This window comes from Nicotiana sylvestris, chromosome 9 (assembly GCF_000393655.2).
Source record: "Nicotiana sylvestris chromosome 9, ASM39365v2, whole genome shotgun sequence".
In the NCBI taxonomy this organism is placed as follows: domain Eukaryota; kingdom Viridiplantae; phylum Streptophyta; class Magnoliopsida; order Solanales; family Solanaceae; genus Nicotiana; species Nicotiana sylvestris.
Genome location: NC_091065.1, coordinates 74,512,943 through 74,657,121, shown reverse-complemented (window position 1 = coordinate 74,657,121; position 144,179 = coordinate 74,512,943). Strand labels below are relative to the sequence as shown.

The window sequence follows — 144,179 nt, the reverse complement described above, 5'->3', positions numbered from 1 at the left end:
GATTGGGTAGTGAACTTTTATTCGTTCATAATGGTTTATGTGAATGACAAGTTTGTATCCTCATCCTATTAAGTTGAATTGTGTAGAATATAATGAAAAAATTAATGGGTTTATTTTAATTGTCTTTGCTTCCGTTTCTATCTCCTGATTTTAATTATACTAGAATTAGTGTATGTGCACGTGTATTATGTGTTATGCACAAAAGAACCTATTTTAATAGGTAGAATAAGAAAGAATTAAATATAAAGGTAATTGATGATGCAACAAACATTTAAATGGTAAGTTGTCAAAATAGTGTATATGAAATTGAATAAGAATGAATTAAGTTTAATAGCAATTGATGATGCAAAAAAGTTATTACATTAACGAAATAGTTGTATTCAATGTGTAGACACTAAATTGAGTATTAAAATGAAGTTTGGATGTGGTGATGTTACTGGACCCATTAGCTGGACTATTGCTTATTCTCTGTCATCTGTCGAAGAATGTTGATGTGTGCTAGGAAGAATGTTGCTTTAATTGTTACTGGTAAGAGGAAGGCACCTCTAATATAAAACGGTATTGTCGACGCATTCAGCGAAACAATTCAGAATCTATAAAATAAATATAATATATAGTTATAATATATGTAAAATTCATATATAATATGTATACTTAATTTGTGTATAGTTGAGGAGATTTCATAAAAAAGAAATTATTAACATATTATTATAGTCTTTCTATCAACCCTGAAATTTATAATTAAACATATTAATTATGAAGAAATATTTAACATTTTAAACTAAAACTTCTAACTTACATCTCGTTGATAAGCACTATCTCCCTTCGTTTCTTTGCATCTTCTCCCATTGAGGGTTTAACATCCACTAAAATTCCAACTATATCTAAAAAGAATATTAAAACAAATATATGTATGTTACTAAAAAATTAATAAGGCGAATAGAAGTAAAATATTATTTATATATTTAGTGAAAGATTACTGGATGAAATTTAAAGAACTTACCAAAAATTGTTCCATTGGTGCAGTTTGATGCCTCATCGAATGAAATAAAATTATTTGAAAAACCAATGGTCGAAAAGCGATTGTTGCTTTCTTCAACAAAAGTATTCTCCTTAAATCCAATATCAAGCTCCTTGTGCACTGATTGAAAATTAGGATTAACACTATTAATGCCTCCGTTTATGATGTAACCGATCTTGTTTTGTGTAAATGTTCTTTCCACTTCTCAATATAACCACTAAAATGTGTAGCGTAAATTTTTGTTCCCTATAAAAAGTTCCACTTTAAGTTTAATCTGATGGTTAAAACTAATATCAAAAGACATGAAATAAATTACTTATATAAAATAATATTTACCTCTTTATCAACTAATGTCACAATTTTTTCGGGTGCCTTGATTTGTCTTATTGTTGAACTTTGTTACTATTCCACTCCTAAACACTAAGACTCGTATTACCCAACATAAAGAAGATACTCTTACACTATTAATTGGGACACATTGGTTTGACAATTCTTTTTCACTGACCATTACAGGTGTACCTAAAATAAAGCATGAGTAAGAGTTTTATAAGTTATCAAAGTGACTAAATCCATAATTGATTTTTTAATGATATAAGGAAGATTATTTACCTGAACGGATATAATTGGTGAAACCTGAATGAATCAAGCATGGCAATTGCAAATAACATAATTATAAATCATGTTGTATTAATATTACACAAAATTAAATGAGATAGTCTAATTTTTAATTTTTTTTTTTAAAACAAGCAACTTGAGGTTGCATAAGAATAAGTATTATTAATTATACAACAAAGAAAAAAATTACTAATATTTAAGTAATAAAACTTAGGTCGAATGTCTAACCAATTTTTGCAATGAATTGCAATTATTCAATAACCAGTATTAAATGTGTAAATTACGTGAGAGGTGAAATTAGCCACGTCTAAAACATGAAACAAAAAATTATATAATAAAAATTTCTTCATGCAACACTAAAGGTAAATTCTCGATGCAACATTAACAATTGATGCATGTAAATGTGCTTGCAAAGTACGAAGTAGCAAAAAATGTTGATATTAATAAAAGAAACAAAACCTGCAATCACGATGTTGGAATATGGCGAAGTTTGACGATTAAATTGTGACAATATAACTTCTTTTATAGACACAATTTGACACATGAAAGGAATAATATGCTCGTGGAGAATCTAATACTACAAAATTTTCTAGTTTAGATAATTTAACAAATAATGTCATTTGTTGAGGTTAGAACGAAGCACTAATAGTTTAGGAAAAAAAGTTATTAACTTTTCTAGTGTACAAGAAAATTACCAATTATTTACTACTCCAAAGAATAAAGGGAATTTAACCAACTCCAATAGGCATACGGTTATTTAATGAAAGTGAACCAAGTGTATCTTTCCGTTTTTTTAAAAATTTCAAAAAAAAAACCAAGTAGCGAAAGTTAGGAATTTTTTTATTTATTTATTAACTTTCCTTGTTTAAGAAACTTGAAGAAAAATTAATTTATTAACTTTCCTTTTGTGAGAAACGTGAAGAAAAGTTATACCAAATAATTAAGGCAAAATTTACTAACAATTAATTCTAGCAAAATATACCAAAATTAAGTAAATGAATATTTTTAACTATTAATGAATAACTTAAATTACTATATTGTCCCATGTGAATTGTATATTTTAAAGGGTATAAAAGGCAAACGACATTTCGCTAATGACCATCGTGCTTTTAATATAACTAGTTTTAGCATACGCGCGTTGCGCGTGTCCCTCGTGTTAATCAAAAATAAAATTTTATAAATAAAATAAATAATATTCAAAAATATGTTTATGTTATTATATAAAATTAAGAGTAGTTCTTCCTTAGGAGTTTGATCTAGTCTAATAGTTCTTCCTTCAGTTGTTTCTCTTGCTTACTTTATTGTACAAAAAAATTATAGGAGTAGCGTTTGATTGAAAGGTAAAAAAATCATTCAACTTTACTTGAGGACTTGGGTACATACATTGCATGTATATTTCATGTTACTTATTAAAAAATTTATGTAAGATAGTTTACCAACAATTAATTTTTTTATCTTTACTCATTTTATGGTATTGCTAAAGTTGTAACCTTATTCTATTGATAACTTAATAATCATATAGGCATCCGAACTCGATTATTATTAACAATTTTTATATTTTTTTTTGCTCAATTATTATCTTATTTTACCTATAATTTCTTTCTAAAGTACTTTTACTCGCGACCGATTACATATATATATATTCTTTTTCTATTCCTATTTTTGTGTACAAAATATATATTGATCAACTTATTCTACCATTTAAAATAATGTCACATTTAAAAAAGATTATCATTTGATTATTTCTTAATATTTAGACAATAAAAATGGACAAAACTTGTAAGTATATTTCAAATTCTACGTTCTTATTGTTAAAAGAAAATAGAATGTCACAATTGCTTTTTAAAGTCTAAATTCATGCCACCTTAATATGAATTATCATTAATGTTTTCATTTTTTTAAATCAAAACTATGACTTAAATGCACTATTTCTTACGTGCCTTTTTAAATATTAGGCATAAAATTGATGGATCGGTTATTTACTTTAATTTTATTTAAAACACACGTTATTTACTTTTTTTCACATAATATATATCCATGAAAGCAGCATGTAAGAATTATAGTTATGTGACATATATAATTCAAATAAGGAAAATATTTAAGTTAGGTAAAACTTTAATTGACTTTAAAGTCCTAAATTTTAGGGTTTCCTACCTAGTTCAATGGAAAATAATTTAATAAAATTTTTTTTGTCAATTTTAAAGAACTAAATATTAGGAGAATAATTAAATGACTATTTTGTCTAGTGTGAACTCCAATTTTAAAGGGTAAAAAAAGCGAAAGACATTTTGGCAAGGGTCTTCATGCTTTTAATATAGTATAGATATACAACACAAATTTGAAGAATCCGCAGGTCAAAATGGCCACTCACAATACGATGAAGATGAAAATAAACTTAAACCAGATCCCATATCGTGTCATCTTTCTGTCCCTCAGCAAACTCTTTTCCCTGTCGTCACCACATATCTCCTCCTATTGACTAGAATGAGACCGTTTCTTGAATTGAATTGTGTAGTCCCCTTTGCTCGAATCTCCATCTACAACATAGACTTTTGGCATAGGTCAAATAATAATTAAGTTAACATGATGATTATAAAAAAAAATCGATCGCTATCTGCCATTGAATTAGGCAACAAACAACATGGTGTAACTTTTTGTAGAAAATTGTTTTTAAGTATTTTCAACAATTTAAAGCTACCAAACTACATATTACTATATTTAGAAGCCACATTTAAAAGTGTACGAACACAGCACTGAACATTGTACGTAAAGCAGTGAAAATTGTACTATAGAATTTTTGGTTGCTGAATATACATGTGGATTCCACTTCTCTTCAGTAAATTTCGTGTATTTGTAATACGGCATTCACTACGCTATTTGAGTCTTATAATAATTAGGTCTGCAATTTCCTTTCCACTCTGCTCCTCCTCCTTTTCCTCTGTGCAATTGCTACTCTTGCCTTGCTTGGAAGTGTCATTTCTCTGTTTGATTAGTTTTTCAACTTTTATCTGCGCTTCTCTTTCTTCTCCAATGTCAGATCTATATGTTTTGCTGAGTTGCTTCAATCTTTTAAAGCATAAAGTAAGCTTCTCTGGTGGTCTCTGATGGCATCAAAAAGGTAAGTTGTGGGGTTCTCCATGTCCAATTTGGGAAACAAAATCCATGCATGTGTTCATTGTTGATAATCGAGTTTTGCACAGGTAAAGTAAACTCCGGCAAAGCAAAGAAGAAGCTAGGTTTAGAATTAAAGGGTTCAAATAGAATTTTCAAGAATCATAAGTTTGCAATTTTCTTGTTCGTGGTCTCAATTATTAGAAAACATCAACTTACATTATTTAACTATGCTTCATTTATTCTAATTTGATTATTTGACTTAAGTTTATCTCTTGTAATTTTAAGGATATGGGTCATCTTATTTAGGAAGTCTTTTCACCAATATATTGTTCTTCAATTTAGCTTTGTTCTATCCTCTTCCTCTATCTGATTACGTTCTTTTAATCCTCAGGGTTTCTCATATTTACTTTGATTCTCTCTCCCTTGTTGACTCCTTTGAACTGCAAGCTCTTTATTTTGGTGAGTTTTCTCCAATTTTTCTTTGTTATTATACTTTATTTTTAATCATAATTTACTAGGTTTGTTTGCTCTTGTTCTTTTGGTGGATATATGTCATAAAATTTGGTATGATCTACGCATCTATATTTGAAAATATATACCTAGGTCCATGATTATAAATATTTCATGAATAAACTTCAACTAATTTTTTTGGTAATTAAACTTAATCCGAAAAGTAATGTTACTTCAAGAACTCTACGGAGATTATGATTCTTGAAGAACACTAACTTGAAGCAGAACGAGTGATTCACTTTAAAAATTGTTCGTTTCAGAAATGAAACCCAATCCAATTTTCATCTCTACTTCGTTTTCTCTTTAGAGTGAGAATGCCACTAATTAGCCTTTTTTTTCTTCAGATTATCGAGAATTTATTAGGATTATGAGAGTTCCCTTGAAGCTCAATTGAGTTCCACTGCTTTAGTGCTTTTGCTGTGACTTTTGGCTTGAATGGGCTGCATGGAAGCAATTAGGTATCCACTCCTAATTCTATGGTTTCGTGGTGTTATTGTCAAGGATGTAAAGATTATGCATGAAAGGTTTCACCCAAAAGTTGGCCAGCTACATGCTAAGGTGAGTTGCATGAGGTCCTCTCTTTGTCAGTATTTTCATTTAGCTCAATGACTGTTTCTGTAATGTTCTTTTTGGTATTGTTGTTTGATTTCATTTCTTGAATTGAGATTACAGGATTTTGCCATACTATCATTATAGTAGAATAAAGTTTCTATAGCAGCCATAAGTGAAATTTCTCGGTTTGGGAGCATAATTGAAATACTCCAACTACTCTTAGATTGCAAGCAACTCAATATTGGTATTCATATTGTTAATAATAAATAAGGAAACAATCAGAAAAGTTTGGATCAGAAAATTGAGGAAGCAGATACATTTTATATCACTTGAATATTAGAGTATTAAGTTAATAAATTTATGTGATAAAAAATGTCAGGGATCTTAACACTTTGTCTATGCTGAGTTAGCTATCTGTTGAATCTCATTTATATGTATTTTTGGTTTGTTGAGGAGCCCCCTATCTTGAGCCAAAAAAATCTGAAGCTTTTCCTAATTATGCAAATAAAAAGTATACGTGTAGGTTTTTGCACTCTTATATGTTGGTGATTTTGTTAGTAATATGTATTCGAAAATATATTTAAAAATAAAAACGCTGTAAAAGCAGAAATGCAGAAGAAAAGAATTATTCCGAGCCCACTGAATTCACAGTGTTTCCTTAAGGAACTTAATCCCCTCCTAGTACCCGAGGTTGTGGATTATTTTCTCCCAGAATAGAACGGGTTACCCTTACTGGTGTAGCGGTACTTCAAAACCCAGTGACAACGAGTGGAAGAACAGTAGTAAATCACACTTACTACTTTCTTTTATGTTAAAACAATGCAGAAAGAAGAAGGAGAAATTGGAATTTTCGTAAGGAAATCTGAGGGAGGTTTCATGTATTATAGCCAAAAAAAATTGGGTTATACTGAAGAGTTACAACTCTTCATGTATGGTTGCAACTCAAAATGGTTATTTCATAAAATGGCCATTTCTGCAAACCGCCGAATTCAATTATTTCGGAAAAAATAAAATGGAGAAAAATTGAATTACCGTTATAGAAACAGTCTAATTTGGATTAATTAATATTGCGTTAATATTAACAAATAAATTTGGTCCAAAAAATTAATCAATCAAATCATTTGACCAAATCCGAATCCGAAGCCGAGTGAGCGACGACGAGACGCTTGTCTTCTTATCAACTCTGTAAGAGCTAGAAGAAGTGCAATTGTATATATACCCGTCAAAACTCTTTCCTCCTCCAATATGCGACAATGTCCCTTTGTCAAAGAGGAAAATTCAAAAAAAATCATTTTCCATTCACTCTATTTTAAGCTCTAAAAAGCTTAAAACCCAACAGATTTAGCGGTAAGCCAGAAAATAGACTACAATATGTGAGCTTGGAGCCATATACTTATTATTTGGAAAACTCTATTTGCACCGAGGCATTAATCAGGGATAAAGGTCGTTATCAGGATGATGAATTCAAATTCTATTGTAGCTTCAACTGGTCTCGGCAAAATAAAAGATGCAAGTATCGAAGTAATAACAAGTATTCGGGGAAGAACTCTTCAGGAAGCTTAGTGAAGTTTATATGCATTAAATGCTGACTGGAAAGCCATTTGTCATAATCTGGTATAATTTGATATGCTACTGATAATGTATTTTAGATTTTGATGCTGCAAACTTCACTCGTCATATGTGAATATTAACAAAACTAAAAAATGGATCTGTCTAAGCTTTTATCTTCACTGAATGAAAGAAATAAGTTTTCTGGACTAAAAATTGTAATCCATCTAAATCATTGTGAAATGTGTTTTATATCCTATTTTTGGGGTATCTGACTGTCTTATCATGCATTTGCATTCACAGGAAAGTTTAATTTTGAATAATCTTCAGCTTTTAATGCATTCAGGTGGTAAATTTCAATGTTACTATCTTAGTTGAGTTATTCGGGCCTCGATGTGTAACTGACAAGCTCGGACACCCACATAGAAAAAGACAACTACAATCTTCAATGGTCTTGCTACCAATGCAGTTGCTGATGTCGATGCTCAAAAGTTCCTTGCACAGGTATCCTTTTGATAGATGTCATTTTCAACGGGCATATTTATAACTTTTTTTTTCATAAGGTCTTCTAAAACGGAATCTTCATGAGATAAGAGTATAGATTAAGATATATGTGAGATGATAAATATATATTTGTGCTATTAGTTATGGCTTAAAAGTAACGTGCTGAAAAAAATGGTGATGACGGAGGAATGATAAAGACTGAATGAACATGTTAAGGGACCAATGCACCATTCATGTATGTTGTGTTAGTATTGATGATGCTCAGATTGTGGTTGGTTATTCAGCTTTACCATGCTAAGCTTCGAAAATGATTTAGGCTTCTAGAGCACTCTTAACATGATAAGTAAACATTCTAGAAGACTTTGAAGTGGTTATGTATGAGTAAAGAAGAGGAGACATTTATGTTAAAGAATGAACTCAAATCCTCTTACATTGGTTCTTTTCTTCCAGTTGATACGTGTAACGATCTGGCCGGTCGTTTCAAAAATTATTGCCCCATCCCCCCATTTACTACTCCTTTTGTATTCTACAGATGTTATATGACTTACCGTATTGGTTGCTTTGGGTCCGGGGAGATTTCAGAGTGAATTGAGACACTTAGTCTCCTAATTGAAAGCTTAAGTTAGAAAAGTCCTTCGGATGTCGACTTATGTGCAAACGATCTCGGATTTGAATTCTAATGGTTCCGTTAGCCCCGTTACGTGATTTTGGACTTATGAGCGTGTCCGGATTATAATTTGGAGGCCCGTAGTAGAATTAGGCTTGAATTTGCGAAAGTTGGAATTTTGGAAAGCTTGACCGGGAGTAGACTTTTTGATATCGGGGCCAGATTGGATTTTTGAAAGTTGGAGTAGGTTCGTGGTGTCATTTATAGCTCGTGTGCAAATTTTGAGTTTAATCGTACGTGATTTGATAGATTTCAACGTCGTTTGTAAAATTTAAAAATTTCAAAGTTCATTAGGCTTGAATCCGTGTGTAACTCGTATTTTTATGTTGTTTGAGGCAATTTGAGGGTTCAACTAAGTTGGTATGATATTTTGGGACTTAATTGTATGTTTGGTTGAGGTCCCGAGGGTCTCGAGTTGATTTCAAATGGTTAATGGATCATTTTTTGACTTAGGTTATTGGTTGAAATTGTTTGCTCATCTAGTTTCCTCTTATGCGTTCGCGAGGGAGATCTCACGTTCGCCTAGTGTACTTGGAGGCTGATGAAAGTTTTTTCTTTGTGTTCACTAAGAGGAGCCCACGTTCGCGGAGGTGTGGTCAGTGGAGGCATCGCGAACGCGAGAAGAGTAACGTGTTCGCGAAGAGGAGTGAGGTAGCTGAGGACCCCAGCCTTTTGGTCTATGCGTTCACGGAAGGATAGTCGCGTTCGCGAAATGAAGGGTCAGTGAAGCATCGCGTTCGCGGTTGGTTGGACGCGTTCGCGAAGAAGGTTTTGGGCGGCAGAATCATTTGTGCTAGGCGAACACGAGGGAAAGGCCGCGTTTGCGATGAACGAAATATCTGGGCAGCAATGTTAAATTTCAAAAACGAGGGTTTGACCTATTTTTCATATTTTGAGCTAGAGACCATGGATTTGGGCGATTTTTGAAGATTGGGGTAAGTGATTCTTACTTGGTTTTAGCTAAATTCCATGATTATGCCTTTAATTACGTCATCTAAGTTGCGATTTGGGGTGAAAAATTGGGGAAAAAGAGGAAGAGCTCTTGAGTTAGATTTTTGAGGTTTTGAACGGAATTTTGTTATTGGATTTGGATAAATATGGTATGATTAGACTCGTGAGTGAATGGACTTTCGGGTTTTGTGATTTTTGTTGAATTTCGAAATGTGGGCTTGGGGGCTGGGTTTGAGCCGATTTCGGATTTTGGCTATAATTTAGTGTTTTTCTTGGGGAATTGATCATTTTAGCCTATATTAATTATATTGTACTTCTTGTAGCTAGATTCAGGACGTTTGGAGACCGATTTGAGAGGCAAAGTCATTTTAGAGTAGAATTTTGCCCAGATTGAGGTAAGTAACACTTTCAAACTTGGTTTTGAGGGTTCAAAACCCCGAATTATGTGTTATATGATTGGTATTGAGGTGACGCACATGCCAGGTGACGGGTGTGCACCATGAAAATTATGACCTGGTTGATTCCATGGAACTGTATAGTGATACTATCTTGTTGATATATGTGTTTTCTTCATGTGATAAAGTAATTGAGCTGTCAATCATGCTAGATATCATGTTTAGGCTTTATGCCGGTATTGTTAGAACCCATAGTGGTCGTTTCTTGCTGTCACTTTACTGGTTTTATTGATATTTTGTACTCAGTCACATTCATTCATTTCATATCATATTTTAGTCTTAGTTGTTATACATCATATTGTTATTTCGGGCTAGTTTTCATGACATTGTGAGCCTATGAGTGAGACTGGAAAGATAATGACTGAGTGATGCCGAGATCCTAATTATGAGTAACAGTTTTGGGATCGGGCTGCACGCCGCATCAGTTATACAAATTTATGATAGCGCTTGGGCTGTGAGAGTCCCTCTGGAGTCTTTACACACCCCCAATGACGCGATTGATATTATTGATGGATGGATCTTTCCTGGACATAGATCTTGTCCAAAGCACTTGAAACCTAGAGATGGATCTTCTCCACAGGGCTTGATTGGCCTTCCTCGGCACTAGGTGACTGATGGTTAGTGATGTATATATTCCGTGATGGATCTTCCCTGGGCCGTATGGGCCATATACAATGCCGAGTGGTTGAGCCTTTGAGAGTGTGAGCACATAAGGCTGTCAGTATGGTGTATCACATACAACATGTGCATTGGCATGTAGAGATAGAAGAGTTATATTCTTCACATTGTTCAGATATGATCTATTTCATTATTTTGAGTTGTCTATTTAACTTGAAACCATGCCTATATTTCTGCACTGTTGTTTCTATTTTTAACTGTACCGGTTAAGTTCGTCGCTACCTTTCAGTCCAAAGGTTGGACTTGTTACTTACTGAGTTGGTTTTACTCACGTTACTCCCGGTACCACGAGTGCAGATCCAGACGCTTCTGGTCATAGCAGTTGCTGATTGAGGAGTCAGATCCCGGAGACTATTGTCACGACCCTAAACCCAGACCCGATCGTGATGACGCCTCTCATGAAGACAAGGTCAGCCGACACAACACCCAATTCAGTTTAAGCAATTAAAATAACACAATTTCAAGTCTTTAACATGATTAAATCTCAAATAAACAGTGAAACAGTACAATTTGCAAAAAAACCAACACAGCCCGACATCGGGGTGCCACCAGTCATGAGCATCTACCATAAGTCTACAAGTCTGAAAGAGGTTTATACAGTCTATTACAGAACTAGGAACAGAAAGTAAGATATGAGGGAGAAACACTGGGCTGCGAACGCCGAACAGCTACCTAGTCTCGTACTGGCAGGACCTGAAGCTCCTAAATCTACACACAGGGTGCAGAGAGTAAAGTGAGTACTCCAACTCAGTGAGTAATAATAATAAATAAAGACTGAGCGATAAGAAATCACGTAAAAATACAATAACATGCTATAAAGAAGCAGTGTAAAACCAATAAAAGGCAATGAATAAGTGAAATCCTATAAAAAAACACCTTAGTTCAGAATAAATTTCTTTAAAACACACTTTTAACTGTTAAACAAGTAATTGAAAAGCAGCTAGAAAAGATAAACACATAAAATCTGTCCCTCGGGCACAATGTCAACAGAATCAGCCCCTTGGGCAATAACATGGAACAGCACCAGCCCATCGGGCTATATCTTATATCACAATGGGTACCCACGCTCACTGGCGGTGTACAGACTCCGGGAGGGGCCCCTTACGGCCCAAGCGCAATATCAAGCCATCTCATGGCATAATCAATAGGCTCTCGGCCTCATATCAAGCCGCCTCGTGGCGTACAACTCAGGCCCTCGCCTCATATCATAATCAGTACAACACTGCTGCGGCGTGCAGCCCGATCCTATAATAATCCTCACAACACAGACCCTCGGCCCTACTCAGTCAGAAATCTCTAAAAGTCACTCGGGCACAATAAAATATGATGCTCAGCCCAAAATATCATTTAAAGTGTTAAAACAGAGTAAACATGGTTGAGTTATGAAAACAGTATAATATAGCATGACTGAGTACATATATAAAAATCAAAACAGTGATGAAATAACAGTAAAAATCCCCTAAGGGTCTAAATAGTTGGCACGAGACCCAAATATGGCATTCAGCCCAAAACATGATGATAACAAACAGTTTTCAATCAAATACGCGGTAAAACAGTCATTCGGGATGGACTAAGTCACAATCCCCAACGGTGCACGATCCCACGCTCGTCATCTAGCATGTGCGTCACCTCAATATAGCACAACGATGTGAAATCCGGGGTTTCATACCCTCAGGATAACATTTACAATCATTACTCATCTCTATCCGGTCCAATCTCTAGCCCGCGATGCCTTAGCCTATCGAATCGGCCTTCGGATGCTCTAAATCTAACCAAAATCAGTGCAAAACCATCATAATATGCTAAGGGAACAAAGCTCATTCGAAAGAAATAAAATTACAACACAAATCCCGAAATTGGCCAAAGTCGACCCCGGGCCCACATCTCAGAATCCGATAAAATTTACATCAATAGACTCCTTATCACTTCCCGAGTTCATACATACCAAGAATACCAAAATTCGACCACAAATGGCCCCTCAAATCCCTAGATTAATGTCTCAAGTTTCCAAGTCCTAACTCCCCAATTTAGGCTTCAAATCCCCCAAATTTCATGTTTAATTAGGTAGAAATCACAAATAGATCGAGTATTAAGTCCAAAAAGCTTACCTCCAATAAGTTCTCTTTGATTCCCTTCAATCTCTCTCAAAAAGCTCCAAAACCGAGTAAAAAATGGTGGACTTAGGCCAAAATTCGCGAAAATGACCTTTTTAAACATTCTGCCCAGCTCTTTAATTTACTTAATCGCGATTGCGGAAAACCCATCACGATCGCGAAGCACAAACTCCGCTGGCCCAAAATTTCACTCTACGCGATTGCGTATATACCCACACGAATGCGATGCTCAGAGTCTTACACCTATACGATCGCGAATGAGTCCACGCTAACGCGATACACAGAAACATACACTCACACGATCGCAACCCTATCTATGCGAACGCGAAGAATAACCTGGACGCCCCCTCAAGACAGCTGTTGATATTCAATTTTTTCTTTATATATTTTTAAAATATGCATAAATACCTTCAAATAACATGTATATGCATATATAAGCATGCACAAGGGTTTATAATTTTTCCCATAATTTTAAGGGTTTAAGTTGATTTATTTTCTCCCCTTTTATTCATAAAATTCCCATTAATTATTTCCAAAATTATTGTTATGATGATTTATTCATTTAATATCTATACTTATGCCAAAATATGGCTAAATATATTTTTATGCATTTTTATAATTACATTTAGTATTTTAAAGCTAAATTGCATATAATTACAATGTTAGCCCATTTTAATGTATAATTATATTTTATATGCGTGAAATTGGTCCCTATATTTTTAAAATGATAATTATATATTTTAAATCATTTTGGTATAGAAAATTATTTTTAGAAAACTATTTATTATTTATTATAAATTAAAATAGAGAAAATTGGCTATTTAAATTATAGCCAGATTTGGCTTTCAATTTTAGCCAAATCGAACCCACTCCCCAGCCTTGTTTCCTATTAAATAACCCGACCCAGGCCCCAAACACTTCCTACCCGACCCAGAACCCATCATATCCTGGCCGTTGATCTTTTTGTTCTTTCCTTTTTAATTCCAAACGACCCCCTAACCCTAATCATTTCAAAACCCCCACTGCCTTCAGATGCTCTCATCTCTTCTCTACTCTCAACCTAACCCTAATCCCTCTTCAACCACCGCTTCCCTCTCCGGTCATCTTCGGCGACCACCTTTCAACCCCAAGCCTCCAATGGTTCCTCCATCGTCTTGCTCATCATCTCTGAGGCCTTCAAGGGCCTTGGGCCATGCCGACTTGTATCTAGGGTTGCTGTTTTGGTTGTTCATGGCTTCTCCGGTGTGATTTTGGGCAAAATCACACCATATATGTTACGATCTTTGAAGTTTATAGCAGGTTCTTCCGTTTCTATTTGGGTTCCCTTTGAGACCCTAACTTTCGTTTGTATCTCTCAGATCTGTGCTCTTTTTAACAATTTAAGTCTGTTTCTTTCTATATTTTACACTATTCTCAAACTTCTTTTGAAAAATCATCAACTTTAAGCCGTTTTTACTTTTTTTAAAGTTAGGGTTTCTCAGAGTTTCTTCTACACTAGTTTAAACTGATTTTTCTCTATGTTTAAACATCTTTCCTTGCATATATTGACTTATTCTATGTTCTTACTGCCTTTTCAACTCGCCTATGTTAAAAGCCCTATTTTTTTAGATCTTCTTTGTTTTGGTTCTATGTTTTAGCATAACCACTCGATTCCTGTTAAGTTCTGTGGTTACCATGCTTCGAATGGGTTTTACTGAGTCCTTAGTACCTCTGGGTGATTGTATTCATCTTGATTGTTCATCTCTTGCCTCTTTCTGTCGATATTGCTGACATTGCCTGTTTGCTACGTCTGTTTGTTCTTCTCTATTTATATGTTGAAGTATAGAATCATGACTCCCTCTTGATTGATTTTGATTTCCTTATTTGATGGTTTGATTGAAGGATTTTCTTTTGAAACCCTAAAATTTTACCTCGTCTGTTTAAATTGACTGATTTCATTACCTTATTTGTTGTGGTACTTTAATTTTTACTAAGTCATTTCCTTAGTTGGAGCTTTCTGAACTTAGTCCTAATTGACTACCCTATGCTTACTGAACCTTGATTCTTTCCTTATTAGTCATGTACTGATTTTTCTTGCCTTATATGATACTGGTTCTTACCGTTTTGAATTGATTCCCTTAACTTAAGGGAGTACTTGCCTTGATTTTCTGACTGACTGATTCTGAGTTCCTTAATTATCATGCTACTATGATTCTTACCTTATTTTACTACATGTTTTCAAACTATAAATACTCTAATCTTTCATTAACACAGACACACGAACATTTGGGTTCAAAACTATCTCTCATACTTAAAAAAATCTCTGATCTCTCTTGTGCTATTTGCTACTGTTAGTAGGTTGCAAGCCAAGGCTAACCATTTGTGCTCTCTCTTATTCTTTTCATTCTGCTTACTCTCCTTTTCACTGATATGTCCTAGTTTCAATTCAAAGTTCCAACAACAACATGCTTCTATTATTGTTTCAGTTTCTCTTGTTTCTAGTTTGCTTCTATTTGTGGTTTTGTTATGAAACTTGTAGTTAAGCCTTACATTATCAGCATGTTATTATACCTTCCCCTTCCTTTAGATCAGTATATTCCCTGTGTGTGTGTGTTTCTGAGCATGTCTTACGAATAATCTCTTACTTGTTGTATACTTACCATCATATATCCCATGAATCCCCAAATCCCTATCACCCCTCTATGTGGTTGTATTCTTCATGATTGGTTTTGTGACTATGCCAGTGTCAGCTGTTTCTGAGCATGTCTAAACCAAACCTAGACCTTTGCTGGGTTATATGTTTGCAGTCAAATGTTCTAGGTATCCCAAACCCCTTGACCCATGTGTGTGACTACTGAATTTACTTGGTTCTATGAACTAACTATGTGTAAACCTGTCTTAAGGTGTTTTGACTTCCGTTCATCTCTTCCAACAAGTCTCTGTTGTTTTACCACATTATTTTCAAAGGAAAAAGACTTTGGTTAAATACAGTTTCTTACTAAAACCTTTTCAACCCGTGTCCATCACTTCTCACTCTACTCTTAGTCAATAAGTTCTGTCCCCTCTAGTATGTGTACTGCCTTGGGGTCCTTTTGAGAACCCTCTGAACTCTAGCATACTGAGGCTGGTCTTTCCACACTTTACTTGTTCAATTCTTGGTTGCTAAGTCTAGGTGTAAGCACTGCCCGGGATCCTTGAGATCCTTAGGGAACTTTGATGCGCCTAGACTCTGATTTGTCTATGGAATTGAGGCTTATGAGACCATTGGAAGCTTTGGGAAACCTGGGCCTAATTGAAGGCTCCCTGTAGAATAGCTTCTTGATTTTCTATTTTACTTATGTAATTCATTCATTGGCCTGTAATAATTTGTAAACATATATTTGAGTATTTAGTAAAAAAGGGTGGGTAAATGCATACTTTATGGGATAATACGGGTAGAAATCCTGCTCTTAGGACCTTACTTTTAATCTGATTGCTTGCCTAAATAGAAAACATGCTCATAGGACTTTACTCTTTAATCTGATTGCTTTGCCTAATAGAAATCATGTCCATAGGATTTCACTTTTAAGTTTGTTTGTTCATCAAGTAGAAACCATGTCTATAAGGTTTTATATTCTGTCATGTTTAGAAACCATGCATATAGGTTCCAAACAATCATGTCTTAAATCAGTTCAATAATAGATGTTCTGCGTATAGGACTTAATTCTGATTTAGTTATAACGAGTATTTTTGTATGTTGCTGCACATCGACTAAAATCAGTAATCCTCCTAAATATCATGCCTATAGGGAGTCCTACTCACAATTTTGTCTGATAAACTAATTTTGGTCTAATAAATCAACTTAATCACGCCTAGTTCATTTCTGAATTGGTTTTATTAAGTATTTCCTGAAACAAGTTCCTTCAAACTATCTCATTAGATATCATGCCTATTGGTATTAAAGGAGTCTATTTCAAAATTTGTTTGTTTCTGCTTTAATATAGACATCAGTACTTTTGCGTATAGGCAAGCCTTTAGGGCGTTTTCAAAAACTGCATTTCTCTGAAACTGTCTCTGTCGCTCAATGTTTTCTAATCCTAACAGACTTTTAAAATGAGTCCCTAAGCAACTACTAAGGTATAAATTCTGAGTCCAAAAAAAGGTTGTCTGTTTTTGCATATTCACTTAGATATCCTGCGTTAGGACATTGTCTAATAAAAGACCTTAACTGTGCTTGAGTCATGTTGTTTATGTGTTTGTTTGAGGAGGAAATTCTGAGCCTCTTAATTGCTCCCATTATGTGTGAAAGTCCTAAATATTTTTGACTGTCGCCTTAGAATTTTTGCCTTTTAAACCTTAGGGGTACGTCTAGAACCACCTATAGGTAGAGGTCCTAACTCCCTCCAGGACCATTAAGAAGGAACGGGTAGCAGCACGCAATAGGAATCATTGACCAGACACTCGCTTTGCATGACCAATAAGGAGATGGGAAGGGTAGACATGGGATATAATGATTATGCGTTAATGTCACGTGTAGCCCCTCATTGAGGAGTGTTTACCGGACATTGCGTGGGGTGATCCTATAGGATAACCAATGTAGGACCCCTCTTTACCAAATCCTTTCTTTAAACCGTTGTTTTGCAATTTGTTCAAACCTTTATCTTACTATTTGAAATATCCAAGTGCTTTACTCGCAACCTATTTGATTCAACTGCTTACTTGTAATGGACTAATTTGTGAATATAAGTTTGGCCGAGACCCACAGTTGTGGACCAAAAGGGGTGCCTAATACTTTCCCCTCGAGGTTACTTCGGGCCCTTACCCTAATCTCTAGTAATGCAAACCAACCCAAGAGTTAATCGCTCTAGGTGCCCTAATGCACTATAATTTGTTAGGTGGCGACTCTTCAAATACCCAATTCCCAAAAGGAAATGAGTCATTACACCCCGTGAATGTCGAAACTCGGACCTCTTCCCCGTCTAACGAACTTGTCTTTTACAAATTAGTCCAAGCATGCTTATCTCGTACCCTTCTCCCTTATTTGAATTTAATTATCTATTTTCAAGTATTTATGATTTCTTTGTTGTCCTGAAACTGACTTGTCTTTTTGTTTTCCTTTTCCTGTAACTGTCTTTCAATCATTTAAATGTTGTATTTATTTTTCCTACGTGAAAAATACTTGCCTACATGTTATTAATTGCTGCATAAATCATGTTCTGCATCATATTCTACTCGTGCGTCTCAAATCCTATAGTAACGCTTTAATGAGTGGTTGCGCTCTTCCCATTTACTACCCTTAAATTCGGAAAGGCTTATTTGTAGTAAAACCAATCGATCAGCGGTGCAGTCGACGGTTCCGTGCCTTCCCCCTCAAGTTGTCCGCTTAAGGGTACCAGTCTAAAACCCCATAGAAACCTTACTCTGTTTAAATTGTGCATGCATCATGGTCAAACCTAGTCAGAACAGTTATGTTGTCCACATAATGATCTTTTAAGATAAGCCTTATCCAAAGTCCATCGGGTTTTCCATAATCCTAACGTTTTGTGCATTAATTTGGAGAACTAAATGCCAATATGCTGATCATAAATATATAAATAGTCGAGTCCGGTGGGGGTAAGGTCTAACCTTTTTGTTTTGCAGAAAATGAGGCACGAGATCCCTAGATTCGATATGGTTAGCAACATCCCTTCATTGCTGCTAGATTGGTGGGAGGACCTTTCCTCAAGTGACAAGAAGCATGTGAAAAAGTACCTGGGCAACTTACCTTCCTTGCTAGATATTGAACCAAACAACAAATTGATCGAGGCTGCCACCTTATTCTGGGATAGTGAAAGAGTTGTGTTCCGTTTCGATGACTTAGAGATGACACCACTTCTAGAGGAAATAGGAGGACTTGCAGGATTGACTTGGGATAGTCCTGGGCTTTTGGTGACAGAAACTGTACAGGCAGAGAATTTTTGAAGATGATGAGGCTGAAAAAGAATGTCGACCTAGTGTGCTAGAAGGACTCCTACATACCTTTCGAATATTTGTACGGGAGGTATGGCCATAGCAAGTCTTTCTGCACTTATCATGATGAGATCGCCCTCACTTCACTAGGTCTCATCCACCGCAGAGTGTTTGTATTCATTGTGTGCTTTCTAGGGCTGATAGTGTTCCCAATGAAAAAGGGAAGAATCCATACTAGGTTGGCCATGGTCGCCAAAACTCTGATGGAAGGGATTAATAGGCAGACATATACCATAGTCCCCATGATCATAACTGACATCTACAGGGCCCTAGAGCGCTGTCAAAGAGGGGTCAAGCATTTCGAGGGTTGTAATTTATTGCTGCAGTTATGGTTGTTGGAGCATCTCCAAAAGGGTCGCTATCGTCAAGAATTTTCGCGAAGGGCTTGAAACGACCACATTGCCTTCCATCATCCTAAGCAGATGACCTACATTTCGGACAACTTTGCTCAGCCAGAAAGTGCCAGCGAATGGGTAGAGTTCTTCGACAATCTGACCGAGGGACAGGTGGAGTGGATGGTTGAATGGTTCCCAACAGATGAGTTTATTATCAGGTCCAGGGATGCTCCGCACTTGTTGTTGATCGGGTTGAGAGGGATATATCCATACATCCCTATGCGAGTTATGAGGCAAGCAGGCAGAAAACAGGTTGTACCAAGGGTCGTCAAGATGAGTCATTTTAGGGCATATTACCAAGACGATGACATACCTTACAAGTGCCAAGCTCAGCACATGTGGTACTGTAAAATCATTGTGGAGAAAAGCACTATTGAGACAGATAGATATCATGCAGGGTGCAAACTTCTCTACCCCAATATGATTGGAGGACGATCTGAAAGGAACGGTGACATCAGGGACTGGTCAAGGGAACAGAATCATAGATAAAGAAGCTGAAGCCCAAGTCAAATACAACAGGCTGCGCAAGAGGGTCCACGACTCTGAGAATGAGTATCGAGAAATACATGAGAGGAATGTGAGGTTGATTAAGGAATGGAAAGAGATGACAGTCACTTCCAATAGGAAATTGGAATATCTGGAGCAAGGAATAGTGGAGCTAGAGGGCAAAGTCATAAAGAGGATTAAAAACTGCCAGAATGTTGAGGGAGCTGAGGGAGGACATCTGGCCCGAGCCTACTTGCTGCTGGGACTGCGCGAGCTGGGAGATCTGTTTGATGGAGTCCGAAAGAAAAAAAATCTGGGAAGGTCCTTCTGGGACCAAATAGATTAGATTTACTTGCTTTTCTTAAAATATAATAAGGCCAAGTGCCAGTAGTGACTTGTTTTATTATTATGTTAGTGTCGTTTTTGAATTCGTCTACTTTTATATTATGAAAAAAGCATTTATTGGCATTTGAAGTTCTCCAAATTTATTTGTCGCTAGGCCTACCTCGGGCACAACGAGGCTCCCAAATTTGGATACGAGTTTATATTTCGCAATGTGTGTTTAAATACTGCAAGCATTTCAGAATCATCACTAACTTGTTACCTTTTTGTTTTTGTTTATTTTTATTATTATTTCCATCCCCTTAGGTTGGTTCATCCATACTGACCTCATCAGCATATCATACCAGATCTAGAGGTCCTCCACCTCCACCTCCTCCTCCTCTAAGCAACACAAAAAGCAGAGGGAAAGCAAAGATGGACGATTTAAGTGAAATCCAAAAGGAAAATGGAGAGAACGCAGAGACTTCCGACGGCCGCAGTACTTTGGCCCCGAATGACATGGTTTTGAAACCGGAACAAAAGATACTAGAACTGCAAGTAGAACTTGAGCAGGTCTGCAATTTGGCAAATTTGTCACTCACCCTCAATGTCCCTGATATCCACCAACAGAACGCAAAGAACCTAACACTTCCTCAAAACACACAAAACTAACAGCCACAAAATCCTACCGCTCCAAATCAATATGCAACTCCACCACAAAATATCAACCCTTTGCCAGTACCAACTCCACCACAACAACATCATCAACTAATTTCATACCCACCAACCACCACTTACCACACTCTCCAAAATACACCACCACACATTCCCGATCCACAAAACTCCACCAATGACCATCACTATACCCAAGTCCCTGGCACCCATCAGAGCAACCCTATATACGTGGAAACTATACCATATTCTACCCAACCAATCTCCGGTGCACCAGAATACTCCGAAAAGGACCTGTTCATTAAGAACGTGGCCGAAGAACTCAAGAAGTTAACAAGCCGAGTTCAAGGTGTTGAAGGCGATAGAGGAACAAAAGGTTTGAACTATGAAAATTTGTGCATACAACCCGATGTGGAATTGCCGGATAGGTACAAACCTCCTAAGTTCGAAATGTTCGATGGTACATGTGATCCCAGGGTTCACCTAAGGGCTTACTATGACAAGCTTGTCGGGGTTGGAAAGGATGAAAAGATTTGAATGAAGCTCTTTATGAGGAGCCTTACTGAGGACGCTTTGTCCTGGTATATCAGCTAGAATCCCAAGAAATGGTCCAATTGGGTAAGCATGACTTCGAATTTCATGGACCGATTCAGGTTCAATACGGAGAATGCATCGGATGTCTTTTACATTCAAAATCTCAAGAAGAAACCTATTGAGACTTTCTGCCGTTGGAGGTCGGAAGCCGCCAAGGTCAGGCCCGCTTTGGACGAAGAACAGATGAATAAATTCTTCATCAAGGCACAAGATCCACAATATAATAAGAGATTGATGGTCATCAAAAATCACAAATTCTCTGATATTATCAAGCTCGGGGAAAGGATCGAGGAAGGAATCAAGAGCGGGATGGTAACGAATTTCGAGGCACTACAAGCCACGAATAAGGCACTCCAATTAGGTGGCATATCAAAGAAGAGAGATGTTGGGGCAGTAATGGTGGCCTAGGGCCCAAACACCTCCACCCACCTATCAAACACCTCCACCCACCTATCAAACACCTTCACCTACATATCAAACACCTCCACCTACATACCAAACATCTCCACCTACATACCAAGCATCACCACCTACATATCAACCTTCATCTCCCAGATATTCTCAACTACCCACTGCCCATCACACCTACAATTCCCAACCATCCCACTTCCAATTACCACCAACTCGCCAAAATTATCCAAGACCAAGACCCAACTTCGACCGCAAGCCGCCCAGACAATACACCACCATTGTTGAGCCCATCGACCAATTATATGAAAGGTTAAAGGCCGCATGTTACGTCACTCCTATTCACGTTGTGGCACTCGAAAATCCATTCCAATGGGTCACTCCGAACAAAAAATGTGCATATCACTCCGGTATAAAAGGGCACACACTGTTGAGTGCCGAACATTGAAGGATAAGATCCAGACACTCATTGACAACAAGGTCATACAAGCGAAGGAAGCTGCACCTAATGTCCGCAACAATCCCCTCCCTGATCATAGAGGTGACGGTGTACATGTTATAGAAACAAATGAGGAATGGGACCCTGAGGGGTCAATCGGGCTTATCCGAGAAGGCGATGACTTTAAGGTTGCAGTTACACTTACTCCTATCGTGGTTCAGACTCAGGCGCCTATTAATGTTGAGGTAACTGCATCAGTTTCATTCGAGGTAGAAGTAGCTTCGCCCGCAGCCACCTCCGCTCCATTTGAAGTAGAAGTGATCACACCTTTTACTGTGACGGTGTCAACCACACCCCCATTCAACTCAAAAGCAATACATTGGGATTATGTCGCCGAGGCTCGACGAAAAGGGAAGACTAAGATAGAGGAATCTGACACCGCACAAGGGATGACTAGAACTGGAAGAGTCTACACACCTGAACACCTGGGAGGTTCAAGTAAGGATGCCACTGCTAGGTAGCCTGTCATTGAGACCGGGCTGGATGACCTGTAAAGGAAAGTACAGGAGAAAGAGTATTCTGTTATTGATCACCTGAACAAAGTCCCTGCTCAGATATCTATCCTGTCACTATTATAGAATTTAAAGGCACACAAGAATGCCTTGATGAAAGTACTAAGCGAGGCTTATGTACCCAATAATATCACCGGTGGAGAAATGGCCAACATGGTCGGTTAGGTGCTGGAGAGCCATAAGATTATCTTCCACGAAGATGAGCTGCCACCCGAAGGTCTGAATCACAATCGAGCACTGCATATTACGGTACAATTTGAAGATAAGTTCATTGCCAAGGTCCTGGTTGATAGAGGTTCGAGTCTAAATATTTGTCCACTGGATACCCTGAAAAGGTTGGACAAAGTTTTCCATGAAATATTTAACGGAAGCATGAATGTGAAGGCTTTCGATGGGTCCCAAAGTGCCACGATCGGGGAAATTAACCTTTGCTTACAGATAGGACCAACTTGGTTCGACGTTGAATTCCAAGTGCTTGACATACCAGCCTCATATAATCTTTTGTTGGGCCGCCCATAGATCCATGATGCTGGAGCCGTGCCCTCCACACTACATCAAGCCATAAAATTCGAATGAAACCGTCATGAGGTAATCATTCATGGAGATGAGAGTAACCCCATCTACACTAGTCAAACCATTCCGGCCATTGGACATAGAAGGAGGCTAGGAGGGGAAACCTATCATTACATTGAACGGATCAATGCCGTCGACAAGGACAAGTGGTGGAGTAACAAAATAGAAATCATACTAACATGGTCCGGATATGAACCCGACAAAGGGTTAGGGAAGAACCTCCAGGGTATCACCAAGCCGATACGGTTGAAAAATCATGGTACCACCTTTGGGCTCGGATACTATTATACATGGCAAGAGTACAATGATTGGTCGCCTCCGTGGCGTGGACCGTACTACCTCTTGAGCAACTGGTACCATGTTTAGAACAAATTTTCCATCAGGCTGACACAATATGGGGAACTGCAGAAGAAGAAGCACTAGCTGGGCTGAAGGATCTGTTCTTGGAGGACGAGGACATGGATTGCTGTGCCATAATTGAGGAGGAGGAGGAGGAAGAAGGCCTTACCATTCAGACTACGGCAAAGGGAGTTGATCTCAGAAATTGGACCGCCACACCATCCCGAGACCGCCGAGTCCCTAGGTAGCTTGGCAGAATTTATAGCCGTTCTAGGCATTTTTAAATTTCCAGCAATTTTGTTTTAAGATTTCTTTGTTTCAAAATAAATGCTCGATCCATAGAGCCAAGCATTGTTTGAACAATTTTCTCAGTTTTTATCAAATGCATTTGTCCTTTATCATTATTCATTACTATTTTTATACTTTTCCCTTCTACAGTGTTGTTATTACTTTTTCTGATGAACTGTGACTATGACATGTAATGAGGCAACACAACATGAAAATAGTGACTCAGAGGAAAAAGATGAGATACCCGTGGAAATTGTCAGAGAAGTTGAGAATTTTGAGAATAAGCCTAAATCCAACTTGGACGAAACAGAAGCAGTAAATTTGGGAGACGCCGAGACCGTCAAAGAGACCCGCATCCGCATTCACATGTCGTCAACAGAGAAGGAAAAGTACATCCGTTTTCTAAAGGAATATGAAGATATCTTCGCATGGTCGTATGACGATATGACCATGACGATATGACCGGTTTGAGCACATCTATAGTAGCTCACAAGTTGCCTACCAATTCCACGTGCCCGCCAGTCAAGCAGAAACTCAGAAAATTCAAACTAGACATGAGTTTGAAAATTAAGGAGAAAGTTACCAAGCAGATCAAAGCCAAGGTTCTCAGGGTGGTTGAGTGCCCAACATGGTTAGCTAACATTGTGCTCGTTCCGAAGAAAGACGGGAAGGTCAGGGTATGTGTTGATTATCTGGATTTATATAGAGCAAGTCCCAATGACGATTTTCCACTGCCGAATATACACATCCTAATCGATAACTGCGCCAAGCATGAACTCCAATCCTTTGTAGATTGCTTCGCAAGTTATCACTAGATCTGGATGGATGAAGAAGATGCCGAGAAAATAGCTTTTTTTACGCCTTGGGGTATATACTGTACAAGATGATGTCATTCGGTCTAAAGAATGCCGGGGCTACTTACACGAGGGCCATGACAACCATCTTCCATGATATGATACACAAGAAAATAGAGGTATATGTGGACGACGTCATTATCAAATCCAAGAGGGCCGCAAATCACATAGCAGACTTGAGGAAATTCTTCGACAGGCTCAGGAGGTACAATTTGAAGTTGAACCCCGCAAAGTGTGTATTCGGGGTTCCTGCAGGAAAGTTATTGGGATTCATTGTCAGTCGCCGAGGGATCGAGCTAGATCCGACTAAAGTTAAAGCTATTCAGTAGTTACCACCACCTAAAAGCAAAAAGGACGTGATGAGCTTCGTGGGACGGCTCAACGACATCAGCCGATTCATAGCACAGTCCACAGTAATATATGAACCCATTTTCAAGATGCTGAGGAAGGATGCCGAGACAAGTTGGACCGAAGATTGTCAGAAGACTTTTGATAAGATCAAGGAATACCTATCCACACCGCCAGTTCTGGTCCTGCCAGAACCAGGACGACCTTTTCTACTCTATTTATCTATATTAGATGGAGCCTTCGGATGTGTTTTGGGACAACATGACAAGACAAGAAGAAAGGAGCAAGCCATATATTACCTGAATAAGAAATTCACACCTTATGAAGCACGGTATTCTCTGCTTGAACGCACTTGCTATGCTTTGACCTGGACAACCCAGAAATTGAGGCATTATTTCTGCGACTACACTACATACCTCATATTCAGGATGGATCCCTTGAAGTACATATTTCAGAAGCACATGCCTACTGTGAAGTTGGCTAAATGGTAGATACTACTGAGTGAGTTCGACATCTTCTATGTAACTCAAAAGGTAGTCAAGGGACAAGCATTGGCAGATCACCTCGCTGAAGATCCGGTAGGAGGAGAATACGAACCCTTGAAAACGTATTTTCCTGATGAAGAAGTATCATTCGTTGGAGAAGACATTACTGAAGCATATGACGGTTGGAGGATGTTCTTTGATGGAGCCGCAAATTTCAAAGGAGTAGATACTACTGAAGAAGTATCTGCTAAACTCAAATTTCCCTACACCAACAATATGGCGGAATATGAAGCCTGCATACTAGGGCTCAACATGACAGTCGACATGAATATTCAGGAATTGTTGGTGATTGGTGATTCAGATTTACTTGTGCACCAGGTACAAGGAGAGTGAGCCACCAAGAATTCCAAGATATTGCCATATTTGCACCATGTGCAGGAATTGATAAGAACTATATGATCCCATCTCGGTGAGGATCCACAATTAGCCAACATATTGTGCTCATGTCGAGGAAGAACAGATGACAAGCCTTTGTTCCATGGCATCAAAGAGTACTTATCAAAAGGAGAATACCCGGAGTAGGCAAATCATATTCAGAAACACACACTTCGGAGATTGTCAAATCACTTCTTCCACAACGGAGGAAACTTGTACAGAAGAACTCCAGATTTGGGTTTACTGAGGTATGTCGATGCAAAGGAAGCTTCTAAGCTACTTGAGGATGTGCATGTTGGGACATGCAGTCCACACATGAATGGCTTCGTTCTGGCTAAGAAGATACTCATGGCAGGTTACTTTTGGATGACCATGGAGACGGATTGTATTCAGTATGTTCGCAAATGCTTTCAGTGTCAAGTGCATGCTAACATGATAAAAAGTGCCGCCTGTGAGCACGTGATTTTTTCCTCACATGAATTACTCATACAAAACTCTTTTTCTTTAATTATTTGCTATTCTAGGAATTATTGTAGAATTTTCCTTATTTTTTTGCATTTTTGTGTGCATATTTAATTCTGTTTAAATCATAAAAATACAAAAAATATATTGCATCTCCATTTAGGATTTGATTTTACATTTTTAGATTAATTAAGTAATTTTTTGTTTTACAAAAATGAAAAAAAAACATATTTTGCATTTTTTAATTTCAAATTTTTATAATTTTATTTTAATTTGGTATTCAATTAGGTGTGGTAATTATTATTTAGATATAATTAAGTTAATTTGGTAGAATAATTTGGTTTAGGGGTTAATTTAGGAATTTAGGCTAGGGAATATGTTCACCTAACTAATTAAGAAGCTTCTAAAGTGATGGGGTTCATAATAAACTAATTAAATAATTTAAAGAAAATAGTTTGAGTGGAATCAAATATAAAAATGGGGAAAGGGCATTTGTGAATAGGGGTGTGCACTAATCTACTGCCTAGTTAGAAAGGGGGCTAATTGAAAGATGAGGGGGCCGGATTACAAAAAGAGCACCTTTTGTTCATCTTCTTCAAAAAATAAAAAGATCATACACCCAGGACTCCATTCTTCTTCTTCTTCTTCATTTCTTTTCCAAACCTTGCCTTCTCCATTTTCTTTAAAATCAGATCATTAGACCTAGAAAATAGGAGAAGCTTTCTCAAAAAGACAGAAGCGACGCTCTTGAACAGAAAAACGAGCATCTCTTCCATCTTCTCTCTCACGATCCCTCTCGATTCCCATCAGAAAACATACTCACACACGCTTGAATTTGTTAAGAGAGGAAATTTTCAATTCAAATTTCAGATCTAGAAAAATAAAAAAAAGGGAGTGATAGAAAATTCTGAAAAAATACGAATAGCTAAACTGTTCATTACTGTTCCATTGAAATCTCTTGCAACTTTTGAAGTTTTACGGTTTCTGATAGCTAATCTGATTCATCTGGGTTGGATTGTGGTTTGAATTGGGAGTTGGGGTTTGTTTCTGTTGTTGTTAGTCTGTTATTGCTGCTTCCTTTTAAAGTTTCAAGCTAATTTCTGGTCTTTTGCTGATATTCAGGTATGCATTTCTGCATTCTCCTTAACTGTAATGCTTGATTTGGAATCAGAAATGAAGATCTGGAGCTTTGAGTTATATTCACCATTAGTTGGTTCATAAATTAGCTTATTTGTCCACTTTGTTTTCTTTTTAACTTACTGCCCTTTGAACCACATATATGGGATCAATGACTGAATTTTAAAATCATGTGACATGGTAGTTTAGTTGATATCCATCTTAGTTTGGCTTCTTAAAATATAGTCATTTGTATTACTTGTTTGTTTAAGGTCAGTACTTGAATTTGTTTAAATGTAGTTGATTCTTTTAAATATGTACTAAGTAAGGCTTTCAAGGCTACTATGGTATAGATTTGAACCTTTCATGCAAGTGGAATGGATAGTTCAGGGCCATAACTTCTGATGTTTGATTTGTGTAGTGGGTCTCAATATTACTAAATGTCTGCTTACCTATAGCAAGGATCAAGGTGTGATCTAGGATTCATTCTTAGCTTAGTTCTGATCTCAAAATTTGAGTCTTGTGATAGAAGTGAAGTTATCGTTTAGTGTGACTGTTGGAATTTACTACTGATTGAACATGGTGGATGTAGAATTTTGAAGAACTGCTATCAAGCACGTCAGTGCAGGATATGTTGACTTAAATCGCTTGTTACTTTACAAGTTAATTTTGTTTTTTTAGAATCATTTGGAATGAAGATTCAAAGCATGGAAAATGGGTTATAGAAGAACACTTGTTGATGTATATATGACAAATTTGATTGAATCATGTTTAAATCTGTACATCATCTAGTAAAATAAGTATGTGTGAGGATTTAAATAATATTTTTTACTCCTTTCTAGAATACTCAATTGAATGGCTATCTCGATTTGGTACATCTGAGTTTTCCCGTGATTAATGATCTATTGGTAATGCTGAAGCTCAAATTATTTAGCCTTAGGAATAATTCAATAAGCAAAAAGTCAAGTTGTCTTTCGAAGGATAAAATAGTGATGTGCAGTTGTCTAGGAAATGCCTTAAATAGTCATGATCACTGTCTCCCATTTGTTTGATAATTTAAAAAATGAAATGCAAAGGATTGACCTCTGTGTTGTTGTGTGGAATCGAACTGAGGAACTCATCGCTGGTTGAAGCTGGCCTTTGTTTAAATTTGGGCTCTCTTATGGGCCAGTTTGGATCAATATTAACTTGTAATTCAGAACAATCTCATGTCTGTGGGCTATAGGGCCGCATGCTGGACCCAAATTTTAACTTCACACAGTTAGCCTCTTTCATTTATTAAAATATATTCTCTTAGTTTGGACCACAGTAGAACCCTTGTCCATTAACATTTGGGTAGTTGCGATCTTAGTAACCTTTTAATTAATTCATCGTTTTCTTTAGCGTTGGAGGTGTGTCATGATGACCAATTGCATAAAGTATGGCGCTCACTTTATAATCTAGCAACCCCTTAGGATAGAATAGTTCGAGGCGCGCCATGCCAAATAAAATCACAATTGCATGGCCTTCGTTTTAATTAATTTGGTTTTGGTCTTTAGAATTCGAGGCGTGTCACCTAGTTGAATTTCCATGGCCCTCGCAAAAATTGCAAACGCGTAGTTGCTTTAAGCGCGTTATTTTAATTATTTACCTTCCTAAACTCGAGTGTGCATTTCATGTGACCCAAATCCAAATCATAACAACGTTAAATAAAATATGTCGCGGATCGCGGGTGCATTTCATGTGGCGTGATCCAAAGACGTGTTTTGTATGACGTTGAAATCTTCCTAAATTGAATAAAAGCGGTTTTAAAGTAAAAATGCACATAGGTTTAAAAGTGTCTTAAAATCAGATAATTAGGCCAATAATAACAGTTGAGCGACCGTTCTAGAACCACGGAACCCGGGAATGCCTAACACCTTCTCCCGGGTTAATAGAATTCCTTACCCGGATTTTTATGTTCGCGAACTGTAAAGCAGAGTCAATCTTTCCTCGAATCGGGATTTAAAACTGGTGACTTGGGACACCATAAATTATCCCATGTGGCGACTCTAAATTTTTAAAATAAAATAATCTCGTTTCAATTGTTACTTAAATTGGAAAAAACTCCCTTGTACCCTTTATGGGTGTAATAAAAAAGGAGGTGTGACAGCTCTGGCGACTCTGCTGGGGACTGGAACCCAGAAATTCTGGTTCAGGGTTCATAATTCGAGCTTAGATGAATTGTTATATTTGGCTTTATTTATTATCTGATTACATGTTTGAGCCTAATGTGCTAAATATTGCTTTTACCGCTTTGATACTATTTGAACTGTATATAAAGTGCTACGAAACCCTTCTCTTCTCATCTTCGGGGATGTGCTCGCTGGTCGAGACTCCCTATTCTGTTAGTTTCATACATTGAAATAAGAAAGAGGCTCGGACAAGTTACTAAGTCGGATGGCCTTTTGGTTCCTTGTACGTAGCCCCCTCCTCTACTCGAGTAGTCCGCTCGGGTACACAGTCTAGAACACATACCCAGGTTTTGAACCTAGAATAACTCAGCCTCATACCGGATCCCTAGTAGGAACGTCTGTTTGCATCATGTGCATTTGACTTTGGAGACTCAACACAGGGGTTGGGTTTGTCTAGGACAGGTATACCCGAAATGAAAAGACCATCCTGATGCATCTTACTTGCTACTTGTGCATTCATTTACTTCGGATTTGCATGTTGACCGGCTCATAGAGAAAAAGTTGAAAAGGAAAATGTGTGGACTAAGAGAGATAATTGTCTGTTTTTGAAAACCAATATCCAAAACATACCGAAACTCTGCCAAAACTTTTAAAAAAAAATGAGAAAATTTTTGTGAAAAAAGAAGAAAAAAAAGAGTTTTTTTTTGTTTTATCAGAATTGCCCGAACTAAGCTAGTTTGATTTTCGCCGGATGTGGGATACGTAGGTAACCCCCATCGGGTCCAAATTCCCTTTTGCAAAAATAGCCCAAAAGAACAAAAAAATTTATTTTATTTTAAATAAGCAGGGTGATGCCATTTTTGTCTAAAATAGCCGAATGTCCTCAAAAGGACGCCGGAAGGGTGTTTTAGCAAGAACAACCACCTTCTCTTTTTCGAATTTTTGGCCGGTTAGCAAGCCCAACCTTAAAATCTTCTCCCCGGAAGTGCTGAAAGGCCGTATTTGCAAAGCCGGGTTTTATTTTTGAAATGACAATTTCAAAAATTAACTTTTCTTGAGTCAAATGAGTCATAATTTTGCTTAATCACCCTAATAAATGTGCAGAATGAGCACGAGTCAAAATTTGCCAATAATAGTCATGAACAAGATCCCTTTTGGAGCTGTGTATGTGGTGGGAAGATCTGGATAAATCAGGGCAAGATAAGGTCAATCTATACTTGGGAGGACTCACCGGGTTGTTGGAGATCATGCCTAGAAGGGACATCATAAAGGCATTGGTTACATTCTGGGACCCGGCCCACAACGTTTTTCATTTCTCAGATTTTGAACTCACCCCAACTCTGGAAGAAATAGCCGGATATATTGGGAGCGCTGAAGTTCCTCTAAGACACAAGTATCTGGTTGCTCCAAGAGTCGTCGTTGTGCACATATTCCTAGATTCCTTAAAGATAAGCAGGGGCGTCCATAACCCAGATTTGGCCGCAGGATTTTCCACTCTGCAGTTTATATACCAAAGATATGGTCACATAGGAGGGTTTAACAATCCAGAAAACAAAATTTGTAGCAAAGGGAACCGCCTCAAATGGGAAGAACACATGTGTTTTGCTTTTATGGTGGTCTTCTTGGGACTTCTGGTGTTTCCTAGGAAAGATGGAAATATCGACATACAAATAGCTGGGGTTGTCAGCACTTTGCTTACTCAGGCCAAAAGCACCCTCGCACCCATGATAGTAGCTGAAATCTTCCGCGCTCTCACAGCCTGCAAAGCCGGAGGAGACTTTTTTGAGGGTGCAACTTGTTGCTGCAGATGTGGATGATTGAACATCTATGTCATCGTCCTCAATTCCTGAGTTATGGGTCGATAGAGAAAACCTGCATAGAGGAATTTTATACGAGGGTTGATGGGATCAGCTTGCCAGAAGGGGTTATAGAATGGGTATCACATCTCTATTCCATCAGTGCAAGTCAAATAGAGTGGACGCTTGGGTGGCTTCCCATAGATGAGATCATATACATGCCAGCTACTGGGCCTCATTTCCTTTTGATGGGTCTTAGGAGTATCCAGCCTTATTCCCCATACCAAGTTTTGAGACAATTAGGGAGATATCAAATGGTTCCCAGGGATGAAGACATTAGTCGTCATGTGGTCGAGATTGGTCCCGATGGTCAGTTTCATGAAGCACCAGTCTGCCAAATTGGGAGCGAATGTCAGTACTTGATGGCGAACACTCGAGTGCTTGATCTGTCTAGAGGTGAAGTTGCACAAGGATATCTTGCCTGGTATAAAAGGGAAGTTGAGTTTGGAAGGCCGGCCAAAAGACTTCATCTTCAAGAATTTGTTGGAGCATCACAAGAGCAATGGGATTGGCTGGCCAAAGAAAATGAGTACAGAGCCACCATAGGCAGGCTAGAAAAGCAAGTCATGGACCTTCAGTTTGAGAATGGTTTGAAAGCCGCCACGGATGAAGGCGAGAAGAAAAAGCTAACTCAGGAAAATGAAGCCCTCAAAGCCCAAATTCAGAAAATGAGAACAACTGCTAGAAACCCGGAAAGAAGCCGAGGGGATAAAAGGCTTATAAGCAGTCTGAAAAAGAAAGCCCTTGAGTGTCAAGATGACCTGAAAAAGTCTGAGGCCAACCTAGCCAAAGTCCGGGCACGATGGGCAAAGGAGGTGGAAGAGCGGGCAAAGTTTGTGCAACAAATGAAAAGAAAGTATGAAGGGACAATCACCAGCCTGAAGAGAAAAATGACTACCCTCGAGAATGAAGTAGCAAAGCAAGCCAAGGATTTCAAGGCTGATAGGGAACACTGTTATGATTTGATGGCTCAGATGGAGGAAGAAATGCAACAGTTGCAAAATCAACATCTCCACGACACTCAGGTGTTAGAAGCCCGGAATCAACAGGTCGGGCGTCTGCTTCAGGAAAAGGGTAGAATCCGAGAGCGGGTCAGAGTCATCACAGACTACATTGTTGTGAAATGCCAAGCATGTGAGGATATGACTCGCACCACTTTCTTCGCGGCAGTGATGACATTTGTCCAACAGATAATGAGTGACTTGGAGAGGCTTCAAAGGGATCTTGCATATAGGCCCGTTGCGAGACCGAATGATGTCCCGCGGGCCCCAGGAATATTTGAGGCATTAATGTATTCGTGATTTTTTTACTTGAGTTTGTATTTTCTTTCTGTTAAAGTTTGTTAGTTTCTTTTGAGTTTGTTAGTTTTTGAGTCGTATAATCAAAGTATTTGTTTTCTGAAAATCCCAAAAATATTTTATTACTTATTTTTACACTTATACCCCAGAACTACGCTCGGTCTGATTCATGCGGGGACATGATATGTAGGCAATCTCCATAGGATTCGACCATAACCAAAAGAAAAGAGAAAGAAAATAAGAAACCGTGAGAAAGAAACAAAATAAGAAAGGGAAATGAGAGAATAAAAAAAACAGAGAAGTCAAAACAAAGAAAGTCAAGAAAAAAAGAGAGAAAAAGGGAAGTTGCACATGGAAATAAGGAAAAGCCGGGATGACACAAGCAATCGAGCAAATACATGATAGAAATGATTAATTACTTAGGTGCATTGCATTCCACAAATATGCGGTTACCAATCTGTTAAGCTCTAATCACTAATGAGTTTGTTGTTGATGCTGTAGAGCTAAGGCAGGTGGTTAGTTTGTTGAGCATTCTAGCAACCCATCCATACAATACCAAGTCCAAAGGCGAATTGATCATGTCTAACCAAGAACTTGATGCGAGTAGCATCGATCCTTCAAGAGAGGTGGAATAATTGGATGTTAATTCGATGAAAGAAGAGATGTATAAGTTGAAGCAGCAGATAGCCGAAATGTACCAGGCCTGGGCAAAAGGGCAACCACCACCAGCTTACCCCGCCAACCCTGCTTTCATCCGCCATTGACTCAAACCCAGGAACATCCTACTGTTGATTCATCTGCAGGATTTCCTATTTACCATCACTACCAAAGCACCACCTTCCAAACCCCACAAGCTCCACCACCCAAACCAGTTCTGTACCCTCCTCCACCAGCCACTCCTATCTTCGTAGCACCACCGCCTGCTACAATTCACCTATCCTCCAGCGAGCCTTTATTCCAGGCTCATGACAACCAGTATTACCCCCATGAGCCCACTTTCAAAGCTCCGGAACCCTATTCTTACACTCCTCGTTTCGATCTTCCTGTGGAAGCTGAGAAACCGTCCAAAAATCTCGAACAGGAGGAGATGTTCAGGAAAGTTAAAAGCTTAGAAAAATCATTCAGGGACATGCGGGGGTTGGGAGGTCAAGTAAGTGTGACTTACAAAGACCTATGTTTGTTTTCAGATGTGCAATTACCGACAGGGTTTAAGATGCCCAAGTTTGATTTGTACGATGGGCAAGGTGATCCAATAGCTCACTTGATAGGGTTTTATAGCAAAATGAGGGGAGCTGGAGGGAAGGATGAATTGCTAATGGCATATTTCAGTCAAAGTTTGAGTGGTTCAGCGTTGGAATGGTATACCCGGCAAGATCACGGAAGATGGTACACATGAGATGATCTAGCCCAGGCATTTGCTTGTCACTTCCAGTACAATCTCGAGGTCATTCCAGATCGACTGTCCTTGACAAAACCTGAGAAAAAGCACAGTGAAAGTTTCAGTGAGTATGGTTTCCATTGGAGAGAGCAAGCAGCGAGGGTTGACCCTCCAATGAAAGAAAGTGAAATGGTGGATTATTTCCTGCAGGCCTTAGAGCCCACTTATTTCAGTCATATGGTATCGGCTGTAGGCAAATCCTTCAACGAAGTGGTGAAAATGGGGGGCATGGTAGAAGAAGGGCTCAAGTCGAATAAAATCATGAGCTATTCGGCTATTAAGGCAACCACTCAGGCTATTCAGGGTGGCGCGAGAGGAATAATTGGGAAAAAGAAGAGAGAGGATGTGGCGACAATTGATTCAGGAGCTTGGTTCGGACCCAGAGGCTCATCTTACCACTATAATCAGCCTCGACCCCACCACCGAACTTACCCCCACACCCAGTATAATCAACCCCAACACTATTACCCCCACTAAAACCTTATTTTTCTTTCCACCACGCCCAAACATACAACCAACCTCCTGCCCACGCGCAATGGCGTGCGCTCATTCCCCAAAACACTTATCCACCACCACGAGCCTACCGAAACCCTCCTGGACCAAGTTTTCGGCCTAATCAAGAATTTAAGGATGAAAGGTTGCAGAAAAAGAAAACCTTTACTCCATTGAGAGAGTCATATACTAGTCTGTTTCACAGGCTAAAACAACTGGACATGCTAAGGTCGATACAGTCAAAATTGCCAAATCCTCCCCCAAAAAATCTGGATTATTCTGTAAGCTGCGAATATTGTTCTGGTACTCTGGGTCATGACATAGAGAAGTGTTGGCACCTAAAAAGTGTTATCCAGGAGCTCATTGATACTAATAGAATTGAAGTTCAAGCTCTAGAGGCGCCCAATATCAACCAGAATCCGATGCCAACCCGCCAAAAGACAAATATGATTGAAATAATGCATAAGGGAGGGGAACCCAGGAAGCCTTCACAGACCGTCATGATGATTCAGTCCAGTGAGGTCAAGACAATTGAACCATCTATGGCAGTTAAGAAGAGGTTTTCAAGTGATGTAGCAGAAAAACAATAAAGGGTGAAAGTGGTTGTGCCAAGAGTGGCAAGCAGACCTATCGTAATTGTGGAGGGTGCCCGCACAGATCATGTCATTATTAAGCCGGTAACCCAGTTACCGATAATCAATAACAGGGCTATTCCGTGGAATTATGAACGGGTGATAGTGACTTATAAAGGGAAAGAAGTTAAAGAAGAAGTCTGTGAGACCCAGGTTTTGACTCATTCGGGGAGATGCTTTGCCCCCGAGGAGTTAAGAAAAGCTAAAAATAACCTAGTATGAGTGAAGAAAGCTGTAACTAAAGAAGAGGCAGAGGAATTCTTGAGAAAGATGAAGATGCAAGACTATTCTATCGTGGAACAATTGAAAAAGACGCCTGCTCAGATTTCAATATTGACATTGTTAATCCACTCAGATGAGCATCGTCGAGCCTTAATGAAAATCCTGAATGAGGCTCATGTCCCGATAAAATCTTAGTGAATCATCTGGAAAAGATAGCCAACAAAATCTTTGAAGTGAACAAAGTCACTTTTTCTGACGAGGAATTGCCTGTAGAAGGTACTGAGCACAACAGAACTCTTTACCTTATGGTTAAATGTGAGGACTCCGTGGTTACCCGGGTATTGGTCGATAACGGTTCCAGTGCGAACATTTGCCCTCTCTCCACTCTGAGCAAGTTGAAGGTAGAAGATGAGAGGATTCATAAGAACAATATCTACGTGCGGGGATTTGATGGCGGAGGCAAAGATTCAGTTGGGGATATAGTGCTAGAGCTGACAATAGGGCTAGTTGAGTTCACAATGGAGTTCCAGGTGCTAGACATAGTTGTTTCCTACAATCTGTTGTTAGGTCGACCATGGATTCACGCATCTAAAGCAGTCCCATCAACACTACACCAGATGGTCAAATTTGAATAGGATAGACAGGAAATAGTTGTGCACAGTGAAGATAATTTGTTCTCTCATAGCAATGCCGTTGTGCCATTCATTGAAATGGAAGATGACAAGGGGTCGTGGGTCTACCAGGTTTTTGACACGATGTTGGTCAAGAAAGTTCCAGAGGGGAAACACATTCCAAATCCGAAGATAACCGCCGCATCAGTCAGGGTGGCCTTTGAAATGTTGAAGAATGGTTTTGTACCAGGCAAAGGTTTGGGTTCATCTCTGCAGGGAATCATACAGCCAGTGTCCCTCCCTAAAAACTTGGGAACATTTGGCATGGGATTCAAGCCCACAGCCGCAGACATAAAAAGAGTCAGGAAATTGAAACAGAGGGCACGGGTCCTTTCAAAGCCGGTCCCACGTCTTTCCAGATCATTTGTAAAGTCCGGTACCAGAAGTCGCCCAGTAACAACAATTCCCAATTCTGTGTTTGATCCTGACAAGGAATTAATTGAAAATTTTGAGAAATTGTTTGACGATGTAAACATGGTGGAAATTGGAAAAGGTTCTAGCAACGTGGAAGTGCAATTTGTCGGGCCAAAAACAAAGCTTAACAATTGGAAGGCTACTCCTCTCCCCACTCGGAAGGAGTTTTGGTAGTTTATTTTGATTTTCCTTCAGTTTGTCTGGGTTATTCCAGGGTTGTAATCCAGATTGTTATCTTTCAGTCTATTTGAGTGTGCAAACCTTGTTACCTTTTATCATTCAATGAAATGCAATCTCCCTTTCTTCATCATTCTTGATGGTTTTCCTTTTTGTTTTTCTTTTCTTTTCTGTACAGTTCTTTTTACGCTGGTTCTAATGGCATGGTATGCATGAGGAATCCTCAGCTCAGTCTTAAACATCAATCTGATTTTGAAACAATAATTCAAGAAGTAGAGTGTGATGATGAATCAGAATATGATGAGGATGAGGCTTTTGAAGAGATTAGTAAGGAATTAAATCACTTTAAAGGAAAACCCAAACCCAACCTGAATGATACAGAAACCATCAATTTAGGGGACGCAGATAATATCAGAGAGATTAAAATAAGCATCCATCTTGAAACAAAGATCAGGGAAGAGATAATCAAATCACTGATTGAATACAAAGATATTTTTGCATGGTCATATGACGACATGCCAGGTTTGAGCACTAATTTGGTGGTCCACAAATTACCCACTGACCCGGCATTCCCTCCCGTCAAGCAAAAATTGAGAAAGTGCAAAACTGATATGAGTGTGAAGATTAAGGAAGAAATCACCAAACAGTTGGACGCAAAGGTCATTCAGGTAACACGATATCCCATTTGGTTAGCTAATGTTGTGCCAGTACCAAAGAAGGACGGCAAGATCAGAGTATGCGTTGATTACCGCAATCTCAACAAAGCAAGTCCAAAGGATAATTTCCCACTACCCAATATCCACATTTTGATCGATAATTGCGCCAAGCGTGAAATTGTATCTTTTGTGGATTGATATGCAGGGTATCATCAGATTTTAATGGATAAAAAAGATGCGGAAAAGACGACATTCATCACGCCATAGGGAACTTATTGCTACCGAGTAATGTCATTTGGTTTGAAAAATGCTGGGGCAACTTACATGAGGGCAATGACTATTGTGTTCCATGATATGATACACAAGGAGATTGAGGTATACATAGATGATGTAATCATAAAGTCGAAGCAGCAGGCCGACCACGTTGGAGATTTGAGGAAATTTTTCTAGAGGCTTCGCAGGTACAACCTCAAACTTAACCCTGCCAAGTGCGCATTTGGTGTTCCATCCGGAAAATTGTTGGGATTCATAGTCAGTCGTCGAGGCATTGAGTTGGACCCATCAAAGATCAAAGCTATCCAAGAATTGGAGCCTCTGAGGAACAAGACTGAGGTGATGAGTCTGTTAGGGAGGTTGAACTATATTAGCAGATTTATTGCTCAGCTCAGACAACTTGTGAGCCTATTTTCAAGTTGTTGAAGAAGGATGTTGCGGTCAAGTGGATTGATGAGTGTCAAGAAGCATTTGATAAGATAAAAGGATACTTGTCAAACCCTGGTTCCACCAGAACTAGGGAGATTCTTTACTTGACAGTCCTGGAAAATTCATTTGGTTGTGTATTGGGTCAGCATGACATCACTGGCAGGAAGGAACAAGCCATCTACTATCTTAGCAAGAAGTTCACGGCTTATGAGGTTAAGTACACTCACCTGGAAAGGACATGTTGCGCCCTAACTTGGGTAGCACAGAAATTGAAACACTATTTGTCATCCTACACTACTTACCTCATTTTGCGCTTAGATCCGTTGAAGTATATCTTTCAAAAGCCTAGGCCCACAGGAAGACTTGCGAAGTGGCAGATTTTTCTCACAGAATTTGACATCATCTATGTGACTTGGACCGCGATAAAAGCCCAAGCATTGGCCGATCACTTGGCCGAGAACCCGGTCGATGAAGAGTACGAGCCATTGAGAACTTATTTTCCCGATGAAGAAGTGATGCATATCGACGAACTGGAGCAGATTGAAAAACCAGGTTGGAAACTTTTCATTGATGGGGCTGCCAACATGAAAGGAGTTAGAATAAGGGCTGTGCTTATTTCTGAAATAGGGCATTACTATCCTGTTACGGCTCAGCTTCGTTTCTATTGTACCAATAATATGGCTGAGTACGAGGCATACATTTTGGGTTTAAGGCTAGCTACAGACATGGATGTCTAGGAAGTCTTGGTCTTGGGAGACTCGGATCTTCTGGTGCACCAGATTCAAGGAGAATGGGAAAAAGGTATTTAAAGCTCATATCATACCGACAATGTTTGTATGATCTTTGTCAACGATTTCGATCAGTAGAGTTCAGGCATATTCCAAGGGTCCATAATGAGGTGGCTGATGCTTTGGCTACCTTGGCATCAATGTTGCACCATCCGGACAAAGCTTATGCCGATCCTCTACATATTCAATTCCGAGATCAACATGCTTACTGTAACATGGTGGAAGAAGAACTTGATGGTGAACCGTGGTTCCATGATATCAGGGAGTACATCAGAATGAGGGTATATCCAGTGCAAGCCACGGGGGATCAAAATAGAACAATTCGACGGTTGGCAAGTGGATTTTTCTTTAGTGGAGGAGTTTTGTATAAAAGAACACCAGACCTTGGATTGTTAAGATGCATAGATGCTAGACAAGCTACGGCTGTCATATCCGAAGTACATTCAGGAGTCTACGGACCACATATGAGCGGATATGTGTTGGCGAAGAAAATTCTCCAAACAGGTTATTATTGGCTCACCATGGAGCGAGATTGTATCAGTTTTGTGCCCAAATGTCATCAGTGCCAGATACACGGAGATTTAATTCATTCTCCACCATCGGAATTGCACACAACGTCAGCACCATGACCTTTCGTTGCTTGGGGCATGGATGTCATTGGACCAATTGAGCTAGCAGCATCCAATGGGCACAGGTTCATTCTGGTAACCATTGATTATTTCACCAAGTGGGTTGAGGCTAAAACTTTCAAGTCTGTAACCAAGAAAGCAGTGGTTGATTTTGTTCACTCAAATATCATCTGTCGATTTGGAATCCTAAAGGTGATCATCACGGATAATAGTGCTAATCTTAACAATAATTTGATGAAAGAGGTATGTCAGTAGTTTAAGATTGCACATCGCAATTCCACCCCATATCGTCCCAAGGCTAATGGAGCAGTCGAGGCAGCCAACAGAAACATAAAGAAGATACTTCGAAAAATGATAGAAGGTTCCAGGCAATGCATAAAAAATTACCATTTGCGTTGTTGGATTATCGCACTACTGTCCGTACTTTAGTAGGTGCAACTCCTTATTTGTTGGTATATGGCACTAAAGCAGTGATACCTGCAGAAGTTGAAATCTCGTCCCTTTGGATTGTCACTGAGGCTGAGATTGATGATGATGAGTGGGTCAAAACCCGTTTGGAGTAGTTGAGTTTGATTGATGAAAAAAGATTGGCAGCAGTGTGTCATGGCCAGTTATATCAAAATAGAATGGCGAGAGCGTACAACAAAAAGGTGCGTTCCCGAAAGTTTGAAGTGGGTCAGCAAGTATTAAAGTGCATCCTTCCACACTAGGCCCAAGTGAAGGGCAAGTTCGCCCCAAATTGGCAAGGGTCGTTCATTGTAACAAAAGTGTTGTCCAATGATTCTTTGTATCTAACAGATATCGAAGGAAAATGTGTAGACATGGCTATCAATTTTGATGCAGTTAAGAGATATTATGTATGATTTCTATGGTTCAATTGTTCATTGTTTGTACTTGGCATTGTTTCGAAGATTGGAATGACGAAGGCAATTTGTTCTGCTATCTAAACACTCTACCCTTTGTTTCCCCTTTTGAGCCTTATTTATTTTATTTCATACCCCTCTTTTGGAATCAATAATGAAAAAGAGAGAAAAGAAAGAAAAGAAAAAGCAAAAAAAAGAGAAAAGAAAAGAAGCGAAAAGAGAAAATACAAGAAAACAAAGAAATTCAGGTGTGAACTATGTTTGACCTGATTCCTCTTAAGGATACGTAGGCAGCCTCATGGCTCGGTCATATCATATCAAAATGAAAATCAAAAATCCCTAAGCAAGAAACTGGGGCAGAAGTTGTGATTATGGTAAGAGATCAGATTCCAAAAGTTGTAATTTTGACCCATTTAAGTTGCTTTGAGCCTTTTTGATACCCTTTTCTTGCCAAACATATCCAAAGATCCCACATTGCCGTCCAAAGAAAGACCTCCCGATCAGTCTTCGAGAGATGCCAAGTCAAGCAAGTAAAGAGGATTCATATCAGGGGCAACACTCCAGTTTAAGCAAGAGAAATAAAAAAATGAGAGAGTCTTATTGGTGAAAACCCTCGTGGGCACCATGAGGCGATGAAAGCTGAGAGAAAGTAAAAATGAGAGAGTCTTATTGGTGAAAACCTTCACGGGCACCATGAGGCGACAAGGAATTGAGAAATGAACAAATGAAAGAGGTTTGTCGGTGAAAACCCTTCAGGGCACTGCAAGCCGAACAAGGTCTGTAAGCTGGCGGAAAGTAAACATCGGGTTGCGGAGATCTTAGAGCACAAAGTAAAACAATTGGAAAAGTGATTGGTTAAATAGACTGGGTTTATTAATCCAAAATGCATACCATCATTATTGGTGCCAGTTACTCCACTCAGATAAGTTTCTTTTTCTCTCTCCAATAGTTATCCAAATTTGGATTTTCTTCTTTATTCTTAATTCTCAAAATCGTCGCATGTCATTGCTGTTAATTTTACTCCTCTAAAGCTCTTCCAAGGTTGGCCTTGTTTCAACAAATAAGAAGGAATTTCAAAGTTTACTACCAATTTCAAAATTGCACAAAGCAAAATGCGCCTAGGACATACCAGAGATAGTGTGATGAAAAGTGGGACATAGAGTGTAAGCAAAAGTTAAATCGGTGAAATGGTTCAGTAATGTCGCGGGAGATGTAGAGGTCAGAAATGAAAAACAACGGTTGGGGTGTAGAGCACTCAGATCATCTAGGGTCCCGGGGTTAAGGATAAATCAGAAGGTCAAACAATTCTCGACCGGCTCAAGGCAGCTAGTCAAAGCAAAGCATGGCAAAGGAAGAACCACCTCCAGCAAGAATGCCACAACTAACCATCACGTTTTAAACTGACAAGATTTTTCTTTGATTTGAAACAGGGGCAAAAATTTCATATGTTTCGGAGAAATCCTACGTGAAGAAAGAGCATGTACCAAGCAGGTTTGATCGCAAAGTTCTCAGGACCCTCCTGGAAAATGGGACTTAGTTTAAAATTCAAAATAATCATGAGTAACAGAATCTAGCATAAATGTACCCCAAAGGAATATAAGCGGAACTTCGAAGTTTGCATGCTTGAGGTAAGATTCACTAGAAATTTTCAGGACTCTCATGAATAATGAGACCTAGCTTTAAGAATTCCATTAGATAACAAGATTTAGCGTAAGTTTTACTGTAAGGGAGTATAATTTAGCCCTAAAATTGTCACTCTTAAGATAAAACTTGATTTTGATTTTCAGGACCTTCCTGGATAATGGGATGAGTTTTAAGACTGTCTTAAATAACAAGATTCAACAGAAGTCATACCTTTAGAAGATATAATGTAGCTTTGAAAGAGGCATACTAGAAGTTTTCAGGACCCTCCTGGATAATGGGATCTAGATTTCAAATTCTTATAGATATTTGATAGCATGATTCAATTAACACTCACGGATATGCCCGGCTACCAAACTGGGGCAGAAAATTTTCTTTTGTTTTGTCTATTTTGTGGAAGTCAGGTGCCCATCTGAAGAGCACGGAAGGACAACACTAGTTTCAAAGAATAGAAAGCAGTTCATACCCAAGCAATCAGGAACCTTCCTGGAGAAATAAGGGAGGACAAGTCAAAGAAAAGTAGTTTCAAGAAGAAGACAGTTCAAATCAAGCAATCAGGAGCCCACCTGGAGAGCAAGGGAATACAATTCAAGTTTCAGCAGTCAGGCGCCCACCTGAAGAGCAAGGGAATACAATTCAAGTTTTAGTAATCAAGAGCCCACTTGGAGAACGAAGGGAAGAAGTACAATTCAAGTTTCAGTAATCAGGAGCCCCACCTGGAGAACAAGGAGATACAATTCAAGTTTTGGAAATCAGGTGCCCACCTGGAGAGCAAGGGAATACAATTCAAGTTTTGGCAATCAGGCGCCCACATGGAGAGCAAGGGAATACAATTCAAGTTTTGGCAATCAGGCGCCCACCTGAAGAGTAAGGGAATACAATTCAAGTTTCAGCAATCAGGCACCCACCTGGAAAGCAAGGGAATACAGTTCAAGTTTTGGCAATCAGGTGCCCACCTGGAGAGCAAGGGAATACAATTCAAGTTTTGGCGATTAGGCGCCTACCTGGAGAATAAGGGAATACGGTTCAAGTTTTGGCAATCAGGCGCCCACCTGGAGAGCAAGGGAATACAGTTCAGGTTTTGGCAATCAGGCGCCCACCTGGAGAGCAAGGAAATACAATTCAAGTTTTGGCAATCAGGCGCCCACCTGGAGAGCAAGGGAATACAGTTCAAGTTTTGGCAATCAGGCGCCCACCTGGAGAGCAAGGGAATACAGTTCAAGTATTGGTAATCAGGAGCCCACCTGAAGAACAAAGGGAAGCAGCAAGTCAAGTGTTGGTAATCAAGAGCCCACCTGAAGAACGAAGGGAAGCAGCAAGGTTCAAAGGAGTTCAGCAATCAGGAACCCACCTGAAAAACGAAGGGAAGCAGTTCAAGTTTCGAGGAAAAGCAACGCAAGTGTTGGTAATCAGGAGCCCACCTGGAGAACGAAGGGAAGCAACAAGGTTCAAAAGAAGACAACAATCAGGAGCCCACTTGAAGAACAAAGGGAAAGCATCTCAGAATGCAATTCAAGTCAGCAACAAAGGAATCTCACTCAGAGAGTACAAGTCAGCAGGGCAGCAGAAACTGCAAGTTCAAGATATAGATAGGATTCTTGTAATTCGTATATCATAGCTTAGTCTGGTTTCTTTTATTTTGTCACGGTGTAATAAGGAGTTCAGTAAGTAGAAACAACAGCAATAGCAGTAAAACCACAGCTCTTCGGTAGTACCAGCTACCAAAACTTCTTGAACTACACGCGACCTGATTCCCCTATAACCCGGGATATGTAGGTTGTCCAAAACCAAGACTCGGTTGCACCCTTTCTCTTTTCTCTCATCCTTATTTCTTCTCTTTTGAATAAAAATATGTTCAAAAATTAGTCACATGGCTCACCTTATCTTTGCTTGAAAACTCTTCATGTTTCCAAACAAAGAGGGGCAACTGTGAGCACCTAATTTTTGACAATATTTAATTTTTTATCACTTCTTCTATGTAAATATTTTAGGGGTTTTAACCTATAGTTTTTAGCTTTGTTACACCTTTTATTATAGGGTAAAAATACAAAATTTTAAAAGGTGAATTATTACTATTAATATTATTTTATTTTTATTTTTATTTTAAAATAATAAAAAAATTCCAAAAAATATTTTTTTTTTTAATTTTCAGGAGTGATTTAAAAAATAAGAAAAGGAAAGTATTGAATAAAAAAAATAAAAGCAAAAGTAGGTGGAATTCTCTTTTAAAAAGTAAAAGAAAGTAGAAAATTAAAAAAAATAAAAGTAAAGTTTTGTGGAAATTTTAAAAAAATAAAAAGTAAAAGAAAGTTGGAATTATAAAATAAATATAAAGGTATCTGAAAATTAAAAAAATTTAAAGTAAAAGAAAGTAGCATTTTTAAAAGAAAAGCAAAAGAAAGTGGATTATTTTTTTAAGAAAAGTTAAATAAGTGGAATTCTCTTTTAAAAAGTAAAAAAAAAAGTGGGATTTTTAATAAGATAAAAGTAATTAAAGTTGAAATTTAAAAAATAAAAGTAAAGAAATGTGGGATTTCGTTTTATAAAAAAATAAAAGCAATTTGTAAGTGGGATTTCTTTTAATTAAAAAATAATAAAATATTTTTTTAAAAGAATCTGAAAAATCTCGAAAATTTTGCTATAAATAAAAGAGAAAATTTGAGAAGAAGAAAAAAATAAGAGAGGGGGAGGAGAGAAATTTATGTTGAAAATTTTCATTAAATTTTTCTTTCAACATTTCGGGCCTTGAATCTTGGGTTTGAAGAAGAGTTGATAGAGATTTTGTTGTTGTTGCTGTATTGACTCTACAACTTTCAGATTTTATTCATTTGAATTCACTCTCTTGTAGGTATGTTATTCAAGCTCTTGAGTTAAAAAATGTCGGAGCATCTTTTTTGAAGCAGAAGCAAATTGATTTGGTTCTTTTGATAAAGTTTCTTTCGTATTGGTTCTGTTCACATGAATGATGTTTCTTTGATTGACTGAATTGAGATTTGCAAATGTTAACGTTATTTTAGTATGTTCATGACTCTGTCTCATTTTTGTTTTTTTTTCTTTATTTTTTTTTACTTTTTTTATTTTTCTTGGCTCATGACTTGTAACCAACAGGTATTGTTTTGTTTACATTTAGATTTCAAGTTCATGTAGCACCATGTTCATATTTTGAAATTTAAAGAAGTATGTGAAGTTGAACAATTTGTCAGCATTACGATGTAAAAAAATAGATTGCGTTAGTGGAAGGATCTTATCTTCAATTTATGTTATTGGCTGCATATTTTCTTAAATTAACCAAGTGAAGATTCAACTTCCTCTGCTTCAAAATGGTACTGTAGAAGTTATAGTGGTGATACTACAACTTTCTCTTTAGCATAGTGTTAAATAAATTAATTACTTTAAGTGTTATTTATTATAATCAAGTTTAAAATGGATTTTTGTATGTCCATATTTGTTTTGTTCCTTCTGGTTCATCTGAATAGTTCTCAGCATGGTTTTTTTTTTGTGCTCATATGGTCATTTAAGATTCATTATTTTGTTATAAAATTTTGTTAGTTTTTTTCTAGAATTTGAAAACGAAAGTCGGTCTTTTGAAGATGATATGGAGATGAACCCAAAGTTGGCACCTATTTTTTGTTATTTTCACATAAATGCCAACTCCACCTTTCTGAATTGTAGTATGCTATAACAAAAGGCTCCAGTGATATACATGTAACTAACCCATTTCTTTTGGCCTTTTTTACTTATCAATTTATACCACTCCATCCACAATAAAACCTTAAAACTCATGACCCTCATTTAATTAATTTTAAATCCTTAGAATTCGAGATGCCATTTAGCGAATTTTCTATGGCCCTCGTAAAGTTGAAAAATGTGTAGTTGCTTTAGGCGCGTAATTTAAAATTACCTTCCTAAACTCGGGTGTGCATTTCATGTGACCCAAATCCAAATCCCAACAACGTTAAATAAAATATGTCGTGGACCGCGGGTGTATTTATGTGACGTGGTTCAAGACATATATTTTAAATGACATTGCAATCTTCCTAAAATGAATAAGAGCGGTTAATAAGTTAAAATTGAACCATATGCTAAAACATGTATTAAAATCAGATAATAGGCCAATTATAACAGTTGAGCGACCGTGCTAGAACCATGGAACCCGGGAATGCCTAACACCTTCTCCCGGGTTAACAGAATTCCTTACCCGGATTTTTGTGTTTGCAGACTGTAAAACAGAGTCAATCTTTTTCTCGATTCGGGATTTGAACCGGTGACTTGGGACACCATAAATTATCCCAAGCGGTGACTCTGAATTTCAAATAATAAATGATCTCATTTCGATTGTCACTTTAAGTTGGAAAAAACTCCCTTATACCCTTTCCGGAGGCAACAAGCTCACATTGGCCATTCGCCACCTGGGGAATGGATGTTATTGGTCCGATTGAGCCCACTGCTTCAAACGGATACCGGTTTATTCTGGTAGTCATTGATTACTTTACAAAATGGGTAGAAGCTGCATCTTACAAAGCTGTAACCAAGAAAGTCATCGCAGATTTTGTCAAGGATCGTATTGTCTGCCGATTTGGGGTTTCTTGAGTCCATTATTACTGACAATGCCACCAACCTCAACACTGATCTGATGAAAGCTATATGTGAAACTTTCAAAATCAAGCACAAGAATTCCACCGCCTACAGACCTCAGATGAATGGAGCCGTAGAAGCCACCAACAAAAATATTAAGAAGATACCCTTTGCTCTATTAGGGTACCGCACCACAGTTCGCACGTCAACCGGGGCAACCCCCTACATATTGGTTTATGGTACTGAGGCTGTCATCCCAGCCGAGATGGAGATTCCTTCTTTAAAAGTCATACAGGAAGCCGAACTCAGCGATGCGAAATAGATAAGAAGTCGCTATGAATAGTTGGCCCTTATCGATGGAAAGAGGATGAACGCAGTATGCCACAACCAACTTTATCATAACAGAATGTCCAGAGCTTTCAACAAAAGGGTCAAACCGAGACACTTCGCACCAGGGCAGCTGGTATTGAAGAAAATCTTCCCACACCAAAATGAAGCCAAAGGGAAATTATCTCCCAACTAGCAAGGTCCGTACATGGTTCACAAGGTCCTGACAGGAGGAGCACTCATACTTGCAGAAATGGATGGAGAAATATGGCCAAAACCAAACAATTCAAATGCAATCAAGAGATATTATGCTAGATTATCTCATGTTTCTTTTCTGATGCAATTGAACTACGCTTGACCTAATTCCCGTTTAAGAGGGGATACGTAGGCAGCCTTATGGGTTCGGTCATATCATAATAAAATCTTCATTTCCCCTCCAAAATCAGAAACCGGGGAAGAATTTTGAGGAAGGTCCTCAAAATTCTGGAGCAAGTCCAGCCAGCCATATCACATGCCAGGAAGTCAGTAATCAGTCGAGAACTGGGGCAGAATTTTGAGAAGGATTCTCAAAATTCCAAAAAAATTCAGCAGGGTCCGCCATCTGCAAATAGTTAAAAATCATCTACCAAACTGGGGCAGAATTTTGAGGAGGACCCTCGAAATTCCAACATAAGAGAGCTGCAATGCCTTTGAAATGTGTCACAGTCGCTAGTTCATCAAAAATTACTTGATATATCAATACACTTCCAAAACGATTCTATTTTATCAATGAATGCATATTTTTCGAAATTTATATTTTTCATAACGGTCAGGTGCTACCTAAGGAACTCGAAGGGGGCTTCCAGAGAGAAGCAGAACAAGGCCGGCAAACGGAGCAAGAACCAACCTCCCCTCATAAAACTTACGATTTTTCTTTGAACGCATGCACATTTGACGTAATGGTAGCATTCACGAAACATGTATATACAAAGCAAATTCACCATCCATCCGGCCATCATACACTGAATATATCCTAGCTAAGACATACTCTACCCTTATCTGCTATTCTCTTTTTGCATGAGTCTAATCTCTGACTTCATATTTGCATGGGTCTAATCCTTGACTCCATATTTGCATGAGTCTAATATCTGGCTCCACATTTGTATGAGTCTAATATTTGACTCCACATTTGCATAAGACTAAGCTCTATCTCTAATCTTGCATGAGTCTAATCCCGGACTCCATATCTGCATAAGGCTAAGCATTGCCTTCCGTTTGCATGGGACTAAGCCCTGTCCTGAATCTTGCATGAGGTTAATCTCTACCTTCATATTTGCATATGCTAAGCACTGCCTTCTCTTTGCATGAAACTAAGCTCTGTCTCCAATCTTGCATGAGTCTAATCCCTGACTCAATATTTGCATGAGTCTAATCCCTGACTCCATATCTGCATAAGGCTAAGCATTGCCCTCTATTTGCATGGGACTAAGCCCTGTCCCAAATCTTGCATGAGGTTAAGCTCTACTTTCATATTTGCATAAGGCTAAGCATTGCCTTTTATTTGCATGGGACTAAGCCATGTCTCGAATCTTGCATGAGGTTAAGTTCTACCTCCATACTTGCATGAGTCTAACCCCCGCCTCCTATTTGCATGAGTCTAATCCTTGACTCCATACTTGCATGAGTTTAAGCCCTGACTCCATATTTGTATGAGGTTAATCCTTGCCTCCATATTTGCATGAGCCTAGCCCTTGGCTCTAGATTTGTACGAGGCTAATCCTCGCCTCCCCACTTGCATAAGGCTAATCCTTGCCTCCCCACTTGCACAGGACTAAGCACCGTCCCTCGTAGCACAGATATTGCTCCATTTCTACTACTATCTACTTGCTTTTCAATCGGGCTAAGCTCTGCTTTCCATTTCACAAAGTTAAGCCTTGTCTTGCTTCATCTCATGGGCTGAAACATCGCCAATCTATCCGAAGGCACCATAGTCTAAAGGCACCATCCTCATAGCCGGAAGACACCATTCCATGGCCTGAGGATCTCTCGAACTTGCATATCATTATTCAAAGGCGTCATGGTTCGGAGGCACCATTTTCATGGCCCGAGAACACCATTTCATGGCCTGCGAATCCCTCACTAAAACATTCATGGCCCAGTACGTCATGGTCCAAGGACGTCATCTTTAACCGTCCGAAGACAACCTTCATGGTCCAAAGGGAATTTGCATCATGTTTAAATTTTCGCAAATACGTTTGTAGCATCTTTTATCTTAAGGTAACCGGCAAGCAACCACTATCCTAGTAGGAGCGATCTCGCTCCAGTTCCCTCTAACCGTCCCGAGCCTTAACCGCTCATCATAGCCGTTTCCACATCTCATGTCCGTTCTTACAATAATTTCATCGACATACTCCGCAAGTGAATCCAGAACTACACATGGCCTGATTCCTATAAAACCAGGGATATGTAGGCAACTCGAAAACCGGAATTCGGCCTCTGTCTTTCAAAACATCTCATCCGGTTAAAATTTGCCATCATTTCTTTATCCGAAAACTCTTTCATCCTTCCTAGGTAAAGAGGGGCAGCTGTTGATACCCAATTTTTCTCTATATATTTTTAAAATATGCATAAATACCTTCAAATAGCATATATATGCATATATAAGCATGCACAAGGTTTTATAATTTTTTCCATAATTTTAAGGGTTTAAATTAATTTATTTTCTCTCCTTTTAATCATAAAATCCCCATTAATTATTTTCAAAATTATTTTTATGATAATTTATTCATTTAATTTCTATACTTATGCCAAAATATGGCTAAATATATTTTTTATGCATTTGTATAATTACATTTAGTATTTTTAAACTAAATTGAATATAATTGCAATGTTAGCCCATTTTAATGTATAATTATATTTTATATGTGTGAAATTGGTCCCTATATTTTTAAAATGATAATTTATATTTTAAATCATTTTGGTATAGAAAATTATTTTCATAAAACTATTTATTATTTATTATAAATTAAAATAGGGAAAATTACAAACGACCCCCTAAAAGATCAACGACCCACATTTGTTCTTTCCTTTTTAATTCCAAACGACCCCCTAACACTAATCATTTCCAAACCCCTGCCGCCTTCAGATGGTCTCATCTCTTCTCTTCTTTCAACCTAACCCTAATCCCTCTTCAACCACGGCCTCCCTCTCCGGTCATCTCCGGCGACCACATTTCAACCCCAAAGCCTCCAAAGGTTCCTCCATCGCCTTGCTCATCATCTATGAGGCCTTCAAAGGCCCTGGGCCATGCCAACTTGTATTAGGGTTGCTGTTTTGGTTGTTCATGGCTTCTACGGTGTGATTTTGGGCAAAATCACACCATATATGTTACGATCTTTGAAGTTTATAGCAGGTTTTCCGTTTCTATTTAGGTTCCCTTTGAAACCCTAACTTTCATTAGTATCTCTCAGATTTGCGCTCTTTTTAATGATTTAAGTCTGTTTCTTTCTATGTTTTACACTATTCTCAAACGTCTTTTAAAAAATCATCAACTTTAAGCCGTTTTTATTTTCTTTAAAGTTAGGGTTTCTCAGAGCTTCTTCTACACTTGTTTAAACTGATTTTTCTTTATGTTTAAACCTCTTGTTAAAAGCCCTAATTTTTTAGATCTTCTTTGTTTTGGTTCTATGTGTTAGCATGACCACTCGATTCCTGTTAAGTTCTGTGGTTACCATGCTTCGAATGGGTTTTACTGAGTCCTTAGCACCTCTGTATGATTGTATTCATCTTGATTGTTCATCTCTTGCCTCTTTCTATCTATATTGTTGACATTGCCTGTTTGCTACGTTGTTTGTTCTTCTCTATTTATATGTTGAAGTATAGAATCATGACTCCCTCTTGATTGATTCTAATTTTATTATTTGATGGTTTGATTGAAGGATTTTTTTTAAACCCTAAAATTTTATCTCGTCTGTTTAAATTGAGTGATTCCATTACCTTATTTGTTGTGGTATTTTAATTTTTACTGAGTCATTTCCTTAGTTGGAGTTTTCTGAACTTAGTCCTAATTGACTACCCTATGCTTACTAAACCTTGATTCTTTCCTTATTAGTCATGTACAGATTTTTCTTGCCTTATATGATACTGGTTCTTACCATTTTGAATGATTCCCTTAACTTATGGGAGTACTTGCCTTGATTTTATGACTGACTGATTTTGAGTTCCTTAATTACCATGATACTATAATTCTTACCTTATTTTACTACATGTTTTCAAACTATAAATACTCCAGTCTTTCATTAACACAGATAGACGAACGCTTGGGTTCAAAACTATCTCTCATACTTAAAAAAATCTCTGCTCTCTTTTGTGCTATTTGCTACTGTTAGCCGGCTGCAAGCCAAGGCTAACCATTTGTGCTCTCTCTTGTTCTTTTCATTCTGCTTACTCTCCTCTTCACTGGTATGTTCTAGTTTCAATTCAAAGTTCCAACAACAACATGCTTCTCTTATTGTTTCAATTTCTCTTGTTTCTAGTTTGCTTCTATTTGTGGTTCTGTTGTGAAACTTGTAGTTAAAATTTACATTATCAGCATGTTATTATACCTTCCCCTTCCTTTAGATCAGTATATTCCCTGTATGTATGTTTTTGAGCATGTCTTACCAATAATCTCTTGTTGTATACTTACTATCCTATATCCCATGAATCCCCAAATCCATATCACCTCTCTATGTGGTTGTGTTCTTCATGATTGGTTTTGTGACTATGCTAGTGTCAGCTATTTCTAAGTATGTCTAAACCAGTCCTAGACCTTTGCTGGGTTATGTGTTTGCAGTCAAATGTTCTAGGTATCCCAAACCCCTTGACCCCGGTATGTGACTACTAAATTTACTTGGTTCTGTGAACTAACTATGTGTAAACCTGTCCTAAGGTGTTTTGACTTCTGTTCATCTCTTCAAACAAGTCTCTGTTGCTTTACTACATTATTTTCAAAGGAAAAAGACTTTGGTTAAATACAGTTTCTTACTAAAACCTTTTCAATCTGTGTCCATCACTTCTCACTCTACTCTTAGTCAATAAGTTTTGCCCCCTCTAGTATGTGTACTGCCTTGGGATCCTTTTGAGAACCTCTGAACTCTGGCATACTGAGGCTGGCCTTTCCACACTGCACTTGTTCAATTCTTGGTTGCTAAGTCTAGGTGTAAGCACTGCCTGGGATCCTTGAGATCCTTAGGGAACTTTGATGCACCTAGACTCTGATTTGTCTATGGAATTGAGGCTTATGAGACCATTGGAGGCTTTGGGAAACCTGGGCCTAATTGAAGGCTCCCTGTAGAATAGCTTCTTGATTTTCTATTTTACTTATGAAATTCATTCATTGGCCTATAATAATTTGTAAACAGATATTTGGGTATTTAGTAAAAAAGGGTGGGTAGATGCATACTTTATGGGGTAATACGGGTAGAAATCCTGCTCTTAGGACCTTACTTTTAATCTGATTGCTTGCCTTAATAGAAAACATGCTCATAAAACTTTACTCTTTAATCTGATTGTTTTACCTAATAGAAATCATGTCCATAGGATTTCACTTTTAATTTTGTTTGCTCATCAAGTAGAAACCATGTCTATAAGGTTTTATATTCTGTCATGTTTAGAAACCATGCATATAGGTTCCAAACAATCATGTCTTAAATCAGTTCAATAATAGATGCCCTGCCTATAGGACTTAATTCCGATTCAGTTATAACGAGTATTTTTGTATGTTGCTGCACATCGATTAAAATCAATAATCCGCCTAGATATCATGCCTATAGGGAGTCCTACTCGCAATTCTGTCTGATAATCTAATTTAGTCTAATAAATCAACTTAATCACGCCTAGTTCATTTCTAAATTGGTTTTATTAAGTATTAAGTATTTCCTGAAACAAGTTCCTTCAAACTATCTCATTAGATATCATGCCTATAGGTATTAAAGGAGTCTATTTCAAAATCTATTTGTTTCTGCATTAATATAGACATCAGTACTTCTGCGTATAGGCAAGCCTTTAGGGCGTTTTCAAAAACTGCATTTGTTTGAAACTTTCTCCGTCGCTCAATGTTTTCTGATCCTAACAGGCTTTTAAAAAGTGTCCCTAAGAAACTACTAGGGTATAACTTCTGAGTCTAACAAGGGTTGTCTATTTCTGCATATTCACTTAGATATCCTGCTTTAGGACATTGTCTAATAAAAGACCTTAACTGTGCTTGAGTCGTGTTGTTTATGTGTTTGTTTGAGGAGGAAATTCTGAGCTTCTTAATTTCTCCCATTATGTGTGAAAGTCCTAAATGTTTTTGACCGTCGCCTTAGAATTTTCGCCTTTTAAACCTTAGGGGTACGTCTAGAACCACCTATAGGTAGAGGTCCTAACTCCCTCTAGGACCATTAAGAAGGAACGGGTAGCAGTACGCAATAGGAATCATTGACCAGACACTCGCTTTGCATGACCAATAAGGGGATGGGAAAGGTAGACATAGGATATGATGACTACGCGTTAATGTCACGTGTAGCCCCTCAATGAGGAGTGTTTACCAAATATTGTGTGGGGTGATCCTATAGGATAACCAACTTAGGACCCATCTTTACCAAATCCTTTCTTTAAACCATTGTTTTGCAATTTGTTCAAACCTTTATCTTACTACTTGAATTATCCAACGTGCTTTACTTGCAACCTATTTGATTCAACTGCTTACTTGTAATGGACAAATTTGTGAATATAAGTTCGGCCGGGACCCATAGTTGTGGACCAAGAGGGGTGCCTAACACCTTCCCCTCGAGGTTACTTTAAGCCCTTACCCTAATCTCTAGTAATGCAAACCAACCCAAGAGTTAATCGCTCTAGGTGCCCTAACGCACCATAATCCGTTAGGTGGCGACTCTTCAAATACCCAATTCCCAAAAGGAAATGAGTCATTACACCCCGTAAATGTCAAAACCCCGACCTCTTCGCCGTCTCAAAAAGGGGAGGGAAAAAGGGGGCGCGACAGCAGCTCTACGCGATCGCGAGCCTCATCACGATCGCGAAGAAGAAAAACCTGCAAAACTGAAGCTAAAACCTGCAACTTTTTAACATGCAATTTGATCAATTTAACCACCCGAAACTCACCTGAGGCCCTCGGGACCTCAACAAAACATGCCAACATATCCCATAATATCATTCAAACTTGTTCCAACCTTCAGAATGCTCAAAACAACATTAAAACATCAAATTTGCATCGAATTCAAGCCTAAGAATTCTAAAAACTTCAAAATTCCGCTTTCTATCAAAAAGTCTATCAAACCACGTCCGAATGACCTGAAATTTTGCACACATCACAAATGACACAACTGACCTACTCCAACTTCTAGAATTCCATTCCGACCCCTATATCAAAATCTCGCCTATCAACCGGAAAACGCCAAAATTCTAATTTTGCCAATTCAAGCCTAAATCTACTCCGAACCTCCAAAACACATTCCGATCATGCTCCTAAGTCCCAAATCACCTCCCAAACTATCCGAACCATCGGAACTCATATTCGAGCCCTTTAACACATAAGTCAATATCCGATGACTTTTCCAACTTAAGCTTTCTCAGAAGAGACTAAGTGCCTCAAACCTTACCAAAACTTCTCTGAACCCAAGCCACCTAACCCGGTAACACAAAATATAGGTGAACAAGGCAATAAGAAGCAGAAATGGGGGAAACAGAGCGGTAACTCATGAAACGACCTACCGGGTCGTTTCATCCTCCCCCTCTTAAACAAACATTCGTCCTCGAACGAGTCAAGAATATACCTGAAGCCTCAAACAGGTGAGGATATATGTGCCTCATCTCTCGCGCGGTCTCCCAGGTAGCCTCCTCCATCGGCCGACCTCTCCACTGCACCTTTATTGAAGCTATATCCTTTGACCTCAACTTTCGAACTTGATGCTCCAAAATAGTTGTGGCTCCACACCATAAGTCAAAGCACCATCTAACTAAACCGTCCTGAAATCTAGAACATGAGACGGATCCCCAATATACTTCCGGAGCATAGAAACATGAAATACTGGATGCACACTCGACAAGCTGGGTGGCAAAGCAAGCTCATAAGCCACCTTCCCAATCCTTCGAATCACCTCAAAAAGCTCAATGAACCGAGGACTCAATTACCCTTCTTCCCAAATCTCAAAACACCCTTCATGGGTGAAACCTTCAACAGAACCTTCTCACCAATCATGTAGGACACATCCTGAACCTTCCTATCAGCATAACTCTTTTGTCTCGACTGCGTTGTACGAAGCCTCTCCTGAATTACCTTCACCTTTTCTAAAGCATCCTGCACCAAGTCTATCCCTAATTGCCTAGCCTCATCCGGCTTAAATCAACCGACTGGAGATCCGCCTCCCATACAAAGCCTCGTTCGGAGCCATATGAATACTCGATCGGTAGCTGTTATTATAAGCAAACTCTATGAGCGGTAGAAACTGATCCCATGACCCTCCGAAATCAATGACACAAGCACGCAACATGTCCTCCAATATCTGAATAGTGCGCCCGGATTGCCCATCCATCTGAGGGTGAAAAGTTGTGCTCAACTCAACCTGAGTACCCAACTCTCGCTGCACAGACCTCCAAAACTGTGAAGTAAACTGAGTGCCCCTATCTGAAATGATGAAAACTGGGACACCATGCAAACGAACAATCTCCCGGATATAGATCTCTGCCAACCACTCTGAAGAATAGGTAGTACACACAGGAATAAAGTGCGCGGACTTGGTTGACCAATCCACAATCACCCAAATAGCATCGAACTTCTTCAAAGTCCGTGGGAGCCCAACTACAAAGTCCATGGTAATTCGCTCCCACTTCCACTCTGGAATATCCATCTGCTGAAGCAAGCCACCAGGTCTCTGATGCTCATATTTCACCTGCTGACAATTGAGATACCGAGCTACAAATCTCACAATGTCCTTCTTCATTCTCCTCCACCAATAATGCTGTCTCAGATCCTGATACATCTTCGCAACACCCGGATGAATGGAATACCGCGAGCTATAGGCCTCCTCCAGAATCAACTCCTGAAGCCCATCTACATTGGGCACACATATCTGGCCATGTATCCTTATCACCCCATCATCACCAATAGTCACATCTCTGGCATCATCATGTTGAACTCTGTCCTTAAGGACAAGCAAATGAGGATCATCATAATGGCGCTCTCTGATGCGATCATATAAGGAAGACCGAGAAATCACACAAGACAATACCCGACTGGGCTTCGAAATATCTAACCTTACGAACCGATTGGCCAAGGCCTGAACATCAACCGCAAGTGGTCTCTCCCCAACTAGAATATATGCCAAACTCCCCATACTCACCGCCTTCCTAATCAAGACATCTGCCACCACATTGGCCTTCCCCGGATGGTACAATATAGTGATATCAGAATCTTTTAGCAACTCCAACCATCTCTGTTGCCTCAAATTGAGATCCTTCTGCTTGAACAAGTGTTGGAGGCTACAATGATCAGTAAACACCTCACAAGACACGCCATACAAATAATGCCTCCAAATCTTCAATGCGTGAATAATGGCAGCCAACTCCAAATCACGAATAGGGTAGTTCTTCTCATGAGGCTTCAACTAGTGAGAAGCATAAGCAATAACTCTACCCTCCTACATCAACACACACCTAATACCAACTCTCAAAGCATCACAATACACGGTATATGAACCTGAAGCTGATGGCAAAACTAACACTGGAGCTGTGGTCAAGGCAGTCTTGAGCTTCTGAAAGCTCTCCTCACACTCATCTGATCACCTGAATAGAGCACCCTTTTGAGTCAACTTGGTCAAGGGCGATGTGATAGATGAGAATCCCTAAACAAACTAGTGGTAATAACCCGCCAAACCAAGAAAGCTACGAATCTTTGTGGTTGAGGACGGTCTGGGCCAACTCTGAACCGTCTCTATCTTCTTCGGATCAACCTGAATACCTTCGTTGGACACCACGTGCCCCAAGAAAGCCACTGAACTGAGCCAAAACTCACACTTTGAGAACTTTGCATAAAGCTTCTCCTCCCTCAATCTCTGCAACACGACTCTCAAATGCTCTGCGTGCTCCTCCTGACTATGCGAGTACACCAGAATATCATCAATGAAAACTATGACAAATGAGTCGAGATACGGCCGGAACACGTTGTTCATCAAATGCATGAACGTTGCTGCGACATTGGTCAGCCTAAAAGACATCACCAAGAACTCATAATAACCATATCGGGTCTTGAAAATTGTCTTATGAATATCCGAGTCCCTGATCTTCAACTGGTGATAACCTGAACGGAGATCAATCTTGGAGAACACCCTCTCCCCCTGAAGTTGATCGAATAAATCATCAATGCGAGGCAAAGGATACTTGTTCTTAACTGTTACTTTGTTCAACTGCCTATAATCAATGCACATCCTCATAATGTCATCCTTCTTCTTCACAAATAGAACCGGCGTACCCCAAGGTGAGACAATAGGCCGAACAAACCTCTTATTAAGGAGTTCCTAAAGCTGCCCCTTTAACTCTTTCAACTCCGTCGGTGCTATACGATATGGTGGAACAGAAATGGGCTGAGTGCCCGGCACCAGATCAATACCCAAAATCAATATCCCTATCCGGTGGCATGCTCGGCAGGTCTACAGGAAACATATCGGGAAAATCCCTCACAACTAGAACATAATCAATACTGGAAGTCTCTGCACCGACATCCCTCACAAAGGCTAAATACGAAAGACAACCCTTCCCAACCATACGTTGGGCCTTCAAGAATGAAATTACCCTACTGAGAATATAATCAGTCGAACCTCACCACTCAATCTGTGGTACACCCGGCATAGCCAATGTCACTATCTTAGCATGACAGCCCAAAATAGCACGACACAGAGATAGCCAATCCACGCCCAAAATAACATCAAAATCTACCATACATAACAACAAAAGATCCACTCGGGTTTCTAGACCCCCAATAGTCATCATACATGACTGGTACATACGGTTTACAACAATAGTATCACCCACCGGAATAGATACATGAATAGATGAAACAAGAGACTCACAAGGCATATCCAAATAATGAGCAAAGTATGATGACACATAAGAATAAGTGGAACCGGGATCAAATAATATAGAGGCATCTCTATGGCAGACTGAAACAACACCTATAATAACAACATGGAAGCAATAGCATCGGGTCTAGCTGGAAGTGCATAGAAACGAGCCTGACCGCCACCTAATCGACCTCCCCCTCTAAGGAGACCCCTAGCTGACTGACCTCCACCTCTAGCTAGCTAGGTGGGTGGTTGTGAAGTAACTGGCTCTGAAGCTGATGGCTGACTCCTCTGCTGAGATGAACCCGCGAGACGACAAGGACACTGCCTCCACATATGATCCATCTCTCCACACTCATAGCAACTCCCGGGTGCTGGAGACGGGGAGTGAAGGGAACCCCTAGCACTGGAATGACCAGCAGATGCACCTGGCATAGAAGATCTAGGAACTGATGGAGCATGGGATGAAATCTAAGTTGGAAGGGCACTGAGTGATGATTGGCCCTGATGAGAACTATGAGAACCATGACCCGATGACGCCCCACGATAACCTAGGCGAGCTGGCTAAGCATGCCTGAATGAACGGCCTCTGCCATGCTGAAACTGACCTCTCGAAGGAGCACCACCATAACTACCAGATCCTCGAGGCCTCTTGGCCTCCCTCTCATCTCGCTCCTGGTGACGAACTGACTCAATCTCACGAGCAATGTCTACAACTTCCTCAAAAGTAGCACCAAACACCCTTTCCCTGGTCATGCACGAAGTTGATATGTGAGGCCATAAACAAACCTCCTAATCCTCTATCTATCTGTCGGAACCAACCAAACAGTATGACGAGCTAACTTTGAGAACCTCATCTCATACTACGACACGATCATCTCTCCTGGCACAACCACTCGAACTGCATGTGCAACTCCTCTCTGCGAGACTGCAGCATATACTTCTCCAAAAAGAGAACGGAGAACTGTTGCCAGGTAAGGGGTGTTGCACCAACAGGCCTACGCCTCTCATAAGCCTCCCACCAAGTGAAGGCAACTCCAGAAAACTGAAAAGTAGTGAAAGCGACCTCGCTGGTCTCCAAAATACCCGTTGTGCGAAGAATCCTCTAACATTTGTCCAAGAAACCCTGGGCATCCTCGCCCTTTCCACCACTAAAAGTCAGAGGCTAAAGTCTACCAAACCTCTCCAACCTACGTTGCTCGTCCTCTGGCATGGCAGGAGCTACATAGTCCTGAGCAGCTGCAACCGGTTGGGCTAGATGTGCCCCCAGTGTCTGAAGTCCCTGCACGACCTTCTCAGGTATGCGAGTAGCGGGAGTCTGAGTGCCTCCCCCGACCTGAGAAGTAGCTGCAGCTGTAGTAACTGAGACCGCCTGAGCTAGGTCAGTGCATACTGATAGAATCTTAGCCAAGGCTTCTTAAAGACCCGGAATCACAATAGGCACAGCTGGTGCTTGAGCTGGTGTCATTGGAGCGTCCATAACTGGGACCTGATCCTGCACTGGGGCGGCTGGTAGACCTGTAGGTGCTACCCTAGCTATTGCGCAAGCCACACCCCTTCCCCTACCGCGACCACGACCGCATCCTCGGCCACTAGTGGCCACAGCTGGTGTCACACCTCCTTTTTACCCACTGATTTATACTTGGCTTAAATTGTTTAACTACTCATTTTTAGGACCTATGCACATTTATCTATTAACCGCTTTTAATTGCTTGATTATTCGTATTTAAGAAATTAACTTAAGATGAGTTACGCGTACGTATACTCAATTATTAACACTTAGTTTATTTAAGAAAAAGGTTTGGTCAAAGTTGCGCGAACGCATACTTAGTGTTTATTTGAGAAAACGCGTAATCATAATAACAATTTAAAACTCACGCCTAAAGCATTTCTACGAATGTTCATTTTTTAAAAATCGTACTCGTGTCACGCGATCGTGTAATTTTGTTTTAAGTTTAGAAAAATCATAATTATGTTACGTGAACGTATACATAGTCACGATAACAGTCTAAGTCGCGCCTAAAGCAAGCTATGAGTGTTTCAAGATTATTTAATATTTAAGTTAATATTAATGTGAGGGCCATAGATTAGGTGATTCAAATGTGAATGGCACACCTCAATTTAATTTTTAAAGACTTGTACTCAATTAAAGCGAACTATGGATGATCATAATTTTTCCTTTCTACTTTAAGATTTATTGTAAGGCCATGGAGTTATGGAATTTATTGTAGAAAAGCATGAAATAGATTAATTATGAAAAAGTAGGCTAGCTTTGTTATTATGTAAAGAAGAAATGGGCCAGCAGCATATTCACTACTTTGGGCCTTAGTAAGACTAATTTGGTTGGCCCAAGTCTAATGTTCCGAAAATCAATCCACGACTCACAACAATTGAACAAACCAAACTTGCTGCATTTTACACTTGAACCAAATGGCCTAATTTTTCTATCTAGCGGATGGCTCATTACATTAACAAAGGATCACAACACATCACTTTGTCAACCTAATGTATTCATCTTCAGTAATTGAATTTAACAAAGGCTCAAATCAAGAGCATGAGATTTATTAAGTGGATTAAATAGCCTTAAAGTCACATATGAAACTAAAAGAAATGAAATAACATAGAATGAATAGAAATAGACCTTACTAAGCACTCAATGTAAATTCAAAATCTTTAGCCAAAATGAGGCCATCAAACGATTTAAACTGAAGCAAGCACAATACTCAACTAAAATAGTAAAAGAAAGATAGGAAATTGACCTTCTTAAGACAATACTCTTATTTTGAGCTCGTGTATCTCAACGATTCAGCTAAGCCTTGACGGAGACTCGATCAACAACCTCGCTGGATAAAACTCGTCGGAAGATCTCGACTCGAATCGTAACTATGTGACGAACTCGACTCAAAAATGGGGACAGCTTTGAGGTGTTTTTTAAATGAGGTTTTTGGCTGGTTTGAGAGGGACAAGTGCTGTGTTTTTGCAGCAGCTTTAGAGCTGAAGAATAGGTTCAATGGAGGTGAGTTTTGCAACTATTTGACTACATTTTTAGCATCTTTTGGGGCTGGTTCAGAGTCGTTTTTTGGACTAAGAAGAGAGTTGGTTTGAGGGCGGATTTCCAGCTGTTTTTTTTTTGGGCTTTGTTGCTGGAAGTGACCAGCTTTAATGGGGTTGAAGGCTAGTCAAGTTTGGTGGTTGTTTGGAGCTGGTTTTATGGGCAAGAGAGGCTGATTTAGAAGTTGAAACTAGCAGAGTTTTTGCCATTTTCGCAACTGCTTTTGGGGCTCTTTATTGGGACTGATTTTAAAGTGTTTTGGAGCTAGATTTTGGAGTATTTTGGGGGTGGTTTTAACTGGGTTTGGGGTGTTTTCGGAGCTATTTTGCTGCTGCTTTTAACCCAGTTTTAGGTGACATTTTTGGGGTTTAATATCAGCTAGGTTTGGGGCTCTTTTTGTGGTGGTTTCAAGTTGTTGAACGGCTATTATAGAGGCTGATTTGGAGGTTGTTTTAAGTGGAGAAGAGGGGCTAGTTTGATGCTGTTTTGTGTTAGCTTCCTTAGGGATTTTTAGGTGAGCTCTTGATTGAAGAAGAAGAACAGGGGGTCTATTCTTTGGTCAAAACGGCGGATCTCATCTCTAAGGGTCTAGGTCATTTTCATTAAGAGTTAGAGATTATTTTATAGGGGTAGGAATTAGGTTAGGTCAAATGGGAAATGGGCATGGGCTCAATGTTTTGGGCTTGAAAGGATTTGGATCGTGAATTTGGGCTAATTAACTTTGGGGTAGGAAGACTAAATTAAAATCTTTTTTTTCATTTTTCTTTTTCTTTGATTTTAAAAACCTAATAAAATCATAAATTAATCCTAAATCAATCTAATTTGTAAAAATTAAAATAACTAATTAACTTAAAACTAAATAAAAACACTACTTTCTAAAGACTAAAAGCTAAATATTTAAAAATGACCAATTTTGTGATTTTTCTTAATAAAATTAATTCCTACATGCAAATTGGACCTAAGATGACATGAAATTAAAACGCGATACTTTTTATGATTTTTCTATGATTTTAAAATATTAAAAATGCATGAAATGCAACTAAATAAAAAAACTTCTAAAATCCCTTAAAAATCATTTTTGGTTTATTTGTAGGAGTCATTTTCATGTAAGGCAAAAAATAGGTGCTCACAGCTGCCCCTCTTTGCTAGGAAATATGAAGAGTTTTCGGGCAAAGATAAAGTGAGCAATTACAAGTAATTTTTGTCTGTTTGAAACTCCATTTGGAAGCATTTTGAAAAAGTTTGACCGAACATTGATTCAGAGGTTGCCTACATATTCTTGGCTATAAAGGAATCAGGTAGGTGTAGTTATGGAAGGATGATGGAGTGATGAGTTCGAGAGTTGAGTGAGGTTCCATCGAGGCTCCAGTCCGCGGTCCTGTTATTACATCAAAATCAAAATAAAAAAGACTAACTAAACCTATCGGCTACGAGTTACAAGATTCCTATCTATAAGTCTTCTGAAGATTGATCTTGAGTCTTGGTTGGTTCTTCCTGCAGACTCTGATCTGAATCTTGATGCTCGTTAGCTGCGAATGCTGGTTCATTTTTCTTCAGCTCTTCAGATCAAGGCGGGACATACAAAGCTTGTGACTTCAATCATATCTTGGGCAGTCTGCCTCTTTTCTCTGCTTCTGCACTTAGAGTTCAACTTCTTTTCTTGTTCTTCCTTTCTTTTATTTGGGTTGAGACTTCTTTTTTGGTCATCTCAAACCTTATGCCTCACGGTGGAAACCTGTTCAGGCACCAAAGCAAACAAACGAACGAAATTTTTTGCCCCAGTTTTCACTAGGAAAATTTCATGAGTTATTTCTAAAAAAAATCTAAACTATTTCTTTATTGAAAGCAATAAAATCAGGATTGTGTATCCTTGGGAAAAAGAGATTAGGGAGTGGAGCCCTATATTTATAATAAAATCAACTAGGAAATGGAGACTCTATGTTGGAAAAGAGACTAGGGAGTGGAAACCATATATCTAAACTAAAATCAACTAGGGAGTGGAGACCCTATGTTGGAAAAGTGACTACGGAGTGAAGACCCTATATCTAAAATAATTTCAACTAGGGAGTGGAGACCCTATGTTGGAAAAGTGACTAGGCAGTGGAGACCCTATGTCTAGAATAACTTCAACTAGGGAGTGGAGACCCTATGTTGGAAAAGCAGACTAGGGAGTGGAGACCCTATGTCTAAAATAAATTCAACTAGGGAGTGGAGACCCTATGTTGGGAAAAGTGACTAGGGAGTGGAGAACCTATGTTGGGAAAAGTGACTAGAGAGTGGAGACTCTATGTCTAAAATAAAATCAACTAGGGAGTGGAGACCATATGTTAGAAAAGCAGACTAGGGAGTGGAAACCATATGCCTAAAATAAAATCAACTAGGGAGTGGAGACCCTATGTTGGAAAAGCGACTAGGGAGTGGAAACCCTATGTCTAAAATAAAATCAACTAGGGAGTGGAGACCCTATATTGGAAAAAGAAGACTAGGGAGTGGAGACCCTATGCCTAAAATAAAATCAACTAGAGAGTGGAGACCCTATGTTAGAAAAACGACTAGGGAGTGAAGACCCTATACCTAAAATAACTTCAACTAGGGAGTGGAGACCCTATGTTGGAAAAGCAGACTGGGGAGTGGAGACCCTATGCCTAAAATAAAATCAACTAGGGAGTGGAGACCCTATGTTGGAAAAGCAAACTAGGGAGTGGAGACCTATGCCTAAAATAAAATTAACTAGGGAGTGGAGACCCTATATTGGAAAAAGAAGACTAGGGAGTGGAAATCCTATGCCTAAAATAAAATCAACTAGAGAGTGGAGACCCTATGTTGGAAAAACGACTAGGGAGTGGAGACTCTATGTTTAAAATAAAATCAACTAGGGAGTGGAGACCCTAGTTGAAAAAGCAGACTAGGGAGTGGAGACCATATGCCTAAAATAAAATTAACTAGGGAGTGGAGACCCTATGTTGGAAAAGCAGATTAGGTAGTGAAGACCTCTATGTTTAAAATAAAATCAACTAGGGAGTGGAGACCCTAGTTGAAAAAGCAGACTAGGGAGTGGAGACCATATGTCTAAAATAAAATTAACTAGGGAGTGGAGACCCTATGTTGGAAAAGCGACTAGGGAGTAGAGACCCTATGTCTAAAATAAAATCAACTAGGGAGTGGAGACCCTATGTTGGAAAAGCAGACTAGGGAGTTGAGACCCTATGCCTAAAATAAAATTAACTACGGAGTGGAGACCCTATGTTGGAAAAGCAGATTAGGTAGTGAAGAACCTATGCCTAAAATAAAACCAACTAGAGAGCGGAGACCCTATGTTGGAAAAACGACTAAAGAGTGGAGACCATATGTCTAAAATAAAATTAACTAGGGAGTAGAGACCCTATGTTGGAAAATCGACTAGGAAATAGAGAACCTATGTCTAAAATAAAATTAACTTGGGAGTGGAGACTCTATGTTAGAAAAGTAGACTAGGGAGTTGAGACCCTATGTCTAAAATAACTTCAATTAGGGAGTGGAGACCCTATGCTTAAAATAAAATCAACTAGGGAGTGGAGACCCTATGTTGGAAAAGTGACTAGGGAGTGGAGACTATATGTCTAAACTAACTTCAACTAGGGAGACCCTATGTTGGAAAAAATGTAACTAGAGCTTGGGGACCCTAGGCTACCATGTTTTTGAATTTTCTTCTTTTTTTTATGAACAAATGAGATAAGAATGCAGGAAAGAATTTGGAAGAGACTTCCTTTTGGATTGATTATGGCTGCAAAACTGTTTCTAGCCCTTGCACAGTTTTTTTTGGTGGCACCTGCTTCTTGCAAGGTTGCTTTGGATTGCACTTGTTTCATGTTTTCAAACAAAGAATAATTGTTAGTTTGAAATGGTGGTTGGTTTTGTGGCCTTGATTATTGCAATCACTTGATCTCGACCCGGCTTCTTTAATGAAGATCTCAATTGCAACTGGTCATTTCCTGGGGACCGATTTCATTTCAGGCCCTGAGAACCTCTGGTTTTTTCCAGATTTTGCCATGACGGTTGTAAGCACGTGATTTTTGCCCTATGAAAGAATTACTCCCAAAAATTCAAAATAAAACGATTTTCCTTGGTGCGCAATTTTGAGAGTTTTTGTGACATTTTGGATAATTATTTGTATTTATCTGTGCATGTTTATTTGTTAAATTAATAAAAAAAAATACAAAAATATGTCGCATTTGCATTTAGGATTTAATTCTACAATTAGGAATAATTAGGTTTGTTTTACAAGAATGAAAATTACAAAAATATGCATTTTTAGCATTTAATGTCCAATTGTACAATTTTATGCTTAATTATTACTTAATTGTATGTTAATTGTTATTGGGAGTTAATTTGCGCTTTTATAAATTAATGTAGTTCTATATGATAATTTAAGGATTTTTAGAATTTAGTTTTAGAAAAATAAAAGAAGAAAAGAGAGCAAAAATATAAAGAAAATCGGAATTGGGCTCTTCTCCAATTTTGAACCCAGGCCCAAAAAGACCCAATCTTCCCAAACGACCCAGTCCATTTCGAACTGGGTCGACCTAGTCCATAACCCAAAAGACCCAAACCCCCTTTTCATTTTTTTCTTTCATTTTTCACAAAAAAAAAAAAAAGCTAACCATCCGCCCCCTCTCTCTTCTTCTTCCTCTCTTTCTCCTCCTACCCCAAGCTCCTCCCATGGCAGCCCTTCCCCCTCACACCCCTACCCCCTTACGTTACACACACATATACGCACATAACACAGCATATATGCACACACACAGCACATATACGCACACATACACAACGCATACACACACAGCTCGTCGACCTCCCTCTCTTGTCCGCCATGGCTGCGTCTTCAAGATCTTCAAGACGAGCACGAGATCCCGTCGCACTGTTGCCATCCGCTGCGACCACTGCTTCCGCTTCTTCCGGCTTCGTCATCGTCGAGTTTGAGCTCGACACCCATGGCTGTTGCTGCGTTTTCTTCTTCGTCGCGGCCAAACGACCCTTGTCGTTGCTGCTGGCCTCTTCTTCTTCAGATCACGTGCTGCTGCCATCTTCACGTCGTTGCTAATGCTTCTTCTTCAGATCGTCATCGTTGTTGCTTCTTCTTCTCAATTAGTTGATGTTGTTGTTGCTTCTTCTCCGCCATGGCTGCCCTTGTTGCTCCTTCTTCGTCCTCGTCCAAACGACCAAACTACTTTCCGTTCGAGTTCGTTATCGTTTCGATCCGGTTAGTGGGTTTGAGTTTCATTTTGTCCGTATTTTTATTTTAATATTCTCGAATCTAAAATCGGTAAATGTTTGATTCTTGTTTTGTTCGTGTTTATCGTTTAATTAATTAGTTTTTCAGTTTGTTCATGTGTTTTTATTTATTAAAAGGAATTGTTAGTTTAATTTTAATGTTGTTAGATTCAAATTGAAACTTAATTAATTAGTTTTTCAGTTTGTTTCATGTGTTTTATTTATTTTTGTAAAAGAAATTGCTAGTTTAATTTTAATATTGTTAGATTCAAATTGAAATTTAATTAATTATTTCTTCAGTTTGTTTCATGTGTTTTTATTTCTTTTTAGAAATTGTTAATGTTGTTAGATTCAAGTTGAAATTCAATTAATTAATTCTTCTTCGGTTTGTTTTTATTCGTTTAAAAGAATTTAGTTGTAATATAGAAATATGTTAGTTTAATCGCTTGAATCATCCATCTTTGTTGATTAGTTTAGATTAAATTCATGTTCATCTTTTGTTTGAAGTTCGTTCTTAATCCGGTGATTTAATGTGTATGTCTTAATTCTTGATTTAATTTGAATATTCATCTTGGTTGTAGTGTTGTTGGATTTAGTTTAAAGTTCAAATGATTATTGAGTTTAGAAATTCAAATTTATTTGTTTGTTATGTTCAATTTGTTAATGTTATTGAATCTGAAAATATATGTGTTGTTAAACATATCATTCAGTCAAAATAATTCCGGTTGTTGCTTTGTTGTTCATCGTTTAAGTTTGAATTTGTTAATTGAACTGGATTAAGGATTGGTTATAGCTGGTAATTTAATTTTTAAGTTCTTAGATAATTTTGAAGTTTGAACAGATTTTGAATCAGGGCAGTAACAGTAGTTTTAGGGGTAAAACGGGAATTAACTAATTACAAATTATTTTATTATGGTGGGGGACAAGACATAATGATAAAAGCAAAAAGAAAAAGGTTAATAATGTCTACTTTTCAAAAAGAGGGAACATGGGGGGCCCATGTTGACTACTTTTACTAAAGTAAAAGTTAGAAATAATATAGGTAATAATAAAAGGTTAAAAGGTGCACATAGTAAAAGAATATTGGGTTAAAAAGTAAAAGAGGTAAAAAGAAAAGGTAGTCTTGCTTGAGGTATAAGAGGACTCATTTGACACTTGAAAAAAAAAATTGGAGAGATAAAATTTCAGAACTAAAGAGGAGATAAGAACATACTTTTAATCTTGAGGAAGAGGATTCCTAAAATATCCGAATAATATTTCCGTGTATTCCTGAGTGTGATCTCTGCCTCATGTTTGCTTCCGGAATTTTCAATTGGCTTCTTGAGTTGACTGTTGGTCCTTTGTTATTGCTTTATTGAGTGGTTGCTGGAATTTCTGTTTGGTTTTCAAGTCTACTGCTGGGTTTTCTGACTGCTGGTTGTTTGTTGTTGTTGCGCTGTTTCTACTGCTGCTGATCCTATTCTTCCTTTCCTTGTATTCAAATACCATGTACACGACTGTAATACTAGCTATTGCAAGCTGAAAAATGTGAAAGTATGAATATATGAAGAATGGAACTTTGAAGTTTTAATTTCGCTTTTTCTTTCTTCCTTTTATTGATTGTATTTAGGCTATTTCATGTATTACTGAATAATAATTGGAATAAGAGAAATAATATAGGTTAGTCTTTAATGAATCGGCTTGGCAAAACGGGTTAATTCGCTAGTTATGAAGGTCTTAAGACTATCAACAGTAGGTTAATCGTAAACAAGTAGCTAAATTTAGCTAAGGCATGAATTTGAACTAAATTTCGTGAATTAGGCATTAAGGCATGATTTGAGTTCAAACAAGATTAGAAGAACGTTTAAGTTTAATAAACTTTTCTAATAAGCTTTAGTAATTATGGTTAAATCTAGTTTCAAATGGTTGTGAATAATTAATCTCAATAGTTTTTTTTATAACAATGCGAGTTTTAATCTAGCTATATTTGATTCTTTTGAATATTAGTTGTCGAATTTTTATTTTATTTATAATTTCGAATTTTTGAGTAAAATTCCTTTTCATCAATATTTGTATTAATCTAGCAATTAGTATGCCACGCTTTCTTAAATAAAAAAAAACTCGTAATTAACTAGGATTTTCTTTCTTTATTTTAGAGACTAATTTTTAGAAAAAATGTAGTCGCTTTAAGATTTGTCCATTTAAAATAAATGAGATGAGCCTCGCCTAGTAAAATGTATAGATTGCGGGGCCCTCACAAATGCATGCATTAATTACTTAGAACATCGGAGTTGGCCGTCTAGTGAAATTTTACGGCCTTTCCCAAAACAACAATACGCTAGTCGCTCTAGGCGCGTCTTTAACAAATTATTTTCTTAAATATGAGTGTGCATTTATGTAACCCAAATACAAATCTCAACGGAGTCGAAATGTGTCGATAACCACGGGTGCATTGATTGCGACGTGGTTTGAAATACGTTTTCACAATGTTGCAATTCTCCGTAAAATAATAACAATAAATAAAAAATAATAAAAGCGGCTAAAGGTTAAAATTTGCACATAAGTTCATAATTGTATAAAAATCAGATATTTAAGCCAAATATGACAGTTGAGCGACCGTGCTAGAACCACGGAACTCGGGAATGCCTAACACCTTCTCCCGGGTTAACAGAATTCCTTATCCGGATTTCTGGTTCGCGGACTGCTAAACAGAGTCATTTTTTTCCTCGATTCGGGATTAAACCGGTGACTTGGGACACCCTAAATCTCCCAAGTGGCGACTCTGAAATAAATAAACAAATCCCGTTTCGATTGTCCTTTAATTGGAAAAACTCCCTTGTACCCTTGCGGGTGCCGGAAAAAGGAGGTGTGAGAACGGTTGGTCGATGGAACTCAACCTTTTCAACTTTATTTTGCCTTCGTAGGCCTTTCACTTTTGACTTGCTGTTTTTCTTTTTTTTCTTTTTTGTTTTTAACCATTCGGAGCATTAGGGAACTTTTTGGCTCCTCAAACTTGCTGCAACAGCTAGTCGCGTGGGACTTAAACTTTCCCAACTTTATTTCATCTTTATAGGCCTTTCATTTCTGGTTTCTTTCTTCCAACTTCAATTTCAGAGGATTTGGGGTACCTTGGATTTTCAAATTTTTGTCGAGACGGTTAGCCACATGAGACTTAATCTTTTCCAACTTTATTTTGCCTTTGTGGGCATTTGACTTTGATTTCCTTTCTTTTCAGGAGTTCTTTTTTATTTCAAAGCATCGGACATCATGGCTAGTCGAGATCGACTTGATGCACCTGTTGAGGCTGTGTGCTTTTTTGCACATTAGCTCGTGTCAAACGAAAGCCCTGTAAAATCAATCTTTTCTTCGATGTCTCGGTTCCAGAATAGAGTTAGATCGGAAGGGATTTAAAGGAAAATAAACAATGGACAAGATAATGAATTTAAACGAGAGGTATCCCTTTCGGGGAGAAGAAAGAAGGACTTATCTGGAATGCATGCGAACTTCAATGAACATGACATGTCTTTTGGACTGGATGCCTGATCTGTGTAAACCGTCCGACTATCAGATATTCATCACAACTTTGCCTTGAATCCGAGGAACCTCGCCAGGACTCTGTTGATGCTGATGGTTGTGAGGATCCTCTTTTCGATCAGGGGCGCCCTTTGCGGGTTTTCACGAGCTGACCTCTCTCATTTCTCTTCTCACCATCGCCTTATAGTGTTCTTTGCAAGTTTTCACTAACAAGACTCTCTCATTTCTAGTTTCTCTGCTTACTGTCGCCTCACAATGCCCGTGCGGGTTTTCACCAATAAGACTCTCTCATTTCATTTCTCTTATTTTGTTGTATCAGATCCAAGTAACTGTTATGAGCACGTGAGATTTGCCTCACATGAATTACTCCTACAGAATTCCAAAGAATTAGATTTTTCTTTAAATTATTTGTTATTCTAGGAATTATTGTATAATTTTTTAAAATTATTTGCATTTTTCTATGCATGTTTAATTTTATTTAATTCATGAAAAATACAAAAATATATTGCACTTACATTTAGGATTTAATTTTACATTTTTAGATTAATTAGTAAATTAGTTGTTTTATAAAAATGAAAAATCACAAAAAATAGCTAATTTTTACACTGTGTCTTTAAATTTAGTTTATTGATTTTTCTCTTTTAATTTAGAATTAAATATTGTTTACAATTTTATAATTAGTTTAAGTTCACATTTTTAGATAATTTAGGATTTTTTTAATTATTAGGTTATTAATTAAAAAAAGAAAAGAAAAGAAAAGGAAATTAGAAATAATAGAGGAATTAGAAAAGAATTAATTTGGACCATCTTTAATCTAATTCCCCCAGCCCAAACATTTCTCTACAGCCCCAGCCCAAATCGGGCTAACCCGCCAACCCGAACCGTCCGTTTCCCTTAATATATAAACACCTGATAGAATTTTCCCCAAATCAGGAACCCTAGAGAAAATCAGAGAAGCGGCGCTGGGGACTGTTCATCGTCTTCCTCAGCTCGCAACTCGCCATAACTCACCCGAGTTCACTCAAAATGGTCCCCCCTCCACGTCATTTGGTTCCTAACGATTTTTGTCAGAAGGAATTCGAATATTCTCTCCTAAATCATACGAATTTCTGTACAAAAAGGACAATTGTTGGATGAATGGGAGTCGTGGATAGATGTGAATCAATCTACGCCCTCCATTTGTCCCAAAATTGTTCAAAAAACTTGAGGGATTTTCGGACTTTTGGGCAGATTTTTCGAAAGTTTTTGAGGGCTATATATTTGAGGGAAGTCTTTTGTGCTAGGTTAGAAGAAAAATTAGAGGAGGAAAAATCGGAGAAAATTTTCAGAAAACTCAGTCAATTTCTAGGGTTTTTAGTCGTCACTTTTCTTCAAGCCCTTTTTCTTCCTCAGTCTGCTTCTTTTCTTTTCAGAAAACATATAAAAAATGGTTTGAGTTCATCATTCTTTGGAGTTTTATTTCGTCTATTTTCAAGTGAAAAAATCCAAAGAAAATTACCAAAAGGCAGTGTTTTATTCAGTTCAAGCTCGTGATTTCCTGTTGAGATTTAGCTGTTGTTTCTCTTGTCCGGAGTTTGGGATTCGAAGCGTCGTCGACGATTCTTTATTATTGGAAAAGGCTTGCATCTTTCAGGTTCTTGGCTTACCATTTCCTCTTGTCTGATATGTTATTCAAATGATAATAAAAAAAATGTTGCTTTCTGTTGGATTTAGACGAATTAAATGCCTAAAATTCTGTCAGTTTGATATGATGAATGTGCTCTGTTTTTAAATCTTTTAGATACATCTTGCTTTTGTTGAGATTAAGAGTGAGTCGATTTTCTTAACTTTCTTCATAAGGTTTTCTGTTTGGTCTCAGCCTCGTTCGTTTGGTTAAGGTGCCGAAAATTAAGTATCGTTATTCTCATTCGAAAATCTGACCCCTTTAGGGTGTTGTCATTGAATCAAATGTATCATTATTTTCGAACAGAGATGTCAAGTGACTCTAAATGGCTGCTGGTACTCGTATGTGCTTGATTTTGTGTTGTTCTATGTAATTACTAGAGTAGTTTGAGACTCAAAAATCAATTATTGTCATATGTGCTTTAGTGTGTGATCTAAACTTTAGTTTCATGTATGCTAGTGTTTCTCCATGACTGTATGTGCTCAACCAAGAATATGTAAAACACTAAAGATTATGAATGAGGCAGCATAGCAATGGGAAGCTCTAACGTTGGTTGCCTCCCATCCGCGTGCCAATGATTTCTCAGTATCTGCTACTGTCAAAGAAAGAACCCTTCTCCGATTTTGCTTACCCACAAACCTTCACCTGACTCTTGCACTTAGAAATTCTAACATCTCTCGTTCATTGACACATGAATTCACTGCATTTTCCAGAGATTTCATTTCACTCATATTCATTCTCATCTTCAGTAGAGAAAACCTCTGAAATTTTAGCTTTAAAAACTTCAATTGAACTGCAATTGCTGCTCTGCTACTCCTGTGATGTTTCCTGCGCTCTTTTGCTTGACTATTTTAGACTCTTAATGTTGTTGTCGAGGTACTCTTCGTACTTCTGATTATATACATTTCTCACTTTGAATCCATGAAGGCATGACTGCTAAGAAGTGTTCAGCTTTCGAAGTGTATGTTTCTCTGTTTAGGCTTAAATTGAATGCAAAAATCCCGTTAGTTGCAAATGTGAGAGGTTGTTTACGTAGAAAGAGTTCATGTATGAAGTTCCAATTGGGATGAGATATGTGGCTGTTGGTAGGAAATTCCATAGTTAAGTTACAAGAGCATTGTGAGTTGATAATGCCTTGGTACTACTTACGTGGCTATGTGGACGCAATTCTTAAACAGGATTTTAATGGGTATATCATGTGATAAAGAAATGGTGAGACAAAATGTTCTCATTTCTGTTGCACTACTTCCCTCATTGCTAGGTTTGTTGGCTCATTTATGTATTGTTTTGTATATATATTTTTTATGTTCTTATTCTAGCACTCTAATGATATAGCATAGCCTATGAGTTGTTGGTTTGATAAATGTGTCATCTGATGCGTCTGTATGCATGGTGGATTGTATGCTTTAAGTATTTTAACCACAATTATTATGTGGGCATACAGTTCCTATATGATGAGACAAAGCGTGATATTTTTTGTGTTATTGACACTCGGATATGATCGTTACTGTGACTAGAGTAGAGTTGGGAGAATTACACTAATCCCAAAACTAGTTTATGAAAAATAATTCAATATTGTAGCTTGCTTTAGGCACGCAATTAAAATTATTACAACTACGGGTACGGTTCCCGTAGTGTGGTTGTAATAATTAGTTTTAAATTAGTTTAAAAAATAAAAATACCTCTAGTTTGCCTTTAAAATATATACAACCCTTTTTTTAAAGAATAACCTGAAGTGCACCATGCTTTAAATTTATAACACTTGGCCCTCACAAAATTTAGATAAAATAATTTGGGGTGTGCCATACACAAATAAAAATCCTTTAATTTATGGCCCTCATAGAAATATAAAAATTAGTATAGAAAACGCCTTGAACTTTCGTAGTTTGCTTTAGGCGCGTTAATTAAATAATTGTCATAGCTACGAGTACGGCTCCCATGACGTAGTTTGTGATGCTTAATTACTAAAATCCGGGGTACATTTATGTGACCCGGCCACAGTTTAATCTTTAAAGAATTAAATATGTTGTAGATCGTGGGTACGGTTCCCGTGACATGATTCGCAATATGTAGCAATAATTAAATAAAAGCGGTTATAAGGTAACAAATGCACAATAGGTTTTAAAACATGTAGTTAATCAGATAATTAGGCCAATCTTAATAGTTTAAGCGACTGTGCTAGAACCACGGAATACGAGAATGTCTAACACCTTCTCCCGGGTTAACAGAATTCCTTACTTAGAATTTCTAGTACGGAGACTTCAAAAGGAAAGTCGAATTTCCTCGATTTGGGATTTAAAAATAAACCGGTGACTTGGGACACCAAATAAATTATCCCAAGTGGCGACTCTAAAAAATCAAATAAATAATCCTATTTCGAATAATGTCACTTAAATTGAAAAAACTCCCCTTATATACCCTCGGGGTAGGAAAAAAGGAGGTGTGACAGCTCTGGCGACTCTGCTGGGGATCATAACCCAGAACTTTTTTTCAAGGTTTAAGAATTAGAGCTTAGAATAACTTTTATAATTGGCTTTTATTTATTATCTGATTGTTTATTGCATGTTTGGGCCTAATGTGCTAAATGTCGCTTTTACCGCTTTGATATTATTTGAACTGTTACGAAACCCTTCTCTTCTCATCTTCGGGGATGTGCACGCTGGCGTGACTCCTCTTTCTGTTAGTGTCATACCTTGAAAAAAAGAAAGAGGCTCGAACAAGTTATAAAGCCGGATGGCCTTTTGGTTCCCGGTACGTAGCCCCCCCCCGGCTCGAGTTGTCTGTTCGGGTACACAAGTCTAGAACAATATACCCAGGTTTTAAAATTAGAATAACTCAACCTCATGCCGAATCCCTAGTAGGAACGTTTGTTTGCATCATGTGCATTTGACTTTGAGGACTCAACACAGGGGTTGGGTCCGTCTAGGACAAGTGGACCCCAGAATCAAAGACCATCCTGATGCATATTCTACGTGCTACTTGTACAGTTATTTTCTTCAGTTTGCATGTTGATCGGTTGCTAGAATAGGGAAGGAATTGGGAAAATAAAATTGAGGTATGAGAGAATTGATTACCCGCCTTTGAGAAAAACCTGGTGTCCAAAATATGCTGAAACTCTGCCGAAATTTTGAAGAAAAACGAATTTGGTTTCAAAAGTTTCATGTCTTTTCTCTATTTTATTTTGTCAAAACTAATCTAACTACGCAAGTTTGATTCTCACCGGATGTGGGATACGTAGGCAACCCTCATCGGGTCCAACTCCATTTTTGCAAAAATAACCCAAAAAATGAAATGTTGTTATTCTGTCTTAAATAAAACTAGGTAGTGTCGTTCTTGTCTAAATAGCCCAAAATGTCTCCAAAAGGACGCCAGAAGGCTATTTTTGCAAGAATAACCACCTACTACCCTTTTTCAAATTTTTGGCTACCCGACAAGCACAACCCTAAAATCTTCCCTTTCGAAGTGTTGAAGGCCATATTTGTAAAAGTAGCCATGTTATTTAAATGTTTGCAAAATTGACCTCTTTTGTAAAAATTCGCTTTGTTTTAAAATCAATCACCTTAATTTAAATGTGCAGAATGAGCACGAGTCAAAACTTGCCAATGACGGTCATGACCAAGATTCCTTTGGAACTGTATATGTGGTGGGAAGATCTGGGTGAATCGGGACAAGATGTGGTCAAATTTTACTTGGGGGGTCTCACCGGGTTATTGAAGATCAGTCCTAGAGGAGACATAATAAAGGCACTGGTTACGTTTTGGGATCCAGCTCACAATGTGTTCCATTTCTCGGATTTTGAACTCACACCCACTTTGGAAGAGATAGTTGGGTATATTGGGAGCACTGAATCTTTGAGACACAAGTATTTGGTCACTCCAAGAGCTGTCACTCTGCACAAGTTTCTAGATTTGCTAAAGATAAGTAGAGGAGTCCAATACCCAGATTTGGCAGCTGGTTTTTCCACTCCACAGTTCATATACCAGCGATACGGACACATAGGGGGTTTCAACAATCCTGAAAGCAAAATTCGCAGCAAAGGGAACCAACTAAAATGGGAAAAACACAGGTGCTTCGCTTTCTTGGTGGTATTTTTGGGACTTCTAGTGTTTCCCAGGAAAAATGGAAATATCGATGTAAGGATAGCTGGGGTCGTCAACACTTTGCTTACTCAGGACAAAAGCACACTCGCACCCATGATAGTGTCTGAAATCTTCCGAGCTCTCACATCTTGTAAAGCCGGAGGAAACTTTTTTGAAGGGTGCAACTTGCTGCTACAAATGTGGATGATTGAGCATCTATGTCATCGTCCTCAGTACATGAACTATGGGTCGACAGGAAAAAGCTGCATAGGGGAGTTTTATACAAGGGTCGACGGGTTTAACATACCAGAAGGGGTCATAGAATGGATATCTTGCCTCTGCTCCGTCACTGCAAATCAAACAGAGTGGACGTTGGGTTGGCTTTCTGTAGATGAAATCATATACATGCCAGCTACCGGTCCTCACTTCCTCCTGATGGGTCTCAAAAGCATCCAGCCTTATGCCTCATACTGGGTTTTGAGACAACTAAGGAGATGTCAAATAGTGCCCAAGGATGAAGACCTTAGCCGCCATGTGGTCGAGATCCGTTCTGATGGATAGTTTCACGAAAGAGTAGTTCGCCAGATTTGGAGTGAATGCCAACATCTGACAGCAAATACCCGAGTGCGTGATCTATCCAGAGGTGAAGTCTCGCTCGGTTACCTCGCTTGGTACAAAAGGAAAGTTGAGTTTCGAAGGCCAGCTAAAAGACCCCACCTCCAAGAGTTTGTCGAAGCATTACAAGAACAGTGGGAGTGGTTGGCAAAAGAAAATGAATATCGGGCCACCATAAGTAGGTTAGAAGGACAAATTAGAGATCTCAAGTTCGATAGTGATGTGCAAGTCACTGCAGATGAAGGCGAGAAGAAAAAATTAGCCCAAGAAAATGAAATCCTCTGGGCCCAGATCCAAAGGATGAAGATAGCTTCCAAGAATCCGGAAAGAAGCCGAGCAGATGAAAAACTCATTAACGGCCTTAGGAATAAAATATGCGAGTACGAGAATGATCTAGAAAAATTCGAAGGCAGTTTGGCAAGAGCTAGAACATAGTTGGCAAAGAACACCGAGGGGCGGGCAGAGTTTGTTCGACAACTAAAAATGAAATACGATGGAGAAGTCACAAATTTGAAGAAAAAGCTAATCACCCTCGAGAATGAAATGGCCAAACAAACCAAGAGCTTCAAAGCCAAGAGAGAATATTGTTATGCTTTGATGGCACAGCTAGAGGGGAGACCTACAGCATTTGCAAGAACAGAATCATACTGCCATTCAGGTCTTAGAGGCTAGATCTCAGCAGATTGGGCGGTTGTTGTAAGAAAAGGGCATCATCAGTGGAAGGGTTAGCAGAATCGCCGACTACATCATGATGAAATACAACGAGTACGAGGACATGACCAGGTCCATGTTCTTCGCCTCAGTAATGATGTTTGTCCTCCAGATAATGGACGATCTCTATCGCCTCTAGGATGACATGGCACGTAAGCCCGCGTCAAGACCAGTTGGTGTTCCTAGGACAAGATTGGAGGCACTGATGTACTCCTAATTGTGTTTTCTTTTCCGAGTTTGTATTTTCATTCCCTAAAGTCTGTTTCGAGTCTGTTGTAGTTTTCAATTCTCAAGTATGTAGGATCGAGTCTTTGTAATAGAAAAAATTAAAGGTTTTGTTTTAATGAAAATTTGAAAAGAAAAAAAATGCTTTATTTTGCATTTATTTCTTGAACTACGTAATGATCTGATTCATGCGGCGTCGTGAAGGCAATCCTCATCGTATCCGGTCATAATTTTTGTAAATAACTCAAATAAAAGAGGGATGTGGAAGGAAAAAACCGGAAAAAAAAAACAAAAAGAAAGAGAAAAAGAGCCAAAGAAAAACCAAAAGAAAAATGAAAAAAAAAAAAAGCAAGGAAAGGGAGGAAAGAAAAGAGAGGAAAATGGGAATAAGAGGAGAAACATCAAAGAGCCAAAGTGGAAAGAAAAGAAAATTGGGAAAATAAGCAAAAGCCAGGATGAAACACGCAACCATTGCGAAACATGTAGAAACACATTTAACTGTATAGGTGCATCACACCCCAACGTGCAATTACCTATGTATTAATTGCTTCAAACTGACTGGTTTGTTGTCTACTATTAAGTACAGGTTCTGTATTAAAGTCATTGGTTTTGTGGTAGTCTGGCTTCACATCCGTACTTCACAAGGTTGAAAGGAAGTGTTGAAATGTCTTCGAAAAGTCATCTGCCAACAGTTCCTATTCCGGAGGATAGCCCGATCTCGGCCATCCCAACTTCTGAGTCAGTAACTGCTGAGGAAAATAGAATTTTGCATCTCTGCATGATGGAAATGTGGGACGCCTGGGCCAACGGAAGAGAACCACCAAGTGCGATACCTGGATTCCTGAGCTATTTCCCAGGGCAAGTGTGACTTCCAACATCCCCATAAATTATCCAAACACCCCACTAGGATATCCTACCATTTCAGCCCACTTTGCTAGAACACCTTCTGAGGTTCGCCCCCAGGTGTTAACTTCAGGTGCGGCTTCAAACATATTCACCGTGCCACCTTGTTCAGATACGGCACAACCTACTCTACCCAGGCCTAGCTTCAATCCATCTTCCTAAACATTTCAAGCACCATCTTTCCTATTGGAACCTACCCAGTTTACTACCAATGCTTACCCTCAGCCGCCTCGGTACGAGTTTGCCGCAGGGATGGAGAAAACCACAAAAACCCCTGAACAAGAGGAGATTACCAGAAAGATGAGAAACATGGAGCAAAGTCTCAAAAATATACAGGGTCTAAGTTAGAAAAAGAGTGTATCTTATGCTGACCTGTGCATGTTCCCATACGTACATTTACCCTTGGGTTTCAAACCCCGATATTTGAAAAATATGACGGGCATGGGGATCCCATAGCCCACCTTAAAAGGTACAGCAACCAATTGCGGGGAACAGGCGGAAAAGAGGAGCTTCTCATGGCTTACTTTGGAGAGAGTTTGGTCGGCATTGCTTCTGAATGGTATATGGATCAGGATATATCTCGTTGGCATATCTGGGATGACCTGGCTCGGAACTTTGTCAGGTAGTTTCAATATAACACTGACATTGCCCCTGACAGGAATTCATTGTCAAATCTAAAGAAGAAGTCCTCGAAGAGCTTCTGAGAGTACGCTGTCAAATGGCACGAACAAGCGGCCAGAGTCAAGCCTCCAATGGACAAAACAGAGATGGTTTCTGATTATTATCAGAACATGATATCTGCGATGGGGAAGCCATTTGCCGAGGCCATCAAAATCGGTGAAATGGTTGAGAATGGTTTAAAAACAGGGTGAATCTTGAGTCAGTCTGCTATAAAGGCTACCTCCCAAGCAATCCAAGGCGAGTCTAGAGGTGTAGAAAACCGAAAGAAGAAGGAAGAAGTGGCAATGGCAACTTTAAGTGTAAGAAAACCCTGGCCACTTAGACCTTATTTCTCTGAAAGAATTCCACAACATTACTATCCCCACTGGATGTGGCTTATGATATGGTTCATCAGCCATACGTAGTGATGAATGCCCAACCCTGCGTTAGGCCACAATAATAATTTAATCAAAACCGAGCTCCATTTCCCAGAAATCAACCTCCTTACCAAGCTCAGTATAATCCCCGACCTCCACAGAACAACTTCCGTGCTCGGGAACCACCCAAGATGCCAAACTTCACACCCATTGGTGAGTCATATTCCAGCCTTTTCCCCAAACTTGTCCAGATGGGTTTGTTGCAGCCTGTACCCCAAACCAGACAGAACCCAGTGTCACCTACTTACAGATCCGGTACTCGATGTGCTTACCACTCAGGGGCGGAAGGGCATGATACAGATGATTGTTGGACCGTGAAGAGGGCTGTGGAAAATCTAATAGAACAAAAGAGAATAGTTCTAAAGGATGAAGACGTTCCAAATGTAACCAACAATCTATTATCGGCTCACAACAATGGGCTAGTTATTGGAATGATTTGTGAAGACAAGGAGTTTAACCCAGCTCTAAAAGCCATCATTGCCATAGCTGATGTGGAAAAGAAGCCAAAGGCTATCGCAAAACAAGACAAGGGGGAGGAGAAGAGTAAACCCACCCCTCAGAATACAGAAAAGAAAGTGGAAACCGAAACTGGGGCAGCGCCTTCAAAAGATGTCGTTCTTTATGTTCCCCAGGGCCACAAGAAATAATAGATGTCATTAAGCCCTCCAAGAAGGTTTGAGCTAAACAAGGGATCTAAAATGTATGTGCCTAAAGGGACCTACGTGGTGCGGGGACCAGTAATTCCACCAAGGCTGAATGAGCTTGTGGTTATTGGCCACGCACAGCAAAGGCCCATGATAGATCCCACTGTCGTTCCATGGAACTACAACAAAGCGGTAGTAACTTACAGAGGTAAAGAGATCTCGGGAGAAGTTCAGGAAAATAACCCGGCTGAGAAATACCTCAATCTGGAGGAAGTGAATAATGCCATAAAGAAGCGTTTCCCACCCAAGAAGCCAGTGAGTGCTGAATAAGTAGAAGAGTTCTTCTAGAAAATGAAAATGGCGGACTACGAGATAATTGACCAACTCCGGAAGTCTCCTGCTCAAGTCTCTTTGTTGTCTTTGCTAATGAATTCAACTGAATATCAAAAAGTGTTGATCAAAACTCTCAATGAAGCATACGTACCTATTGAAACCACTGTGGAATATCTAGAGAGGATGGTGGAAAGGTTTTTTGCAGTCAATCAAATCTCTTTCAGCAAGAATGATTTGCCCCCGGAAGGGGCCGCCCACAACAAAGCCCTTCATCTGACGGTTAAATGCGAGGGATATTATGTGAAAAGGGTCATGCTAGATGGTGGTTCTAGGGTAGATATTTTCCCTCTCTCAACCCTGCAAAGAATGGAGATCAGTACCGAGAGAATCAGGCCCAACAACGTCTGCGTGCTTGCCTTCGATGGCATTAAGAGAGATACCATTGGTGAGATTGATTTGATTCTTTCGAGGTGACCTTTCAGGTCTTGGATATAGATACTTCCTATAATTTCCTCTTGGGAAGACCTTGGATTCACGCAGCAGGGGTTGTACCTTCTACTCTCCACTAGATGGTGAAATTCGAACATGAAAACCAGGAGATTGTAGTTCATGGAGAAGATGAGCAGTCGATCTACCGAGACCCATCATTCCCGTGTCTTGAAGCTAGAGAAGGAAGTGAACATATAGTCTATCAAGCTTTTGAGGTTGTGGTCGCGGACCAATGTGAAGAAGGAAACCCGTGTCCTCAACCCTTTCTCTCAAATGCATCAATTATGGTTGCCAAAGAAATGATCAGACATGGTTACAAACCCGGGAAGGGGCCCGGGACTTTATTGCAAGGAATTACTGAACCTATCACCCTGGCTACTAGTGAGAAGTTCTTTGGGGTAGGTTTTCAAACCACGCCTGCTGATGGAAAATGGGCAGATGAACGAAAGAACAATGGTTGGGTCTTGCCTCAGCCGATTCCACATCTTTATAGAACATTTGTCATGCCTAAATACAATGAGGAAGAGGAAGATGAGGCCTTCACGGCCGAGGAAATTGAAGAAATCTGTGGGGCTATGAGGCAAATGCTGTATGAAACCTACATGGTCCAACCAGGGGAAGACTCAAGCACCGCTGAGGTGCTATACATGGGACCCAATGCCAAGCTGCAAAATTGGAAGGCTACTCCGTTCCCAATCAGGCGAGAATCCTGGTAGTCCAATCCTGCCACTTTTTCTGCATCACGAGTTACTCAGGGTGTAACTCGGACGTTTTATTTAGTTTCATGTCTTTAATTTCCAATGTAAACCCTGTTATCTTCAAATTCAATGAAATAAAATCAATATTTCATCATTCATCTCTCTTTACTATATCTGATCTTTGTTATTTTTTTCTCTCTTATTTTTTCTTTCAGTTCTAATAATGTGGCTTTAAATAACATGACATGCTTACGGACTTCATACCATATCCAAACACACTATCTAATTGTGAAATAATGAACCAAGAACCAGAATACGATGAAGAAGAGGATTTTAGGGAAATAAATCAAGAACTGGAGCAATTTGAGAATAAACCTAAGCCAAACTTAAATGAAACCGAGCCGGTAAATTTGGGTAATTCAGAAGAGGTCCAAGAGACCATGATAAGCATTCACACAGATGAAAGAACTAGGGATGCCTTGATCCAACTTTTATTTGAGTTCAAAGATGTGTTTGCTTGGTCTTACGATGACATGCCAAGATTGAGTGTCGATTTGGTGGTCCACAAGTTGTCGACTTACCCTGATTATCCCCCTATCCAGCAAAAGCAAAGAAAGTTCAAAACTAATATTAGTGACAAGATCAAAGAAGAAGTTACCAAACTGTTGAAAGCGGGGGTGATCCAAGTGGTCCGATACACCGCATGGCTAGCTAATGTAGTTCCCATACCAAAGAAAGATGGGAAAACTTGGGTGTGCATTGACTATCGAGACCTGAATAAAGCAAGTCCCAAAGACAACTTCCCTTTGCCAAACATCCACATCCTCGTTGAAAACTGTGCCAAACATGAGATACAGTCTTTTGTGGATTGTTATGCTGGGTATCATCAGGTCTTAATAGACGAGGAAGATGCGGAGAAGACAACATTTACAATACCTTGGGGAACCTATTGCTGCAGGGTCATGCCTTTTGGTCTGAAGAAGGTTGGGGCAACTTATATGAGGGCCATGATACCATCTTTCATGACATGATACACCAAGAGATCAAGGTGTATGTGGACGATGTGATCATTAAATCTAGAACACAGGACGACCATGTTCGGGACCTGAGAAAGTTCTTTGAGCGACTGCGCAAGTACGGCCTGAAGCTAAATCCGGCTAAATGTGCATTTGGGGTTCTGTCTGGTAAACTCTTGCGGTTTATAATCAGTCGGAGGGGCATCGAGCTAGATCCAACAAAGATAAAGTCTATTCGGGATTTGCCTCCTCCAAGAACCAAAAAAGAGGTAATGAGCTTGTTGGGCAGGTTGAATTATATCAGCCGGTTCATTGCTCAGTTGACATCCACATGTGAACCCATATTCAAGATGTTGAAGAAAGATGTGGCAATCAAATGGACAGACGAGTGTCAAGAAGCCATTGACAAAATCAAAGAAAATCTGTCGAACCCACCAGTCTTGGTCCTACCTGAACTGGGGAGGCCTTTGTATTTATACCTAATAGTCTTGGAAAATTCCTTCGGTTGTGTCCTCGGGCAACACGATGTGAGCGGAAAGAAAGAGCAGGCAATCTACTATTTGAGCAAAAAGTTCACAAGTTATGAAGCCAAATATACCTTGTTTGAAAGGACTTGATGCGCCCTAACTTGGGTCGCTCAGAAGTTGAGGCATTATTTGTTGGCCTACACCACTTATCTCATCACCAGGATGGACCCCCTGAAGTACATATTCCAGAAGCAAATGCCCACAGGAAGATTAGCAAAATGGCAGATCCTGCTCATTGAATTTGACATAGTCTATGTCACCAGCACGGCGATGAAAGCCAGGCTTTAGCGGATCACCTAGCTGAAAACCCGGTTGATGATGAAAACCAACCCTTGAGTACCTACTTTTCGGACGAAAAGGTAAATTCAGTTAAGATAACATCAGAAGATACCAATGCATCGAAAATGTTCTTCGATGGAGTTGTGAACGCCAAAGGCATTAGAATTGGAGCAATCTTGATCTCACCCACGGGTCAGCACTATCCAGCCACAGCCCGGCTTCAGTTCTTCTGCACAAACAACATAGCCGACTAAGAAGCCTGCATCATGGGTATGAACATGGCAATTGACTAAGATGTCGAAGAATTGTTAATCATGGGAGATTCGGATCTGATTATCCGACAAGCTCAAGGAGAATGGGAAACTCGAGATGTCAAACTAATTCTCTATAGGCAACATGTGGAAGATCTTAGCAGGCGATTCAAGTCAGTTGAGTTCAGGTACGTTCCTCGTTGTCACAATGATTTAGCCGATGCGCTCGCTACTTTGGCCTCGATGCTGCCATACCCAGGCAATATCCACATTGATCCTTTGAAAATCCAAATCCGAGAAAGGCACGGTTACTGCAATACAGTTGAGGTAGAACCTAATATTTAGCCATGGTATCATGATATCAAAAGATTTCTGAAAACTAAAAAATACCCCGAGCAAGCCAGTGGAGACCAAAAGAGAACCATTAGACGACACGCAAGTGGTTTCTTCTTGAGCGATGATGTCTTGTACAAAAGGACTCCGGATCTCAACTTGTTAAGATGTGTTGACGCCGAAAGGCCGGAAGAATCATGTATGAAATGCACGCAGGAGTGTGCGGACCCCACATGAACGGGTATGTTTTGGCAAAAAAAATCCTCCAAACAGGTTATTACTGGATGACTATGGAAAAAGATTGTTTTATTTCGTCCGAAAATGTCATCAGTGTCAGGTGCACGGTGATTTGATTCATGCACCGCCTACAGAACTGCATCCCATGTCAGCACCTTGGCCATTTGTTGACTGGGGCATGGACGTCATTGGGCCAATTGAGCCGAAAGCTTCAAATGGGCATAGGTTCATATTGGTCGCCATCGACTACTTCACAAAGTGGATTGAAGTAATTACCCTCAAATCTGTCACCAAGAAAGCTGTGGTAGACTTTGTGCACTCCAATCTCATCTGTCGTTTTGGTATTCCCGCAACTATCATTACAGATAATGCTGCAAATTTGAATAGTCATTTGATGAGGAAAATATGCGAACAATTCAAGATAAAGCATCAGAACTCTACTCCTTATCGGACTAAAGCCAATGGTGTCGTCGAAGCAGCAAACAAGAACATCAAAAAGATTTTAAGAAAGATGATTCAAAGCTCCAGGCAATGTATGAAAAATTGTCATTTGCATTGTTGGGATATCGCACTACTGTGCGCACATAAGTCGGAGCAACCCTGTATCTTTTGGTTTATGGCACTGAAGCCGTAATACCCGCAGAAGTTGAAATCCCTTCCCTCCGGATCATTGTTGAAGCTGAAATTAAAGACAGTGAGTGGGTCAAAACTCGTCTGGAACAGTTAACCCTGATCGATGAAAAGTGAATGGCCACAGTCTGCCATAGGCAGTTGTATCAACAAAGAATGGCCCGTGCCTACAACAAGAAAATGCGGCCTAGAAATTTTGAAGTGGGGCAACTCGTTTTAAGACGTATTCTTCCCCATCATCAAGAAACAAAAGGAAAGTTTGCTCCTAAGTGGAAAGGCCCTACATTGTCAGAAAATTGTTGCCAAAAGGGGCATTATATCTGGTAGACATTGAAGGAAATGACCCTAAAACAGCTGTAAATGCAGATGCAGTCAAAAGGTACTATGTATAATCCTTCTGCAACAATAACATTATCTGATTGGGATGACGAAGGCTTTCCTTCTCGCTACTCCAAACATTCCAATCCTTTGCTAACCCTTTGAGCCGATTACCTTTCTTTCATTACCCTCTTTGGAATTCGAAGACGTTAAAGAGAGAGAGAGAGAGAGAGAGAGAACAGAGCATCAAAAACAAAACAAAAAAAAAAGAAAAATAAAGAGAAAACAAAATAAAAAAACAAAAGAAATCAAAAACAATGTTTCCCTGAATTACGTTCGACTTAATTCCAAAAGGATACATAGGCAGCCTCTCTCTGGGGTTCAGTCACACCAAAACAAAAATCCAATTTCCCCCAAGAAGTGAAACTAGGGCAGACGTTATAATGGTTCGGCGATGACTCCGCTTGAACGGTTCCAAAGTTGTAATTCGATCCAAATTCTTTTTACCCAAACCTTGTTCAAGTCCTTCCGATCAATCAGTGAAAGGTTTTCGAAATCAGAAAACGCAGTTGTTTGGATTCGATGCAATCAGGATGAGAGAAATAAAATGAGAGAGTCTTATTGGTGAAAACCCACGGGCACCGTAAGATGATGGAAAGAAGAGAAATTGAAATGAAAGAGTCTTATTAGTGAAAACTCGTAAAGAGCACTATAAGGCGACGGTGAGAAGAGAAATGAGAGAGGTTGATTGGTGAAAACCCGCAAAAGGCGCCGTTGATCGAAAAGAAGAAATCCCTTACCACCATTGGCACTGAAAGAGTCCTGGAAAGGTTTCTCGGTTTTAAAACACGGGTCATAATGGGTTTATGAGAAGTTGGATAGTTGTGCAGATTGGGTATCCAGTCTAAGAAGCATGTCATGTCTATTGAAGTCTGCATGCACTCCAGATAAGTCCTTCTTTCCTCCCCAAAAGGGACATTTCTCCTTAAATTCACTTTCTTTTCTTTTGTTTACTTTTCTTTGAATCCCTTTCGATCTAACTCTTTTCCAAAACTAATACAAAGAAAAGGTGGCAAGATTGGTTTTACAGGGTTCTGCTTAATAAAAGTCGAGCCCAAAGAAAAGTACCTAGCCTCAGCGAGTGCATCAAGTCGATCCCGACTGGCCATGATGGTCTATGCTCTGAAATCAAAGTCATTGAAAATGAAAAGAAATCCAAAGTCAAAAGCCCCTAGATGGAGAATAAGGTGAAAGGTCCAAAGCCCCACACGGTTGAACCGTCATCCGGAAAGTTTGGAAAGTTGAGTTCCTCAGTTTTAGAAGAGAGATCAATCTTCAGAAAAGCCAGCAAGCAGCAGAGGTTCTCACCAAAAGAGTTGGGTCGAGATCAAGTGATCAAAAATAATCAAGTCCACAAAACCAACCACCGTTTCAAACTAACAATTGTTCTTTGTTTGAAAAAATTGAAACAGGTGCAATCCAAAGCAACAGTGCAAGAAGCAGGTGCAACCAAAAAAGGAAAAGAAATGTGCAAGTGCTAGAAACAGCTTTGCAGCAATAATCAATCCAAAAAGGAAGTCTCCTCCAAATTCCTTCCTGCATTTTTACTAAAAAATGAAAAATGAAATGAAATTAAAAAAAGGAGATAAGAATAAAATTCAAACAAAAATGGTAGTTTAGAATCCCCAATCTCAATCTTTTACCCTTTTGCCAACATAAGTCTTCAATCCCTAGTTGAGATTTTTAGATATAGGGCCTCCATTCCCTAGTCGCATTTTGCCAACATAGGGCTCCAATCCCTAGTTGATATTGTAGACATAGGGCCTCCATTCCCTAGTCGCCTTTTTCCAACATAGGGCTCCAATCCCTAGTTGAGATTCTTAGACATAGGGTCTATATCCCCTAGTCACATTTTGCCAACATAGGGCTCCAATCTCTAGTTGAGATTTTAGACATAGGGCCTCCATTCCCTAGTCGTCTTTTGCCAAGATAGGGATCCAATCCCTAGTTGAGATTTTAGACATAGGGCCTCCATTCCCTAGTCGCCTTTTGTCAACATAGGGTCTCCAACCCCTAGTTGAGATTTTTAGACATAGGGCCTCCATTCCCTAGTCGCCTTTTGCCAACATAGGGCCTCCATTCCCTAGTCTCCTTTTGCCAACATAGGGCTTCAATGCCTGGTTGAGATTTTTAGACATAGGGCCTCCATTCCCTAGTCGCCTTTTGCCAACATAGGGTCTCCAACCCCTAGTTGAGAATTTTTAGACATAAGGTCTCCATTCCCTAGTCGCATTTTGCCAACATAGGGTCCAATCCCTAGTTGAGATTTTTAGACATAGGGCCTTCATTCCCTAGTCACCTTTTGCCAACATAGGGTCTCTAACCCCTAGTTGAGAATTTTTAGACATAGGACCTCCATTCCCTAATCGCCTTTTGCCAACATAGGGCTCCAACTCCTAGTTGAGATTTTAGACATAGGTCTTTATTCCCTAGTCGTCTTTTGCCAACATAGGGCTCCAATCCCTAGTTGAGATTTTAGACATAGGGTCTCCATTCCCTAGTCGCCTTTTGCCAACATAGGGCTCCAATCCCTAGTTGAGATTTTAGACATAGGGCCTCCATTTCCTAGTCGCCTTTTGCCAACATAGGGCTCCAATCCCTAGTTGAGATTTTTAAACATAGAGCCTCCATCCCCTAGTCGCCTTTTGCCAACATAGGGTCTCCAACCCCTAGTTGAGATTTTTTAGACATAGGGTCTCCATCCCCTAGTTGCCTTTTGCCAACATAGGGTCTTCAACCCCTAGTTGAGATTGTTTTAGACATAGGGTCTCCATCCCCTAGTCGCCCTTTTGCCAACATAGGGTCTCCAACCCCTAGTTGAGTTTTTCAGACATAGGGCCTCCACTCCCTGGTCGCATTTTCCAACATAGGGTCTCCACTCCAAGGTTGAGTTTTTATAGATATAGTGCTCCACTCCCTAATATACTTCTCATAGAGACACATGATCCTTATTTATTGCTTTCAACAAAGAAATAGTCGGAATTTTGTTTACAATAACTCACGAAATTTTCCTAGTGAAAACTGGGGCAGAAAAATTTCGTTCGTTTGTTTGTTTTGGTGTCTGAGTAGGTTTGACCTTGAGGCACATGATTCGAGACAACCAAAAGAATGAGTCTCAATCCAAAATAAAGAAAAGAAAAAAAGAGCAAAAAGAAATTGACTCAAAGGGCTGAAGTGGAGAAGGACGCGAACTGCTCAAGATATGATTGAAGTCACAGGCTTCGCGTGTCCCACCTTGATCCAAGGTTGAAGAATGAACCAGCGGTTACAGCTGACGAGCATCAAGATTCAGATCGTAGTCTGCAGCAAGAACCAGCCAAGACTCAAGATCAAGCTTCAAGAGATTTATAGATAGGAATCTTGTAACTCGTAGTTGATAGGTTTAGCTAGTTTAGTTTTTTCTTTACTTTCAATTTTGGTGTAATAAGGAGCTCAGCAAGCAGAAACAATAGCAACAGTAGTGAAATCATAGCTTCCCAGTAGTCCCAGCTACCAAAACTTCCAGAACTACATTGAACTGATTCCTTTATAGCCAAGGATATGTAGGCAACCTCTGAAGCAAGGTTCAGTCAGGCTCTTTCCAAAATGCTTCTCATGGAGTTTCAAACGGGCAAAAATTCCTCATAATTGCTCATTTTATCTTTGCCCGAAAACCCTTCGTGTCTCCGAGCAAAGAGGGGCAGCTGTGAGCACGTGATTTTTGCCTCGCAAGAATTACTCCTACAGAATTCCAAAGAATTAGATTTTTCTTTTAATTATTTGTTATTCTAGGAATTATTGTAGAATTTTTTTCAAATTATTTGCATTTTTCTATGCATGTTTAATTTTATTTAATTCATGAAAAATACAAAAATATATTGAACTTGCATTTAGGATTTAATTTTACGTTTTTAGATTAATTAGTAAATTAGTTGTTTTATAAAAATAAAAAATCACAAAAAATAGCTCATTTTTACATTTTTTGTCTTTAAATTTAGTTTATTGATTTTCCTCTTTTAGTTTAGAATTAAGTAATAATTACAATTTTCATAATTAGTTTAATTTCACATTTTCAAATAATTTAGGATTTTTTTTAATTATTAGGTTATTAATTAAAAAAAAGAAAAGAAAAGGAAATTAGAAATAATAGAGGAATTATAAAAGAATTGATTTGGGCCATCTTTAATCTAATTCCCCCAGCCCAAACATTTCCCTACAGCCCCAGCCCAAATCGGGCTAACCCGCCAACCCGACCCGTCTGTTTCCCTTCAAATCAGGAACCCTAGAGAAAATCGGAGAAGCGGCTCTAGGGACTGTTCATCGTCTTCCTCAACTCGCAACTTGCCATAACTCACTCGAGTTCACTCAAAATGGTCCCCCCTCCACGTCATTTGATTCCTAACGATTTTTGTCAGAAGGAATTCGAATATTCTCTCCTAAATCATACGAATTTCTGTACAAAAAGGACAATTGTTGGATGAATGGGAGTCGTGGATAGATGTGAATCAATCCACGCCCTCCATTTGTCCCAAAATTGTTCAAAAACTTGAGGGATTTTTCGGATTTTTGGGCAGATTTTCGAAAGTTTTTGAGGGCTATATATTTGAGGTAAGTCTTTTGTGCTAGGTTAGAAGAAAAATTAGAGGAAGAAAAATCGGAGAAAATTTTCAGAAAACTCAGTCAATTTCTAGGGTTTTTAGTCGTCACTATTCTTCAAGCCCTTTTTCTTCCTCAATCTGCTTCTTTTCTTTTCAGAAAATATATAAAAAAATGGTTTGAGTTCATCATTCATTGGAGTTTTAGTTCGTCTGTTTTCAAGTGAAAAAATCCAAAGAAAATTACCAAAAGGCAGTGTTTTATTCGGTTCAAGCTCGTGTTTCCTGTTGAGATTTAGCTATTGGTTCTCTTGTCCGGAGTTTGGGATTCGAAGTGTTGTCGACGATTCTTTGTTATTGGAAAAGGCTTGAATCTTTCAGGTTCTTGGCTTACCATTTCCTCTTGTCTTATATGTTATTCAAATGATAATAAAAAAATGTTGTTTTCTATTGGATTTAGACAAATTAAATGCCTAAAATTATGTTAGTTTGATATGATGAATGTGCTCTGTTTTTAAATCTTTTGGATACATCTTGCTTTTGTTGAGATTAAGAGTGAATCGATTTTCTTAACTTTCTTCATAAGGTTTTCTGTTTGGTCTCAGCCTCGTTCGTTTGGTTTAAGGTGCCAAAAATTAAGTATCGTTATTCTCATTCGAAAATCTGACCCCTTTAGGGTGTTGTCATTGAATCAAATAAATCATTATTTTCGAATAGAGATGTCAAGTGACTCTAAATGGCTGATGGTACTCGTATGTGCTTGATTTTGTGCTGTTTCCTTCAAATAAATATCCTTCAAATCTAATTCTTTGAAATAATATTTTGAATATAATTCTTTCAAATAAAAGTCACATTGTGACACCTCATTTCACAATCATAAAAATACGGGTTTCAGCCCACCTTCATATTTTTCGTAATACGGGCCTCACCCCACTTTCATATTTCCACGGCACCTCGTGCCCATATTTCTATCACAACTGCACGGACAACTCACATGCCAAAAATATCAATATATAAAAAAATATGCACGACCAATTTATTTTACAAATAGTTTGAGTGAAGAAAATGACATTGCACTTAAATTAAAGCATCATATAAACTATTGATTTGGATGTAAAACTTATTAATTTAAAACATAATAGTAATTTCTTTTATTTAAAACAACTCAATCATTGAAAATCGCTAAAACCAAAAATATAAATCTTCAAAGTCTCGTACTAAAAAGTCAAAGCGAACACAATGCAACAAGGAGCACAAAACACATAATAATAATAATGTCAACTAGTACATCACGGAAGAAGATAAGAATTTACATATTAATGAAACAAAATCACCAAAGACGAGAACATAAATAAAGATATATCAACAGGGCACTACCGAGGTACCGCCTCGTAGTCCTAAATCGTAAATAAATTCACAATATCTCATTTTCTTATATCACCGCGGGAGCCTTCACATATAATTTTAAATAAAACAATTTTCCCCGAAATAGCATCCCGCGTTTTAGCCACCCTTATCACACCGCATGATATCTAGTAGTTCTCCTACTAGCCACGCGTTTCAAGTCACCCTTATCTCACCGCATGTGTTTCAACACCCTGGCCTTATATCACCGCATGTGTATCAATATCACAATATTTCACAAATCGCACCTCAAGTGCCCAAATATCACAACATAATACAACTTGCACCTCAAGTGCCCAATTATCGCAGCATAATACAACTTGCACCTCAAGTGATCACATATCAAAGCATATCACAAATTGCACATCAAGTGTTCAAATATTACAACATATCACAAATTTCACATCCAGTGCTCAAATCCTACAACATATCACAAATTTCACGTCAAGTGCTCAAATATTACAACATATCACAAATTGCACATCAGGTGCCCAAATATTACAACTTGTCACATGAATCAACAATACATTATTTTTCCACAATAAGAAGCCCACAGCTCGGTCATAATGCGCACAAATATTCTAACAAAATATCTGGGAGTGAAAACTCAACAAAATAATATTTCACAATTTAACACTTCGCCTCAATATGATTTACAGCCTTTATAACTCAATATCAATTTCAACAACATGAATTGAAAAGAAATTCATCAAGGGACAACACATTTCTTTTTAATTCACAACTTCATGAAATAAATAGATTTATTCATCTTATTAACTAAATTTCTCATTTAAATTGTATGTAGATAAAATCAATAATGAAAATTATTTCCATAAAAATAGCAACTCAAACAAACACAGAATTCACATAAAAGTCAAGTAGCAATCGCACCAAATTATCATATAAAAATAATCTAGACAAATAAGAAATGATACATGACAAATAAGAGATTTAATAAGTCCCAACAATTTTCTAATTTAATACATAAGGTTGTCTATGAATTTTAACCGATATAGTTTGCACATATAAACCGAGTGCATACTCGTCACCTCGCGTACATGGTTTTCAATCACACAATTTCCACATAAGACTCAATGCCTAAGGGAAAATTTCCCTCACACAAGGTTAGGCAAGATACTTACCTCAAATCACGTTATCTCAATCCAATAATTGACATTTTTCCTCGATTATCCAACTCTGAATGGTTCGAATCTAGCCAAAAATATTTCAATACAATCAACACAGATTATTGGAATCAATCCCATGTGAAAATACCAAATTTTCCAATAAAATCCGAAATTAAATCAAAAATCGCCCGTGGGGCCCACGTCTTGGAATCTGACGAAAGTTACAAAATATGAATGCTCATTCAACCACGAGTCCAACCATACCAAAATTACTAAATTTCAACAACAAATCGACCTCCAAATCTTAAATCTAAGGTATAGAGAATTTCTACCATTTTCAACCCAATTCACTAATTTCATGATAAAAACAACAATAGATTCATGTATTTTAACCAAAATCGAGTTAGAATCACTTACCCCAATCCATATGGTGAAAATCACCTCAAAAATTGCTTCAATCTAAGCTTCATAGCTCCAAATGTGTTAAAAATGGCTGAAACTCGCGTTTTGTAATCTGTCCAGGTAAGTCGCAAGTGTCGAATACGATTTATAAATCGCATTGGGTAACTGCGATTTGCCTCTGCCCCAAAATACAGCATTACCCGCCTTCAATAAATCCATCATAACCTTTTGTACAAATGTCCAAATGATGAACGGTTTGAAGCGTTAGAAACTAGACTCAAAGAACTTTAATTTGATAGGTCGTGCATCATATAACACCTTATATATATGTAGATGTGCTCGTCCAAAGTGTGATCTTGTGCTTGCTCATTTAGAATTTTAGCCTATCTTGAAATTTTCCAACTTGGTTTAGACCTAGGCTTCTCCTTAGACCCCAAATCACTTATAATATACTTCGTATGCTTATTATCATATCCAATTGATATTCATCATATTAATAGTCCGTATTTGCGCAAAAAATAATATAATTAGCGCACATCAACTTTCTTAATAGCTTAAGTACTTCAAAAAATTTCTGCGGTGTTACAGAGGGTGCCCGCATAGGATGAGCGGGTTGGGCACATGGGCGTTGGTAACCTCACTTGACCTGGGGATCAACTCAGGGTACCCAGGGATTGCACTTGGTGGTTCCCTACCATTAGACCAGGCATCCCACATTTCCAATATGCGGAGACACAACATCTTATTCTATTCAGCAGCTGCTGATTCTAGCTGCAGGATAGCCGATGTCGGGCTATCCTCAGGACCGATGATTGGTAGATTGCTTGCGGAGGCCATCTGTGCCTTTGGATCTTGTGAAGGAGGGGAGGCTAGACTACCAACAAAACCAACCACCAAAACCTGGCTAGTTTGCACACCCAACAACGTTGTTAGTTTTGAGATGCTTAACAAATAGGAAATCGCACGTTTGGATGCAATGCATCAAAACAGTTAAACGTTTCTACCATATGTTTGAACGGTTGCATGTTACATCCCGTCCTTAGTTAACCCTTTCAGTATGTACCCCTTTTCTTTTATTACTGCCTTTCTTAATCACTCTTGATTTTTTTTTGTCGCTCTTTTATTTTTTGGCACTCTGTTTTCTTCTTCTTCTTTTTTTGTCACTCTCCTTTTTTTCACTCAATTTTTCTTTCTCTTTCTTTTTTTTAGTTTATTTTTCACTCAGTTAATTTTATGGCTATGATCGAATCCGATGACGATTGTCTAAGTATCATGATGTCGCATGAATCAGATCTTGCATAGTTTGGGAAGATCGAAAATGGAGTAAATAAACTAACTTTTTTTGTTGGAATTTTTGAAAGAAATATTTTAAAAGAAGAAAGGAAATATTTTTTTTGATTTTGATTTTTGTTTTGTCTTTGAAATAAAGACTTCTAAAAATTCTTTTGCTTTTGATTTGAACTTTGGAAATTTTAAAAGTAAAAAGAAAATATTTTTGTTTGAATTTTCATTTGTTATCTCTTTTTCTAAAGAAGAAAGAAAATATTTTTGGATTTTGGATGTCGCCTCTTAATTTTCAAAAGAGGGATTTTTAAGAAAATGTGTTGGATTTCTGAGTTTTTATTTATTTACGAAAGCACTTCCAAAGAAAAGCGAAAATATTTTTGGACTTCAATTTTTTCAATTTTTTTTTTTTGAAAGAGAGACTTTTAAATAAGGAAAAGATTTTTTTTAATTCATTTTTTTGAATTTTTGAGAAAATACTTCAAAATAAAGGAAACCCGTATTTTGGATTTTGATTTTTAATTGATTTTTTTATTTTATTTTTTTTCCATATGAAAGACTTCAGAAAGAAGGAAACTATTTTTTTTGAGTTTAAAATATATTTTTTTTGAATTTTCTAAGGAAATGTTTCTAAGGACGGAATTAAAAGGAAGTTATTTTTGGATTTTTTAAAAAAAATTGGGGCCGGAACTGATGAGGTTTGCCTACGTATCTCATATACGGTGAGAATCAAACCCGCGTAGTTCGTTCAGTTTTGACATAATTGGGAAAAGCACGATATTGACTCACTTTCATTTTTTTATTTTTTTTTATTTCTTCTTTTTTTCGAAATTTTTGGCAGAGTTTCGAGGCATTTTCAAATACCGGAATTTTCAGACTCGGGTGAATTCTCTATCCTACCTCACTCTTGGTTTTCTCTTGAGTTCCTTTCCCTAGTTGGTCAACCTGCAAGCCGAAACAAATAAATATTCACATAGCACGTAGGATGCATCAAGATGGTCTTTATTTTGGATACATCTGTCCTAGACGGACCCAACCCCTATGTTGAGTCCCCAAGGTTAAATGCACGTGATGCAAATAAACGTTCCTACTAGGGATCCAGCATGAGGTTATGTTATTCTAAGTTTAAACCTGGGGTTGTGTTCTAAACCTGGCTTACCCAAGCGGACAAACTCGAGTCGAGGAGGGGGCAACGTACTGGGAGCATGAAAGTCTGCTCGGCCTTATTGCTTGCCCAGCCCCGTTCTATTTGGCATAACTCTAACAGAAAAAGAGGGACACGCGAACGTGTGCACCGTTTTTTAGAAGACTCAGAAGGGAGGCGTAAGAAGACATTTAAATGCAGTTCAAGTAATATCAAAGCGGTAAATAAATGGCAATTAGCATATTAAGTCCACAAAATACAGTAATATCGACAATAAAGCCAAATAAGAAATCATATTAATAAGCTCGAATTCTTGAACCCTGAACCAGAAGTTCTGGGTTCTTATCTCCAGCAATTGCCAAAGCTGTCACACCTCCTTTTTACCCACCCGAGGGTATATGGGAGTTTTTCTAATTAAAGTGACATTATTCGAAATGGAATTATTTTATTTATTTAATCAGAGTCGCCACTTGGAATAATTTAATAGATGTTCCAAGTCACCAGTTTATTTAAAAATCCAAAATCGAGGAAATTTTCGACTTTATTTAAAAGTCTGCGAACCAGAAATTCTAAGTAAGGAATTCTATTAACCCGAGAGAAGGTGTTAGGCATTTCCGGATTTCGTGGTTCTGGCACGGTCGCTTAGTGATTATTACTTGGCTTAAATTGTTTAACTACTCATTTTTAGGACCTATACACATTTTTACCTTTTACCACTTTTAATTGCTTGATTTATTTGTAATTAAAGAATTATCTAAAAATAAATGAGTCACGTGTATGTGTACTCATTTCGTTTGGTGCGTCAAAAATTATGTCACGCGAACATGTCCACAATTAACAACGCATTGTTATTAAAAATGTTAGGCCGAAGTTGTGCGAACGCATACCTCGATTTATTTTTTTAGAAAAAATCATAATTATGTTACGCGAACGTATACATAATCACGATAATAGATTAAGTCGCGCCTAAAGCAAGCTACGAATGTTCATGATTTTCTTAAAACTAATTTGGGATTATTGTGAGGCCAAGACTTATGGGAAGATGGGTTGGTTTATTGATTTGTGGGCTAAACTCTTTGGCTCAAATTCTTTTATTGTTATGTAGCCACGTAGCCCAAAGCCATTCTCCTAGTTAAGAATTAATTCCAATAAACCCATTATTAAATTGACTTAGGCCCAAAACTAATTTAATATCTTGGAGAAAACAATTTTTAAGATAATGAAATAATTTCCCACAAGATTTGAACTTAACTAACAAAAATCCCTTTCAAACTAAACTGAAGAAACAAAATTGAATTTAGCATTAAAAAGAGACATAGAACATATTTATGTATTCAAGCCTATCTAACAGATATGTCCAAATAAACAAAAACACATGTTGTTACCAAAGAATATAAGAATGAAGTGCACATGCATTTATGCTCCTTTATCATCACACTCTACAAAACTCTACATTGAAATGTAACAGCAACTTACACGCAAAATCAAACACGAATAAGCACAATTCAACATGTATCACACAATATTGATTTATTTGTTTCAAAGATAAATAGAAAAATCGACAAATTATCACAGACAATTCAAACTCTATCAGGTATGTAAATACTAAACCAATCAAACATCATAATACATTTGGAGAAAAATCAGTATCAAGAGCTAATTGCACATGTTCTTATTAAGCTGTAAACGATACCTGGAGATACTCAAAATTTACACACACGTACACACTCTAACACAAGAAATATATAACACAGAATCACAATAAAATAAAACAACATCAGCTCATATAATATAATATTACCGTAATAAGAGAGATGTCAAGAAATGGACCTGAGATAGTCTTTTAGTTAATGAAAGTCAGCAATTACAACGACTAAATCGAACAAAATCGAGCAAAGTTTGCTTTTGAAATCTAAACGAAAAAAAAAAAGCTAATTCAGAGCCGCGGGCTGCACCTCGGATGGCAACGGGAAACTCGAAGCGACCTCGGCTCCATCAAACTTGAGTTTCAACCAAAGCTTCCACACCGATAGGAACCAAGTGAGGAATTGTAGTAAAAATTTTCTATTTCCAAACTAAGTCCTAAGAATTCCAATTGTATGGTTAACCAAAACGTTGCTTGGATCAAACTTTAAAAATATTATTTATTAACAACTGCTTTGAGAAAAGTGGGTTTGAGAAAACCCCATGTGAAAATTTCACATTTTTGTAGCCCAAATGAATGTGTATCTGTGTATGAAAAGGCAAAAAAATTGATGTGGCTGAAAAGGGTGATATGGGTTTGCCTTGGGGTGGGTGACTGATTTTTTCAAAAATCAGAGAGCTCACGTTCTCTTTTGATCTGTCGTTCTTGGATTTCCTAGAGTGAGGAATTTTCTGTTTCGTTTTCTTGTCCACGAGAAGGTCTGTGGCTGATGATCTTTTGAAGAAGAAGAAAACGGTGGGGGTGGTCCTTGTGTTAAACGGCGCTAGATCTCTAGGTCTTTTTATAGTCTAAGTCTAGGGCTTTAGGGGTATTGGGCTTGGGCTATTATGGGCTAGGTCCGAAAATTAGGCCTAAAAATGGGTTGTTTGAGCCCAAATTTATTCTTTCTCGGTGAACGAGACTAAAAATACGACCTCATTTACTAATTAATCTTACTTATGTAAAATAGCTATTAAAATAAGACTAACCGTTAAAATAAACTTTTTTTTTGGTATTTTCAAATATCATATTAAAATAAGAATAAGGTACTATTTTTGTATATATTTTTTTTAGCTTTATGAAAGGTACATAAAAATAAAAATATTTTTTTTTTTGTAATTTTCATTTTTGTGATGAAATAAAGTAAAAGAGTCGAAATTAGATGAAATAACTATATTAGGCCTAAACTAAATATTTACATGCTAAAATATGTAAAATCTTGGGGATAGTAAAAAATCACATGTCTACAGCTGGTGGTACTGGTGGTCGTCCATCCTGACGGTAGCACGTGTCCTCACCATCTGTGAGAGAATAGAATAACAGAAGTTTAGTACTTGGATCAACAGATTCGCACGACAAGAATTTCAAGAATATGAAGTTTTTCCTAAAGGTTCTGCAGCCTCTCGAGTATAAATACAGATGTTTCCGTATCGATCCACGAGACTCTACTAAACCTGCTCATGACTCGTGAGACCTATGTAACCTAGTCTCTGATACCAACTTGTCACGACCCTAAACCCAGACCCAGTCGTGATGGCGCCTCTCGTGAAGACAAGGCCAGCTGACATAACACCCAATTCATTTTAAGCAATTAAAATAATACAATTTAAGTCTTTAACATGATTAAATCTCAAATAAACAATGAAACAGTACAATTTGCGGAAAAACCAACACAGCCCGACATCGGGGTGTCACCAGTCATGAGCATCTACCATAAGTCTACAAGTCTGAAAGGGGTTTATACAGTCTATTATAGAACTAGGAACAGAAAGTAAGATAGGAGGGAGAAACACTGGGCTACGAACGCTGAGCAGCTACCTAGTGGACTCCAAATGGTCTGTTAGGAGCAATCAACCCTCACTGGCGGGACCTGAATCTCCTGATTCTGCACACAGGGTACAGGGAGTAAAGTTAGTACTCCAACTCAGTGAGTAATAATAATAAATGAGGACTGAGCGATAAGAAATCACGTAAAAACACAACAACATACTATAAAGAAGCGGTGTAAAACCAATAAAAGGCAATGAAACAGTGAAATCCTATAAAAAAAACACCTTAGTTTAGAATAAGCTTCTTTAAAAAATATTTTTAACAGTTAAACAAGTAAATGAAAAGCAGCTAGAAAAGATAAACACATAAAATCCGCCCCTCGGGCACAATATCAACAGAATCAGCCTCTCGGGCAATAACATGGAACAGCACCAGCCCCTCGGGCTATATTTCATATCACAATGGGTACCCGCGCTCACTGGGGGTGAACAGACTCCGGGAGGGGCCCCTTACGGCCCAAGCGCAAATCAAGCCATCTCGTGGCATAATCAATAGGCTCTCGGCCTCATATCAAGCCACCTCGTGGCGTACAACTCAGACCCTCGACCTCATAATCATAATCAGTACAACACTGTTGCGGCGTGCAACCCGATCCCATAATAATCCTCACAACACAGGCCCTTGGCCCTACTAAGTCAGAAATCTCTAAAAGCCACTCGGGCACAGTAAAATATGATGCTCAATCCAAAATATCATTTAAAGTGTTAAAACAGAGTAAACATGGCTGAGTTATGAAAACAGTACAATATAGCATGACTGAGTACAAATATAAAAATCAAAACAGTGAGGAAATAGCAGTAAAAATCCCCTAAGGGTCCAAATAGTTAGTACGAGGCTCAAATATGGCATTCATCCCAAAACATGATGATAGCAAACAGTTTTCAATCAAATACGTGGTAAAACAGTCATTCGGGATGGACTAAGTCACAATCCGCAAAGGTGAACTACCCCATGCTCGTCATCTAGCGTGTGCGTCACCTCAATATAGCACAACGATGTGAAATCTGGGGTTTCATACCCTCAGGACAACATTTACAATTATTACTCACCTCTATCCGGTCCAATCTTCAGCCCGCGATGCCTTTGCCTCTCGAATCGGCCTCCGGGTGCTCCAAATATAACCAAAATCAGTGCAAAACCATCATAATATGCTAAGGGAACAAAGCCCACTCGAAAGAAATCAAATTACAACACAAATCCCAAAATTGGCAAAACCCGACCCTCCGGCCCACATCTCGGAATTCGATAAAATTTACATCAATAGACTCCTTAACACTTCCCGAGTTCATACATACCAAGAATACCAAAATCCGACCACAAATGGTCCCTCAAATCCCTAGATTAAAGTCTCAAGTTTCCAAGCCCTAACTCCCCAATTTAGGCTTCAAATCCCCCAAATTTCATGTTTAATTAGGTAGAAATCATAAATAGATCAAGTATTAAGTCCAAAATTCTTACTTCCAATAAGTTCTCTTTGATTCCCTCTTCAATCTCTCTCAAAAAGCTCCAAAACCGAGTCAAAACTGGTGGACTTAGGCCAAAAATTGCGAAAATGGCATTTTTAAACATTCTGCCCAGCTCTTTAATTTACTTAATCGCGATTGCGAAAAATCCATCGCGATCGCGAAGTACAAATTCTGCTGGCCCAAAATTTCACTCTACGCGATCGCGTATACACCCACGCGAACGCGATGCTTAGAGTCTTACACCTACGCGATCGCGAATGAGCCCACGCGAATGCAATACATAGAAACCTACGCTCACACGATCGCAGCCCTATCTACGCGAACAATAACCTGGATGCCCCCTGAGACAGCTCTATGCGATCTCGAGCCTTCTCACGCGATCACGAAGAAGAAAAACCTGCAACAGAACTAAAGCAAAAACCTGCAACTTTTTAACATTCAATTTGATCCGATTAACCACCCGAAACTCATCCGAGGCCCTCGGGACCTCAACCAAACATGCCAACATATTCCCTAACATCATTCAAACTTGTTCAAACCTTCGGAACGCTCAAAACAACATCAAAACACCAAATTTGCATTGAATTCAAGCCTAAGAATTTTACAAACTTCCAAACTCCGCTTTCTATCAAAAAGTCTATCAAACCACGTCCGAATGACCTGAAATTTTGCGCACACATCACAAATGATACAACGGACCTACCCCAACTTTCAGAATTTCATTCCGACTCCTATATCAAAATCTCGCCTATCAACCGGAAAACGTCAAAATTTCAATTTCGCCAATTCAAGCGTAAATCTACTCCGGATCTCCAAAACACATTCCGATGACGCTCCTAAGTCCCAAACACCTCCCGAAACTATCCGAACCATCGGAACTCACATTTGAGCCCTTTAACACATAAGTCAACATCCGATTAACTTTTCTAACTTAAGCTTCCTCAAAAGAGACCATGTGTCTCAAACCTTACCAAAACTTCTTTGAATCCGAGCCAACTAACCCGGTAACACAAAATACAGCTGAACAAGGCAATAAGAAGCAGAAATGGGGAAAACGGAACGGTAACTCATGAAACGACCGACCGGGTCGTTACAACTATCGAGGTAGCTACATGGCGTTCGCAGACCTTGACTCTCCTTCTTTATCTCTATCTGTTTTTTAGTTTTTATTCCCTAGACACTATAGTGAACTGTATTCTGGTTTAGACGCTCATGTACTCTGTGACACCCCGATTTTGGGATAGATTGTATCGTACTTTGGGTTGTTTCTGTTTTCAAAATGCTTTTTCTTAAATATTAATTGCTTCCGCCTTTATATTTAAAGTGTTTTACTGTATTGAGATGTTGAGTTGTAGCTGGCCTAGTTCCACGATAGGCGTCATCACGACAGTTGATTTTAGGTTGTGACAATTAGTATAAAGCTTGAGAAAATATCCCTTAGGACGATCCTTTATCAACTTTTGGCTAGCTTATTTTTCTTATAAAATTATTCTAGGAAAATAGTTTAAACCGTTGAAGTAACAGTAAAGTTTAAGAATTTATCAATTGAGGCTTTAAGGACGTCAATTTCTTTTTTTGGGTGTAAGATATGTTTTTATTGGAATCATTTTCCACTTCAACTTTGTCTTTGACATTTTCAGCTTTAGTGTTTGAAGTTGACATTCACAGAGTTTATATTTTTGCATGTCCACTATGTCACAAGTAGAAAAAGTTTACTCTTTTCATCCTAAGTTCTCATCGAATGTTAGGAAGTTGCTTTAAAATGAAAACAGTCTTTCACCGTCTCTAGAAGATTTATTTAATTTATAAACTCTCAAGTTGTACTCAAAACTGAAGTTGATACGTAAAATATCTTTTGTTATGTTATGATAATTCAATTTATTCTCAAAGGCTATTTAGAATTCATGTTGGGCCCGTGCAATAGCACGAGTATACAATACTAGTATATTTACTACAACGCTAATGGAAGCCAAATAGTTTAGCAGCTTGTTTTGATGGTTGTTACTTATTGTATCATATTGTATTGTTATCTCAAAATAATATTTGTTTTGATTCTTTCATTAAAATTGGTTGTATAATATTGTTAAATCTATTATTCTAGAACAATGAAAAGTCCCAATTTTTGAAACGACCGATTTGGTGTTGTGGGATTGTTCCTATTTTTCTTTCCATTATGCCCCAACTTATTATTCCATGATATTATTTTACTCTTTACCTTCTTTTTTTTTAACTCCAAATCTCTCACCTATAACCTACTTTGTCTTCGTCCCTTTTTTTCCAGAACTTCTGCCACTTCCAACTCCAACGTAAAATTCTTAATTTTGTTAGAATTTGCATGAATTTAATTGCTTAATCTATTTATAAGACATATTTGGTGATAAATTAGTAGAAAGGAATTTTCTTACATCATTTTATGCATAATTCTTGACAATTTAATAGTTAAACAATTGACGGTATTTTAGTAAACTTATTAGTTATAGTACAGTACGATACAGTCAAACCACATAGCAAATGTTATTTAATAACAACAAATAATACGATCTATTCAAATATTGTATTTACAAAACGCTACAATACAATACAATACATTATAAAACGGTGGGTAACAACCATCCAAATAAGCTGTAAGCAATACCAATATTTCGCAATCCTAATTCCTAGATTTTAGTTTTTTTTTTTGGCTGATGATTTTAGTACCTTTGTAATAAACAAGAATCCATTCTAAAGTCTATAACTAGTGTTTAGTGGGATCAAATTTTAGAACTATCTATGTTTATGTTGTGCCGAAAAAAATTAAAAGGTCCAACTAACTTCTAAGCATGTATAATAGCTATACAATTAAGAAATATCCACTCAAAAACAATAGGAATTAAGGGTGTGTTTGGTATAACGAAAAATATTCTCTACGGAAAATATTTTTCAAGAAAATATTTTCTTGAAAAATAAGTAGTAATCTTACTTATTTCTAGTGTTTGATACACAAATTAAAGAAAATAATTTCCCAATGGTATTCATAAATAAGTTAAATACAATAAACATAAAGCCATAAACTTTCAAACCAACAACCTTCTGAACTCACAAATTTCATAAACTTTCAAACCCGTAAACTCTATTGCTTCTAAACCCGCAAACTTTCAAACACATAAACCTCTGAACTCATAACTTTGAAACTCATAAAGTTTCGAACCTGTAAACTGAAAAATGAAAAAATCAGAACTGAAAATATATATAAATTTTTTTTTGCTAGGCGTGTTGTTGGGGTGGGCGGGTGGTACAGAAAAATGAAAAAAAAATCAGAAAATACAAAATTTTCCCCCAAGGGGGAGGGGGCGCTGGGGGGTGCTGTAGAATTTTTTTTACAGAAAATTAAAAATCCAGAAAAAGAATTCGGGGGAGGGGGTTAGTAGGGTGGGTGATTACGGAAAAGAAAAATAAACCAAAATCTTAAAAAAAGTTTTTTTTTTGGGAGAGAGGGGGTGGGAGAGGTGGGGTAGGGGGTTAGATGTGAGGGTAGGTAGAGTTTTTGGAAAATATTTTACCAACTTTTTCTAGGGAAGTCACTTTTCTCCAATTTCATGAAAATGTGATATCTAGGAAAATATTTCTCAAAGTATTTTGTGCAACCAAACCGTGAAAAATGGAAAAACATTTTCCGCCATACCAAACACACCCCAAGTTAAAACACTTTTCCTAATTAGAGCAGCTATATTAGTTAAGTTGAATATTCCTTGCTTAGCATCGGTCGGGGATGTAGCTCAAATGGTAGAGCGCTCGCTTTGCATGCGAGAGGCACGGGGTTCGATCCCCCGCATCTCCATATTTTTTCTTCCTGCAATTTCGTTTTTCTCTTTTACGTAATTATTTTTCCTTATCGCTTCTCCTCTCGAAGCAAAGTCCTCTTTACTCCCACTCTCCCTCGCTTTATTTTGCCAATTTCGCCGAAGTTGTCAATGGCGTTTGTAGTTCCTCTCTGCAACCTTGCTCCAGATTTAACCGTCTCGACTCTCTGCTTAGGTTAAACTTTTTGCTTCATCCATGTCTTTAGTTGGTACAAAGCTGGAGAATACTGTCGTTTTTGACGCCTTGTTTATTCTCACAGGAACCATGACTTTCGGCGAGCAAAACACTTTGGCCGAATCATTTCAAATCCTCGACAAAGCCTTCAACTCCGGAATCAACTTCTTCGACTCTGCTGAAATGTAATCCTCAAACCTTACGTCTCTCTGCTCAATTTTATGCTAACACCTCAACTGTGGATTTAGTACTCCTCTTATGTAAGTTTCAAAAAGAAAAACTGGTTTTAAAATTGAATAAAGAATGAGGATTACTAAATTACTCTAACTATAATTCTTAAGCGGAATGGATGTAGAAGATTAATGTAACTTCTACTAATTTAGGATTGGAGCTTAATTGATTCATAGAATATGTTGATATTAAATTGCATTTATTTATTCTTTTCAAAATCTATGAAAACCAGGTATCCAGTACCTCAGCGTGCAGAAACTCATGGCAGAAGTGAGGAGTATTTTGGGCGTTGGTTTAGAGAAAGAAAAGTCCCTCGTGATAGTGTTGTTCTCGCCACTAAGGTCTTCAATATTCAAGTCTTCTTTATTTCCCTCTGCATTTCATCCTATAGATTAAAATATTGTATGAAAGATATACAACTGTGTTAGAAGATTGAATTTTCAGTTTAAGCGTTGCATGGTTAAATGTACTGTGTATGATGTGTAGGACTCGTTAGGAGAGTTTAGGCTGAATAGGCTAGATTTTCCAAAATATGTCTGGTCTTTGTGGTACTAAAATGTGACAGAAGAGTGGCAATTAGCAATTATTTCCTATGCCTAGCTGTCCATGAGGCAGGATTGAAAGCTTTGTTGCCATTAGAAACAAATTGCATTATGAGATGCATTCATGCTTGTTTGAGTCAAAAGGAGTAAATTTGTAGTTATCTGTGAAAATATCTCTTTTTTCTTCTTTAATTTCTTAATAATGAAAGTGCTTTATTTCTTTCTAACATGTGGTTAGTGGTATTTTTCCTTTTCTTTGTTCGGGGATCTTATTGCAACTGCACTAGCATTTTGATATTTTTTGCCCAACTATATTGGTACAGGTCAGTGGACCATCTGGACAGATGTCTTGGATCCGAAATGGACCAGAAAGCTTGGACGCTCAGAACATAACTGAGGCTATTGATAATAGGTTGAGTAAATCCTTGTTTGTTGTTTTGTTACCATTACATTGTCCATTCAGCTTTTGACTGCATCAGAATATCAGATGATTTTTGACAATTAAGCTTGCTTCTGGAGATGACCTCTATCTGCTATGATTTGTATTTTGTACTGCTTCTGATGTGGTACCTTATTGAATTGATGCAGCCTGTTGCGTGTAAAGACTGACTACATCGACTTGTATCAAATTCACTGGCCTGATCGGTTTGTGGATAAATCCTACTGTACATTTTCTGGCTTGTTTTCTCACATATGTAAATGCTAAAAAATTTTGATGTTTGAACAGATATCTTTAGACATTAGCTTCTTCCCCTGTCAACATCCAATTTGATGTTCACCATTTTAAACTTTCTGGCAGCTATGTTCCTATGTTTGGAGAAACTGACTATGACCCGCTTCGAAATTATGCGTCAATCAGTTTTGAGGAACAACTTGATGCTTTAGAAAGAGCTATTGATGCTGGTAAGGTCAGTCATGATGGCAAAGATGCTACCTTCACAAACTACTTTTCCTCATGAAGGCCGAGATATTAACTTCATAAATTTGATCATTATTTTCTATTGGTTGTTCAAAATATTCTCCTTAGATCAGATACATTGGCCTTAGCAATGAAACACCATATGGTATTATGAAGTTCCAACAAGTTGCCAAAAGTAGAGCTGGGAATCTTCAAATAGTGTCTGTTCAGGTGTTGTATTGCTCAATCCTGTATAACGTAGAGACTTCTTTGTCTTTGCCTCCGTCAAATATTTGTTCATCACTAATATAAGATAACACTTGATTCGGCTTCTTTTTTTCCAGAACGCATACAACTTGCTATGTCGAGATTTTGATTTAGCTATGGCTGAATGCTGTCACAATGAGAGGTAATCCTTGTCTTGTATGGATAAATTTGGGGTAGGCATTCTATATGATTACATGGTGTTGCTTTTTGTACTAGAACATCCATTTGTGCAAATGATGCATCTAAGAGTGGGAATTAGTGCAGTCTTGATTGTTGTCCTAGAAACACACATTATACTAATAATGGGGGTGAGATGTATATTATGGATGTACAATGGGAAATACCTGAGAGAATGGAGGGTGTGATGCATAGCTGGGCATGTAGGAGAAGGAGAAGATCATATAGAGCATCGATATAGCCTCACTAGCACTTATGTGGATTCTTTGGGGGGAAAGGAGGATAAGAGCATCCGAAGGGGTATAATATGATTTTGTACAGATTAGGGCATCTCTTTTGTTCTCGATTATCTTTGGTGCACCTCTGATTGTATAGATGATTGGGTGTCTTGTTATAGAGAACCATATTTCTGTGTAGGTTCTCAACCTATGGTATACTACTTGCGTATGGGGTTTCTTTCCCCAAACATCAATGAAATATTATCTTATCAATAAAATCATACTAGTCAGATTTGCACAGGCTTCTATGCACTCTTATCGCATGTAGGATGCATGATGAAGAGTGAGCATGCATTGGGAACCTTCTAGGATACTGTTTGCAGAACATGGATGACTCTAATAAGGGGATATTGGTCCTAATTTTTCTGACAAGATCAGGAAACAAAAAGGCATGTGTCAGGAAAGCACATTGTTTATCAATTGATTCCAACAATCTTCTTCTAACTTTCTGACTGTTCCGGGATCATCTAGTAACTCCTGTATTACAATTTAAGCTGCAACCATATTAGCACTGTTTAACATTCTTTACGGTTACACTAAGAGCCCGTTTGGACATAAAAAAAATCACTTTTTTCGAAAAATTTTCACTTTTTTTCGAAAACAGTGTTTGGCTATAAACTTTCTAATTTTCACTTGAAGATGAAATTTGGAATTTTTTGAAAATTTGAAAAACTTCAAAGAGCTGTTTTTCAAAATTTTCACTCAAATCACTCACAAAACTTCAAAAACAACCCAAAATAATATTCATGTCCAAACACAACTTTAATTTTCAAAGATCATTTTCACTTCTTTTTTTTTTGGAATTTTACAATTTTTATGTCCAAACGCCCACTAAAAGCTTTCTATTTTATGTCCTGTCATCTCATTTTTGTTAGTGATACTGGTATATCATTGTGTCTAGTTGTCTTTCCTGCAAAGGCATCATTAGTTTGTACTACATGATTACTGTCCCAGGAGCTAACTTGACTTGTTTCCGTTATCTTTGTGGCCAGTTTGACCATGATATGTTTTGCTACTTTTCATCACTGTTTGATCTTAGCATATTTATAAAAGATTTTCATGTACCCTGTTCTGAGATTCAATTTAGAAGAAAATGAACATGCTCTTTAGGATTTGAACCTATGGATCTTCTAGGGAATGACAAAAAGGATATTGCTGGTAGAATCTCTCTTCAGTCTGGCTGCTTTCTGCTATTACAACCTGCCTATTGTCATCTTAATGGGAAAAAAGTTGTTGTGAACTTACTGACAAAGATGAGGTTCATCTGTTCGGTTGAAATATTTGCGGAATTGACTGTTGCTGACCTCTTTGCTTACCTAATGCTGAATGTCTCCAGGATAAGCTTGTTGGCGTACAGTCCGCTGGCCATGGGCATACTTTCTGGAAAGTACTTTGCCGAAGATGGAGGTCCATCTGATGCTCGTTTAAATCTGTTTAAAGGTCAGATCAAATGCCAGTTTCATTGGAATATTTAACTAATGCCTGTAGATTTTCTCACTATACTAATCCCAAACCTCTGATAGGGAGGTATAGGGAAGGGGAGTCCAGATACAACCTGTCAAACTCTAATGCCTTGTATGCCGCCAAAGTAAGGGATTCTTCTTTCTAAAGCTGTCTTATAATTTTGCAAAACTCAAATATATATTGGTCAGTAAATACACAACTTTTGGCACCCAAGGGTTATGGTCTATTGGTCAATGAAGTTGGTTGAGAACCACGAGGTCTCAGCTTCAAATTCCAGCAGAGGCAAAGAACACTAGGTGATCTCTTGACCGAGCCTTGGTGGATAGAGTTACCCGGTACCTATGCTGGTGGGAGATAGCAAGTACCCCGTGGAATTAGTCGTGGTGCATGAAAGCTGGCCCGGATCACTGTTATTATAATAAAACACAACATTTGGTACAGAAAGACCACTGTTTCTGTACAAAAATGATGCAACACTTAATATGCGTGTGTGTGAGATCTAATATCTGTTTGTTCATTCTCTGCTTGACAGTAGAACCCAAACTTCTTCTTTTTTTTTGGGGGGGGGGGGGGGAAGGGGAGAAGGAGGATACTCTTCTGCCATAAACAGATTTTCTCATGGTTCTGATATAGTTTTACTATGTAGTTGAATACCTTTTATCTTTAAGACTGTAAAGCATGTCCTCTTATGTCTGTTCCTATAGTTTCCTATTGTCTTCACTAAAACATTTTAGTTTTTCTTAGTTTTATGTGACACACCAAATGAATTTTACCTTTGTGATGAATTTTGCTCACTTTGCAGTCATACCTAGAGATTGCAGACAGATATGGTATTCATCCAGTTTCTCTTGCAATTGGTATGACCAATCTTCCTCCGAATTCCCTATTCTAGTTTAAGTCATCTACTAATCACAGATTGGCCTTTATGGCTATTTCTTAATAGGCTAAACTGACATTATTATGCATTTGAATAGGTAACTTGCTTGTGCTGTTGAGTTTAATTTCAGATTTAAGATTTGTCATTTAGTCACCAAAACATATATTTCGTTTGATTTTGAATTATTTGGCCAGCCTTTGTTATGAGACACCCTGTTGTGGCTAGTGTTGTCTTTGGAGCCACAAAAGTTTGGCAGCTCGAAGAGGTTCTTGATGCGTGCAAGGTCAACCTCACTCCTGAGATAATTACTGAGATTAACAAGGTCCACGCGAGATTTCCAAGCCCTTGTCCTTGAAAAGTATTGCTCTATAGGTCCATAATCACCGCAATGTCCTTGCTCTGAAGAGGCAATTTAAAATACACTGCTTGAAAAGATTTTAGCTAGACCATTTGGACTTTTTCATTAACTGATGGAGGTCTATCAAATGTGTGAAAATGACAAATCACATGTGAAACCAACCAAGAATCTGGGCTGTCGATTGGTGCTTTGTATCTATCTAGCATGAAAAGAAAAAAAAAAAAAGATAGGAATCTAGGAGTATTATAGCTTGTTTGGCCAAACTTCTTTTGAGTCAAAAGCGTTTTTTTTTTGTCAAAAGTGTTTTTTTCTTAAATTAAGGTGTTTAGCCAAGCTTTTGAAAGAAAAAAAAATGCTTTTGAGGAGAAGCAGAAGTAGTTTTGGAGAAGCCAAAAAAAATAGCTTCTCTCCAAAATTATTTTTTTGAAAAACATTTTTGAGGAAAATACACTTAGAAGCAGTTTTTTAAAGTTTTGTCAAACACCAATTGTTGCCCAAAAGTGATTTTCAAATTAATTAGCCAAACACAAATTGATTCTCACCAAAAGTAAATAAAAAAATTATATATATAACTTTTGAGAAAAACACTTTTCAAAATAAATTATTTTTTTGAGCTTGGTCAAACGGGCTATTAATTGTTTCTTTTCCTTTTTGTATTAATTGTTTCTTATTATAGATTTCAACAAGGCAAGTCGGCAACCAACGCTGTTAAGTAGTCACTTAGGCCGCGTTGCCGGATGTTACTTCTTTTTGCAACAAGAATATGTTTATTTTCTCCAATGACTTTTCAAGGGTAATAGGTGAAAAGACAATGCCTTGGGACACTTAAAAGGATTCATATTTCATAGTAACTGAATTGTACAGTATTTATTTGTTGATGACTTCTTTAAGGAGGACTTGGGAAACAAAAGACTTGGGATCTGATGAGAAGGAATGCATGTGTTAACGGGGAAACAAACGTAGATAAATCAAATTAGTTGGTCCAACCGAGATAAGAGAAGAGGTGGACAAATTTTCAAGATGCACTAAACATTCCAACTCTTGTGGAAAATTATCGGGTAAATGGTCCAGAGGAAAAAGTTTAATCGGGGTGGGCATCGGTCGGTTCAGTTGTGAATATTATCGGTTTTACATATCGATTATCGGTTTACAAATATGATAAACCGATAACCAAACCGATAAGATATCGGTTAATCGGTTATTGACCATTATCGGTTTGGTTATCGGTTTACCCGATAAGATAATTCAATCTAGAGTTAAGCAAAAAAAAGAAGACAATTCACCGGAGTTAAGCAAAAAAAAGAAGAATTCACATATAGTATACTACCCATTTCTGCGTTCTAGCCACAACTAATATTTGAAGCATGCTTCATTTTGACAAATTCAAGACCTGTGCAATCTCAAAAATCGATACTACAACTCCACAAGCATTTCATCTCCAATTCGCTGGAAATAGAAGTTAACAGGAACATAAATAACAATTTTTTGGTTTCCTGCCAAACCATAGTCAAGAGATCAATGTCTTTTTCCAGGGTCTAATTGTAGCAAGAGCAACAAGAGTACTAGTAATTCAACAGGTGTCCAAGCACAACTGAAATAGTACTAATTCTTATTGGGTTATCGGTTTACCCATTAAGAAATTGGGCAAACCGAGGCCCGAACCGATAGTCCAATAGTGAAAAAATATTAAACCGTTACCGAACCGTTAACCCAATAACCCAATATCAATACCCCAATAAACTTTTTCCGGTTCGAACTATCGGTTATACCCGATATGCCTTGCCCTAATCATAATATGGTAACAAATTTCTTTCAACCTTATATCTTTCGAATAATTAATGTGTCACCATTTCCTTTTGATGTGAAATATCGACATAGGTACATGTTTCTAAAGGAAAGTACGAAAATAAATACATTATTTAATTAATTTTCATGTATGAAGTCAATTGATATTTAGATAGACATTTATATAAGTGTAGGGAGAAGTTCCTTTTCCATAAGACTTTCCCACAACAAAAGAATACGTAAGTGTATCACTTAATCATGGTTAATTAATTTTTTTTAATCTCAATTTATTACTCCACTTAGCCATAATAAGTAAACAAGATTTAAGCATGCACATAGTTGTGTAGATTTTTCCAGGGTTTCTTTAATTTTATTTTAGCTTTGAAGTCTAGAAGGAAATATGATTTAAGTTGATTTCAATGCTTCAAATTATAGACTTCCAAGTCTAAAATTTGACCAAGCAGGCAGCGTTTTCCTTTGGAAATAAGTTAGCAATAAGATATCTGGTTGACAAATCTTTCTTCCTCCCCACATTCATTTTTCCCAAATCAAACAACATAAAGGTAAAAACTTTATGATTCAACATCATCTTCATCACCATTTTTTGCACTTCTCTTAACAAAAAAAAGTAAAATAATCTCAAAAATATTAAACATTATTCCCATGCCCAACTTTGAAAAGTGAGTTAGCCAGCTACTCCTGCTACTACCTGTATTAGGAGTACTACTTTCAAGTCATTTCCTTTTTGTGTCCTCTCTCAAGATCGGAAAAACATCCACTTTTATGTTCTGTAATTCATAGTCTTTTTGCTCTTCAAATAAGAAGTTTGTTTGTTGTGCTTGTGTACAGTAGAAAGTTTGAAACTTTTTGGTGATGGGTTCGAAGCCGTGGCTACATCCGGCTCCAACCTATCGTATTTTGGAGACGTTTTGGGACACAGATGATGATGCCCCAGGTCCACGTTGTGGTCATACTCTTACTGCTGTAGCCGCTACCAAAACTCATGGTCCAAGACTCATCCTCTTTGGTGGCGCCACTGCTATTGAGGGTGGCAGTGGTGCTGCCCCCGGCATACGTAAAATTCTTCTCTTTTACCCTATTTACTTTGTGACCTTTTTTTCAAAAGATTGAAACTTCACTGTTTCTTGGACTGATACTTTGCTTAATTGGGTGTTAATCTTGATTTTAGGGCTGGGTGGTGTAACCAATTGTGTTCATTCCATATGATGTTTGCCCTTTTGTGTAAAGATTCAAACTTTACTGCTTTTTGGACTGATACTTAGCTTAATTGGTGTTAATCTTGATTTTTAGGGCTGGCTGGTGTAACCAATTGTGTTCATTCATATGATGTTCTTACCAGAAAATGGACCAGGTGTGTTTTCTCTACTCCTCTAATTCTTCTAGGATCTGCAGAGCTAAGTGTGTTGAAGGGGGTTCAATTGAATCCCATCGTCGAAAAATTACCCTGAAAAAATCGGGTAAAAACAAACATTTTTTTGGGTATATATGTGAATTGTTGAATCCCCTTGATAGTTAAGTGTATTCGCTTTCTATGCAAGTTTGTATTTTTGAATCCCCTTGTTAAAAGTTCTGGCTCTGCTACAACGTCACTCTTTTGTGTGGCGGGGTTTAACGGAAGTTTGTAAATTAAATGATGATAGTTTCTTAATGGTGGTGATATTGATCTCATGCTGTTTGAATTAACCAGAGTTAGACCTGCTGGTGAGCCACCTTCACCAAGGGCTGCACATGCGGCTGCTGCTGTTGGAACTATGGTTGTATTTCAGGTGATCAGAAAGCTAAATTAAAGTCTTATCATTTTTATTGTTAGTACTAAAATGATTATTAGAAACAATAACTACTACATATCTCTTGTTGTTTTGTTACTAGGGTGGGATAGGACCGGCAGGGCATTCAACTGATGATCTTTATGTGCTTGACATGACTAATGACAAATTCAAGTGGCACAGGTTAGCTTCTGGATATGCAGTTGAATTTCATCTCCTTTTTTTAATTATTGTACAGCAAAAGAAAAGATAGAACTTAATTCTGTAATTTAGTCCCTGACTAATTACCTCGTTTGTTTCTAGAGTTGTTGTTCAAGGTCAGGGTCCTGGACCGCGGTATGGCCACGTAATGGACTTGGTTGCACAAAGATATCTGGTAACTGTCAGTGGCAATGATGGTGAGCAGAATATTCCTATGAATTACTGATCGGGCGGATGTTTTTTTCTTATTACCTTATCAGAAGATAGAGTTGGCGTTCTTTCGACTTTCAACATAATTCACTGCAGGCTATATTTGCTATGACGATGAGTAGATGAGATATACTACCTATCTTCGCTCCCCCCCCCCCCCCAAAAAAAAAAAAAAAAACACACGCACGCACCACAAGTTTGGTCAAACAAAAGTTGGAATCATAGAGAAGCACTCTAGAGAATTAGGGTTTTAGGACAAGTCGAAGTAGGAAAAAACATATATGTACTGGCTAGTTTAGCCGCTCTCCCCTCCATAAAAGAAGAACGAAGATGTAAGAGCGAAAGATAAAATGCTGATTTTATAGAACATTGATCAGACCAGCAATGTTATGCCAGAGTGAACATTGGCCTCTTAGGCCCAATATAGTCATAAGATGAATGTCCTAGAAATGCAAATGTTAAGATTGATGCGAAGTAAACAAGATTGGGCAAGATTACAAATAATCAAGTCTAACAGATGGTACAAGTGGCAACCATGAAGATGTTAGAGCCTACATTGGTTGAGGACATGAACTGTTGTCCTCCTAATAGTATTGGATAATCCTCACTTCATGAGCTACTCTTAGGATTGAGTTAGGCTCAAGGTTCATTTTCTTAACATTGTATGAAGGGTAAAACCCATCGCTATTCTTGGTTTATGTTGGGGGTCCTATTTTATGGTGTCCTTGCTCCTAATGTCTAGTCTTAGGGGGGGGGGAGGGGGGATCCCGCATTAGTTGAGGGTATGGATTGTTTTCTTCTTATATGATTTTGAACAATCTTCACCTCATTAGCTAGCTTTTTCATAGAGCAATAGCTAGCTTTTTGGGGTTAACTTAGACCCAAGGTGTATTTTCTTAACATAAGATAAAACAAAGAGTAGATTGCATTGAATAGTTTAGCCATGACTTACATAGACCTCCATATGTTCCAGTCCATATGCAATGTGAGCTAAAAAGGAGATAGGTATGAGTAAAATCATAAGGAGAGTTGTGTCAAAAGACTTAAAATCTCTAGGAACCAATGCATATTTAGCAAAGATCAGAACACAATGGAAACAAAGTAGGAGCCTGATGCAAATAAAGGATTTGTATAGGTGATACCAACTAGTTGGGATTATACTGATCGTCCATGTGGAGATAATTGTGAGTTTTAGAGAACCTCTCATTGCCTTAAACAAAATAATTTAGTCTTCGAATGAAATGGACCTAAATAGAGCAGAATTAGTACAGACAATTCGTATAGTTGACCATAATTGATTTGGGATTGAGGCGTAGTTCATTGATAGATTGTTTACTGACGGACTATGTACTCATAAATAGAATTTACATATTTGAAATTACATTATGGATAGTTATGTCTTGATCTAGCTTAGTTTTCCACAATTTTACTTCAATGGTGTCATAGCGTATTTCCACAATTTTCCACAATCTTATATTGCTGGTATTTTATTATGCATTTTTATGGTACTAATATATCGGCTCCTGTTGCTTTTTTGAGCCGAGGGTCTCCTGGAAACAGCCTCTCTACCCTTCGGGGTAGGGGTAAGGTCTGCGTACATATTACCCTCCCCAGACCCCACTTGTGGGATTATACTGGGTCGTTGTTGTTGTTGTTGTTGTGGTGTCATAGCGTGATCTGACCACATTTATTTCTACTAAAATCCCAGTAACAGTGTGATGTATCCATAACAATGTAATTTTGAAGATTAGCAGCGTATGTTTTATTTACAGTTGTTAGGCATACCTTAGGAGCAGAAAAGAGACAGCAAAAAGAAATATGCAGTGGTAGCATTACTTTATCATCTCACAGTCAAAGGATAAACTGTTAAAATTTTACCTTTATAAAACCCTGTAACGTGACTGATAAAAGATGATTGGAAGACCTCTTTTCCTTAGTTGTCCTAGACAAACATCCATTGTTTAGGATCAAGTTGACTTGGACATATATATGCTGCATGAAATTTCCTTCTCAAAAGATATATATGCTGCATGAACTTTATAGTTCTCTGTTACTTAGCCCTCCTTGTATGTATTCTCTATGTTTAATTTTCACTTATTTCCAGGGAAAAGAGTTCTGTCTGATGCTTGGGCCTTGGATACTGCTCAGAAACCTTATGTATGGCAGAGGCTCAATCCAGAAGGCGATAAACCGTCAGCTAGAATGTGAGTCTCCATGTTTAATCTCAGTTCCAAGTATTCTTGGTAACTTTGTGGGTCTTCCTGGTTGATTTTTCTTGATGTTATTATTGTTGTTAAGTGTACTCTCATTAGATAGTCCAATTCATGAATTTCAGACAAATAGATCTTCTATATCCATTTGGAATACTACCCTTTACAACAACAACAACAACGACCCAGTAAAATCCACTAGTGGGGTCTGGTGAGGGTAGTGTGTACCCAGACCTTACCCCTACTCTGAGGTAGTAGAGAGGCGGTTTCCGAAAAACCCTTGGCTCAAGAAGACGAAAAAAGACGATATCAGTACCACCAACAGATACCATAGGAATAATAAAAGCATCATAAAGACCAACAAATAGATGAAAAGCAAAAGCGATAGCCAGTAAATAGACCCGGCACTTTGAAAAACGAAAGAGTAGTGATAACACAACATTAACCACTAGCAGTCTAAGACAAAAATCCTATCAGACTAACCTCACATAGGTACGAAATAGAAATAGACTCAACTACCTCCTAACCTATAACCCTAATATTCGACCTCCACAGCTTCCTATCAAGGGTCATGTCCTCGGAAATTCGAAGCCATGCGATGTCCTGCCTGATCAACGCTTCCCAATACTTCTTAGGCCGCCCTCTTCCTCTTCTCATGCCTTCCAAATTCAGCTGCTCACACCTCCTTACCGGAGCATCTAGGCTTTCCCTCTGTACGTGCCTCGCTTCCCGCATCTTGTCGTCAATGGGAGCCACGCCCACCTTCTCCCGAATTTCATTATTCCTAATCTTATCCATCGTAGTGTGCCCGCACATCCACCTCAACATCCTCATTTCTGCGGCTTTCATCTTCTGGATATGTGAGTTCTTAACTGGCCAACACTCAGCCCCATACATCATGGCCGGTCTAACCACCGCTCTATAAAACTTACCTTTGAGTATCGGTGGCACTCTCTTGTCACACAGGACTCCAGATGCTAACCTCCATTTCATCCACCCCACCCCAATACGGTGTGTGACATCCTCGTTAATCTCCCACCCCCCGATAACCGACCCAAGGTACTTGAAACTGCCTCTACTTGGAATACTGCCCTATGTTCATGCCAAAAAGCTGTTTTGGGTTGACTATAGAAGCGTTTCTCAGAAAGTAGGTGATAAATGATAGACGGGAGTAACAAAAATAATTACTTGATGTTCAGGATCCTTTAATTCTGAGCAAGGGCTTGAGTCGCTTGACCCATTTAGGACATTCTCCTCTTTAATCTCTCTGGTCAGATCACCCATGTGTCTTCTATTCATACTTCGTCACTGTCATTGGGCATAAAATGCTACTTCGCAATTTATGGTGTTCTTTCAATTCTTTTTATTTTATTGCAGAAGCACATATCCACTTTTATATATATCTCTTCCCCATATGCTATGAAAATGTGTTTCTGTCCTCGAAACTGTCCATTAAAAACTGTCTGGTGCTGCTATTGTCTCGCAGTTATTATTTACTCTTTGTCATACCTCTCTGAAGTAGTTGATCAGTAAATGTTCTTGACTTGATACCTCCACAAAGATTCTGCTTCTCACATAATTCTCTTCTTCAATCTTACCACGGTAGACTTCTTTTATCTTGCCCTTTTCAATCTAGTATCTATGATTGCTTCTCTATCTCTGTCGTTCTTTCTCTCGCTCTCTCTTCTTCTTTGTGCTTATTATTTGTTCTTGGTAGCCTACATACTCTTTCATGGTTTGGTTTTCTTACTCATACTGGTACTGAAAATTTATGTTCTCTTAGGTATGCAACAGCTAGTGCTCGGACCGATGGCATGTTTTTGCTTTGTGGTGGGAGAGATGCTTCTGGCACGGTAAGTAAGTTGTTTATAAATTCATCAACATTTAGACTGATAAACTCTTCCACTGGCTTGTTTCCTGCTTCAAAATAGCGAGTTCTTATTAGCTAATGCTCACAGTTTGTTAGATTTTTAACATTATTTGGATATTGTATTTTTAAAATGGCAGTCAAATTGTGTTATGTTGTGGCATACACAGGAAAATTGAAGTAGCTAGTTTTAGTTGTTTGTAAGCTCAATCTTCTTGGATATGTAATCATTCTTTCAGCAGTATATTGCTGTTGAAGCAACTGATAGTCCTAAATGAGGATGGCCTCTGATACTGTTGGTTACGACCTGGATAGTGCTTTTGATATGTAGCCTTTTAGATGATGTGGTTGCTGATTCCTGGATGTGCTTCCATGTGCAGCCCTTATCAGATGCTTATGGCCTGCTTATGCATAGGAATGGTCAGTGGGAGTGGACTCTTGCACCAGGAGTGGCACCATCACCAAGGTATCAACATGCTGCGGTGAGTACTACTCCCTCTGTTCTATTTTCTGTATAAGTGTTTGACTTCAGAAATTAAAGAATTTTTTTTACGTGTAAGCTAAATATATGCGAACTACCAAAATTGTCTTTTTAAATGAATGGTGGTGAGATTTCTACATGTCTTTTCATCTTTTCTCTCCTTACAAATGAATGAACTTCGATATCCAGTGAGTCCAAACAAGTCATATCGTTAAGAGTAAAATGGAGATGCTAAGATTAAATAAGAGAAAGGTGTCATTCTTTTTGGGACAGACTAAAAGGAATGAGTGTCAGGGAGTAATTTTTCTGCAGTTTGGGTCATGTCTATCCTGTTTGCCTCCCACAATCCACACTTTTTCTGAAATTTTTGGAATAACATTTTTGCTGGTAATCAGGTATTTGTTGGTGCAAGATTGCATGTTACAGGAGGTGTTCTTAGAGGTGGACGTGCAGTAGAAGGGGAAGCAGCTGTTGCAGGTAAATGTGGGATTTATCCTTTTGTGCATAATTTGATTGCGTATATATTGTCAATGGGATGTCATTAAATCTTTTCAATTTTATTGCTTTTAAAAAGTCTTGGACACAGCAGCTGGAGTTTGGCTAGATAGAAATGGACTGGTAACCGCTTCACGTGGTAGCAAGGCCCACACTGAACAAGATCCCTCTTTGGAGCTTATGCGTCGCTGTCGCCATGCAGCTGCATCTGTTGGTGTTCGGATATATATCTATGGTGGTCTTAGAGGAGGTAATGAATGCCGCTGGCAGATGCAGATTTTAGACTGTTCGAATGATGTCTATCCTTCTCCTTTTAGGAACCACACTCCCAACTCGTAGAAGAGCTTCAACTGGTTTATCTCTGTACACTTATCTTGCAGGATGCTCGATCTAGTGATAAATGTATTTACATGAGTTAAGCTATGAGAAGGTTAAGGTTTCTGTAAAGTTCTGTGTCACTAAGCAAAAATCTTCTGTTAGCACTCCATCTACAAAAGGATTGTCAAATGCTCAGAGTTTATTCACTTTCAGCAACAGATGTTTGCTGTAGGAATATTATTTTGGCAAAAGAAAAACCAATATTCCTACAGCAAACAGTACCCCCTCCATCTCATTTTAGTTTTTCAATGAATGATATTGTGAAAAGGACATTCATATGGAACATAAAGAACTTCATAGTAAGGATGGTATATGCTTTTGTTAGTCCCATGCTGATCAAGATACTCTCTGGATCAATTGGTTCTTAAATCAGATTATTTTTGCTGCAGATACGCTTTTGGATGAATGTCTGATTGCAGAAAATTCTCCATTACATTCTGACATCAATTCCCCAGTCTTAACATCTGAGAGAGTCCCAACCATTGGCTCTCCAATGTCAAACAACTCAAATCTATTAACTCCAGATGGAAAACCAGAGACCCACCCATCTGGTGGGTTGAGGTAATATTTCGCTTTTATCTCTAGTTCTTGACATCATTTTTCATTCAGCTCATCCTCATTATTTGAAGCGTTACATTTTAACAGCATGGATAAAGATTCTGTGGAAAAGTTGACCAAGGATTTTGCTGCTGAAGCTGAGGCTGCTAATGCTGTCTGGCAATTAGCGCAGGCTGCATCTGCCACTCCTGAAGAAACATCCGTCTCAGACGAGAGCTCTCAAGTTCCAGACATCGGTTCTGAGGGTAGCGACAGTGAGTCAGCTGTTCGCCTCCATACTAGAGCTGTATGTACTCTGCTCTTTCGTCTAGTGTTAGTTTATTTTGGCAGGCGGCGAAATCACTTTTCTAATACTGCAGGTTGTAGTTGCAAAAGAAACTGTTGGGAACCTGGGGGGAATGGTGAGGCAATTGTCATTGGATCAATTTGAAAATGAGAGCAGACGAATGCTTCCCTCATATAATGATATTTCAAATCCAACAAAAAAATTCGCGCGGCAGAAATCACCTCAAGGATTGCATAAGAAGGTAAGCCCCAGCAAGCTGCAATTTTTTTCCTCAATCCTTAATGATTTAAAAACAGTAATCTCTATTTGTTATATTCCTTTTGCTAATCTTTACTTGTCGGGATATGTAATCTTCTGTTGCTGTATTGCAGATCATATCCACTTTGCTTAGGCCGCGAAATTGGAAAGCACCTGTTAATAGAAAGTTCTTTCTCGATTCATATGAAGTGGGTGAGCTTTGTTATGCAGCTGAGCAGATCTTCATGCATGAGCCTACGGTTCTTCAATTGAAAGCTCCTGTCAAAGTCTTTGGTGATCTTCATGGACAGTTTGGTGATCTGATGCGGCTATTTGATGAATATGGATTTCCTTCAACTGCTGGAGACATTACGTAAGTCTGATCAAAGCTTGACCATTAGGTTTTTCATTTGTAGTAGCTTGACTGCTCTGAACAATTTCAACATAAGCTTGCGTTTCAGTTTCTAGCATGGTTCCCAAATCTAATTATCTCAACTCTGAACAAAGATGAGTAAAGGAAGTAATTATGTTAAATTTGAGATAAGTTGAAAGGAATCTGAAATTTAATTTTTCCAGGAAAGTTTATTCATCCTTATCAAGATCCTTCTGCAATAATCAGCCATATACAGCAGTAGTGGTGTAGTAAAATAACTTGGGGGAATAAAATCTTCCATGATCAGAGTGTAAAGAATGTCTCCTAGCACCAGCAGTCAGCGACAAACTTATAGATGACAGTTACCCCTGCCAAAGAAAGATTAGTTTGCTTAGCATATGATAGCTAAAATAATTGGGATAACTCCTCCTTAGCTTAAAGCGTTAGTTAGATTCTGTGGAATAGCTCCTATTTGCATCTAAACCTGCTCATAAGTTCATGGGTGTGCAGTTTCCTAATGCTTTTTTACTACTTAAGTATCCGGACAAGTGTTCGTTCGTTGGCCTTAGGTAGCCTGTTACAGGAATTATTAGGTGGAAGTCTGGAATATTGTACTTTTGATATAGTTTTACCACTATTGTTGGTTTGGCCAAACTAAATTGCTAGTAATCCATATTCTCCAGCCCTCAACTTTGGTTCAACATATGTAGAACAACGGGGGATGTGTGGTAGGCACACATCACAAGTTCGAATCCTGGCTGATGAACCAAGTCTGGTATTTCAGAGGTGGTTAAAGGGGTGGGTCCCATTATCCCCTTGAGTTTCAAAGCTGAAAACAACGAATCTCTGGAGTCTTACCACACACACAAAAAAAAGTGAATCCCCAGGTCGATTTTGCAAGTTCTTTATCCCGGTCACTAAGTAGAAAATCCAGTGTCTAGATATTTATATTTTGCTGAACAATATGCCGCAGACTGTTAATGATCCTATTAAATACTATTTCTTGTGCTTGAAAGATCAATCTCTTGATTCTTAAGGTCCGCCATTACTTGAAAGTTTTTTTTCTGCTATAATTCCATCGTCTATAAACTAAGAAGTTTGATGTTTGTCTTTCTGAGGCTCGAAAGTTGTTATCACTTTGTAACAATCAAAAGAAAATGTTAAACAGTTTTGAAATTTTTTAACAATTAATGAAATATTTACTATTGTACTCAATCTCCCGTTATCAACTTCTCTAGAGTCTGATGACACACTGCTTTGTGTGATTTCAGTTACATTGACTATTTGTTTCTGGGTGATTACGTTGATCGAGGACAGCACAGCTTGGAGACAATCACTTTACTCCTAGCTCTGAAGGTAATCCTTGACTTGTCTAACACGGTACTTTGCCTGTCATGTATTGATATCCCTTATTTAACCAAATCGTTAACTTGTTCTGAATTTCAGATTGAATATCCAGAGAATGTACATTTGATAAGGGGGAATCATGAAGCTGCTGATATAAATGCACTTTTTGGCTTCCGTATTGAATGCATCGAGAGAATGGTAAGTTAGAATGTCGAATATATATCCTTCAAGTGTATTGGGCTATTCTGATGTAAGACATCCATGTAGGGAGAGAGTGATGGGATCTGGGCATGGACGCGTTTCAATCAACTTTTTAACTATCTTCCATTGGCTTCCCTCATCGAAAAGAAAATCATCTGCATGCATGGTGGGATAGGGAGGTCAATTAATTCAGTTGAGCAGATAGAGAAGATAGAGAGGCCTATAACAATGGATGCTGGTTCGATAGTCCTAATGGATTTGCTATGGTATGTAGCTTTTTCAAAACCGTCTGGCAAGCAATTCAGGGAAAGATTTTTATGTCATTGATTTTATTTGCAGGTCTGATCCCACAGAAAATGACAGCGTAGAAGGATTAAGACCTAATGCCAGAGGGCCTGGTCTTGTAACATTTGGGGTATGTCACGCTTTTTTTTTAATTGAGTTCACTTGTCAACTAGAAAATTGATAGTAAAAGTTTCAGACAGCCTGCGATAACATAAATCATTTTAAGTGTTAAATTTCTTATTCTGTATTTTTCATCTTGTATGGTCTTCACTGAAAAAAATTCTTTCTTCTTTTAAACTCACTTTTTATTTATATTCGTGATTTGATCCACCATATTACGGATTAACTGAAGGATGCACATGTCTATTATCATATGGGACCTTATATTTTTCATGTCAAGTTTCATATGCAAACTACAATGTGGTCTTACAACAATTGTGGCTTTCATGACTTTGCAGCCTGATCGTGTTACTGACTTCTGCAAGAAAAACAAACTACAGCTGATTATAAGAGCACACGAGTGTGTTATGGATGGATTTGAAAGATTTGCCCAGGGGCAGCTGATCACTCTTTTTTCTGCCACCAACTATTGTGGTATGCATTAAATACTAAAGTTTTTTCTTTCCCGTGTATTACAGTACGCATTCTAACCAAGAAAGTACATTCAGGAACCGCCAACAATGCTGGTGCTATATTAGTAGTAGGCAGAGGGTTGGTTATTGTTCCAAAGTTGATCCATCCTTTGCCTCCTCCTCTTCAATCCCCTGAAACGTCTCCAGAACGAGTAATGGAGGACACTTGGATGCAGGTACACTAATATTACTTTATTTTTTCCTGTTTGAGCAGACATTTTATTTTACAATTGTCATATTGTTTCCTACTGATGTTCTTTGTCTTTAGGAACTCAACATTCAAAGACCGCCTACTCCTACTAGGGGTCGTCCACAACCAGATCACGACCGGAGCTCACTTGCCTATATTTGATGCCCAGTCGTCTATTTTGGATATTTCATTTTGCTCTATTGTGGAGCCACAAATTCTGTTGTGATGCGTTCATAAATTGCTTGAAAATTCAGCACTGATCGACCATGTAACTATCTCCGTACAGTCTACAGAAGCCCTGTTGTATTCTACAGATACTAGTCAGAAGGCATCCAACATGTAACATAGCTGGAGAGGTAGAGGTTTAGCTGTTAAAGAGTGTGGAAAGTTGATATAGATTAGTATTAATGAAGTTTAAACAGGGTTAGTTATAGAAAAGGGAGTATTGTTAGCAGAGTGCTAGGTGTGATGTAAAAAGCTACGGATATTTTTTTCTTAACCTAATTATCAGTGTGGCTTCACTGTAAAATATTATTTCGCTGAAATTAGAAAAATCATCTAAGTCGATGTGTACCAGATCATGTCGCAGATTTTGAAATATTTGGATTTCAATCAATAAAAGTATCCAACTGCCTGAATATTAAAGTGCGTTGCATTACTTGGTACAGGCAGCTACCTCAGAAACTAATTGTGACAAGCTAGTAAACTGCACACTGATAAGCAACTCAAACTAGAGGAACAGAAAGAAATAAACAGTGTTTTGTAAGGTGAAATTGTGCGACATCTTAACTGCCATTTTTCAAACTTTCGGATGTTATACAGAATGTTGCATGAGAACAGTAATCTTGTAAATCCTAAACCTCCACAATGTACAGGGAGCAAATAACTGAGACTTGTCTTTGGGAATCTGGGCATGTTTTCTGCAGAAGTAATATCATCATGGCCAGCACCATGGACGGTAGGATGTGAACTATCCCGAGATAGTTCCACAACAAGCCACGAGGATAGTATCGCCTTTCACGAGAACTGGATAGTTTTCCAGTTCAGGCATCAGCTCAGTGACAGCATGGGAAAGATTTTTCATAAGACCGCCAACATGTGGACCTTGAATTCAGCGGGAATTATCAAATCTGTAACAAATCAGCAAGGAGTAACCAGCTAAAGTATAATATAGACAACTGGAACAAAAAAACTTAGGAAACATGCGCCTCCAGCTTTCGTTTTTAACTACTTGGAACACGAACTCCAGTGAGCAAATATTGTAACAGGTGTCGCTTCTTTAATCTATACATAATCAAACAGGTTTTAGCAAGAAGTTTCAAGAGTAACAGAAAAAAGAGTCCAACAATTCTTACCAGGAACTGAGGTGCTTTTGATTCACCGAGCTGGCAGCACAAAAAGTTTGTTGGACTGCCACAAGACTCGCATGAAGCCAAATTTTCTTTCAGCCTGATCAAATGATGTTCCAGTTAGTTCTGATGGGTAAGGAAGCTTAGCAGACCTGTCGACCTTGAGATCAATAATATCCACAACACAGGTCCCTAACTCCTCCAGGTCCCTTTGATACCACTTGCCACTGACTTGACATACCTTTCCTCTCCCTATCTCTTCTGCTTTGTCATTTACAAGTACAACGTACTGGCCTGCCATACACTTGGCCGTTTCAGTTGAAGCTACAGATACAGCGGCTGGGTTTTCTGTAAAACAAGTGCTCGGAGCCGGGCCAGTTACCCTCTGAACATTTTCTCTAGCAGCAGAGAGGTTACCGACATCCTCGACAGGACTACCAGGTGAGTCACAGGGAGGTAGTACGAGGGACCCACAATGTTTGTCAAGATTATCCCCTTCAGACAGCGTACGACCATCCTTAGCAGCACGAGCTAACCTCGCTTTCCGATTATTTAGCCTGTATGTATTCAAAATAGAAATGATTCTCCAGCGTGAGGACAAGACAAGAAACATAACTCATTAAATCAGATTGAGACCTATTTGTAAATAGTAATTCTTTTCTTTTCTTTTCTCTCAGGAATAAGTGACTTATTTGTGCATTATCTCAATAGATGGCACACTTATTAGCTAGAGAATACATGAAGCAAAACAAAGTTGCATTATGATACACCAGTAGAACTCTGTTGGACCCTCAGATAACTGTGGGAGCAACACATCAAACCCTCAGACCTTTTTGTTGACTCAGCACACCAATGGAACAGGTACCTATCTTTCACAAGGTACTAGGATGTGTTCCCTGGGCAACAGTAACTTGGGTAGTCATGGATGCTGGCCCTCAATAGTGGGAAGGCAGTACAAAGAGGTGTGAAAAGAAAAAACCGTCTAGGTACTTCACGATAAACATATTTAGACCCCCACCATTCTGACAATGAAATAGTTTAAGATAAATTATTCAAAGGTGTTAACAAAAAGCATAAGGGTTATCAGCATTAAGATAAATTATTCAAAGGTGTTAACAAAAAGCATAAGGGTTATCAGCATTACCAATTCTTGAGCTGTGACTTTGTAACCTCTGAACCCTGGAAACAAAGCAGGAACTTGTTAGGGAGGATTTAAAAAGAGAAGAAAAAAGAATCTATGTGAGGCTTGCAACATACATGAACACTTAATTCTTTAGCCCAAAATTCTAGTGACGCTTTATTTCGCTGCATATCAGGTTCGTCCATAAGGGCCTTCTCCATAAGTGATATCTGTTTTTCGTTCATAATAGTTCGCTTCCGTTTCCTTTGTTGCTTCTCTTCATGCTGTGAAGCTTCAGCCATTTCATCCTCTCTACCATCTCCAGGACCATTGCAATTTATTTTCTCAACTTTCCCAGCTTGATCTGTTGGGTGCCTACTTCGTGAGGAGCTGGAATCGGAGCCACTAGTTTCCACATTATGAGTATCTTTCTCAATATCCTTCATCTCTATATCTGTAGCAATAAATTTATCTTGTTCTGTCATTTCGGCTTTCATCCCAGCCTCACCTGATTGACCTTCGCCATTGATCCTGGAATTGAGCTGGTTCAGTCTGTTGTTAAGATCCATGGCTACTTCCCTGAGTTGAGGGGGCAAGCATGCCCCCAGGTTCTGAGCCTCCTAGAGAAAATGAAAATATTAATGCTCCCTCCTAAATAAATTGAGTTTAAGCCGATTAAAGAATGAAAACAAAAAACACTAGAATAAATTGGTATAAATAAACTTCAAGCCATCATTATGTCCAGTTTTAAAGTACTCCAGTCATTCTAGTCACTTGACAGAACTATATTTATTTCTGCTAACAAGGTGGTCACATTTGGCAAGAGTAATCATGGGTGGTTCACAAGAAATTCAATTTCATTATTTTCTCCCTAAAGAGATTTCCAGATTATGGAGGAGATATGCATACATAACTTCTTTTCTCTTCTTTAGAAAGTATAATTTATGTGCATGTGACCATACCACCAACAGTAGACACAACCACTACCCTTCCCTATGGCCAACTGCTCTCCTCCTCTCAGCAAAACTTAGCATACGACCATTTTCCATAGAATAAATACCACTGCTGCCCTCCCCTCGCCCCAACTGCTCTTCTCTCCCTCAGCATGTGCCAAGTTCCTATTTTGTCACAATGTTACTATATGAGAAACTATGCCTCCAAGTTGACTAGGGACACAATCCTCTAGGAATAAAAAAGATCACAGATTTAAAATCTCCAACTTGGAGCTCTCTAATAATTCTGCCAAATAAAGTTGCGAACAAGAAATAGTCAGGATCTCATGTTGCCGCTATTCTCCCTACATAATCAAAACCAGCAAACTTTCAAGTATAAAGAGTAAAGAGCAGCAAAGGTTTCCTGAAACTAATTAAAGAAGTGAAACTGTATCCTCGAACCGCAATTTACTTGTGTTAAATCCTAGAAACATTTTATAAGAAGTTAAACAGTGCCCTCGAACCGCATTTTACTTTGTTAGGTCCTTGAAATGTTAGTCCTAGCAATTTTGCCACAAGATGGGGCCAGGTGCACATCATGTCACCAAACGAACTACCTTTGTAAAACCTAATCCCCCAACCTATTGATTATTTTTATATAACACTGTTTTTGATGAAATATTTAGTTATCATATAATTTAATATAAAAGAATACTACTCTGTTGATCCTACTTTGCCCAGCCATATCTTCAGCACTAATTGTCTTCTTCCTTCTCCACCCCCCTTCCCCTCCCTGCCCATGTTGTGCCCCTTATCCCTTCCAACCAGGAAGATAGGAAACAGACACATCAACGAAAGTCACCACCGAGCCCCCAAAACACACCTACCTAAGCAAAAAGGAAAAACAAAATGATAAACAATTAACCAAACTCCACCACATCTCATCTCTAAAACTGCAAATCAGCATCATCATTCCCCTGTAGCCTTTCAAGAAGCAGCACCATAGTCCATACACCTATTCTTCATTCAACCACTCCTTTCGTTAGAAATCCTAATCGTGCCCTTTAGGTTTTCGAAATGAATTGTCCAAAGGTTTCCCTGTACCCTTGGCTTTTTAATCTTTCTACTCTGTGCAGGTCTTTATTTTGCTTTACTGATTTCATTTGCTTTAATTGATTTAATCTATATATATAACCAAAGCCTCACTCTGATTATGTCGAGAGGCTAACCGAATCCAATCCATAAACAAAGAAATGAAACATCCTTCATTGCACACGGCCTTCCCTATGTATACATCAGTTCCTTTCTTATGAAAAATAGAAAAAAGTCCCCCTAAGTACTTCACTTAGCCTTTCTATAGTCTTTCTTCCATTCTTCCCTCAAAGAGCGCTCTTTCATCCATGCGCATGGTTCTTACTTTCATTTCCTGCTCGTTATTTAGAACGAAGTTGGTGAAATGACAAAATCTGCAAAGATTATTCAACATGCTCCGGAAGGAATTCCAGGAGGGCCTTACAGTTATCCTTGTACTTTGTTTGTTGCACATAGCCTATGTACACTTGCCCCTTTTTTCTTTCTTTTGACGGGGCAAGTGTACATTAGGCCCTCCTGGAATTTTGATGGGGCAAGTGTACATTTTGCTACCGAAAGACGGAATATATATTTGTCTTTTCTTAGATCATGAAGTTTCTTTTTTTAATCGGTTTTTCTTGGATGGTTAAGTTGGGCAGCTGGCTGTTATAGACGTTAAGGAAAGAATAAGGAAGAAAACAGTTGTGGGCAACATATGGGGGGCTGAATGGGAGGTAGAGGTGGCTGTAACGAGGCTATGTAGGCACCAGCCCAGGTTGGTGTTGTTAGAGGCTGCCTGGAAGTTGGGGACGGCAATGAAGGTAGTCAGAAAAATGAAGAAGAACAGTCCCTTCTTTTGGTTTAAATTAAGAGGAAGAGCATACTGGATTATTATGTAGTTACCTGATGCATGTCGCTCTCTAGTGGAAGAACTGATCAGATTTTGCACTTCTTAACTGAGGACTTAACGTGACATTTGCTCAATTTTAACACGAGTCTCACATTTATTACGAAGAATAGATAATTAATTCAGCAAGAAATACAGCTCGCGGGTAAAAGTCATTGGATTACAACAGCTGAAAATCCAAATACACCTAACAATCTTCTCCGAGATTGAGTTTTCACAGCTTCTCCAACGACAATGATTCCTCAAACATGCTTTCCTAAATGTTATCCAGCAGCATAGTTCAATAACACATTGAATTGGGACAAAATGACAATATCAACAAACTACTAAGAAGGAATAGTGAATGGTCCATGGCGACAGCAAGGTTCCAATAAATAAATAATGCAGTGTATATAACTAAGGGAAAAGAAGGATGTATCCAAAGAAGAAAACAAAGTAGAGATCAGAGGATTTACTTGAGTTCGATTTTCTCCGCATGCACGGGGAGTAATCAGAGATTCTAACTGAGTGATGAACACCCTTCAGAAAAGAAAAAAAAGTGACAATATTAGTATTAATTTATAGTAGAAACGATAATTGTTCTAATTGAGTTTCTTGCATAACCTTTTTACAAGATGCAGAGCTTTCTATAGAAGATGTTGTTGTTGTTGTTTTTTTCTGATAAGTAAGATGTTGTCTTTAAGTCTAATGGATCAAGCACAGGGTACCATCATGAGCATGATTTTGCAGTTACAGAACACGACCACCGTAAAGCAAATCATATAAGATGCATACCTTACGGTTCAAATGCGAGAATAAGAAAGATGCCAGATTATTAGTCACCTTAAAAGCTGCACGTCCTCCTCATTCAGAAAAGCAGGTATCAGAGACTCTGCATGACTTAACAGGGAACCTACAAGGCACAAGTCAATGATAAAGCACATTGCTTAAAACTGGATGACACTCTACATATTAAAGATGCTTACCAAGGTTTCGGCTAACAGTGGCTGCTTTCTGAGAATCAGAAATGGATTTAAACCCTTCTGGGGTTTCGGAAACTTTTGTTCTCAAACAATGAACAAATTTATTAAGAAAAAGATCCTTCTCCTCTGCAATCAAAACTAGCATGATTTAGCAATAACCAGGCAGCAGTACTACACATCAGGACAGTCAAGAAGGTTTTATACCTTTGCATATATCAGGAACAAAACAATGGAGATTTGCTAATACTTTGACCAACAATGATGTTCTCTGATGTGGATAAGACAGTCGAGGCACATGAGAAGGAACAAAAGTTGGCTCTATACTCATTGCAGCACTTGACTGATCAGAAAATGGAAATAAATCCAATACCCATCCAGCTGCTGCAAAAGGGTCATATTCCAAAGTAGCATCTTCTTCACGTATTGGAAGGTCAGATGAGCACCAACTAGATACAAACTCTCCATGCGCTACCGAAAAGATTTCGGTCAAAACTTCAGTCTGAAGGAATGTATAACAAGGTAAACATGAAAAAAGGATCTCTTGGTAGATGAAAGAACAGGCATGAACATGGTGCAGAATTACCCAAAATAGTACTCCCTCCGTTTCAGTTCATGCGTCTTACTTTCCTTTTTAGTCTTGTTTCAAAACGAATGCCTCTTTCTATATTTAGTAACTTTTTAGCTTCAACTTTCCACATGGCATATTTAAGAGCGCAAGATTCAAGGACGTTTTGGTACATTACACACATCTTTAGTTTAAGACCACAAGATTTAAAAGTCTTCCTTACTTTCTTAAACTCCGTGGCCAGTCAAACTAAAATACATAAATTGAAATGGAGGGAGTAATACTGTTACAGGAAAATCCTTTAGCAGCTATTATAGGAAAAAATATCTTCTTACAAAGTGAGTGGTGATAAATGACCGAAAATTTGAGTCGTCTGAGAAGATGTCAGCTAGCCGCATTGCATTGAGTTGTAACAGTCCTTTCGGATAAATTTTGTCAGATGGAGCAACAGATTGTTGGAAACCCGTTCTAAACATTTTCTTCAGCAAATTAAGAACCTAGACCAACAAAATTGCATCATACAAACTGTCTGCTTTAATAAACTTATTTCCAACTAGAAAGATAAGTAGCAGCATACAAAGCATGCAGTTCGAGACATACTACATCTCAACAAGCATCCCGCACACTTTAACATATAGTATCTGAATGAATAACTTATCTGAACCATTTAACGCAGCTACTTTTGTTTCTGGTGGTAACTATTCAACTTTCGGAGTGATTCCCATAAGTTGTCTTTGCATCACAAACAGGGGCAATACCCATCATGCCATGTTTTTTCAATGAGTGATTCCATTATCCTATCTATAAATATCCCTTCTTATACAATACCATCTCCGATCAATTATCTACTATGTAACATGGAATTAGGCATCTCTAGATGAAAAGGGACAGTAACACCCCCCCCCCGGGTATGCTGGGTTTTATTTAAGATAGAGTGCACATGATTCATCAACAAACAAACAACCCGTGTATAATCAGAAATCTCAATTTTCAAGTATCCTAGAGTTTCCATGCCTTAGGTCACCTCATCACATTAAAACGGATTCAAAACTTGATAGTTACAGTGTTGCTCCAAAGGGGCTTTCTTGTATTATTAATGTCCTTGGTATATTCAGTCTTGCACAGATTAAGGTTAACTAACTTAAAAAATGGTATTGTCAAAATGAATAGGGAATGCATTAAGTAGTGCTCATGCCAACAAGATAAACTGTAAATGAATAAAGTTGAGCTTCTATAGGAATATCACTTAATGTCGTTTATTGTCTACTTTTGGTGCCTGCATGTAGGATATAAAATTAATTGAACTCTCACATCTTGGTCTTTACCAGTGGATCGCCGAAAGAACATAACAAGTCAGTGCGATGAATTTTGATTAAGGAAAAGAAGATAAATCTGACTTTTTTAAATAAAATAAGAACACTTTGTTATTAATAGCCATGCAGAAGCCTGAAGAATCACTGTCATACCAATAGTGAATCATCAACGAGACCACGAGAGAACTTGCTCTGTCTATCACTAAGCTATTCACCTCCTGAATTAGCAACTTTAAAAGAGAAAAGAAAAACACGATTAGTGTCCAGGGACAGACCTCGAGAGCAATAGACTTTGCTAAATCAAGGCTTGCAGGGGTACTGGCAACCTCATCCAGGTAGGATAGACTCTCTGCTTCACAGAGATTCAACAACTGCAGAAAATATTGCTTTAAATTAATTCCCACAAGAAATGCTTTTACTGACTGTTTTCAGCAAATTTACTAATTTTACAAGGCCTCAAGTAATAAGAATAGCAAAAGACCCCACTGATCAGTTGGACTTACAATAGATAATACTTTAGATTTCAGTCTTGATACAGCAGCAACAATTGAGGAGGATAATGTAACTAAGGGAGATACATCTAAGTGCATCACAGCTTGTGCCAACAAAAGAACTCCGCCTTTGCTGCTCAACTCCTGGCATAGATTTAAGAACAACAAATTCATTAAGAAGAAAACGCACAATGTTGAGTTTAGGAAAACTTTTCAAATCTCATCACACAGAACAGTTAAAAACACATTGAAGATGTCAAATGCTTGCAAGAATTATGAAAAAGATCCACTTCAAAAAAGAATTATGAAAAAGATCATCACAATAAATGCTCAGAAAATCAGTTTTCAACTGCTACTACTACTACTACTACACCTCAATCAGTTTTATATGCTGGTAAAATAGGTTCATAGTTCTATAAATGCAAAAATGGAACGGACACATGCTCGGACAACTTAAGTGAAATAACACAGCAAGCACAAAATAAAAATGTTGTAGTATGAGCTGGGACCATGCAGCTTTGCCAGGTTCAGAAAGACAGCAAGAGGAAGTTGAAGATAGGTAATCAAGTACTCTCTTGAACTTGCAGAAGTTAAATTTGGTCAAACTAATTTTGTTTAAAAATCATATTATTCTCGTGAGATAAGAAATTTGATTCTGTAATCCACTTTATACCATAAAGCATGTAAAGGGAACAAGAATGCCGAGTAAGGAAAGCAGGGTTCAAAAAAAAAAGGTTAATTTGTGCGTCATATTTGGTTCCATCAGACAATTGCAGACTCACCCTACTGAAGCTAAACCTGCTAAAAATGGTCTTTATCTAACTCTCCAGCAGTTATTTTCGTTTCAGGTGCTATAACTAATATAATTCTAGGAAAAAACCTTATTCTTAACAAGACGCTCCCGAAATGATTTTTGCTGACATAGTGACTGAAGAAACTGCAGAGAAGCCTCACACTGCTGGCAGAGATGGTTTAAAGTTTCTTCAGCTTTAAGACCATATTCTTGCTGGGAATGAGCATGATTAGCTGATAAATTCCTCCGCAGAATTTTAATATCAGCAGTAACAGCAGCAAAGGCAGTATCTATGAGTACATCTACCTGCCAAAGAATGTGGATGATCCTAAGCCCAAGAACAATCTCTCAAATACAAAAGTAATGCATACAAGTAGTACGTTATCTTTTTAATCCTACATGAAGGTCCTGTATTGTTCATCCACAGAATATTACCTTGTAATATGCAAGCAAAACTTGAGCAAGCTCATGCCATTGTGAAGATATACAAACAGTCAATAAATAGAGACTGGAAGCAACCAGAGTAGAATGCAAAAGGCCCATATCAATTGAAACCTGAAAATTTGAGATACCGATAAATAATCCTTAGCACAGTTAAAATAGAAACAAAAAGATAAAAAATCCAGGTGAGGGGAAAAACAACCTTACTGTAAGTACAGAGAATAACAAGAGAATAGAAGACGAGATCAAGCAGCTGTTCTGATACTTTCACATCATCAAGCAATATCTGGAACAAGCACATCAAGATTTCAGCGTGATCTTGTTCTATGTCACAAGATATAATAACAAATGTTCATGATCTGCTCGCCTTTTGACGAAAAATGCAGAAAATTGGAAATATACATGTGTATGTGCACTTATAACTATCTGGGACGGAAGATTGTAAGGCCATATATCCTATAGATATTTTAAGTTATCTTTCTTAATTAGTATATAGCTGTAGAATGTCAAAAAGTACAACCTTTGAGAAGAGAAATAAATTGACAGGTCACAAGATCAGCAACCCAAATAAGACAATTACACTCAGAAGAGCAACATATAACAAAAATATTCATGAGAACTTTGAAACCTAGCTCAATATACGCCCTTCATCCCAAGTAGAATATGAGTTCGAAATACAAGGCTTGAAGTATCTAGTTTTGGTATAACTCCGGACATCGATTCCTTAAATTTACGTGAAATAGATTTTACATATTTAAAACCCACATTGTTCAATATATTTGCAAATGTAAGAGATAATTGTAGTCAAAGAAAAACGGTCCAACTGCCTAACTAGTAATAATGTCATAAAAATGAGCCACATAGACTACTAATTGTTTATGATTTCTTTAGTACTAGCCTGCTAAAACCTTTCCTGTTTTTTTTTCTCCTTTCATTATCTCAATACATTAATATTATAGAGAAATACAAAACTCCATTTGGCCCACAAATAGAACAGGAGAAGCAGAAATGGAATAAAAGCAACCACTAAATCGGCTCTTGTACTAGCTAACAGTTGTGTAAACGAAATAAGAAATGTCCTTGACCACATAAATAAACCAACAAATAAGGTGCCAACCTGCTCTATTTTTGGATTACGTGATGCTAGATCACTCAAGGAGTGCAACAGTTGAAACCCAGATAGCAAGTATTTGAGTAAGCCTGCATTGGCTTCTGATGCCAAAATCACCGCAATAAGGTGCAAAGCAAGATATCTTGCAAGTTTTTCCACGTCAATCTACAAACTTAAGAATGTCTCAGAACGCATAAAAGACTACAAAACATAATTTAACCATAATGGAATAACAAAGAAGATCACACGTTGCCATGGCCATTAAGAGTTCCAACCTGTATGTTTAACCCATTATCAGGTCTGTGTTGAAGGATATTGTTTTCAGCTTCTCTTATAAACCTGCTCAGCTCTTGAGAGCTGAGACCATGTAGACCTTTCACAGCTGAAATCAGGTCAAGTGCCTATAATCAAAAGAATTTTATGAGTTAAACATGCACAATGGAGCACAGCGTAACTGTTGGCAAGCAGTCATAGGGCTCTCAATGCCAAACTAGTTGATTGGCTACGTGAATCCTCCATATCGATTCCAATCTACCCGTGCTCATTCCATTTACATCCATATTCTATCTTACTTCTACTCATCCAAAACCCCTTACACATTAAAGACACTATCCATGCCAGAGTACAGAATTAATCTGATGGCGCACAGCATACACGTGCATCAGCAGCTCAAACATTTATTTATCAGCTGCCTAAGCCTAGCTCGAACACTAGGTGATTTTTTCTTATCTGCCAAAGCCACAACCTTGCCTTAGTGGGCAGAGTTACCTGGTATACTGGTAGGAGGTAGCAGGGTATCCGAATGAACAGTCAAGGCACGCGCAGAGTGACCTGGTATACTAGTAGGAGGTAGCAGGGTATCCGAACGAACAGTCAAGGCACGCGCAAGCTGGCCCAACACCACAATTATCAATAAACATGTATTTCTTGTTAGATTCAATGTTGTTGGATACAATACAACTATGTTTACTATTTTCAGCACACAACAAATGTTCCCTTTTTGTGAAACCATGAGATTGATAATTTCAAAATAGCAAACACAAATGAAAAAAGAAAAAACATACATACAGGATAATAGTTGTTCCTTTTGGGTTTTGTTTTAATAACTGTAGTGTTTGGACGAGCTTGCGCGCACCTCGACTAATTCCACAGGTACTCGCTATCTCAAACCAACACAGGTACCGGGTAACTCTATCTGCCAAGGCTGTTACTTTTGGGTTATTTCCTTCTTTTTTCTTTTTGGCTATTAAATCTGTTTCCCATTCTCTTCTTTAATAAGAAACTGTAACGCATGCATACGCCTTATGGACCAATATTATTGCCCCTTAAAAAGAGAGCAGAAATTAGCTGCTACTGCATCAGAAAATAAATCAAACAGTTAATCTTGTTAACTTACAGGGTGGATGGATCTTGCAACTGGGTCAGTGCTGCATGATGCTCCTTCTTCTTTCATACTTAGAAATCTGCACCAAATTCAAGAAAGCAGAATGCTCCAACCCAACTGATGACGTGTACCCAATAAAACATATAAGGGTTATAATTCTTTGGCAAAAATCTCAGATAAGACCAATATATGCAGCAAATCAGAGAAGATTAAAGAATCCCCCAATGCCTAACAAGTTTAAATTTCTTAATTCACAAAAAACAAAAGAAAAAGAAACACACTCAAAATCAGAAAGGTTAAAAAGATGAAGCAACGAGACCTGAGCTTCGCAAATTGCAAAATGAGAGATGGTTGAGGGAGAGAGAATGGGACGGAGCAAGAAAATAGAGCGAACAGTAATGAGACTTACTTCTTGTATTAATTTCTTGTGCTCTTCGATTATATAAATACTCCAGTTGACTATTAAGTCCTAATACTCCTTCAAGGGAAATTTTATTTCTTTTTCTTTATATATATATAATATAATGGTCTTTTTTTAATAAAGTAATAAACTTTTACTTATGCTTGGGTATGAAATGTTCATACACAAGCAGTATATTAACAAGAATTATAAATAATACTAGCTTTTTAAATTTTACTTCATGTTATCATATATATATATATATATATATATATATATATTCTTCCTATTCTAATTAATGTAACGCTTATTTTATTTCAAAATATTACATATTTTTATTTTTATATAATTTTCAATATTTCAGTTTGTTCAATTATTCATATTCTAACTTTGATACACTAATTAATCTCTTTTCAATTAATATTTTTATACTCCCACATCACTTATATATTACTTAAGTCAAATTAATATTTTAAATTTTGTATCCAATCAAATAGTATAATAATGCGGGAAATATAATTTCACATACAAAATAATACTATTTTTTATAATATATTGAGTTATGTTCTCTTATCAATGTGATGATGTTACCATTTTCCTTTTTCTGAAATGAAGACTATGTGAAGCCATATATACCTTTTGATTTTTTATTTATTATATTTGCCTATTGAAATTTATAAATCCTGTAAGGAAACCAAAATCAAATCATTTAATTAGTCGTTTTTAATAAATTGTTGATTCTTCTTATTTCAATCAGGAATTGAACGTGGGCTGATTATTTTAAAATTCAAAAATAATTGGAATGTTTTAATATTTATAACTGAATACAAATGTTATTCCTAGCTAACATAAGTGATAGAAGAAACTTAAACACCTACAATAGTTTAATACTGTAGGAAAAGTAAGGAGCAAGCACCAATCAATTACCAAAAGTGGAGAGATTTTAATTCCTGTCTAGGAAATGGATCTCAACCCTATGAACAACAACAACACACAATACCTTCTAAACCCCAGATATTGATCAAAGCATGATCAAACCTAGCTTCAAAGCTATGCTTACCACTTCGAACTATGGGTGTTTAACGGGCTAACCGGGCCCGGGCCTCCATTTTTTGGACCCGTACGGGTTACGATCCGGGCCGATTCCGGGTTGGTTCTTAACGGGTTTAACGGGTTCGGGTTCATCCGGGTAAAAACTTAACCGTACGGGTTACGGGTTGAGAGGGTCAGGCCAGGTTTAGTGTAATTTTAATTATTTTTTTTTGGAATTTTGTATAAATATTGTAATAAGTGCATTACAAAGTACTAACATAAAGAATACAAGGGAGATGGGGAAAAAATGCACTTATTGCAAGTGCTACTTTTATTTCTTAATTCAAATTTCAAAGTTTCAAACTTACAAATTGAAAGGTTTACATTATTTTCAACAAGTAAAATAGTAAATTCAAAGGTTTTGCATTGCCTTAGTAAGTTCATCATAATCAATATGAACCGATTGACCTTCTTCTGGAGTGTTAAATTCGGATGGGTTACCATGTGTTAATATATCTCTAAGTTCCTCGTCTTCTGGGCTATCAAGAGTTACTATTCACTCTACCGGGTTCAACCGGTTAAATAGGCTATTTGTGCAATATTTCCGTTGGCCAACGGACCAAAACATGGTCTGACCGTTGCCAATGGTCTGTGGGGGCCCCAAGTCCGAAATTTTTTTTAAAAAAAAACTAGTCGTTTGAACCGGGTCGGTCCGGGCCGGTTAATCCGGTAAGAGTTACTATTTACTCTACCGGGTTCAACCGGTTCCGGTTACCCGTTTGGGCCAGCTGAACAGCGCCAACCCCCCAAACCCTCCTATCCAGCCCAGCCCAACCCCTTATTACCGGTCTGGGCCGGTTTCGGGTTCTATCGGTCTGGGCCGGTCCGGAACCGGTCCAACCCAGCCCGTTTAACACCTTTACTTCGAACCCTTTACTCTTCACCACTATTGAAAATCATCAAGACATAGACCCCCCAATGATGGACTCGGAAGATCAAGTAGTTGATCAACCAACCTTAACGACCTCAAAGGGCATCAAATTGATAACACTCACTGATGAGGAGAAGGTACGAATCTATGAGCCATGGAAAAATTCCATAGTGGGCAAGCGTATGTTACACCACTATCTAAAGAGAAAAATTCAAGAACTATGGAAACCAACTGAAGATTTCCAGTTGATTGACCTTGGAGTAGACTACTACATAATCAAATTCAAGAAAAAGGAAAATATGGACAAGGTAATGAATCAAGGCCCTTGGTTCATTAACGGACATTTCCTCTCTATTACTAGATGGAAACCAAACTTTGTTGTCACTCAAGAGAAAGTCACAAACTCAGCAGTATGGATTAGGCTTCCTCAATTACCTACAGAATTTTACGATGGCAAAATTCTGGAAAAAATTGGTAATGCAATTGGCCGGCTCCTAAAAATTGATGTTTGCACATCAACAACTCTGAGAGGTCGTTATGCAAGATTATGTGTGGAATTACCATTGGAAGTTCCAGTTCAACCGTTCATCTATGTTGGCCACCACAAACAAGCAATACACTACGAAGGTGAAAATTTTCTTTGTAAAAATTGTGGACGATTGGGGCAAATAGCACAAAAATGCTCCTTTATTATTCAGAAAATAGAGATAGAAAAAATAAAGATACAAGCAAGGAATTATCAACAATTACAAATGATGGGGAAAAAGAACAATGGACAACGTTTTTTTTTTCCAAAGGAAGACATCAAGGTGCAAAAGTCAATTGTCCCACTCTTTGCTCTTTCTCTTAAAAGATTTGCTTCGATCTATTGATAATTAGAGGGCAAAAACATATGATATTTGCACCATACCAATACATGCATAACACTTGTTTTGCACGTGAATTTCAAATACTTAACCATGATCAGTTATATGCATTGTCATGTCGTTAAATCGCTTAACTAAGTTAACATGATTTGGTGTAAACAGTCGATGTAGAGCAGGATTTGGAGCTTATTTAGGGATTATAGTTTGTTTAATTTATTGTGTTCTAAATTAATAATTTGTACATAATCAATAAATTTTTTAAAATAAACACAAAAGTTTAACCAATATTTCTCGGTTCTGCTGATACAATAATGGGTAGCCCTTGATTGCCAATCTAGCCGTACTTTAATGAGTAACTACTCCAATAATATCATAATTGTTATAAATATATTATATTATGGATGTTCATTTAGTACTCAGTTGTAAATAAACTTCCTGAAGAAGCTTATCCATATGGGACTCCACCGTAAATATGTTTATCTATTTAAGTACTCTATTGGAAATAAGTTTCCTGAAGAAGCTTATCATTTTGATACCCGATTATGGATAAACATTACCTCCGGTAGAAGATTATTCATACCGGGTATAATAAGTTTATCCTTTCAGTACTCAGTTATAGATAAATATTATCCCCGGTAGAAGATTATCCATACCGGGTATAATAAGCTTTCTTTTCAGTACCCAGTTATGGATAAATATTAACTCCGGTAGAAGATTATCCATACCGGGTATAATAAGCTTATCTTTTCAGTACCCAATTATGGATAAATATTATCCCCGGTAGAAGATTATCCATATCGGGTATAATAAGCTTATCCTTTCAGTACCCAGTTATGGATAAACATTACCCCCTGTAGAAGATTATCCATATCGGGTATAATAAGCTTATCCTTTCAGTACTCCGTTATGGATAAACATTGCTCTCAGTAGAAGATTATCCATATCTGGTATAGTATCAGCTTACACAACAGCTTCCTTTCTTCTATAAATAAAAGAGATTTCAATTCATTATGTACATCAGTTTGAATTCGAATAATATATCAGTTTCTCTCTATACTTGTTTTTACTTTATAGTCTTTATTTTATAACACGTTATCAGCACGAGACTCTGCCATCTCGAGCAAATATTTTGAAAGTATCTGAGGTAAGAACTTTCTTTTCCTAAATAATGTCAAATCTTTCTAAACTTGAATTTGTAGCCCTGGATATATCGGGCAAAAGCTACATGTCTTGGGTGCTTGATGCTGAAATTCATCTTGATGCGATGGGTCTGGCAGACACCATCAAAGACAAAAATCAGGCATCAAACCAAGACCGTGTCAAAGCAATGATATTCCTACGCCATCACCTTGATGAGGGCCTGAAAATGAAATATTAAATCAGGCATCAAACTAAGATCCAGTCATATTGTGGAATAATTTGAAAGATAGATATGACCACCTGAAGATGGTCGTTCTTCCACAGGCACGATATGATTGGACTCATCTAAGACTACAAGATTTTAAATCTATCAGTGAGTATAATTCTGCTATGTTCAGAATTATTTCCCAATTGAAGTTATGTGGTGATAATATTACTGATCATGATATGTTGGAGAAAACTTTCACCACTTTTCATGCCTCGAATATGCTCCTGCAGCAGCAATATCGAGAGATGGGATTTAAAAAGTATTCTGAACTTATCTCACATCTTCTTATAGCCGAGCAACATAATGGGCTATTAATGAAAAATCATGAATGCCGACCTACTGGTTCTTGTCCATTCCCTGAAGTGAATGAGACGAACTTCCACCAGGCTAAACATGGAAAAGGTCGTGGCCCCAGTCGTGGTCATGGTCGTGGTCGGGAAAGAAACTCTAATCATGGTAATAATAATGCACCAAAGAACACTCCTCACCACCAGCAGTGGAAAAGGAAGGAACAAAAGCATAAAGCGGTGCAAGCACCAAATGCAGAAAATGCATGTTATAGATGTGGAGAAAAAGGGCATTGGTCACGTACCTATCGTACGCCAAAGCATCTGGTTGAGCTTTATCAAGCCTCCCTAAAGAAGACAGAGAAAAATGTTGAAGCAAATTTTATTTCTGAAGATAATTTAGACTTCATGCATTTGGATGTAACTGATTACCTTGCACTCCCAGAAGGAGAAACAAGTCATGTAATCGGTGGTGAATCTGTAGAAATGTAAATATTTTAATTTTTGTTATTTGTAATAGATAGTATGGTTATGTAATTGTTGTACATAAAGAAAAATTATGATTTGATAATGATGTTTACTATAATATATCTTGTTTATGTCATTTTGAAGAATATGGATAACATTATTAGATCAACTTAAACTCTAGCAGAGTTTGCAAGAAATATACAACCACAAGAAGTGGTTATATTTCGTATATCTCATTGTAATTATATTTTGTTAACTACCAGAAGTGGTATATGCCTATGATCACCAGAAGTGATAATTTAGGCTTTCTATGGTTACAATTGAAGATAAGCTACATAAATATTCTCTATATTAAATGCACGCCTCGATTTGCTCCTGAAGTAGTAAATATTTTAAAAGAGGTTGAGGCATCACAATTTGATGTGATTAATGCGCATTCAGATAATTATGTTCGATTTCCTGAAGGATGAGAACTTTTGATAATATTAATCCATTCCCTGAAGTGAATGTGACAATACTAATAAGTCGGGTAAATATGAACGCGCTCTTGATGTGAATACATTACAATTCACCTCCAGAAGAGTTAATATAATTGAGAGAATATATACTCAATATTTCGTATTTTAAATTTGCTCCTGAAGAAGTAACACAATTGAAATTGCCTCCTGAAGTGGAAAAATATTATGAAGAGGAGTTTTCGTGTGCTTAAACAATTGTTTTACATTGTTTATTTGATTGTGATTTTCTCTCATGACACCAGCAGTGTCTGAGCAATATTTGATAGTACAAAATGTATCAACAACTCCTGAAGAGCTAAATGTTTGCCTAAAGAATACATGACACCAGTAGTGCCAGATAAATATTAGATTGTGGATAATAAATGAAGGCTCTCGAAGAGCTTATATACAAATATGTCATTCATATTATATGATTATGGTCAAAACATATGTTGTAGTAAACCTGAAGTTTACTAATACAAATGGCTATCATATTGAGACTACAAATGATTGGAAGATTGATAATCTTCATGTTTCCACAATCATAGGGGGTAAAATAATATGTATGTGAGAAGTTACCCGCCTTATTCTTTAATTTGTACTATATCATGTATCACAGTAAACCAGAAGTTTACTAAAGCAAAAGTTTATGCCATAGTAAACCAGAAGTTTACTAAGAGATAACACATGACATGATAAACTTGAAGTTTTCATTTGCCATTTTTAAATGAGCTATTTGAGAATTCAGATAAGCATATACTAAAGAACTAGAAGATTCTTCAGGAATTCTCATGTGTTGCTTGTTCTCATAATGAATTGATTATACCAGCTAAAGTTGGGACTAAGACCCCTGATTCTGAAATATATAAAAGGTGAATATGGGCCCGTTCACCTATCATGTGAACCACTTATAGGTGCATATATGAGATGGTTACATGTGTAATTATTGTCAACCTGCAGTTTGGCATTTGGAATTGCTTTTCTCGATTAAGAGCATAATTTTCAGATTATGAAATCAAGACAGTTCATCTTGATAATGCTGGTTTATATCCAAGCTGGTTTAGCATTGAATACCTCCTATTAATGGCTAAACCATTGCTTATGAGAACAAAGCTTCATGTGTTGGTCTAAGATTTTCTAAATTGCATATAGCAGCACTTGTATGCATCAGATCAACAATATATGATAAGTCCTCCCTTCACAATTGGTTTAGGATCAGAAACCAAATATTTTTACTATCTTTTGTTGCGTGGTATATGATTAATTTCTCTACCATAATACACAAAGATATGTTTCCCAAAGATGATTGGGGATATATGTTAGTTTTTCTAACATTTGGGGGATGGAATAAACAGTTGAAAAATATGCTATATGAATCGAATTATCATGATCCTCACTTAGAAGATAATTCAAGTCGAATGCCAGAAGCATTTGCTGATCCAAAATTAAATATCATATTTCAGCTGCAAATGCTCCTATTAAAATTAAAGTCCCTGAAGGATAGAGTTTACTGTACGCATGAAGCGTGGTAGACCAATCGGTTCCAAAGGTAACAATCCTTGAAAAATAGTAGGAGCTAATGATCAAAATGATCATAATGAGGAGGAAATAAGCTCTAGAAGAGCCCACGACATAACATTTCATGAAACTCCCGAAAAAGTTCAGGTACCTGAAAATAAAGAAAGTGATGAGATCTCCACAAGTTATGTCGCTTCGGAACTGACACAAAATGATCGTCGACGATATATTTAATACAATATAGTGCACAATATTGTAAAAGATTGTGAGGATCGGACTAGCAGTCCAGACACTTGAAGATGTCATACCATTTAGATACAAGTCTTAACCTATATGACTTATTTGGCTAAATCTATATGAAGATCCTTGAAGGATTGAAAATGCCCGAAGCATATAATTCAAAGTCTTGAGAAATGTACTCGATCAAATTATAAAGATCTTTGTACGGTTTAAAGCAATCTGTGCGCGTGTGGTATAATCGCCTCAGTAAATATTTGCTGAAAGAAAGTTACATAAATTATGTTATTTGTCCATGTATTTTTATAAAGAAAATGTCATCAAAATTTGTTACACTTGTTGTTTATGTTGGTGACATAAATCTTATTGGAACTCCGGAAGAGCTCCAAGAGGGTCTTAAAAATACTTTTACATGGACAAAGTGTACCCATTAAGTACACCAATGAATATTCAATCACTTGAAGTGAATAAGGATCCGTTCCAACCTCTAGAAGAGGATGAGGAGCTCCTTGGTCCTGAAATACTCTATCTCGGTGTAGATGGTGCACTTATTTATCTTGCTAATGCTAACAAAAGTGGTGCAGATCGTATTGGTAATGCAGATGCAGGTTATTTATCCGATACCCATAAAGCTCGATTTCAAACCGGCAAGCAGGGAGTGCATATGATTGAGATCAGTGATTCATTCGAGAAACATGTGGGTTGGAATGTGATAAAAGACCCACAATATTATACGGAGACAATGTTTCATGCATAGCACTATTAAAGGGAGGATTTATAAAAGGAAATAGAACGAAGAACATTTCACCAGAATTATTCTACATACATGATCTTCAGGAAAATTGTGACATTGGTGTGCATCAAATTAGTTCAAGTGACAATCCAGCAGATTGTCTTTACCAACATCAATTTTTGAGAATATGGTATACAAGATTGGAATGCGGAGACTCAAATATTTGAAATAAGATTTTTTTCAGGGGGAGTAAAATGTGCGCTGTACTCTTTTTCCCTTACTAAGGTTTTTCCCACAACGTTTTCCTTATAAGGTTTATAATGAGGCAGCCAACAATGCGTATTACTAAATATGTGTACTCTTTTTCCTTCACTAGGATTTTTCCCACGTGGTTTTTCCTAGTAAGGTTTTAATGAGGCACATTATCTTTTAATGAACATCCAAGGGGGAGTGTTATAAATATATTATATTATGGATGTTCATTTAGTACTCCGTTGTAAATAAACTTCCTGAAGAAGCTTATCCATATGGGACTCCACCGTAAATATGTTTATCTATTTAAGTACTCTATTGGAAATAAGCTTCCTGAAGAAGCTTATCACTTCGATACCCGGTTATGGATAAACATTACCCCCGATAGAAGATTATCCATATCGGGTATAATAAGCTTATCATTTTAGTACTCAGTTATAGATAAATATTATCCCCGGTAGAAGATTATCCATACCGGGTATAATAAGCTTATCTTTTCAGTACCCAATTATGGATAAATATTATCCCTGGTAGAAGATTATCCATACCGGG

The 144,179-nt window shown here is 38.0% G+C and overlaps 8 protein-coding genes and 1 non-coding gene across 18 annotated transcripts in view; 8 read left to right on the top strand and 1 right to left on the bottom strand.

The window, feature by feature from the left end:
* The window catches only part of LOC104239411 (histone H2AX-like), a 627-nt gene extending 508 nt beyond the window's left edge, over positions 1-119 (top strand). Inside the window, exon 1 of the mRNA XM_009794040.2 lies at positions 1-119. This exon is cut by the window's left edge and continues 508 nt beyond it. The gene's annotated coding sequence lies outside the window, so the exon portion shown is untranslated.
* Positions 120-4,515: 4,396 nt separating this feature from the next.
* On the top strand, positions 4,516-27,855 carry LOC104239410 (uncharacterized). Of its 4 annotated transcripts, none has more exons than XR_714121.2 (6): positions 4,534-4,754; positions 5,142-5,209; positions 5,605-5,818; positions 7,707-7,864; positions 9,810-9,877; positions 10,913-11,452. XR_714121.2 is itself a non-coding variant. In XM_070156309.1 (5 exons), the coding sequence occupies exons 3-5, from the start codon at positions 5,696-5,698 to the stop codon at positions 27,512-27,514; spliced, it is 306 nt and encodes a 101-aa protein (XP_070012410.1). In that variant the 5' UTR covers positions 4,516-4,754; positions 5,142-5,209; positions 5,605-5,695; the 3' UTR covers positions 27,515-27,855. The 4 variants fall into 4 exon arrangements, 1 of the variants encoding a protein (XP_070012410.1); XR_714119.2 differs by having other exon boundaries at positions 9,806-9,877; XM_070156309.1 differs by lacking the exons at positions 9,810-9,877; positions 10,913-11,452 and adding an exon at positions 27,490-27,855 and having other exon boundaries at positions 4,516-4,754.
* A 3,891-nt stretch (positions 27,856-31,746) lies between these two features.
* On the top strand, positions 31,747-37,759 carry LOC138877771 (uncharacterized). The gene is made up of 11 exons (XM_070157407.1): positions 31,747-32,104; positions 33,594-34,176; positions 34,282-34,599; positions 34,926-35,279; positions 35,427-35,505; positions 35,787-36,104; positions 36,210-36,317; positions 36,462-36,738; positions 36,874-36,877; positions 37,015-37,358; positions 37,698-37,759. Exons 1-11 carry the CDS (start codon positions 31,747-31,749, stop codon positions 37,757-37,759), a joined length of 2,805 nt encoding a protein of 934 aa, XP_070013508.1.
* Positions 37,760-70,855: 33,096 nt separating this feature from the next.
* Positions 70,856-88,727, top strand: LOC104233301 (uncharacterized). Of its 2 annotated transcripts, none has more exons than XR_712605.1 (2): positions 70,856-71,540; positions 72,498-73,022. XR_712605.1 is itself a non-coding variant. In XM_070155887.1 (2 exons), exon 2 carries the CDS (start codon positions 75,149-75,151, stop codon positions 76,208-76,210), a length of 1,062 nt encoding a protein of 353 aa, XP_070011988.1. In that variant the 5' UTR covers positions 70,856-71,540; position 75,148; the 3' UTR covers positions 76,211-88,727. The 2 variants fall into 2 exon arrangements, 1 of the variants encoding a protein (XP_070011988.1); XM_070155887.1 differs by lacking the exon at positions 72,498-73,022 and adding an exon at positions 75,148-88,727.
* Positions 88,728-103,674: 14,947 nt separating this feature from the next.
* Positions 103,675-103,747, top strand: TRNAA-UGC (transfer RNA alanine (anticodon UGC)). Its single transcript has one exon. It is a non-coding gene; the product is annotated as a tRNA-Ala (tRNA).
* A 41-nt stretch (positions 103,748-103,788) lies between these two features.
* On the top strand, positions 103,789-109,336 carry LOC104227791 (uncharacterized). The gene is made up of 12 exons (XM_009780107.2): positions 103,789-103,944; positions 104,030-104,129; positions 104,408-104,516; positions 105,041-105,129; positions 105,306-105,362; positions 105,517-105,625; positions 105,745-105,846; positions 105,960-106,024; positions 107,674-107,777; positions 107,861-107,925; positions 108,604-108,658; positions 108,873-109,336. Exons 1-12 carry the CDS (start codon positions 103,881-103,883, stop codon positions 109,031-109,033), a joined length of 1,080 nt encoding a protein of 359 aa, XP_009778409.1. The 5' UTR covers positions 103,789-103,880; the 3' UTR covers positions 109,034-109,336.
* A 1,946-nt stretch (positions 109,337-111,282) lies between these two features.
* LOC104227792 (serine/threonine-protein phosphatase BSL1) lies at positions 111,283-123,197 on the top strand. 4 transcript variants are annotated; one of them, XM_009780114.2, is made up of 22 exons: positions 111,283-111,384; positions 111,671-111,896; positions 112,133-112,193; positions 112,530-112,608; positions 112,712-112,791; positions 112,912-113,006; positions 115,124-115,223; positions 117,013-117,082; positions 117,477-117,578; positions 117,973-118,054; positions 118,152-118,322; positions 118,840-119,011; positions 119,096-119,294; positions 119,368-119,535; positions 119,666-119,904; positions 121,176-121,260; positions 121,351-121,449; positions 121,519-121,718; positions 121,792-121,867; positions 122,196-122,331; positions 122,406-122,545; positions 122,638-123,197. In XM_009780114.2, the coding sequence occupies exons 2-22, from the start codon at positions 111,695-111,697 to the stop codon at positions 122,719-122,721; spliced, it is 2,640 nt and encodes an 879-aa protein (XP_009778416.1). In that variant the 5' UTR covers positions 111,283-111,384; positions 111,671-111,694; the 3' UTR covers positions 122,722-123,197. The 4 variants fall into 4 exon arrangements, with proteins under 4 accessions (XP_009778416.1, XP_009778418.1, XP_009778417.1 ...); XM_009780116.2 differs by having other exon boundaries at positions 111,285-111,384; positions 111,674-111,896; XM_009780115.2 differs by lacking the exon at positions 111,283-111,384 and adding an exon at positions 111,410-111,501.
* A 64-nt stretch (positions 123,198-123,261) lies between these two features.
* LOC104227794 (nodulin homeobox) lies at positions 123,262-135,406 on the bottom strand. 3 transcript variants are annotated; one of them, XM_009780117.2, is made up of 18 exons: positions 135,318-135,406; positions 135,011-135,115; positions 133,890-134,015; positions 133,621-133,779; positions 132,706-132,789; positions 132,498-132,617; positions 132,150-132,368; positions 131,282-131,413; positions 131,054-131,149; positions 129,801-129,962; positions 129,105-129,399; positions 128,904-129,026; positions 128,761-128,830; positions 128,394-128,457; positions 125,166-125,648; positions 125,053-125,087; positions 123,915-124,465; positions 123,262-123,689 (listed from the first exon to the last, which is right to left on the bottom strand). In XM_009780117.2, the coding sequence occupies exons 2-17, from the start codon at positions 135,065-135,067 to the stop codon at positions 123,937-123,939; spliced, it is 2,754 nt and encodes a 917-aa protein (XP_009778419.1). In that variant the 5' UTR covers positions 135,068-135,115; positions 135,318-135,406; the 3' UTR covers positions 123,262-123,689; positions 123,915-123,936. The 3 variants fall into 3 exon arrangements, with proteins under 3 accessions (XP_009778419.1, XP_009778421.1, XP_009778422.1); XM_009780119.2 differs by having other exon boundaries at positions 135,011-135,077; positions 135,318-135,397; XM_009780120.2 differs by lacking the exon at positions 132,150-132,368.
* Positions 135,407-137,411: 2,005 nt separating this feature from the next.
* LOC104227795 (uncharacterized) lies at positions 137,412-138,233 on the top strand. Its single transcript, XM_009780123.2, has one exon. The coding sequence runs from the start codon at positions 137,412-137,414 to the stop codon at positions 138,231-138,233; it is 822 nt and encodes a 273-aa protein (XP_009778425.2).
* The last annotated feature ends 5,946 nt before the right edge of the window (positions 138,234-144,179 follow it).

What these genes read in the sequence shown, in the direction of transcription:
- LOC104227794 (XM_009780117.2), bottom strand. Translation starts at nt 135,067, where the DNA reads ATGAAAGAAGAAGGAGCATCATGCAGCACTGACCCAGTTGCAAGATCC. An exon ending in TTGCAAGATCCATCCACCCT is followed by an intron (nt 134,016 to 135,010) that starts GTAAGTTAACAA and finishes TTTTGATTATAG; the next exon opens with GCACTTGACCTGATTTCAGC. An exon ending in GAGGACGTGCAGCTTTTAAG is followed by an intron (nt 128,458 to 128,760) that starts GTGACTAATAAT and finishes TCTTTTCTGAAG; the next exon opens with GGTGTTCATCACTCAGTTAG.
- LOC104239410 (XM_070156309.1), top strand. Translation starts at nt 5,696, where the DNA reads ATGGGCTGCATGGAAGCAATTAGGTATCCACTCCTAATTCTATGGTTT. An exon ending in TTGGCCAGCTACATGCTAAG is followed by an intron (nt 5,819 to 7,706) that starts GTGAGTTGCATG and finishes TAATGCATTCAG; the next exon opens with GTGGTAAATTTCAATGTTAC. An exon ending in CTCAAAAGTTCCTTGCACAG is followed by an intron (nt 7,865 to 27,489) that starts GTATCCTTTTGA and finishes GCTGATATTCAG; the next exon opens with GTATGCATTTCTGCATTCTC.
- LOC104227795 (XM_009780123.2), top strand. Translation starts at nt 137,412, where the DNA reads ATGGACTCGGAAGATCAAGTAGTTGATCAACCAACCTTAACGACCTCA.
- LOC104227792 (XM_009780114.2), top strand. Translation starts at nt 111,695, where the DNA reads ATGGGTTCGAAGCCGTGGCTACATCCGGCTCCAACCTATCGTATTTTG. An exon ending in AGGGGAAGCAGCTGTTGCAG is followed by an intron (nt 118,055 to 118,151) that starts GTAAATGTGGGA and finishes GCTTTTAAAAAG; the next exon opens with TCTTGGACACAGCAGCTGGA. An exon ending in CTCAAGGATTGCATAAGAAG is followed by an intron (nt 119,536 to 119,665) that starts GTAAGCCCCAGC and finishes GCTGTATTGCAG; the next exon opens with ATCATATCCACTTTGCTTAG.
- LOC104233301 (XM_070155887.1), top strand. Translation starts at nt 75,149, where the DNA reads ATGAGCACGAGTCAAAACTTGCCAATGACGGTCATGACCAAGATTCCT.
- LOC104227791 (XM_009780107.2), top strand. Translation starts at nt 103,881, where the DNA reads ATGGCGTTTGTAGTTCCTCTCTGCAACCTTGCTCCAGATTTAACCGTC. An exon ending in CAAATTCACTGGCCTGATCG is followed by an intron (nt 105,363 to 105,516) that starts GTTTGTGGATAA and finishes ACTTTCTGGCAG; the next exon opens with CTATGTTCCTATGTTTGGAG. An exon ending in TTCAAATAGTGTCTGTTCAG is followed by an intron (nt 105,847 to 105,959) that starts GTGTTGTATTGC and finishes CTTTTTTTCCAG; the next exon opens with AACGCATACAACTTGCTATG.
- LOC138877771 (XM_070157407.1), top strand. Translation starts at nt 31,747, where the DNA reads ATGGTTCCCAGGGATGAAGACATTAGTCGTCATGTGGTCGAGATTGGT. An exon ending in TCTATGGCAGTTAAGAAGAG is followed by an intron (nt 35,280 to 35,426) that starts GTTTTCAAGTGA and finishes AATCAATAACAG; the next exon opens with GGCTATTCCGTGGAATTATG. An exon ending in AAGAAGTCTGTGAGACCCAG is followed by an intron (nt 35,506 to 35,786) that starts GTTTTGACTCAT and finishes CATCTGGAAAAG; the next exon opens with ATAGCCAACAAAATCTTTGA.